General features: G+C 33.6%; 10 protein-coding genes across 12 annotated transcripts; 5 read left to right on the top strand and 5 right to left on the bottom strand.

Annotated features, from left to right (window-relative positions):
- Nucleotides 1–14,301: 14,301 nt before the first annotated feature.
- LOC122607680 (alpha-isocomene synthase-like) lies at nucleotides 14,302–18,852 on the bottom strand. Its single transcript, XM_043780700.1, has 7 exons — nucleotides 18,748–18,852; nucleotides 17,853–18,126; nucleotides 17,356–17,737; nucleotides 16,759–16,977; nucleotides 15,543–15,681; nucleotides 15,116–15,364; nucleotides 14,302–14,595 (listed from the first exon to the last, which is right to left on the bottom strand). Exons 1-7 carry the CDS (start codon nucleotides 18,829–18,831, stop codon nucleotides 14,302–14,304), a joined length of 1,641 nt encoding a protein of 546 aa, XP_043636635.1. The 5' UTR covers nucleotides 18,832–18,852.
- A 2,984-nt stretch (nucleotides 18,853–21,836) lies between these two features.
- LOC122607681 (cytochrome P450 Tp4149-like) lies at nucleotides 21,837–25,291 on the top strand. Its single transcript, XM_043780701.1, has 2 exons — nucleotides 21,837–22,752; nucleotides 24,567–25,291. The coding sequence occupies exons 1-2, from the start codon at nucleotides 21,838–21,840 to the stop codon at nucleotides 25,173–25,175; spliced, it is 1,524 nt and encodes a 507-aa protein (XP_043636636.1). The 5' UTR covers nucleotide 21,837; the 3' UTR covers nucleotides 25,176–25,291.
- Nucleotides 25,292–30,014: 4,723 nt separating this feature from the next.
- On the top strand, nucleotides 30,015–43,225 carry LOC122609084 (ent-kaurene synthase 2, chloroplastic-like). Its single transcript, XM_043782145.1, has 14 exons — nucleotides 30,015–30,132; nucleotides 33,823–33,860; nucleotides 33,962–34,244; nucleotides 35,691–35,871; nucleotides 40,195–40,403; nucleotides 40,605–40,725; nucleotides 40,840–40,937; nucleotides 41,031–41,254; nucleotides 41,359–41,471; nucleotides 41,565–41,663; nucleotides 41,931–42,146; nucleotides 42,228–42,369; nucleotides 42,489–42,734; nucleotides 42,926–43,225. The coding sequence occupies exons 1-14, from the start codon at nucleotides 30,015–30,017 to the stop codon at nucleotides 43,223–43,225; spliced, it is 2,388 nt and encodes a 795-aa protein (XP_043638080.1).
- An 11,485-nt stretch (nucleotides 43,226–54,710) lies between these two features.
- LOC122609085 (uncharacterized mitochondrial protein AtMg00860-like) lies at nucleotides 54,711–55,112 on the top strand. The gene has a single exon (XM_043782146.1). It carries the CDS (start codon nucleotides 54,711–54,713, stop codon nucleotides 55,110–55,112), a length of 402 nt encoding a protein of 133 aa, XP_043638081.1.
- Nucleotides 55,113–74,574: 19,462 nt separating this feature from the next.
- LOC122607802 (carboxypeptidase SOL1) lies at nucleotides 74,575–87,346 on the top strand. The gene is made up of 15 exons (XM_043780851.1): nucleotides 74,575–74,802; nucleotides 76,537–76,612; nucleotides 76,723–76,818; nucleotides 77,009–77,039; nucleotides 77,146–77,202; nucleotides 77,682–77,777; nucleotides 78,978–79,100; nucleotides 81,716–81,820; nucleotides 82,344–82,390; nucleotides 82,765–82,890; nucleotides 83,079–83,181; nucleotides 83,983–84,045; nucleotides 84,563–84,646; nucleotides 85,047–85,110; nucleotides 86,822–87,346. The coding sequence occupies exons 1-15, from the start codon at nucleotides 74,697–74,699 to the stop codon at nucleotides 87,121–87,123; spliced, it is 1,479 nt and encodes a 492-aa protein (XP_043636786.1). The 5' UTR covers nucleotides 74,575–74,696; the 3' UTR covers nucleotides 87,124–87,346.
- A 1,441-nt stretch (nucleotides 87,347–88,787) lies between these two features.
- On the top strand, nucleotides 88,788–94,002 carry LOC122607552 (dehydrogenase/reductase SDR family member 12). 2 transcript variants are annotated; one of them, XM_043780545.1, is made up of 10 exons: nucleotides 88,788–88,883; nucleotides 88,988–89,049; nucleotides 90,495–90,614; nucleotides 90,776–90,875; nucleotides 91,591–91,671; nucleotides 91,932–91,981; nucleotides 92,080–92,248; nucleotides 92,821–92,877; nucleotides 93,399–93,520; nucleotides 93,648–94,002. In XM_043780545.1, exons 1-10 carry the CDS (start codon nucleotides 88,797–88,799, stop codon nucleotides 93,850–93,852), a joined length of 1,053 nt encoding a protein of 350 aa, XP_043636480.1. In that variant the 5' UTR covers nucleotides 88,788–88,796; the 3' UTR covers nucleotides 93,853–94,002. The 2 variants fall into 2 exon arrangements, with proteins under 2 accessions (XP_043636480.1, XP_043636481.1); XM_043780546.1 differs by having other exon boundaries at nucleotides 92,080–92,230.
- Nucleotides 94,003–97,172: 3,170 nt separating this feature from the next.
- LOC122608195 (embryogenesis-like protein) lies at nucleotides 97,173–97,892 on the bottom strand. Its single transcript, XM_043781281.1, has one exon. It carries the CDS (start codon nucleotides 97,772–97,774, stop codon nucleotides 97,331–97,333), a length of 444 nt encoding a protein of 147 aa, XP_043637216.1. The 5' UTR covers nucleotides 97,775–97,892; the 3' UTR covers nucleotides 97,173–97,330.
- A 1,769-nt stretch (nucleotides 97,893–99,661) lies between these two features.
- LOC122608370 (probable ATP synthase 24 kDa subunit, mitochondrial) lies at nucleotides 99,662–104,661 on the bottom strand. Its single transcript, XM_043781465.1, has 7 exons — nucleotides 104,517–104,661; nucleotides 103,263–103,356; nucleotides 103,016–103,160; nucleotides 102,594–102,704; nucleotides 102,227–102,373; nucleotides 101,593–101,715; nucleotides 99,662–99,915 (listed from the first exon to the last, which is right to left on the bottom strand). Exons 1-7 carry the CDS (start codon nucleotides 104,547–104,549, stop codon nucleotides 99,852–99,854), a joined length of 717 nt encoding a protein of 238 aa, XP_043637400.1. The 5' UTR covers nucleotides 104,550–104,661; the 3' UTR covers nucleotides 99,662–99,851.
- Nucleotides 104,662–108,633: 3,972 nt separating this feature from the next.
- LOC122607088 (ras-related protein Rab7-like) lies at nucleotides 108,634–114,440 on the bottom strand. Its single transcript, XM_043780006.1, has 7 exons — nucleotides 114,279–114,440; nucleotides 114,142–114,168; nucleotides 112,896–112,995; nucleotides 112,642–112,788; nucleotides 111,560–111,640; nucleotides 111,340–111,485; nucleotides 108,634–109,043 (listed from the first exon to the last, which is right to left on the bottom strand). Exons 1-7 carry the CDS (start codon nucleotides 114,329–114,331, stop codon nucleotides 108,980–108,982), a joined length of 618 nt encoding a protein of 205 aa, XP_043635941.1. The 5' UTR covers nucleotides 114,332–114,440; the 3' UTR covers nucleotides 108,634–108,979.
- A 20,327-nt stretch (nucleotides 114,441–134,767) lies between these two features.
- LOC122607329 (MA3 DOMAIN-CONTAINING TRANSLATION REGULATORY FACTOR 2) lies at nucleotides 134,768–138,584 on the bottom strand. 2 transcript variants are annotated; one of them, XM_043780283.1, is made up of 4 exons: nucleotides 138,484–138,584; nucleotides 137,268–137,616; nucleotides 136,961–137,055; nucleotides 134,768–136,760 (listed from the first exon to the last, which is right to left on the bottom strand). In XM_043780283.1, exons 2-4 carry the CDS (start codon nucleotides 137,497–137,499, stop codon nucleotides 134,922–134,924), a joined length of 2,166 nt encoding a protein of 721 aa, XP_043636218.1. In that variant the 5' UTR covers nucleotides 137,500–137,616; nucleotides 138,484–138,584; the 3' UTR covers nucleotides 134,768–134,921. The 2 variants fall into 2 exon arrangements, with proteins under 2 accessions (XP_043636218.1, XP_043636219.1); XM_043780284.1 differs by lacking the exon at nucleotides 138,484–138,584 and adding an exon at nucleotides 138,179–138,315.
- Nucleotides 138,585–144,179: the final 5,595 nt, after the last annotated feature.

A 144,179-nucleotide genomic window follows, 5' to 3' on the forward strand; every position in this document is an offset into this window, starting at 1 on the left:
TGGATAAACTCAAAGCTTCTTGCTTGTGAAATATAAAAAGAAAAAAAATATATAATAATGAAAAGGTCTATACCTTGTTTCTTTTCTATTTACAGCCGTGATTAATTCCAAGAAAAAGAAAAGACCCAGTTCCGTCAATCTACAAAGAAAAACAAAAAAGGAGAAGATTTGATGAAAAATGAAAAGAAAATCGACAGAACTAGGGAAAAACGGGAACAAAACAACTTACTGTTTAATGAAAAGACCATACCTTTTTCTTCTTTTTCTAGTCACGATCGACCCAAGAAACTCTTCTTGTTATTTTCTTTTTCCCTCTAACAATCTGAAAAAGTTGTGGTTATTTTCTATTATTTGACATATTTAAGAAAACTTCAATAAAATAAAGATTAGATTTAGAAATCCTAGATCCGAATATAAAAAGAAGAAAAGTACAGAAATAAAGAAGAAAAGGAGAGAGAAAATACTCTTGGATAAATGGAAAACAAAACAAGAAAAACTTCTATTTTTCCTGTTTAATTGCCGATCTGCACAAAGAAAGAAGAGAAGGTGTAATAATATAAGATGGAGAAGATAATGCAAAAGTTTGAATCCAAGCTTTTCTTAGAGAAACCTTACCTCCAAACATGGGGGACTTGATGAGTTATGTGAGATCTCACATGAAAAAACCCTAATTTGTATATATAGACGATCGGATATATATATATAGAGTGATACAAGAATGGCGGCTAAGACAATGTATCTACCCGTAACCCCATTACTTTCAATCCTGATTACTAAGAATCCGATACGAATTAGATCGTTCACTGTGAAATGCTCTATGGAGGATATATATATAATGGGGTTTTTAAGATCCGATTATATATATATATATATATGTATGATCGAAGCCTGATCAAATAATATGTATATATAAATGATAAGATATATATATAATCGAAGCCTGGATGATCCGCAGGAGATCAATTGGATCTTAGCAGGTTAGGAAGATTTGAAATCAGATCTTAGCAAGTCTCACTCTCTCTCTAGCGGATCCTAGAAGATCATATAAGATTTATATATACATATAATATGTATTTTCGGAACCTATAAAAGTTAGTAAGGGAGCCTAGGATCGGAACTTGTAGGATCAGCTCTCAGGTGGGTCCCACACTCGGATCCTAAAATACAGGCAAGGGAATCGGATCTTAGCAGGTTCTCTTTCTCTTTAGCGGATCTTTAGGGCTTAACACTAAGATCTTGAAAGATCGGATCCTAGATAGAGAGCCAAAGTCGAATCTTCAAAGCCTCGCAGAAGAGGGTGGGATTGAAGTTCGATTTTTAAATAAGCTAAATGTAAATATACACATATATTATACATATATATATATGTAACCAAAGCTTAGAATCGGAACCTAGAAAGAAATAGGAGACATCGGATCTTAAAAGTTCCTAAGTTATATCTTAGAGGTTCCACAATCGAGACTTAGCTGGGGACTCACCTCATAATCGACTCACAAGAGAGGAAATTTAGCTAATATATATATATATGTATATATGTATATTCGTACATATATATATAATTGCAATGTAAATGTGTAAAGGAGAAATCCAAGTCTCACCTCCCAAGGTAGACAAAGAGAGAAGGTTAAAGCTTACCTGATCCAACCTTAGCTAAATCCTTGGACGGAATTAGAAAGAACCATTCCTATTCTAATTATGATAAATACTATCATATTTATATTTACTAGTACAAAGCATCGACAATGCACCTTGTTCTTACACATGGCTTACTAACGTACTCCAGAACATTCTAAACCTAGTATTGTCATGATGAGTACTGGGCCAGGGTCCATTACTGATATGGCCCAAATTATGAGGAAACCCAATCTGACAGCCTATAAATACCCTCATCATTGGTTGTCAGATTCATTCCATACACATTCTCTCATTCACACACACATTTATAATATTCTCTGCAACCATAGAGAGTGTACAGCAGCAGCAGTACATTCATATTCATCAACATTCATATCAATCAATCATTATATCAAAATCATATTACATCCATATCCTCCATAGATCGATATATCTCTATGGGAAAATCATCTTACACCTTAGATTCGCCAAGAATTTATAAGGTTTGCACTTCTTAGTAGGAGATTTTGATTATTTCCGTGGTTAAACCCTCCTTATAATTGAGCTTTTCATTCTCATGCTCAAACAAACAGAATGTACGAAAGGGGGAACTAGTGAACTCACAGTGATCTGGTACAAGCACAGTTTATAAGCATAGAGAACAAGCACAGAGATAAATAAGTTATATCTACCAAGATCCAAGCACGTCTTGATGGAAGCCTAAGTACATTTTATTGATCATAAATAAGTACGCATATTAGTTCATGTGATTAGTTATTCACTGAAATGCCCTTGATGAACTGATGATTTGGTCCTTTGAAGATCTTTGAACGTTTCGACTCAAAAGAGTTTGAATGAACTTTAAGTACTCGAACTGAACATCTTTGAACTCACACATAAGTGATTACCATGTTAATGAGTTGAACGTATCTTTAATAATGAACTTTATCTTTAAGAACTCGATTTAGTTGTTCATAGAACTCGTACTTTAGTAATTAAGATAGAACATGTCTTTAGTGTACTCAATTAGGGTTTGCACAATGTACGTAGTTCTAGGTCGTTTTAGGAACTAGCTTTATTGTCAAAGTGTAGCCTTGAATGCGATTAATCAAATGATAATGGAGCTGAGGATTGATTTGAGGATTAAGCACATGATTAGATCGTTTTAAGTTCAAGTATAATAAGTTATACAACAAGTTCGAGTTGCTTTCTGGTTGCACAAGGTCGTTCTAGGGTTTTCAATGTCCAAGATCGTTTTAAGGCTGGCTCAGGATTGTCCCAATGTTGGCTCAAGATCGTCCTATTTGACTAGCACAAGATCGTCCTATTTGACAAGCAAAAGATCGTTTCAGATGTCTAAGTGCAAGATCGTTTCAAATACATGGTTCAAGATTGTTTTAGGTACATGTTCAAGATTGTTTCAGTAATGGTAGCTCAAGATCGTTTCATTATCAAGCTAGGATCGTTTCATTTCCAAGAACAAGAACAAAGTACAAGGTCGTTTCTAGTTGGAGAACAAGTGTTTGAGCGAAACCGATCTAAAGGATTAGTTACCCAATAAGTGAACCAACAACATCACAACACCACACAAGATGAAACGAGCAAGCACAAGGTACCAAAGTGGGCTGCCCTAGGACGGTCTTGGGACCAAGATCGTCCTAGAGCCAAGAACAAGGTCGTCCCAGCCTTCAAGAGCAAGCACGAGCACCACAAGGAGGTCTAGATCGATTTCCGAACTTGTTTGGACATAGCACTAATACATATATTCACAATAACACTAACCAATGACACTTTTAATGATTTCAAGACCATTTATAACATGAACAAGTCGTGGCACTCAAGAACAAGTTTTACCTTCACTTTCTAAAATGAGTTTCGTAGATTAAAGCATGTTATGACCCAAATTTGTTCACACAAATGTTGTTAAACACATTTAGACACAAACCCATTAACTATTAACACGATTTTCAATCAAAATTGGACCAAATCATCAAGAACATGAACTTAAAAAAGTACACTTTTAATTTGATCAAAAGCTCATAAAATGTTGTTGTTACCTGAGATTTGATTCAAGAAGTATGTTTTGATTATCACAAGGATGCTAATAGTACAAACGATTTTGATTTAACAATCCAAAATCAAGAGATGCTTCATGTGTGTGTTTTGGTGGCTGCAAGTGTGTGTTTTAGAAAGAGAGAGAAGAAAGATGGAAGAAGATGAATAGTAATTCTTTCTATCTCTAAGGTTTCCATCTCCTTCTATTTATACATTCCCATAATAAATGAACTCAATAAATGCAAGGACTATTGCGAACATTTTGAATTAGAACTTTTATGAACACGAACGTTTACGAACCGAACTTTAATATTTTATTGTACTTAATCATGAACTCGTCATATAAATCAGGATTTAAGATCGAATTGACCTTCATATAAGGACATAATTTAGGTCTAAAGCACGTCAAGAACTTAAATAAATTGAACTGTCTAGCCGTTCTAGTGGTGAAAGTACGTTTCAAAGAACTTATTTAGAACATTTCTAAGACAGTTGTTACATTCTCCCCCACTTGTAGGATTTCGTCCTCGAAATTAAGAGTCTTGCCGATCAAAAAGATGAGGGTACTTTTTCTTAATGAAGTCCTCGCGTTCCCAGGTGTCATTATACCCATGTCTAGCACTCCAACGTACACGAACTAGTGGTACTTTGCTCTGTCTAGTCTGTTTAGCATCTCTATCAATGATCTCGATGGGCTCTTCAGTGAACTCGAGCCCTTCGTCTATATGAACATCCTTAACAGGGATGACAGTCGGGTCGTCAGCCAAGCACTTCTTTAAATTGGACACGTGAAATGTGTCATGAACATTGCCAAGTTCTAGAGGTAGTTCCAGCTTGTACGCAACTGGTCCCACACGTTTAATGATCTTATAAGGTCCGATGTACCGAGGCGCCAATTTGCCTTTCTTGCCGAAACGGGCAGTACCTTTCCATGGGGAAACTTTTAATAGAACTTTATCGCCTACTTGGAACTCTAAAGGTTTACGGCGTTTGTCCGCATAGGACTTTTGTCTGTCTTGAGTAGCTTTAAGCTTTTCTTTGATAACAACGATTTTGTCTATAGTGAACTGTACGACTGAGAGCTTCATCCAGCTCCTTTCACCGGCGTCTAGCCAACAAAGTGGTGATCTGCACTTACGCCCATATAAGGCCTCGAACGGTGCACACTGAATACTAGTGTGATAGCTGTTATTGTATGAGAACTCGATCAAGGGAAGATGTTTATCCCAACTTCCTCTGAACTCTAATGCACAAGAACGGAGCATGTCCTCCAAGGTCTGAATAGTACGTTCGCTTTGTCTGTCTGTCTGCGGATGATAATTGGTGCTCAAGTTAAGTCTAGTACCTAAAGCTTCTTGAAGTGACTACCAAAAGTCAGATGTGAACCGAGGATCTCCATCGGACACAATTGATAAAGGGACACCGTACTTGGTCACAATATCGTCTATATAAATCTCAGCGAGTCTCTCCAGTGAATAGTCATTACGAATTGGAAGAAAACGAGCTGATTTCGTCAGTCTGTCTACTATAACCCCAATGGAGTTATGGTTGCCTTTTGTACGAGGTAGTTTCATGATGAAGTCCATGGTAATATCTTCCCACTTCCACACCGGGACTTCTAATTGTTTCAACAAACCGGAAGGTTTCGGATGTTCGATCTTAACTTTAGAACATGTCAGGCATCTGCTGACGTACTCATAGATCTCTCTTTTCATCCCAGGCCACCAATAGTCTAGTTTCAAGTTCTTGTACATCTTGTCTGTGCCCAGATGAATCGAGTACCTAGAACTGTGAGCTTCCTACATGATGATTTCTCTAACACCATTAACTACAGGGATCCAAACTCGGTTCTTGAACTTCTTGACTCCTTCATTATCGACTTCAAGTTCTTGAACGATTGGGCCTAACCGTTCTGCCTTTAGGTTTTCTGGCCTCAATCCAATCTCTTGATCTGCGATCACACGTTGTTTTAAGTCTGTACGGTCTGCTTCCTTGATAGATAAGATTTTGACTCGTTCTTTTCTGCTTAGAGCATCGGCTACTACATTCGCTTTTCCAGGATGGTACTTGATGTCACAATCGTAATCACTTAATAATTCCACCCAACGCCTTTGTCTCATGTTCAGTTCTTTCTGGTTGTACACATGTTGCAAGCTCTTATGATCGGTGGAGATAGTACATTTAGTTCCGTACAAGTAGTGCCTCCAAATCTTTAGGGCAAAAACAACTGCACCAAGTTCTAGATCGTGGGTGGTATAGTTCTTTTCATGCACTTTGAGTTATCTGGATGCGTAGGCGATCACTTTGCCTCTTTGCATCAGTACATAGCCTAGTCCTTGATTTAAAGCGTCACAGTACACGACAAAGTCTTCGGTGCCTTCTGGTAAAGCTAGAACAGGTGCTTCACACACTCTATCTTTTAGGATTTGGAACGCTCGTTCTTGTTGTTCACCCCAAATAAAGTCTTTGGTCTTTTGAGTCACTTGAGTCAAGGGTAGTGCGATCTTAGAGAAGTTCTCGATAAAACGACGATAATAGCCAACTAGCCCAAGAAAACTACGAACTTCAGTAGGAGCCTTCGGAGCCTCCCACTTTTTAATGGCTTTAATCTTGGCCGGGTCGACATGAATGCCTTGTTCGTTTATGACGTGGCCGAGGAACTGTACTTGGCGAAGCCAGAACTCGCACTTAGAGAACTTAGCGTACAACTCTTCTTCTCGAAGAAGTTGAAGAATAGAACGTAAATGTTGTTCATGATCAGTCTTGTTCCGAGAGTACACGAGTATGTCGTTAATGAACACAATGACAAATTTGTCTAAGAATGGACGACAGACACGATTCATTAAGTCGATAAAGATCGTTGGAGCATTAGTCAGACCAAATGGCATAACGAGAAATTCGTAATGACCATAACGAGTACGAAAAGCTGTCTTTGGGACGTCACCATCTAAACACGGATCTGGTGATAACCCGAACGTAGATCGATCTTAGAGAAGTACGAGGCACCTTGCAATTGATCAAACAAATCGTCTATGCGAGGTAGGGGATACCGGTTCTTAACGGTTAATTTGTTCAGTTCACGATAGTCTATGCACATTCTCATGGAGCCATCTTTCTTTTTAACGAACAAGATCGGTGCTCCCCAAGGGGATGAACTAGGAAGAATAAGATCAATATTGAACTCGACTTGTCTAACAGGTGGGATACCCGGTAAGTTGACAGGGAAGACATCTGGGAAATCCCGAACAATGGGGATATCTTGAACTTTCAGTTCTTTAGCACTTTTATCAATGACATGAGCTAGGTACACAAGATGATCTTTCTTGTCCAAGTACTTACGGAATTTCATGGCTGTGACAATATTAAGTTTGTTCGTGGACTTATCGCCTTGTACGATCAAGATCTCGCCGTTCTAGAGCGGTATATGAAGTGATTTCTCGTGGCAACAAATAGTCGCGTGGTGTTTGGATAGACAACCCATTCCCACGATAATGTCAAAGCTACTAATCTCGACAGGGATTAGGTCAATTGTAAAGTTCTTGTCTACTAAGATCAAAGGACAGTCTAGAGCAATTTCGTTAGTGTCGTACTTTTGGCCATTTGCGTATTCTACCACATACTTATCATTTAGTTTGCCAGTTATCATGTCAGTCTTAGCTTTAAAGTCTAATGCAACAAAGCTACGTTCAACACCGGAGTCAAATAGTACGGAAACATAATGATCGTTTAGAAGAAAAGTATCTGTCACAACCCGAGGGTTCTGACGAGCTTCCTCAACGTTCAGAGCAAAAACACGGGCGTTAGCTGGGCCTTGCTGGTTTTGCTGTTGTTGATGGTTCTGCTGGTTCTGGTTCCTTGGCCCGCGTGGATAAGCAACACGCTGAACTTGGGCGTTCTGGATCTGGTTCTGATTTCTTTGAACTGGGACAGCAGGTGGTAGTGGAGGTCTGGCATTTCTGACTGGAGGATTTCTGTTGACTGGCGGTGGGTTGTTTCTGATCAAGTTCACTGAGATAGCATTACAGTACTTAGCCAAGTGCCCAATTCCTTGGCACTTATAGCAGACAGGACAAGCACCAGTGTGATGAAGGTTGCAGCGAGTGCACTTAGGATAAGCTCCAGAATATCTAGTTGGTTCAGGCACTGCGGTCACCGCATAGTTCTTCAAGATCTTCCCCTTCTTACTTAGGGGCTCAACTTTCTTCTCCACCACTTCTTCAGCCTTCCTCTTCCCCTTCTCAACATTCTCACTCAAACCTTCTGATCTGATAATATCTTTGGTCAAGGTCTTAGCCAGTACAGTGGCTCTTGACATGGTCTTGGGGCCTTTACTGGTGAGGTCACGACGGATCTCTGGAATCAAGCCCCAAATGAAACGATCAATCTTCTTTTCTTCAGTAGACGCCAAATGTGGCACAAGTCTGGCAAGCTCATTAAACCTCAAAATTTACTTCTCAATCTCCAACCCTTCCATCTTCAAATCCCGATACTCTTGTTCTAGTTCTTGCAAGGCATCTTTGGTACAGAATTCAGCTCGCATCATCTTCTGAAGTTCCTCCCAGGTGTAAGCATAAGCGGACTTCCTGCCAATAGTGGTGACGATGCCAGTCCACCAAGACCTAGCAGCTCCGTCAAACTGACTGGTCGCGTGCTCCACCATCTTATCTTTAGTAGTCTCAGTGTGGTACAAGGCTTCTTCCATGTTTTCAAACCACATCAACAGTTCTGCAGCACCTTTCTCCCCTGTATAGACTGGGGGTTTGAACTGAGTAAAGGTCTTGAACAAACACCCTCTGCTTCGGGTAACTCTACCTTCAGTGGTGGCTCGGGTGTTAATCTGACTAACACCATCAGAATCACTGTTCACCTCTTGGTTCTGTTCAGGTTCTTCTTGAGTTCTCTTGTTTTGGGTGGCTCTGGTAGTTCTAGCACCTTCAGTTAAAGGGATTTCCAGAATTTGAGCAACTTGAGTAGCAAGATTCGGCATCATCGCATTCATGCGGTCTGTGATGAGGTTCGCTACATCTTCTAGAGTGAAGTTGACAGTAGCATTAGCACTTGGTTCAGGTTCAGTCGGTTCAACAACGGGTGCAACCTTAGCTTTTCTTCCACGTTTAGCCAGCATCCTTCCTTATATCTCCTGATAAGACGGAAAATATGAACTCGATTACGTTTCGCACAAGTCTATAGCTCCAAGCACGTAGTACGTTAATAAATGATTGTCGTTAGTACAATATGTGAACAAGAACAGTCGTTGGTCGTACGATAAGGACCTATAGTCGTATAAGCTCTAAGGCCTATAGTCGAAGTACTAGCACAAATGTCTTAAGAGAACGAATGAACTAGAACTGATATGATCAAGAACGAGATTGCATGAAGTTCTTAATAGAGCTCTAAGAAATGGATGACACCTTCAATGACACACCTTGAGGTCCTAGGTGCTTTTACCGTAATTAAATGTAGTTGATCAGGTTACATCTAATTAGGGTAAGAGTACCTACTACTCAAACCGGTCATATAAAGGATCACCTCAGAGTGGATTCAAGTTACAGCTCGAGTTTTCCTTAGGAAAAAGCTCGGTGTTCACTATAACCTTGGCTACTGATACCAACTGTAACACCCCGCTAAAGCGGAAAATACGGGATGCACAGATAAGCACAATTGCACACAATACAAGTTCCAACACAGCCAATATCATTAAAAGAGGACAAAAGTACGATAGTTATTACAGAACAATTGTCTTTAAGAACCAATTTCTTGAACTGGACAAGCAAAGGAAGGTCTTCATAGCTCCTGATCTTAAACGCTCGAACAATCGCCAAATGAATGAGCTTAAAAGAGGAAGACTCCTATGCTAAAGAGATCTACTTAGCCTAGCCTGAAAAGCATGTAAGTTCAAAAGGTCAACTACAAAAGTAGTTGGTGAGATTCACATAAAGTACGTTTCAATTTACATATATGTATATATGTATAATAAGAACAAGATCACGAGATTTGTACATTGAACCAAAGTACTTTGTAATAGTATAAAGGAAGAACTAGGTCATAAGATCTGCACGTTTAATATAAGTACTTTATAATAGTGAGAACATTACAAGAACATATAATGAACTGTAATTATAAATTGTCACTGCTAACCCGATTGGCCAGAACTGAATTGTAATGCAAAGATATGCTCATAAAGTTCAAGTACGTCAAGTAAGATATAGGTCAGAACAAGAACAAGTAATATGCATTCTTCAGAACTGCGGAGAATGAAGGTGGGCCTACCCTAAACAGCGATGTCCATAATTACCTACGGTTCAATCCCTGAACTATGGGATATGAATTGATAGCAGTGAACAAGAATTGAACAAGTACAAGTACGAACTAGAACATGATAATGAACAAGTAGAATAGTATAAATGTATTTAAAGATCCTGCCCATTCAAGACTTAAATACTCTTTTAAACAGTTCAAGAATCATATCATAAGTAGTTCAAGATCATAAAATAGTACGTAAAATAGTTCAAGAACATATGTACAAGTACAAAATAATTTTCATGCTTTTCAGTCCCCGATAAAAGAACTTGAACAGAATGTACGAAAGGGGGAATTAGTGAACTCACAGTGATCTGGTACAAGCACAGTCTATAAGCACATAGAACAAGCACAAAGATAGATAAGTTATATCTACCAAGATCCAAGCACGTCTTGATGGAAGCCTAAATACATGTCATTGATCATAAATAAGTACGCATATTAGTTCATGTGATTAGTTATTCATTGAAATGTCCTTGATGAACTGATGATTTGGTCCTTTGAAGATCTTTGAACGTTTTGACTCAAAAGAGTTTGAATGAACTTTAAGTACTCGAACTGGACTCGAACTGAATGTCTTTGAACTCACACATAAGTGATTATCGTGTTAATGAGTTGAACGTGTCTTTAATAATAAACTTTAGCTTTAAGAACTCGATTTAGTTTTTCATAGAACTCGTACTTTAGTAATTAAGATAGAACATGTCTTTAGTGTACTCAATTAGGGTTTGCACAATGTACGTAGTTCTAGGTCATTTTTGGAACTAGCTTTATTGTCAAAGTGTAGCCTTGAATGTGATTAATCAAATGATAATGGAGCTGGGGATTGATTTGAGGATTAAGCACATGATTAGATCGTTTTAAGTTCAAGTATAATAAGTTATACAACAAGTTCGAGTTGCTTTCTGGTTGCACAAGGTCGTTCTAGGGGTTTCAATGTCCAAGATCGTTTTAAGGCTGGCTCAGGATTGTCCCAATGTTGGCTCAAGATCGTCCTATTTGACTAGCACAAGATCGTCCTATTCGACAAGCACAAGATCATTTCAGTTGTCTAAGTGCAAGATCGTTTCATATACACGGTTCAAGATCGTTTTAGGTACATGTTCAAGATCGTTTCAGTAATGGTAGCTCAAGATCGTTTCATTATCAAGCTAGGATCGTTTCATTTCGAAGAACAAGAAAAAAGTACAAGGTCGTTTCTAGTTGGAGAACAAGTGTTTGAGCGAAACCGATCCAAAGGATTAGTTACCCAATAAGTGAACCAACAACATCACAACACCACACAAGATGAAACGAGCAAGCACAAGGTACCAAAGTGGGCTGCCCTAGGACGGTCTTGGGACCAAGATCATCCTAGAGCCAAGAACAAGGTCGTCCCAGCCTTCAAGAGCAGGCATGAGCACCACAAGGAGGTCTAGATCGATTTCCGGACTTGTTTGGACATAGCACTAGTACATATATACACAATAACACTAACCAATAACACTTTTAATGATTTCAAGACACCATTTATAACATAAACAAGTCGTGGCACTCAAGAACAAGTTTTACCTTCACTTTCTAAAATGGGTTTCGTAGATTAAAGCATGTTATGACCCAAATTTGTTCACACAAATGTTGTTAAACACATTTAGACACAAACCCGTTAACTATTAACACGATTTTCAATCAAAACTGGACCAAATCATCAAGAACATGAACTTGAAAAAGTACACTTTTAATTTGATAAAAAACTCATAAAATGTTGTTGTTACCTGAGATTTGATTCAAGAAGTATGTTTTGATTATCACAAGGATGCTAAAAGTACAAACGATTTTGATTTAACAATCCAAAATGAAGAGATGCTTCGTGTGTGTGTTTTGGTGGCTGCAAGTGTGTATTTTAGAGAGAGAGAGGAAAGATGGAAGAAGATGAATAGTAATTCTTACTCTCTCTAAGGTTTCCATCTCCTTCTATTTATACATTCCCATAATAAATGAACTTAATAAATGCAAGGACTATTGCAAACATTTTGAACTAGAACTTTTATGAACACGAACGTTTACGAACCGAACTTTAATATTTTATCGTACTTAATCATGAACTCGTCATATAAATCAGGATTTAAGATCGAATTGACCTTCATATAAGCACATAATTTAGGTCTAAAGCACGTCAAGAACTTAAATAAATTGAACTGTCTAGCCGTTTTAGTGGCGAAAGTAAGTTATAAAGAACTTATTTAGAACATTTCTAAGACGGTTGTTACAGGGAGGTGCCAGACCCCACTGCGGCGTAGTGAAAAGTTGCTGAACCAGAGATTCTTCGTCAACTTCAAACGCTTATAACTTTTGATCCGTAAGTCCAATCGAGTCATATGACCTATCGTTGGAATCATATAAGAGTCTACTTTCTTGTAGTAACATTCATTTTTCATGAATCTTTCTCCATTTTTAAAAATGTAGAGTCGAATGTGTCTTGTACTTACTCGGGAAAACGGTTAGACGTCTAAGAGTTGTGACTCGATCTTAATCTTACCAAACCAACTTGTTTAGGATTATAGAAGCTAACTTTGATGATAATATGATATTTATTTCTAGGTTGCGGACTCGTAGCGGTTGTTGAGCATTTATAACTCTTTATTAACTCGTAATCATAGCTTGGAAGCCAAGGTGAGTTCCGTAGTTCCCTACTCGCTTGAGATTTGGGCTGGAAAGTGCATCCTTACGTGTTTAATTGTTTGATTGATTTATTGATGGTTGATGATTTTATTTAATTTTTTTTTCACTCGTTATGAATTCAAAGATAAAATTTGATGAGTTGTTTGATGGATTATGCACGTGTTTGGAATATTGTGGTTATTTAGGATAAATATACATACATGGAAGTCGACTTCGCTTTCAAAAGGTTTGAGATGTGGTGGGAAGGCTGCGGGTGACCCTGTATACAAGCATCAAGGTTTGAAACTAAACCCTCTTAAGTGTATGTATGTATAGTTTGGTTTGTTGATGATTGATGAGATGTACGTATCCCCAAGCTATGGGAAATGTGAGCGAGAACGTACGTGCCCCTTTTGTATGGGAAACGTGTGCGAGGCTGTTCGCTCCCCGGGGAACGTAAACACGCATACGTACTGATGTGGTTATTGATGAGACGCAAGCACCCCAAGCTAATGGGAAACGTGAGCGAGAACGTACGCACCCCTTTTATATGGGAAACGTGTGCGAGGCCGTTCGCTCCCCGGGGACTTGTACATTTTTGATGATGGTTGAGAGGCACACAATATACACTCATGCATTTGCTTGATCATGTCGCATGTACATATACTTTATGCATTCCTTATTGCTTCGCATACTCTTTGATGTTGATATTACTCATGCATAATTGTGACACGCATGTCTCATTCTTGTTGATACATTCTTGTCTTGTTAAGTGATGAGGTTTACTTTCAGTTACCTATCTTGGTTGATGTTGAGCCTTATAAAGGCTACTTGTAAGCCTTTACTTACCTTACTTACTTATCGTGATATTTGTCGGTGAACCATCACTACGAACTAACCAACCTAGTGTTGACCTTGTTTAGTGCACTTTTCAGGTATTCGTGTGAAGTTGGAGTATTGATGGCTACTTGTTGTTCCTGCTAGAGCTTGGATCCGTGATCCGTTGTCCACTTAGGGTTCATGTTTAGTATTATGAAATTAGTTGTAATGACCCGTTTTATTTCTCAGTCATGACTTCTTGTTTACTTTGTATCTTGTACCTTAAATGTTGGCTTGGATTCACCGAATCCTCTATTTGCATGTAGTTATGTTCTACGATAATTCCACTGTGTGCTATATAATTTCAGTGATATTTCGGGCTCTAGCCCAGGGTGTTACAGATCTGAATTTAACACAATGTGTTTTTAATCTTTTTAGAAAACACATTGTGTTAAGTTTACATCACAGTGTATTCGAACAATTTTCTTATTTTCACGTGCTATCTAAAATACACTGTGATTTAAACCTAACACAATGTGTTTTTAGATTACACAATAAAAACACATTGTATTTTTTGAAAACATAACTAAAACACATTGTGTGATATTCAAATCACAATATGTTTTGACCAGTTTTCTAGTTTTAGCTTTCAAATCAATATTTCACATATTATTATAACTCAAACGTTAAAATACTAACAGATGTTAAGGAAACATTGGTACATTATTATAACTCAAACATTAAAATACAAATAGAAAATAAAATCTCACACACGATAACTTCACTGAGCATTCAAACAATCTTTTGCCAAGTAACTTGACTTATTTTTCAATGTCACGATAAGCAACCATTATTCAGAAAAATCGTAGAAACTTATGTAGCAATAGCATCAACAAGAAGACACTTGATATGATTAATGAGCTCGGGTCCAACATGCGTGAAATGGTCTTTATTCTTATAGAGGACATCCATGACACGTGCCAAATTGATCACACGCATGATTATAGGTAATTCAACATCTTTACAAGTGATGGACTCTTTGTTCATTTCTTTCCAAGCATCTTCAACTTTCTTAGTAAACAAATCATGGACATGTTGCTCACTAACATCATATTCCTTCATGTAGCACTGAATGCTAGAAGCAACATGCATTCTCTCTTGCTCTTCCTGAATTACCATTGAAATTAAACTTTAAAACTAGCACCAGTCCATTATAAAAAGTGCAGTTCAAAGAAAAAAGAAAAATGAATATCGAAGTTAATTAATATATAATTCATCCCCTCAAATGAAGTAACCTTAACGTAAGTAGCACCTAAATTTTTGAGGCTTGGTTTCATGCATAGTTCTTCCAATTCAAATATATAGCATAAGGTTTATGTGAGAACTGTTCACATATGAACATAGTAATTATTATGTATAACTTAATTGATCTGTTTATATGTGAACAAATTTGTTCACTTATACAGTCACATATGAACATCAAGTTATTATTTAAAAGTTCTCATGGTTTTTCCGATCTAAATGGTTCTCACATGAATCTTTACTTTATATAATATAACTCTTATTTTGAGAAATTTTTTTTCTCTCCAAAAGTCATGAAAACTCCTAAAATACATACACACACACAAATATATATATATATATATATATATTTAGCATGCATAAGATCGAGAAGAGTTGGATCTACCTTGTAGGTGACAAGATCATCCATTGTCCTACAAAGCACACAACAAGATTTGGCAAGGGGAGGCATAGTGAGAGCCCATTTGAATGTTTCATCCGTGATTATATCACCCATGGCGGCAAAACTTGCTATCAGGGTGAATTTGTATCCGCTACTAACAACTGTGATTTCTTTGTGCTCTTCCATTGTTGGTATATACCTTTCATTTGCCCATTTGGCTTCTTTCAAATAGCAGCCAACGTATTCCATCATCTGCAAATAACAAATTTTGACAAATTATGACTAGAAACCGTATCATTATTTCTCTTAAAATAAAGTAGAAACTTACACAAAATTTCTGATTTAAACCCCAAAAAGATACCTAACAATGTACTTAAGTGTAACAAACAAATACACAGATCATAACAACTGAAACTCATTAACAACTTACTGCTTCTCTAATATAGTTAAGATGATGTGCTTTTCCCATCTTTTTCAAAATCCCTTCCATATCTTCATATATATTCAAGAGCATTTGGTATACCAACTTCATTTTTTCTGGAAGACCCTCCAAGGATGTATATGACCACCTAAGAAGAACTTATTATCGGTAACTAAAGAATTTGACAAAACAAAGTTTCAGCTTTTAATTACTTCATTGTGGAGCTGTATTGACACATGAACACCCACAAGATAATTATGGCATCATTAAATATAGATAACACAAGTAATTCACATAATGAGGAGTTGAATTCATGATTTCAAGTCAATAACTAATTGCCGTAGGATAAAATTCTACTTATGAAACTTTAAGCGTAGCCACATATTATGGTGTTCACATAATCATTCTTTGTCATTGCTGGGTAACATATTTTCTTAAAACAAAAAGTGTCAAGTCTTAAATAAATGAGGAATGTGAAAACGAACAGTGAGAAATTTTAACCGAAATTATTGTTAACTAGTTATGTTACCCGGGCTTTGTCCCGGGAGATATAACGTTGCTTTAAAAAATTTTATACAGGGGATATACATTCGTTTGTTTCTTATTTAAACGCGAGTCTGAATATTAACGTAAGATATAATAATCATTTACATGATCAATTCTATGAAGATGTGAAGAAATAAGAAAAACGAATGTTAGAAAAATGGACAATAGTCACAATGCTAATTTGACAAAAAAAACCGTCACGCCTATTAGAAAAAATAGACCTGATTTGCATCAGTTTTTGTAACTTTCTTCAGACGCTAAAATAGCATCTAATGATTGTTAACACCCGTTTGAGAAAAGAACCCGACTCCCTATTAGAAAGGAAGGACCTGATTTGCAACCGTTATTGTTACTTCTGTTAAACACCCAAAGAGAACTTAACGGCCATTAGCGCGTGTTAAAGTTTTTTAAAACTTTTAAACGACGCGGACTAATATTGCAGGATTTTAAAGACAAGCCGGGGCTAATATTGCTAAAAATATGTTCAGCACGTAAATCAATTCACGCAATTAATATCTATATAGAGAATAATGATCCTTAACACGACCAACTTTTAACCGTATACCATCAAATGGTTATATAACATGTTGTAAGTTGTTGTACAATATAATTATATTATACATATTTGGTGGTGTACGGGTAAAAAGTATTGGTGTATAAATCATTACCCAATTACTACCTTTGAAGTGCTTCGGTAAACTTCACAAGTTCCTCATAGGTACCATAAGCATCATACGTGTCATCAAGAAGTGTTTCCATCGAAAGAATTTTTGCCAAGAACATTCTCGATTCAGAATACTGAGGCTCATAGTACACGCCTAATGACCAAAAGTAGCATTCAATTAGTCTATTTCTCGCATAAGATAAAATTGTAGGAACATCGAAGCCTTTCCACCACCTACAATATATAAAGTTTGGGTTAACTTTATTCTGAAACACTCAAAGCTTAATTTGTTCACAAAGAGCATGTAGAATTCACTCATTCAGTGTTGTATATATATATATGTTGAGAGAGTATGTATATATATATGGAGAATAAAGTGAATATATGAGTGTTAGATAAATAAGCTTAAGTATAGAACCTCTTACATACTAATTTTTTAATATTTATTGTATGATATATAAATAATTGGCCCATGTCTTTTATGGACTAAAAAATCAAGATTAGGAATCTAACAGCTACATATTCCCGTTCCTCATATATATATATATATATAGAGAGAGAGAGAAGGGGGGGGGGGGGGGGGGGGGTGGATAGATAGTTATATGTGAATACATGGAAAGTTGGTAAAGTTCTTTCTTATGCAGCGATTGAAGAAGGTTGAACCCCAGCTTGGCAAGCTTTAGTAATGACTCATTGTGAGAAGCCTTTTGTTGGTAGAAAGGTATGTAGCGTAATGCCTCAAGTCTCGGCAATGTTTTATGAACCGGTCGTGCTAGAACTTCTTGTATGTGCGAAGAGATGATAGAGCTACTTATAAGAGGATCATTAGCTATGTCATTAAGCCGACTTTTTGTATAAGCAAGAGCATCATCTAATATTACTTCTTCAGGAACCCTTAGATATGCGGCTTCATACAAATCAAGTAACCCTTGAATATCATTTTCCAAAGGATCCTTAAAAGCTCCATCTTTGTCCTTGTAGCTGTTGAAGACATCTGTTAATTTCATTTCACCGAAGAGGCCGTTAGCTAGGTTCTTTTGCATATCATATAATCGATGAACATATATATACACACACGTATATATACATTTATATACACGCATACTAACCACTTGAAACAAAATATCCATTTTGTCGCATGAGCCGAAACCAAATGGAAGGATTGTCGCCTTTCCAATGGTCACCATATGCATCATAGAAGTGCTGCAAGACTTGACCAATATCGTCTCTAAAGTAGTATGCAACACCCAGGCGTTGGATTGCATCAATCATTTTTAACAATTTCGCATGTTGTGTAGGAACGTTCAAAGTTTCCAAAATTTCTTTTTTTAGTCCTCCTTTCAATTCTTCTACTTGTTTTTCAAGCCCTGATAGATCTTCATCCTACATGTAAAAATAATAGCAACTATTAAAATTCTATTTTTGTTGTTACTAATACCCTAAATGCTCTTAAAATCACCTACACCAAAACTTCATCCCAAGAGACAATAGTCAGTACCAAGTGGCCAGGCTAAACCTCATTGGCAAAAAAAAAAAAAAAAGAATAATGGGGGTACCCTAGTCCCGTTACCACAATTAGATACCCATCAATTCACACATATAAGCCATACAATGCCGATACAACAACGATCACATCATAATTCTCGCATGATCTGAGCATCCTGAAGGAACAAACCTGTGTCTTTAAAACTTCACATATGAGCCTAGACTTCATTAATAATTGGTACCTTAAAGAAATTGATTTTTTTTACCAAACATAAATCAAACTTGAGACCTTAAGGTCACCAAGTGCTTCTCTTACTACTATTGTAATTAATATTGTAACTATAACGAAAATGATGGATTGAGCATTAATGATATGTTTACTTCAATTCATAGTTTATAACATTAAAATTAACGCTTACATAAATAAAAGGTTCTTATAATGGCATGTTGGTAATTGGTAGTTATTGAATTTGTAGTTAAAACAACCTTAAAAAATGATTAAATAATATTTATGCCTACCTCATAGGAAAGAAACTGGTCTCCCCAAACACTGGAAGGAAAGTTAGCAGTTGGGCGGACAACTTTTTCTGGTTTTAAAGACATCTTCCAATTGCGTTAATATATATTGATTATGTTGCTTGGATTCGAAAAAGATTTATAATGAATTTATAGAGAAATCGAGGCGGATGTTGGTCAATTGTGGAACACATTCATTTTACACTTGCCATGTGCAATGCTGTATCAAATTACAGCATATGTTTTTTTATCGATGGGTTAAATGCGCCGTAATGCAGTTAATTAATCTCAAAAAATTATTGTGTGCACGAACTCTAGGTTTGTTTTATTGTATTCAGGAAACTGTTTAAGAGTCTCATAGTAAACAAAAGTTACCGGGTAAGAAGTTAGTCAGACACCATTTTCACGTTGGCCCGTTTACTGCTTACGTGACATGCACACAATAACTTTTTGGGATTAGTTTATGCATACAATAAAAAAAATGATTTACATATTATAAGTAGGAAACCGGTTTCATGTTTACTATAACCATCTTTTCAAGTTTACTGAATACAATAAAACAACCATAAAGTTTGTGCACACAATAACTTTTTGTGATTAGTTGAGTAAATTTCGGCGCACTTATCCCTTTATTGATTTTAAGGAAAATTTGACGTTTTTACTCCTTTGAAAATTAACATCTTAGTCTGTTTTGTTATATTCTGATAGTAACTTTTTTTACCGTCCTATTTTAATTGTCCAAATTTAACTTCTTAAGTATTCTATCTTCAACTTTGACCGTAAATATTTTTGTTTATATTTTATAACATTTGATATAAAGTATATGAATGAATTGATTTATAAATATACTTTTCATTAATATGAATTTCATTAACTAATGTATAACATAAACAAAGATATTTACGGATAAAGTTTACAATAAAAGACTTAAAAAATAAAACTAAGACATTTAAAATGAGACAGAGAGAGTATTCAAGACTACTATGTTAGTTGATATCGAGATTATAAATTTTTTCCCCCTACGAGTCACGTTAGTAACTGATTAACAATCCCAAAATATCTTGATAGTCTTATCTGTAGGTTGATAAGAGATTTTGTTAGGAAACTTATTGGTTATTAAATTTTAGTTGTACATAACATAGACTGAATTAATGGGGAAAAAAAGTTGTTATGGTTATTAAATTTTAGTTGTCATTTAAGGTTCGTCACTAATTTTGTTTAGAGACAAAAAAATTATCTTTTTGGCCACTAATTTTGTTTAGTAACCAAGTTTAGTAACCTTCTTTTTTGATGATAACTAAATAAGGTTATCAGTTACCAAATTTTAGTTGTCACTAAACAAGGTCGTCACTAATCGACATTGTTCTTGTAGTGAATTAATATCATAAATAGTTTTTTATCTTGATGTTGCCATAGAAAATTTAACGATACGTAAAATTTATAACGCGTATAAGGTGGCTGACACACATAAACGATAAATATATATTACAAAAGCATATCATAAATGTAAAAAGGTACAAAACGAAAAGCAAAAGTCATAAAAAAAAAAAAACTAATTAAGAGGTATGAATCAACTCTTAAAATAATTATACTAACATGTATTACATCAATTAACTAACCCACACTACTCTTCATCGCTGCCATCACCATACCACCACCACATGGTGGTAAAAGTTAGAAAACACCTAAAGTTTGTTATAAGAGCTATAAAGTTAAAAACAAATGGGTGATTAAAGTTGAAAAATCCAAGAGTCTGGTGGCAAATGTTAGAAACCCTTAAAGTTTATATAAATGGTAGAAAGTTAAAAAAAAAAAAAAAAAATTGATGGCCAAATTTGAAGAACTCAAAAACTTAGTGGTAAATTTTACTATAGCTAAGCATGTTTTAAATTGTTTTTGTGAACAACTAATTACTTTTTATATGATATTATTTAGATTTCAAAAATCGGTGGATGGTTGGAGTTGACGATTACGGTAACAAGGAGGGTTATGTCTCAAAGGGTACACTTATCGTAGGGTTAGTGGTTACTTTTTATATGATATTGTTTAGATTTTAAAAATCGGTGGATAGTTGGTGTTGACGATTACGATAACAAGGAGGCTGTTGCCATTTTATTATGTCAGAAAGGGTACGTTTGTCGTAAAGTTAGTGGTTGTTGTAGTTAAAAGGTTAAATTTAAAGAATAGGTGAGTTTGTGGCTAAAACATAAAATTCAAAAGTTTTATGGTAACAATAAGAAAGTAAAAAGGTTGTGGTAAACAAAAATTGAAAAAAGTTATTTGTGGAAAAAATCACTATTTTGGAACTTTGTAACCAAAGCGTAAAATTAAAAAGTTTTGTGATAAGATTTAAAAAGTCATAAAACTTGTGTTAAAAGTTAGGTTTAGTGCACCATAATGTAACTAGCTATATTTGAAAAGTTATAGTGTACACAAACTTAAGTAAACCTTTACTTAATGCACAAACTTAGTAAAAATGTTCAAATCATGTAACATGGTCAACATAGTAGCCCATATGAGCTGCCACATCATGACTTGCAAAGTATTTTTTTAAAACATACCACGTGTAAAGTTTTGATTGGTCGGTCACAAAAAGTTGCATAAATTGAAAATTTTTTAATAAGTTTCGTGCATACAATGAAGGTTTACTTGAGTTCGTGCACACATTTAATTTTTCAGACATAGTTAGTTAAATTCCGGTGCACTTAACCCTAAAAATTAAAAAGTTATAAAATTTAAAAAATCAAATATTAAGATTAAGGCTGTTGTAAGTCGTATATTACTTTATCTAATACTAATACTAGTCCATTTTTAATGATTTTATTTCTAGATTAGAAAGTATGATTGGTTATATGTAGAGCTGAATAATGCATTTAAGGTGTATGATAAATTTATGTACAGATGACTTTCTATAAATACATGTATATATTATATCATATATTTGATATTTAATCCAATCAAATATTTTCCCTATTTCTCTCCTCATTCCAGTTTTCATATAGTCAAAGAAGCACTGCCAAGAAACCTAACCAATCCACTCTATATATATTGTATGTCGATTTAATTACTAATGACTCATGTGTGTAAAAGTATATGACAGACTTTCTACATAAAATGTCCTTACAAAACTTTTTCTTATTTTTAATTTCGTTCATCACTTTGATGATTCTTATTATACAGATAATATTTCCACTTGATCCAAAGAAGAAGAAACTAAACTTACCGCCCTCTCCAAGAAAGCTTCCAATCATAGGAAACTTGCACCAACTAAGCTCAAACCCACATCGTTCTCTTCACGCAATATCTCAAAAACATGGTCCAATTATGCTTCTTCACTTAGGGAGTGTACCCACTCTTGTGGCCTCTTCTGCTGAAGCAGCTCAAGAGATATTAAAAACTCAAGATTTGTCATTTTGTAGTCGACCTAAATTCACTATTCCTAGTATAATAACGTACGGGTGTAAGGACATAGCATTGTCTCCTTATGGTGAACATTGGAGGCAACTAAAGAGTATTGCAGTAGTACATCTTCTAAGTAATTCAAGAGTTAAGTCATTTCAAAAAGTTAGAGTAAAAGAAATAAGTCGAACAATTGACATACTTGAAAAAAGTTGTGGCTCGTTAGTTGATTTAAGTGCATTGCTTTTTTCACTTTCGAATAATATCATTTGTACCGTGGCCATCGGGGGGACGTATGATGGGTCGAAGCTCGTCAATTTATTGAATGAGTTCTTAGATTTGTTGATTGTGTTTAGTGTTGGTAGTTTAGTACCATGGCTAGGATGGATAGATCGAGTTAGTGGTGTAGTTGGAAGGGCGGAAAAAAATGCCAAAGAGTTTGATGAGTTTCTTGAAGGGCTTATTGAAGATCATGTGAACAAGAAAAGAAGTGGTGGTCACCAAAGTGACGATCAGGAGGAAAGTTTCATTGGTATCTTATTAGATGTCCAAAAGGATAACACGATAAACTTCAAAATTCAGAGAGATAGCATTAAAGCACTCATCTTGGTATGATTTCTCTAGTTCATCTTTAAGATAGTTAATTATTAAACCTAATGTTTGAGATAGAGATGACGATAGAGTTTAGCTACTCAAATAGGCATACTCCTTACATACCAAACAATCATGTGGGTTGACCATCAGCTAGGGAGGAGTTTTATGTAAAACATGTGGTCTTATTTAAATTCAAGTTTTGGGAAAAGAGTTTTCTTGTTCATCGAATATGCACGTAAGTCCAGTTAAAACAACATATGCTAGATCCAGTTAAAATAACATATGCTAGATCCAGTTAAAACAACATGCTAAATCTTCCAACAAGTAATTTACATATAGCTTAAAACTTAGAATTATTATAAATTCCTAGCAATGGTCCTATTTGTTTTCTTATGTTCATTACTAATTTTAATTTACATTTAAACATACTCTATATGTAAGTTAATTTAATCATATGTCATGTAATTCATAATTTATAATTTCAATTTTTTTATAAAAATTTGGCCATGAACTTATATATATAGATCAAATGAGAAGATATCTTAAGAAAAGAAGGGAGATAATGTTTATTTTTTATTTTTTTTAGCTTTTTTTTTTAAACTCTTTTTATTTTTTTCACTTTTTTCATTCTCTCTATAATTAATTAATTCCATATTAAAAATTTTAAAGATATTTTTTTTTCAAAGATGTAGCCCGTAAGCTATATGCGAAACCTCTCGATCTATGGCGGAGCCATGATGGCTAAGGGCGAAGCCCGTTAGGTAGATCACACCATCACCCCCTATGACCTATCACCCTCTATGACATATCACACCCATCAGCTACCCTTTATTAATATCCTTAAGGGCGAAGCCTGTACCGTACTCTTACACATATAACTTACTAACTCGGGTTGGAAAAAAAAATTTAATAAAAATTTAATTATTTTAAATTTTATTTATGGATTGAGCTAATTAAAATAGGAATAAAGATGGTGAAAAAATGAAAAAAAAATCAAAGAAACAAGCTAAAAAACTTTTTAAAAATGGATTTTCTCTCCCTTTTTCTCCTTAAGAAACTTCTCTCTAGATCTCTACCCTATATATATATATAGCGAATTCCATAGAATTGGACCGGCCGCCTAGAATCAAAAGGCACATCTGTTTTGGGTGCAGAGAGTCCCATGCCTTTCTTGGTCGGACCAAGCCAACTGGCGATTTCCGACAAGTCTTTCCTCTCTCTATATATATATACATGGGAAAAGTAAGTATGGGGTTATTCCCCATCTAAGCTTAGATAGAGAACCCCTCACATACAAATATTTTATTATTTGTTTGAATTTAAAACAAATACATGGTCCACCATGATTTTCATGATTATAAAAACCAAATGTGAGGGGTTCCCCATCCTTCTTTCTATAGGGGTTGACTATTGTAAAACTAAATATAAAAATAAAACAAATAAGTAATTAAGATGTTATTTTGGATGATAATAAAACTAATGTAAAAAGATATATAAAGCATAAATATATATATATATATATATTGATGCATCGAGATTTTAATGTCTAATGACTTCTAATTATAATAAAAAATGATTATTTAATTTCTTTTATGTTAAACGTTTATTTTACTTAAATTCCAACTATAAAAAACGAATTTAAGATTATGATAAAAAGTAGGAAAAAATACTAAATATTTAGGCTATTTGTTTGCACATGTACGCTACTAGTATATATATATATATATATATTATTTTTGTACTTCAGGTGATAATTATTAAAGACTTATAACAACACCAAATCTTTATGATAAATATTATGATTATGATATCAGTTGTATATCATGTAGGACATGTTTGCTGGTGGTACCGATACTACATCAACAACCGTAGAGATGGCAATCAGTGAGCTAGTAAGACATCCGTTAATAATGAAGAAATTACAACAAGAAGTAACAGAAGTAGCAAAAGGAAGATCTATGATCATTGATGTGGATTTGGAGAAAATGCCATACCTTACCGCAGTCGTAAAAGAGACCTTGCGCTTACATCCACCTGCCCCACTTCTTACGCCTCGAATGTCAACACAAGATGTAAAACTATTGGGTTATGACATTCCAGAAGGCACACAAGTGCTAGTCAATGCTTGGGCAATTGGAAGAGATCCTGCCTTGTGGGAAGATCCAAATGAGTTTAGGCCAGAGAGGTTCTTAAATAATTTGATTAGGTATAAAGGCCAACAATTTAACTGGCTTCCATTTGGTGCTGGTCGAAGAGAATGTCCTGGGATCCAATTTGGAGTAGTTGTCACTGAGCTTGTATTAGCGAATATTATTTCCAGGTTTGATTTGGCATTGCCAAATGGGTTCAAAGATGAGGATTTGGACATGAATGAGACATGTGGTATAGTGGTTCGTAGAACATCCCCTTTAATGGTTATACCAAGTGCTCGGTTTTAGTTGTTGCCATGTGTAACCATACAAGATTAGGAGCATTTGATGTTATCATAGATCCAATAATTATATGTGTGCTTGGTTTTCTTAATGATATACGTATGTTTTATTAAATAAAAGGATGTGGGTTATTGTTTTTTTAAAACATTAAATTTAAGCTCAGTGGAAATTTTTAGATATGCTATAAGCCCTACCGTTAGAATGGTTAATTTCAGAAAACTCTAATTCCATTCGATTTCGAACACCAGATCACGAAGCTTTAAATTACCACACAGTACAAGTAATTAATTTTCTTTCAAGATTTACATATTAATATACGAGCATGGTATCCATGCAATGCGGCGACGGTAGCGAGGAATGTGGTTTAGTGGTGTCGGTGATGGTGATATTGGTGGTGGTGGCGGTGTGAAATGGTGTACGTTGATGTAATTGTGATAGTGAAAAAATTTTAGAAGTTAAGGGCTTAAAGTGTTAATTATTAAAATTAATGTTTAGAGTATAAATTAATTCATTAAGGGCAAATTTGATATTTTATAAAAACTTTTTTCATAGTGGGTGTTTATTAAGGGTAGTTTAGTAATTTCATATGTAACTATTTTTAGGGACAAGTGCCTGAAAATGTAACTAAGTATGGTCAAATGTATATTGTAAGAACCAACTATCAGTTTTGAATATTGTATGTAAGTGACTTGGTAAAAGAGTCTAAAACATTAAAAAGTGGCATGTTCCATCATTAGCCGGTAAATATTTAAGTGAATGGAAATGTAACTAAGTATGGCCAAATATTTATTGTAGGAATCAACTATCAGTTTTGGATATTGTATGGAAGTAACTTGGTACAAGTCACTTTTTAATGATGGAACAAGTCACTTTTTAATGTTTTAGACTCTTTTACCAAGTTACTTCCATACAATATCCAAAACTGATAGTTGGTTCCTACAATAGACATTTGGTCATACTTAGTTACATTTTAGGACACATATCTATTTTTAAAAATGGGGGTGTGATAATTTTTATAAAGGAGTAAGATTATATTGTTAGTTGGATTAGAGGAGAATTTCTTAGTCAAATTGGATTAGTGAAATTCTTAGAAATTCTTCCTCCTAAATTCTGCTCTAATCCAATTTAACTAAGAAATACTATAAGGGTTTTGATTTTGTGTGGTGTGGGTCAAAATTCATAAGAAGAAGAAGGGAAGATTGGAATTTTAATTTGCTTTTATTGTTTTCTTCTTGAGGTAATTGATTTGAGAAATTAGGATTCTTATTATTGAATTTGGATATTTTGCTATTTGGGGATTTTTAGAAAAGAACCCTAATGAAACTAAAAGGGAGAAATTAGAGGTAAATGCAAATGAGTTTTATAATGAAACCTCATAGTGATAAACCTTATGTTTTTGGGTGTTGGGCTAGAATTATGTTATGAAAATCAGTATGAAATTGTGTTGAATTGTTTTGTGAAGCCAAACACTAAATGAATGAGTTCATGATAAATTTAGTTTGGTAATGAAAGAAGAATTTGGATAATGAAACTCATAGATATGTATTGTATATGAATAGGTGATGGTGAAGACCACCTAAGTGTGCCTAATAGTCATGTATAGCCTAATAGCCAAATTAAGGTGAGTGTATATGCATATGATCATGTTTTTGTTATTAGAAGTCATAGGTGGGTGAATTCCTATAACCCATATGTTTGTTGAATATAAATACTAGTAGGTGGGTAAATTCCTACTAGACAAATTGTGTTGATTTAACGAATGAAAGCTAGTAGGTGGGTAAATTTCTACTAGCATAATTGATGTTTGATTATAAAAGCTAGTAGGTGGGTCAATTCCTACTAGCATAATGTGAATTTGATTAGGTGAGCTAGTAGGTGGGTAAATTCTTACTAGCCAAATTGAATGATAAAGACTAGTAGGTGGGTAAAGTCCTACTAGCATAATCCATGGCCATGTTGAAAATGATTTATAATGATTTTTGTGTTAATGATTGATATGAATGAATTGGCTATCAAAAGATAGGCTATAATGATGTTTGATGTTTTGGCAACTTGATTTTGATCATATGTATATGCATTCACTAACCTTTAAGTTTTAATTGTTTACCCTTTTATAGGAATCGATAATAGCGGTGACAAAGAATTGAGCAAGTGATAGATCTTTGAGTAAAGCTTTTGGTAATTGGTTTTAGCGTTGAAGTGAAGCTTGTGCACTTTGAAGGTAGTTGGTCATTTGGTGACAATGACACTTTGGTAGAAACTTAGAATTCTCACCTTCCTCATGGCTTTTGGTAGTATCGATATGTTTTGGTTCATTTTGGTAAAACAAGTATATTATTATCTTTTGAAAGTCATGAGTTTATTTTAATGAAGTATGCAACTAAAACGGGTTAAATCGCCCATTTTACCACTTTTGTTAACTACGGGCGAATGACCCGTTTGGTCCTTTTAATGTATATTTCAATGGTAAAGGTTTTGGATCTATCTATTATGTTGCAATATATGATTTTACTCATTTTGGTGTTTTGGTTTAAAGAATTTGAAGCATGGAATGTGAAATATGGATTTTTGGTTAAAATGGAAAAGTGCAGGTCTTACCATAAAATTACGGCCTACGGCCCTGGCCATAATTTTACGGACCATTGATTTAGATGGGACCGTAAATTTACGGACCTGGGCCATAAAAATTTACGGCCTTTGTAATTTTGAGTTGTTTTCAAACAGTGAAGAAAAAATCCAAGAGGAGATTACAGTGCAAATTTTACAGCTAGTTGTAACTAAGCCATAAATTTACAGTCCTGGACCATAAATTTACGGCCAGAACAAAAAAAAATCGTATTTTTCTTAAATTGAGTCGAGTTGTTTCAGCGTGTTCCTGTTTCAACCCCATAAGCCCATTAGGATTTCGCCTGTTTGAGAATTCTTAAGCAAACTTTGGCTTATTCCAAAGAAACTCTCAAATAGTTTTCTTCTAAACAAGTAAACTTTTACTTATTCCCAAGAACTCTCAAATGACACTTAAGAATTTATTAGTCCATGTTTCAACTGTTGTTAATATGCAGAAACAACATTCACTCAGACAATGTTTCTACTGTTTTAAATACGTAGAAACAACATTGTTCATATTACCTATTGGAAGTATTAACTAAGTTAATGTTTCTCCTTCTGTTAAACGCATAAACAACATTAACTTAACTTCCGTTTGAAAGTACATTAAGTTAATACTTCTACTGCTGTTAAACGCAGAAACAATATTAACTTAATTATTCTTTACATGTAATGTCTACATTCATGTTAAGCACCTGCAAAACATAAATAACAAAACAAACATATAAACATAAAAGGATCCCAATATGATCAACAATATATGTCAAGGTAATATTATTGACAAACGATAATTACAAAATAAATTACAAGACTTGAATATATATAAATATACATTACACATCTAAAATGCTCTTATCACCGAGAAACATGCGCCAACAATTTAAGCACCAAATTTGCAACTTTTTATATCCAAAAATATGTAAACGTAGGAAAAATATATATATATATATATATATATATATATATATATATATATATATATATATTAACGGCATTCTATCATACTCAGCTCCTACTCATAACTTACACGTACGTATGTTTGAAAACCAGGACTTTCGATAAAACCCCTTATTAATTCACCCCATAAATGTGAAATGTGAGACCTGAACTCAAATAAATCCTCCCAAAGTCAAGCACCTTACCAGTGAGCCACCAACCTCATTGCACTGCCAACCACTACAAAAGTGGGTACACTTTCCACTCGAAATACATTAAAAAATCAAGATTACGGAACTCACCAAATAGTTGTCAAACACAAAAAACTATTGAACCGGTCTGACGAATCATGAAGCCTGTAGTCTTTAATATGTCAGTAATAAAAGTTATATACTAATCGATGAGCTACCATGACCTTGCCTAATATTTATGTCTTAATTAACAAATGCCGATGGATAATCTCATATATTCAAAAGTCATTTTATTAGTTGCTTTAGGGTGTCTTTGGAAGCAATTTTTTAGTAAACGTTACGTGATCTCCTACATAAATAATTCCTATTGCAAATATTAAAACTCCATTGGCATGACACCTTTGTCTCACGTGTTCATAATTTTGCAAATGTAGCTAGGATCCCACGCCAGCTAACTATATATATAACAACCTTTAGTTTTATCAAATTTTATTTAAGCTACGTATATAATAATCGTTACATGATACTAATTAAATCTTACATATAGAACCTATATTGTTTCAACTTCATTTGACTGACCCCCAACTTGTGCGTGAGGAAAATTTATTTCATGCGAGGCTTTAATTTACCATAACATGACTTAATTAATTAATTATTGGTCTCTACATACTCATCACACAATGGACAAATTAAGAAACGAAGGAATATATATATATATATATATATCCAAATGAGCCTATATTTGTTTGAAGGATTCCCATTAGGCCATTATTATATATATTAATTGTTATATGGACTGCAGTTTGATCAATTCGTTTGTTTGCTAGCTATATTTTGTTCATGGTCGACATAATAAGAATTCTTTGACCACCGGCTATGATTCCATTTTGTATATCTCGTCATTAATTAAATCACTGTATTTATTACCCTTTCAAAACAGATTGTGTATATAAAGCCTATAAATACTAAGTACGTACACTTACATAGTGAACGCAGCTTATATATAGTTGTGTCAAGATCAAAAAAAAAAAAAAAAAAAAAATCAAACTATATATTGTACAACAATTAAAACGTACAGCGCGCAGATCGATTTGCGCTTCACCAAGTGATGATGTTACTCAGCAGGTTGCCAGTTACAACAGTCCCTTCATCACACAAATCACATAGGTTGTACGCGGTTGATCGCTCTTCAATTGAGCAGTACAACCCTTCGACAACGCTTTCCAAAAGTAAGTTTAGTTAACACTTATTCTTAACGTTTAAAACCATGATCGTGTGGCTTTTTCATGATAGTAATAATGATAAACGATAGTTTGAGGTGATCCAGAGTTTAAAAAGAATCACCCCTTATGACTGGAATGACTCAGACTACCCAGATTTATCAAAATGTTTAATCATCTCTAGTGATCGAGTAATTAATAATAAAGCATAATCAAATTTTTTTTTTTTTTTATCAATATAGAATCAAAAGACCATGAATGAATGAAGTAGATTTTGAAAAAATACAAAAACATTGTGATTGTGTAGTTAAAAGGAATTTAATTAGTCCCCCAGTTGTCAGTAGAAAAGCAGATGAATTGTAAATACATTATACATGTCCGTACGTGGTTTCTGTTTGTGATTTAATTTTGTTGTTATCGGTTATTTACTGTGATTGTTTTCTTTGAGACGAAGAGGTCTCGATTTAAGTATAACTAGCTATGACTTTGGAAAATAACTAAATTTATTAAATTGAAGTATCGTACGTGTTATAACACTTGACATTAACGTTGTTCTGGTTGTGTAGAGCGGAACAATTATTGTGTCTTAATTTTCTGTAAAGTGAGGTAAATTGTTTAACTTTTATGATCAACACCATTTCATTGTCTTGTTATTTAGTCCGCTCAATTTTCGTTTTATATAGTATGTTGGGTCTAAGAAAGTTTAACTTGGCTGGTCTAAGAATTTTAGAAATAAACGTTTTACCTATTCCGTAAGTAGATATCTAAACGTTGTCATCATACAAATTCTTTAAACTAAACTCGTGTGAACAAAAATTATGATAATGACATACTTTAGCTTTGGACATTGATTTGGATTATCCTATTACTCTATGAAGGTTTGGTGTATCATCACATCACTATCACTTATATTAGATTTTGTCATTATATCATAATTTTCGGCAACATATTACATCAGCCGGCATATACTTATGCATGGCAACATACAGTATTATAATTCCAGGGAAAAATAAAAAGTAGAAACAATGATCAAAACTTTCCAAAAACGTACAAAAACGAAAAGCAAAGTAGATCCAATTAGGGATGAGCAGAATATTCTAAATCCCAATCCCGTACCGGTACCGTCCCGATCCCGGTACCGAAAAATGGTACCGAATTCTGATCGGAACCAGTACCCACTTTTAAGTGTTTACGGGACCAGTATTGAAAAAAAATCCTGAAAATACCAATTAGTCCCAACTAGTCCTGATTGTTTTAAGGAATCATTCATACTACTATAACATTCATTTTCCATAACAAAAGAAAAACCATTATATGTTTTCCAGTGGGCTCATGTCCAGAAAAAGTTGTGACTAATATTGAATTGACCAAATGTACAGGTACTTTATGTTACGACAAGTTAGATTTATAAAAGGCACGGTAAGTGAACACCTATATATGTCGTTGTTGCAATACATAGTTAGCATGTTTTGCCAAACCTAGTCAGGAATTTGTGCATGGCCTACGTTTATTAGCAGATAGCATTATAAGAAAACATCATGCGCTAATATATTTAATTTCATGATATGGTATCCACGTATGTAGCAAAAATGGATGTTACTTGGAGTCCAAAATTAATAATTAAATAGTCTAACTATTTTTCCTAATTACACTAAAGAGTATTTCAATTCTAATGCTACACTACAATATAAGACATACTTATTGGATACGTGCTCAAAATGTGTATTTTAGACACAATACAGTTTGAATGAATGTTGATTGTGTGAATGTTAAAATTTGGTGCTGCTTGGGACTTGGTACCGAAATCTCTGTCTCGTACAGTCATACCGATTCAGTACCAGTACCAGTACCGGTACCGGTACTGTTCCATATGGACCAGGATCGGTACCAGATTTTTGATGATACCGGTCCCGGGACAGTCTATGCCCAACCCTAGATCCAATAACCTTATATGAATGGGTAATGGGTTGGTGTGGCTCATTTGAAAAAATCAAGGTATTAAGTTTCCAGATTCACTTTTTACATTTGAAAAAGTGAATTATTAAGGGAGTTTTTAGACTTTAAACTCTATCCCAGGTATAATAAAATAGTTATGATTTAAAAAAAAATCAACTAACCAAAAAATCACAAAATATAAATCGAGTTAAAATTGTTAAAGCTAAGAATATGCAATTTAAAACAAATTAGGAAAATTGATATTAATATTGTCATGCACAAATGATATAAACTAAAATAAAAATAAAAAGAGATCAACTATCTTAGTTAAAATATATAAGATGAAATCAAAGAGGTTTGTCTCAAAGTTATCACACTTGTCTTAACTTTATAGTTATATTTTTGTATACTAATTAACATAAAATATTAATTATAATTAATTTTAAAAATACCATATGTAATAACTTATACAGTTAATTATGAAATATTAAAAAACCAAATGGATAAATAATAAAAAAGGATAAATATCTAGAAAAAGGGACTTCGAATATTGTGTTGTAAAATTGCATTTTGAAAAGTATGTCTTTAATTGTTTTCAAAACGTGTTCTCTCTAAGCAAATGCAAATGATTATCATTTTTATAGTCAAACACCTTTTTGGTTATTTTTATTTTTTAAATGCAATAATTAAATAATTCATTCAAAACGTAACTTTAAACTCTCATAAATTTGTATTTACTCTGTCTTAATTTACATTTATGTCTTTATTCTCAGGATCGGTACCAAGTTTTTGATGATACCGGTCTCGGGACAGTTCATGCCAATCCCTAGATCTAATAACCTTATATGAATGGGGTAATGGATTGGTGTAGCTCATTATTAAAATCTTAAATTAGGATATGAGTTTGGATTTTATCCCAAGTATAATAGAATAGTTGTCATTTAAAAAAAAATCAAATAACTAAAAAATCACAAAATATAAATCGAACTAAAATTGTTAAAACTAAGAATATGCAATTTAAACGAATTAGGAAAAATTAATATGAATATTGTCATGCAAAAATAATATAAACTAAAATAAATTAAATTTAAAACTGAGGTTAGCGATCTTAGTTAAATAAAGATGTAATCAAAGAGGTTTGTCTCAAAGTTACCACACTTATTTTAACTTTATAATTATATTTTTGTATACTGACATAAAATATTATAATTAATTTTAAAAATACCATGTAATAACTTATATAGTTAATTATAAGATATTAAAAACCAATCATTCACTTGTTAGCGCAGTGGTTGTAATAAGGGTCACATGTTCAAATTTCATCTCAAGCAATGTTACTAGCCAATATTGTTGTCGTACGAGTTGAATTTACTGGATGGGGCGGGCAGGTGAGAGGGATCAGGTAGACCCTCGGTATCCATTCCGGATACCCATGGTTCGGCCCTTCACTATTCTAAAAATAAATAAATAAATAAAGGATGAAAGTCTAGAAATATTGTGTTGTAAAATTGCATTTTGGAAAGTATGTTTTTAATTGTTTTCAAAACGTGTTCTTTCTAAGCAAATGCAAATGATTATCACTTTTATAGTCAAACACTTTTTTGGTTATTTTTATTTTTCAAATCAAATAATTCATTTAAAACGTAATTCAAACTCTCATATAAATATTGAACAATCAACATTCTTCTTAATTACTCTGGCTTAATTTTAGATTTATGTCTTTATTCCCATGATTAGTTATTTGTTTTTTTTCTTTTCAACCAGCTTCTTCTCGTAACGGTGAAGCAAATCAAACTGTTTTGGTACGCCTATTTAAATTAAGTTCTTCATGTTTATCGATCCATTTACATAATTCAAATTAACAAAATTAATTTGACATATATAATTTGCTAACGCTATGTAGAGCCTTGATGTGACAAAAGAACAAATCAGAAAACTGTTCAACAACATAGATTATTCGGTTTCGGCATACGACACAGCATGGGTAGCTATGGTTCCATCTCCAAGTTCACCCGTATCCCCATGTTTCCCCAACTGTTTGAAATGGCTGATGGACAACCAGCATAAGGATGGATCATGGGGTCTGCATTATGATCATTCATTACTTAAGGATAGTTTGTCCTCAACTTTAGCTGGCATCATTGCATTAAGACGATGGAATGTTGGGGAAGACCAAATAAACAAAGGTTTGTGTTTCGTTTTTTGCTTTTTTATTTTTTATTTTATCATAGCTAGGTGTCTTATTATTATTTATGACTCATTTTCCGAGTATATATATTAGTTAATATGTTTTTCGAAGTCAGAGTAAATGAGCATTTGTGGCTACTAAAGTATCTTTTTTAAAGAGAAAGAGAAATGATATCAGTAACAAAACTTTTGATTTATTTACCATAATGTACTACTTTAGTAATACTATGTACAAGCCTGTATAACATATCTGTGGTACATATATCAATAAGCGTGGTACGAATATCACTTCTCATTTCTAAAGAATGAGGAATTAAACTTATGACATAAGAGTTGTACTCTTTTGGAGATACCAATGTTTTTAAACCGGTCGGTTGGACCGATTTGACCGCGGTCTGACCGGATTTTTCAAGACTTCCGATCAAACCGACCCCGGTTTAATGGTGGAAATTGAACCGGTGTGAACCGGACTGAACCGTGCGAACCAGACCGTTATCGAACCGCTATGAACCGGGTCAAACAAAGTCAACGTCTTTTTTATGTTGTTTTTCTTCTATTTTTTTGAGGAAAAAGATCCAAATCTTACTTTTATAATGAATTCATCCTATTTAGAGTAGATCGCAACATTCACTGTAAGATCAACCTTCGTCACTTATTATTATTATTATTATTATTATTATTATTATTATTATTATTATTATTATTATTATTATTAGATTGAATAAGATGAAACTGAATTTTTTTAGATTTATGAAATGGAGGAAGATTTTGGTTATAGATTTGGAAAAATGGATTAAATGAAATAGGAGAACTCAATCGATGATGATCCATGTTTGAAAAATGAATTGAAGAAATAACGTGAGGGATAAAAAGAGGAACTTATATTGTTGATTTTGAGTGGGGTAACAAGAAGCCATTACTACTGATGCAGGAATGAGAATGCTGAATAATGAACTTATTTGTGGACTTTCTTATAGAAAATTAACTTGTATTTTCCAAAGTGGTCTTATGTGAGAATTAGTCAAATTTTATATATATACTAGTATCTTAATTTGAATATGGCCAAGACTAAATAGAAAATAGAGAAAATGATTATTGATGTTGGATGACATTTAAATGTGTTTAAACTTATAATAGAACTTGTTAATCATGTGTTTTGTGTTAGACTTTGGTTTATTATTAATTAATACTTGAACTTTAATATTATTAAACTTATGTTATATTTTAACTAGAAATCTTATGGTATTACTTGGAAAAATGTATGTTTCGTCAAAACCCGGTCCAACTACGGTCCGACTGATCCGACCAGTCTGACTAGTGAATTTTTGTGAGTCCGGTCCGGTTTTCAAAACATTGGGAGATACATGTCCAACAAGCTAGTTTGTATAATGTGTCTTTTGTTTGTTTGTGCAAATTTCATATGACGTGTCTAACTCTTTTTGCAGGCCTGTACTTTATTGAATCGAATTGTGATTCAGCTACCAACATGAATCAACCATCTCCATTTGGTTTTGAGATTATATTTCCTCACATGCTTCGGTGTGCCAAAGACTTAAACATAAACCTTCCTTTTAAAGAAATAGATCTGAGTCTCATGCTAAACAGGAGAGAATTGGAGTTGAGAAGGTTTGAGTTTTTTTTTGTTTTTTTCATTTTGTATAAATTCAAAATCATGTTGAGAAAAAGGAAAAAGAAAAGTCAAATCAATTAAAGAATATTATATAAGAGTACAATAAAAAAAAAAAAAAAAAAACAAACTAAGAGAAAAAGAGTAGAAGAAAACATTAACACATCAAAATATATATGCATTAGTTAAATTTCGAAGTTTATTCGCATGTAAGAAGTCATATAAAAACAAAACTTATTCATAAACCAAATGAAGTTACATTTAACTTCATGCCGAAAAGGAGTACGACGTGACATAATCCATACGGTGTACAACATGACAAAATCCGAAGGTGAAATGAAATGCATGGTACGTGGCGGGCGATTGTTGATGCGACATTACGCAAAACTAAAAACTATCGCACTATTCATTGTCATGGCCTTATATATAACTAGAAAATATACTTTAGAGCAGATAAGATGAATATAAAATAAAAGTTTTTCATTATTGAAATCATTGTCTTGAAGAGCAGCCACGTACGAAGAAAAAGACCACTAATCCAGAAAAAGACCACTAATCCACCTTATATGTTGCCAGTGAGAGGTTTTAAGAAATCTTAAAAAATTAATGTTAAAGGCTTCAATCTTGATTTTTTTTTAAAGGAAAGGAAAGGGAAAGATAAAAATTTTTACCTTTTTGTATTCTTAAGTTTTTTTTAAAAAAATAATGAATGTGGAAAAAAGGAAAAATCAGGGTTTTTTTCTCCAAAAGTTTTCTGGCCATTTTAGCCTGATTTTGATGGAAAAGAAACTGGAAGGATAATTGCAGGTGGAAGGGATGGTTACAGGTGGCGGTTTCAGGCGGTTGCAATGAACGGGGGGGGGGGGGGGGGGGGGGGGTTTGCAGGTGGGTTTCTTTTAGTTTCCTTTCAAACTCGAGAATGACTTTTTTGAATGTAATCTTCTATCATTTCCTTCCCTATCCAATCTTCTCATTTCTTTTCTTTTAATAAAAACTCAGGAATGCAGTGTAAAAGTGAAAAAGGAAAAAAAAAAACTAGAGTTTCGAACTCACGAAAATCCACATGAGTGACAAAATACAAACCAACTCATCTACCATCACTTTTTTTAAAAATTATGCAAGTAAATTATATAACTTAATCTTCGATAATCATTGTTCACATTCAAATGTCATATTAAAGAAGGTAATATATTTATATATAGGGATGGTAATATAAGGCTGTTAGGTACTTAAGTTTAGGTATGAGACACTCACATATTTTTTTAAACCATAAAATTTATGGGGCCCCAACCACCAAGCTTCTGGCGCAGTGGTCAGCCGGGGTACCTTCTGGGTATCTTGGCGAAAGGGGATGTTGGCTTGGAAGTCATGGGATCGAAACTTGTATTCTCCATTGACCTCGGGCATCTACCTCTTTAGCGTAAAATGGACTCCCTTTAGGGTTACCAGCGGTGTGTAAGGCGCCTCGAACTTTGAGCATACTGCCCGTTTGGATGTCACTGTTCAGCTCGATGGAACGACCTTCTCATCTGTCGTTCAAAAAAAAAATATATTCATGGGGGCCCAAGCTTTTATTCATTAATAAAAAAATATTAAAAAATTGTATGTGAGGGGTTCCACACCTAAGCTTAAGTGTCGGACTGCCATATATTTCCTTTTCCCACACATATATATATATATATATATATATATATATATATATATATATATATATATATAAGAGATCAAATAAGAAGGTGTGTTAAGGAGAGAAGGGAGAGAAGGTTATATTAACCAATCAGAGTGTGACACGTCGTTTTTAAAAAAAAATTGCATGGTGGCATTTTTGTAAATAAATCAAACTTTGGGCCAGCCTGAGTTCTGAGTCAGGTTGGGTTCTGGGTCAGGTTGGGTGGTCAGCTTGGTCAGCCCAGGTTCTAAGTCAGCTTGATTGGTCAGCTTGGTCAACCCCAAGCTAACCCAACCCAACCCCAAGCTGACCCAACCCAACCCCAACCTGACCCAGAACCCAAGCTGATTCAACCTGACACAGACCCGAAGCTGACCCAACGTGACCCAAGCTGACCCAAAACCCATAATCTACATTTGTGTAGATTATGTGTAAATTGTGTCAAGCTAACCCAACCCCAAGTTGACCCAACTTGATCAGACCCCAAGCTGACCCAACCTGACCCAACCTGACCCAAAACCCAAGCTGATGCAACCTGACACAGACCCGAAGCTGACCCAACGTGACCCAAGCTGACCCAAAACCCATAATCTACATTTGTGTAGATTATGTGTAAATTGTGCCAAGCTAACCCAACCCCAAGCTGACCCAACCTGGCAAGACCCCAACCTGACCCAAGCTGACCCAACCCAGAACCTAAGCTGACCCAAAACCCATAATCTACATTTGTGTAGATTAATCTATATTTGTGTAGATTATGTGTAAATTGTGTCAAGCTAACGCAACCCCAAGCTGACCCAACCTGACCAGACCCCAAGCTAACCCAACCTGACCCAAGATGATCCTACCCAGAACCCAAGCTGACCCAAAATCCATAATCTACATTTGTGTAGATTGTGTGTCAAGCTGACCCAACCCTGACCCAGACCCCAAACTGACCCAACCCCAAGCTGACCCAAGCTGACCTAACCTGACCTGACCCCAAGCTGACCCAAAACCCACAATCTACATTTGTGTAGATTATGTGTAAATTGTGTCAAGCTGACCCAACCCTAAGCTGACCCAACCTGACCTCACCCCAAACTGACCCGACTCGGGCCCCAAGCTGACCCAACCATAACCAAAGATGACCCAAACCCCAAACTGACCCAACCCCAAGCTGACCCAAGTTGGCCTAAACCTAACATGACCCAAGCTGACCCAAACAAACTGACCCAGACCCAAGCTGACTGATCAAACTGAACCAAACAAAACTGATCCAACCCAAGCTGACCCAACCCACTGAGATCCCAAGCTGACCAAGCTTCACAAAACTTTCATTTATTTACAAAATTGCCACCGCGCTTTTTTTTAAATTTTGCTACATGTCGCGTTCTGATTAGCTAATAGGACCTTCTCTCCCTTCTCTCCTTAAGACACCTTCTTCCAGGATCCTCACCCTATATATATATATATATATATATATATATATATATATATATATATAGACTTTCCTTATTATGAGAACCATTTTTCTTGAAAAAACCATGAGAACTCTCAAATTATGTATTGGATCACATGTGTTTTTTGTTCATTCACATGAATTGATATTAAAAAATATGTTGTAGAAGAAACTTTTTTATAAAACCTTCAAAATAGTCTTTTGTTAACTTGTGAATGAATATGTTCACGTTTTCGTTCACATGTTAACAAATGGGTATATATAAGGTTTTGAAAATCCTTTCTTCTACAACATATATTTTTATAACATCCACATACGAATGAACAAAAAAAACATGTGATTCAATATATAATTTAAGGGTATCCAAGGTTCTTACAAAAAAATAAGTTCTCAAACTATATATATATATATATACATATATATGGGGAGCCTTATTTTGAGAACCTATTTTTTTGTAAGAACCTTGAGAACTCTTAAATTATGTATTGGATCACATGTTTTTTTTGTTCATTTACATGTGAAATGTTATACAAATACATGTTGTAGAAGAAAGTTTTTTTCAAAACCTTATATATACTCATTTGTTAACATGTGAACGAAAACGTGAACATATTCATTCACAAGTTCACAAAAGGCTATTTTGAAGGTTTTTAAAAAAGTTTCTTTTACAACATACTTTTTTATATCATTTCACATGTGAATGAAAAAAAAAAACATGTGAACAAATATATTATTTAAGAGTTCTTATGGTTCTTAAAAAAAAATGGTTCTCTCTAAATGGTTCTCTCTAAGTACCCAAGATGATACTTAGTGACCTTTGAAACCTAATTAATTAATATCCCCTTTTGAAAAGATGCCATGATGATATCCAGTAGAAATTATTGACTATCCATTTAAGTTGAACGATATTTTAGCTAGGAAGGATACTACTATAACAATGTTAGCCATTAAAACGTATGATCTCAAGGAACTAGTATGTATAAATATTTATTCTTGGTTTGATCAAATGTTGATGTTAGAATTGCTAGAAGGAGACAAGTCACAATTCTTCAAAATAACATGATCTTTTGATCAATTTGTTACTTGAATATATGTCGTGGTTCCCCTCTCATGTACATATATGCACTTCTATTTGGTTCTATTTAGTTAGTGCTATTTGATAAATTTAATGCTTAAAGGTCTATACTTACGTCGTAAATGTCATATATATAGGTGTTATTCAGAAGATATGGAAGCCTACTTGGCATATATTTCAGAAGGGCTTGGTGATTTGTATGATAATAACATGGTGATGAAATATCAGATGAAGAATGGTTCTATTTTAAACTCTCCTTCAGCAACGTCATCTGTGCTCATTCGTCATCAAAATGTTGGTTGTATGAATTATCTAAGTGAACTATTGGAAAAGTTTGGTAATGCAGGTAAGTTTTCATCCAATATATGTATATATAATTAACCATATCGTATATACATATGCATTTGGTGTTCGAGTCATAGACAGTATTAGGACCCAAAACCCGTGAAAGATGGCATTAGGTGTCACTTATTATATATATGTATACGTATGCGCTCTTTAGCACAATTATGTTAATGTTTAATTGGTAATGTGTGGTGAAATACAGTCCCAACACTTTACCCTCTTGGATTATATGTACGACTTTGTATGGTTGACGCACTTGAAAGATTGGGAATCACACGCCATTTCCGGATGGAAATCCAAAATGTTTTAGACGAAACATACAGGTAGGTCACCGTTATTGTTATTCATCAAAAGAATAAATCCTTTGCATATATAGTTACATGATCAATTTTTGAATTAGAAATGGTTTGAAACATGACATTTGCAACAAATTTCAGATGTTGGGTGCAGAATGATGAGCAAATATTCAAGGATGTTGCCACTTGTGCTTTAGCCTTTCGGTTATTAAGGACAAACGGGTATGAAGTTTCATCAGGTATATTTTTTAGATAGATCGACAGAGCATCTGGTAAGTCGTTTGACCATGCCTTAATATTGTTTTTCATTTCTTTACTCTGTTTTTGGTTAGATCCTTTGGCTGAAATTACCAAAATGGGGGCTTCCGTGAATTCACATAAGGAAACTTTCAAAGGAGTTTATACTGCTCTTGAAGTCTATAGGGCAACACATCTTATACATGAAGATGTATTAGCTTTTGAAGATATAAGATCAAGGTCGAAAAAGTATCTTGAAAAAGCAATATCCACTACCAAAGTCCCATCAAACAGGCGCTATAAATTAATTCACGAAGAGGTATTGTAAAATTTAATTTGTCTGGTATTTATCTCCCTTCAAGCATAATATGCATTTTTGTAATGATGTGATCCGTTAATATATAAACTCTGTAAAATTTATAGGTCGACAACGCTCTCAAGTTCCCCTTCAATGGTTGTTTAGAACGCATATTGACTAGAAGAAATATAGAGAATTACAATGTAGATAATACTAGAATATGGAAAACTGCATACCGGTGAGGTTTTTATTGCAAGCATATAAAGATCATACTTATTGGATTTTGAATTCTAGTAATGCATAAATTCTAAGTAATGTATACTTGTGTTAGTTCATCAAACATTGCGAATGAGGGTTACCTACGGTTGGCAGTGGAGGATTTTAACACAACCCAATCTATTTATCGTGCAGAGGTGCAAGGTCTTGAAAGGTTTGTATGATCAGTTGTTAATACGCATGTAAATGTTTATCAAGTATATAACAGGAAGAACTATGAGAACCTTATAAATATAACTTGATAACTTAATATGTTAATATGTAAATGGTTTTGTGAACAAAGTCGTTCTGAACATATCCAGTTATACTTATTATTACAATTGTTCATATGTAAACGGTATTCACATGAACCATACCCGTATATAAAAAAAAAACAAAAGAGGAATTGAACTAGATCTTTACAACTTTCATGTGTTAAAAGGTGGATGGAAGAGAACAAATTGAACGAGCTCAAGTTTGCTAGGCAGAATTCTGCCTATTGTTACTTCTCAGTAGCTGCAACTCTTTACTCTCCTGAACTATCAGATGCGCGTATATGCTGGGCCAAAAATAGCATCCTCGTTACTATAGTTGATGATTTTTTTGACGTTGGAGGCTCTATGGATGAGTTTGAAAATCTGATTCAGTGTGTTGAAAGGTATAGTGACATCCTTGCATTACTTTAATCCTTAATTTGTTATAATAAATCAGTTAAATGAGTTGTCAATTTTAAATGCAGATGGGATGTAAATCTTGACACCGACTGTATTTCAAATGAAGTTCGGGTTTTATTTTTGGCAATAAAGGATATAGTATGCTGGACTGGAGATGCAGCTTTCCAAAGGCAAGCACGAGATGTAAAAAGTCATGTTATTGAAATCGTATGTTACATCCTTCCAAGTATATACTAGTAACTTTTTTTAACGGCCATGGAAATTAGTATTAAAAAAAAAAAGGAGATAATCTATGAGAATGCTGAATTCTGTGTTTATTTGGACAGTGGTTGAGCATGTTGAAGAATATGCAGCAAGAAGCTATCTGGGTGACTGATGCTTGCGTGCCAACTATAAATGAGTATATGGAAAATGGTTACGTAACAATTGGAATTGGCCCAACTTTACTTCCAGCTCTTTACTTTGTGGGACCATCATTATCGGAAGAGATTGTTCAAAGCTCTGAGTACGAAAAGCTATTCGAGCTTGTGAGCACTCAAGGACGCCTTTTGAATGACATCCGAACCTTTAAGGTATATATATATAGTTTTTTTGACCTTGAGATAATCTATCTGGATTCTGGTCTCACTTTTCACATTTATGGGGTGATTATTATTAGGGCGGTTTTTGGCATTCATGTAACCTAGGAGCAAAAGTATACTAAGATAGTTCGTTCTAAAATAAAAGTAATTCTACTAATGAATGACCGTACGTGTTAATGCAGAGAGAACTTGAGGTTGGAAAGTTAAATGTCGTGCCATTGCACATGATACACGGAAAGACAGGGATTGTCGAGGATGAGGTCGTCGATAATATTAAGATGTTGATTGAGAAGACAAGGAGAGAACTGATGAAATTAGTTATGGAAGGAGAGGGAAGCAGCATTGTTCCAAGAGCTTGTAAAGATGCATTTTGGGACATGTCTAATGTGTTAAATCTATTCTATGCAACAGATGATGGATTTACTGGACGTGCGATCCTTGATATTGTGAAGGACGTCATTTACAAACCAGTAACCCACTAGTGGACGTTCACAGTAGTGTGTAAAGGTATTTAATTATTCAATTAATCCATTGAATATAAAAATATACTAATTTAAGTTAGATGGATTGAATATGTAAAACCATAAGATCTATCATATGTCAATGTTTGACTATTTTGTGTTTCAAAGGTGAAGGCTAATCACTTTCCTAGTAATTTAGAATTGCTGTTTCATAAAGATTTTTAGATTATTAGTAAACGCAAATAATCTATTTGAACTGTTTGGCAACTGGCAAGATAACATTGAAATTTGATTATTTACGTTTTGGTACTTCCGAAACGCGGATTTGAAGAAGCATCATGGCACCTATTCCAAACAAACGTGGTTTTGCTTTTCCTATCAAATTTACTTATATATCCCTAAGAACATTAAGTTGCATATTTTTTTTACGGATAAAGATAAATCAACCTAATTGGTATGCCTAAAAATCAACCTAATAATAAGATGATGACATGTGGAAAAATCAAGGGCAAGATTAAGAAAGAGAATTAGTGGAAACCACATGTCAAATTCTTAAGGTATTAGGTTGATTTTTAGGCATATGAATTAGGTTGATTAATTTTATTTTTTTTTTACCTTGATTGTTTAGTTCAGTGCAATATAAGTTCATCTGTTGAGTCTTGGACTGACATCATCTTATCTAAACTACTTACGAGATTCCATTTATATATGTAGATTAAACAAATACTTTGTTTAAGTTTTGTTTTCCCGATTATACTTTAGCATTAAAAAATATTTAGTTAATGCATAATACTAAAGAACAAAAGTTAAAGTGTTTGATCTCTAAATATTAATATACTTTTATGTTTGTACACCAAACCGAGATTAGGTTTAAAAAAGGGAGTGATGGGTGTTTTTGGTTGTTTGTTGGCGATTCCCCGAAGATAAAATGAATCTTTTTATGCCACTTGATGTGTATGTAACGTATGACCAATTATGATTGTACTTATTGAAGGAGTTTTAGGTTTGGTTGATTGCGTTTAGGATGTATTCCTAGTGAATAATGACGCCTTCGTGAGGTCTTATGAATCTCCCTTTATAGGGATAACTTTGGCTTGGGAAATAAGCCAAGATTTAGGGTTTTCCTAAGAGTATAATTTCCATAATTGTCGGCTTCTTTGATAAGAACAAATCCCGATTTTGTAGGGAAGCAATTCTTATCCTCTTTTATCTTCTATATGACATTTGTTACGTACAACCTCCGTAGCCTGCTTCGTACCTCAGGCAGGGTGTGTCATCAAGCCCCCCAGTCCAAGGGGATATTTTTGCAAAATAAACATCGTCTTGGATATTTTTGTCAATTTGATAATTGATGGGGACGTGTTGTGGTAGATGAAATCCAAGAAAATCCCGCACGTGTCCCAAGTCTTTATATCGACGGATAGGGTTTCATCCCTCCACCTATAAAAAGTCCCTTTCAATTTAATTTCTTCACTACTTTCTCTACCACTTTTCCATCTACTCTTTGTAAGTGTTCCCTCTCTCCTATTTACCGCCGCCGTTTACTGTTCCTTTCTGCTTATTTTTTGTTTTTCTCAGATCTTCTATCATTAGGGTATAATGTCTTCAAAGAAGAAGGTTACGGACGTTGAATTTTCAACTCCCCGAAGCATTTCGTTGCTTACTACGCCCTTCTTCGTCTCTGGCTCTCCCTTCGATGTCGTTGATGCCACTGTAAAGAAGGGAAAAGGTGTCGCCGATGTGTTGCCCATTACTTTTTCCGGGACAACTGCTCGGAAATTTATGGAAGAGGAGCTTTTGTCAAGAAACCTTGGTGATCGGGAAAATCTTTTGATTAGTGGTTTGTGTCGGGAATATGAATATTCTCAAGATATGTTGAAGGAATCACAGTTTGTTGTTGGAAATTTATTTGACAGGATATCAGATCTGGAGAAGCGCTTATCGGAGCAAGATGTGGTGGTTAGGTTATTGCGTGGTGGTTTGGCGAAGCGTCATGATGAGTTGTTGCGGAGAGATCTCGAGAATGGAGATCTTTTGAAAAAGGTGGATGGTTTGGTGAATCGAGTGATTCCCTATATTTGTGAAACACTTGCGACGGGTCCTGAGGCGGTGAAGTTGGTTGATCTCGTGGTGAACGCTTCGAAGAAAAAAGGTGTGCTTTCTGCTACTCACTCTGAACATGATCCTGGATATGTGAAGGTGAAGGAGTTGTTTGATCAGGCTATTAGGAACTTGGCTACCTACCAAAGTAATTTTATTTATGATGTTACCCATCTCTCTGATCCTGATGTTCATGATTTTTTGGTTGTGAAACCTCGTGTGGACTAGACTTGTTGTTTTATATGTTGTGAAACTTTATTTTGTGTATTATTTGTTCAAGTGTCCCTGTCAGTTTGTTCCCATTTGAGGTTGCGGCCCTCAGATTTAAGGCGATTAGCCTTTATTATTATTTTTTTAAATTTTTTGTGCACTGTCCTTCCTGGGGCTTTTGTTTCGAGGCTCGTAGCCTTGTAGTAGTTAGTCATGAAAGGCTATATGTTGTAAGATTTTGTGCTTTGAAAGTGTTTTGTGTATTATTCAACGTTCCAAGAATATTAATGATAAGGAAAGAAAAATTAACAATGAAATTTCTGTAAATTCGAACTATTCCAGGTTCTGTCAACCAGAACCCCTTCGGGTGTTTCAAGCTTGTATGCCCCGTTTCCAAAGGATGCCTGTACTCGGTATGGGCCCTCCCACGTTGGTCCTAATTTTCCCGTGTACTTTTTCTCGCTTGCACTATTTAGTCGTAGTACGTAGTCTCCGGTCTTAAAGCTTGTGGGGTTTACCCTCTTGTTGTAGTACCCTTCAATTTTCTTTTTGAAGGCGGCTTCCCGAATGGCTGCTATCTCTCTTCGTTCTTCGAGCAAATCCAGATCTATTCATAATTCTTCATTGTTTCCTTCTGTATTTAACATCCGATGGGTGGAAACTTGGAATTCTGCCAGAGCTACGGCTTCTCTTCGAACACTAGGCTGAATGGGGTTTCTCCGTTGCTTCGCTTTGGTGTTGTTCTAGTTAGCCCAGAGTACCAATGGTAATTCGTCTACCCACCATTTATGGCTTCGTCCCAGCCATTTTTCTATTCCCTTGATCATTTCTTTATTGGTTGCCTCCACTTGCCCGTTTCCTTGAGGGTGGTAGACTGACGCAAACGATTGTTTGATCTGCAATTGCTTACAGAACTCGAGGAAAACTCCTTTTGCGAACTGTGGCCCATTATCGGATACTATTACTTGTGGTATCCCGAATCTACATATAATGTGTTCCCATACGAATTTTTTCATTTGATCCCCATTTGTTGAAGCGAGCGGCTTTGCTTCGACCCATTTCATAAAATAGTCAATTGCAACCACTAGGAATCTTTTCTTGTTTTGCGCTTCGGGAAGTGGTCCTACGAGGTCAATTCCCCACTGTATGAAGGGCCATGTTGAGATAACTGAGGTCATGTTGTTCTTCGGTTGTCTTGAGACATTGGCTCGTAGCTGGCATGCCTCGCAATTCTTTAATAATGCTGTCGAGTCTTGGTGCATAGTTGGTCAGAAATATCCTAGTCTCATGGCCTTTGTTGCGACAGACCTTGCTCCCGAATGGACTCCGCAGATTCCTTCATGTATTTCCCTAATGATCATTTCTGCTTGCTTAGGTCCTGCGCACCAAAGCCAGGGCGTCACAAACCCCTTTTTTGTACAATTTCTTGTCGAGAATTTTGTATTGTGGGGCTTTAACTCTTATTTTTCGGGCTTCGTATTTGTCGGCTGGGAGTATCCCACTTATTAAGAATTCATAAATGGGAGTCATCCAATTCTCCCCTTCTTCCTCTATGAGGTCCGAAACTCGCTTTTCTTCTATTGAACTTTCTTTCAGGACTTCCATTAATACCTGCTTTCCTAAAGTCCAAATGTGAGTGAAGCTAACTTGCTCAAGGCATCTGCTTTTTTGTTTTGATTCCTCCGAATATGTTCTATCTCGAAGTGGCTAAAACATTCTATCAACTCTTGTACCTTTTGTAAGTATAACTTTGTTGTACCTTGCTTTGCATCATACTCCCCCTTTACTTGGCATGCCACTAACTGGAAGTCGACATACGTGTGGATATTGTGGATCTTCATGTCTCTTGCCATCCGCAGTCCTGCTAACAGTGCTTCTTATTCGGCCTCGTTGTTTGCTACTTCAAACTCAAACCTTAATGCATAAGTGAATTCTTTATCTTCTGGACTAATCAGCATGAGGCCAGCCCCACAGCCATCCGAACTGGCAGCCCCGTCAGTGTACAGCTTCCAGGTGTCATGTTCGACACTTCCTACTACCTCTAGTAACATAGAGTGTGTCATGGAGTTCTTTCCTTCGTGGACTTCACTGATAAAATCAGCCAGCACTTGTCCTTTGATTGCATTCCTTGCTCTGAATTCTATGTCATGTTCCCCTAGTTCAATGGCCCATTTAGCTACCCATCCTGATTTTTCCGGCTTTACCAATATTTGTTTTATCGGTTTGTCGGATAAAACAACGATGAGGTGTGCTTGGAAGTACCTTCGTAACCTACGCGCTGCGTGGACTAACGCCAGGGTAAGCTTTTCTAATTCTGGGTGGTTGGCTTCTGCGCCCTGTAAGACCCTGCTTATCAAGTAGATCGGGATTTGGTGTCTATCCCTTTCAGCCACCAATACTGCGCTTACACATTCAGGTTAGGCTGCCAGGTACACAAAAAGAGTTTCTTTTGGTTTCGGAGCCGTGAGTGTCGGTAGGTCTGCGATGTACTCTTTCATTTGCTCCAGAGCTTTGTTTGCCTCGTCCGTCCATGTAAAGTCTTTGTTGCTGGTGCAACCTTTCAATATTTTGAAAAAAGAGAGTTGCCTGTCTACGCCCCGAGAAAGAAAACGGCTGAGTGCGGCAAGTTTGCCGTTTAAGCTTTGGGCTTCCTTGATTGTCTTTGGTGTCGAGATCTGTTTCAATTTGTTTATCTTCGAGGGGTTTGCATAGATCCCCTTATTGCTAATGTAGTATCCCAGAAATTTTCCTTCCTCCACACCGAAGGAGCATTTTTTAGGGTTGAGCTTCATGTTTATCCTGCGAAGGTTTCCGAAGGTCTCGATGATATCCTCCATGAGGCCTTCCTGATCTTTGCATTTGATGACCATGTCGTCCACATATGCTTCTAGGTTCCTTCCTATTTGCGTCGCGAAGAACTTGTCAACCAACCTTTGGTATGTAGCTCATGCGTTCTTTAGACTAAATGGCATTTTTCGATAGCAGTAGGTTCCCCTACTTGTGTAGAATGTTGTCTTGTCTTCGTTTTCTTCAACCATTTGTATCTGGTGGTACCCTTTATATGCGTCCAGAAAGCACTTTAGTCTATGTTCCGTTAGTGATTCTACCTTCCAATCAATCTCAAGTAGGGGGGTAGCAGTCTTTGGGACAAGCCTTATTTATATTCGTGAAGTCAACACACATCCGCCATCCTCCGTCTCCTTTCTTTACCATTACTGGATTAGCGATCCAGATCGGGTACATGGACTCTCTTATTATACCGGCCCGCAGTAGTTCTTCCACCTCCCTTCTGGCGGCTTCGTCTCTGTCGGCGGAGAGGCTGCGCTTTTTCTGGTGAACTGGTTCTATGTGCTTTCGCTCGTTCAGCCGGTACTCCGTCACGAAAGACTTGCCTTCCAACGTGAGGACCCGAGGTACCCCGGTCATGTCTTTGTACTCCCATACGAAAATATCCATGTTTGAGTGTAGCAATTTCTAGAACTTATGTTTGCATCCGTCTGAGAGGTGTATACCAATAGAGATTGCCTGATCTGGGTAGTCTGGGTTGACTATGATTCCTACCGTATTTTCTCTCCCTGTGTATCCTTCGGGGCGGACGAGCTCTGTCTTCAGCCCTTTTCGCGTTGCTAACTTGCTTTGCTGCTTCATAAAAGGAGTGGATCGTTCCTATCCCTGTCTTGGATTGGAATTTTACGAGCCTGTGGATCACTGACGGCACCATCTCCAATCGTTGCATCGCGGTTCTTCCTACGAGAATGTTATAGGGCGAAGGGGACCGTACTATCGAGAGATCCAAGGTCTCGGTTCTTTCGTGTGTCCCGTCGCTGATAGTGACGTCCAGGTCGATTTCCCCCAGCGGCCATGCATGTTCTCCCGAAAAGCCAACTAGGGGGCCCCGGGAGTCTATCTTTCGGGCTCGTAGGGCGTCTGGTAACTTAAGGAAGCATTGTTCAAAGATGACATCACACTCGCTCCCGCTGTCTAGGTAGACCCTCCGCACCTCGATATTAAACACCGCGGTTTGGATAATAAGAGGGTCATTGGACAGTTCGTCTTCTCCCAAAGGGGGAAAATAGAAACCCTCTGGCTTGATCCGAACTGGATCTGGGCGATTGGCCATTCCTTGGCAGATTGCTAAGGTTGCCCTCCTATTCTTTAGGGGTCTATTTTTGTTCTTCTTTACCATCTTTCGTGGCGTGAGTGCACAAAACTTTCTGCCGTAGGTTTTTGATTCTAAGTAAGGTCCCACGGATGGCGCCAAATGTTTGTACACCAAACCGAGATTAGGTTTAGAAAAGGGGGTGATGGGTGTTTTTGGTTGTTTGTTGGCGATTCCCCGTAGGTAGAGTGAATCTCTTTACGCCACTTGATGTATATGTAACGTATGACCAATTATGATCGTACTTATTGAACGAGTTTTAGGTCTGGTTGATTGCCTTTAGGATGTATTCCTAATGAATAATGACGCCTTCGTGAGGTCTTATGAATCTCCCTTTATAGGGATAACTTTGGCTTAGGAAATAAGCCAAGATTTAGGGTTTTCCTAAGAGTATAATTTCCATAATTGTCGGCTTCTTTGATAAGAACAAATCCCGATTTTGTAGGGAAGCGATTCTTATCCTCTTTTATCTTCTATGCGACCTTTTTGACGTACAACCTCCGTAGCCTGCTTCGTACCTCAGGCAGGGTATGTCATCATTTTACTTTAAATATTGATGCATATATGTATCTTGATATTAGTTATAAGATACGAGCATGGTATCCGCGCAATGTGGCGACGATGACATTAGTTGTGATGTGGTGGCATCAGCGTCAAGTGGTCTTGGTAATTGATACAAAAATATTTGATTTTTATGGATGATGAATATCTTTTAAAAGATTATGAAGTGATTGTTTAAGTTAATTAATTAAGAGTAAAATGATAATTTTGCATGTCTCAAAATTGTAAACTTTTCAACATATGGGTATAGTGTTTATATAAAAGTATAGATTACTATAACGACTTACCGAGTATATATTTTCACAATGATAAATGGTCATTTTAGTCATTTTACTAATTTTAACCATTAAATAATTTATTTTACCAAACGTTCAAAAGTTGTTTATCTAATTATTGAGGTATCAAATAATATAATCAAACATAATATTATTATAAGGCATTTTGATATCGCTAATTAAGTGATTTTGATTAGTCAAATCATATAATTCATTTTTAAAAAGTAATCCCAAACACCCTGAATATGAAAATCTCAATCTAAATTAGTTTCATACTTAGAAAGTAATCTTTAAGGGTAAAACAAATGGCTATGTTGGTAATGTAAATCTCAGTCTTAAGTTTCATGTTCAAAAAATGATCATTATTCAGTTGTATAATTTTGTTATCGATATATGAGAAAATGGAGTATTTGGCTGTTAGACACCCAAGCTTGGGTGTAGAACCACTCACATACTAATTTTTAATATATCTATAAATGTTTGCCCCACACGCTTTTTATGGATTAAAAAAACAAGATGTGAGATGTTCTACACCCAAGCTTGGGTGTCTAACAGCCACATAAACCCTAACCTCTTGATATATTTATGTTAATTGTTGTTCTTATATATACTTATATATTTTTTTATTTAAATAACAAATATCATATTTTAAACAATCAAAGTCAAAATCAAGAACAGTCAACAAAGTTGCTCACTATATGCTCTTATGGATTGTCGTACCTAAAATTTACAAATACTATTGATGTCTATAATTTATAATCTATAAATCTATAAAACATTATAAATGAGGAGCATCTTTTTTCAAATTCTCAAGAGATGATTTGAATTACCCAATATACATCTCTTCTTTATTTACTAATTTAAACATCTCTACCACTTATTTTCTCTCTCTCTTCTCAAATCGCAACTACTTATTTTTTTCTCTCTCCTGCATAAATCATTTTATTCTTCTAATTCATTCAATATCTTTTATCTCAAAAACTGTATATCGATAAATTATAAAAAATGTATGGGTGTTCTTAAAATTTCATGCTCTTTCATTTAAGATCTCATTCGACATACTTTCGACGAATTTTTAAATCTGAGGGCGGAGCCCGTATGGCTAAAGCATTTGGCTATCACACTCTATGACTTATCACCTCCTATGATCTATCACCCCACTATCTTACCGCCACAATGCGCGGGTACTTTCTCTCGTAAAAATTAAATAATCATTTTTTGTTGCATATTGTGCGTGTACAATTTCTAGTATATTATAAAGTAATTGGAGATAAAGATTTAAGGGTGTTTGTGATTATGTTTTGAGTTGATTATCTGATTATTACGGTTGCGTTTGCTAGTAAATAATGAAAAAATGTGTTTGACAAAATAAGTGATTATATGCATTTTCATATAAAGAAATTACACTGTTAGGAAAGCGGGTTGAAACATACTTTTTTAAAACGCAGTTTTTAAACGAATAATTTATTCTATAAATGCAATCCCAAACACCCTCTAAAAACATGAAAATGATTATATCATCCCTTAAGCTTACCATAATATATATATATCACATACTAAATTTTACTATTTTAGATAGCTACATTAATTGGTACAAGTAATATTGTAATAATAATAAAAAGGATAATATCGTATAAATACTATAGTCCAGGGTAGTAACGTGTAATATTTTGTAAGTCTGTTAGTTGTTGAAGTAGCCGTTAGCTCCATTGACTAGTCAAAGGGGACGGTTATTCTTGTCCTGTGTATATATATCGAATAATTGGATAATAATACTCAATTTTCCAATTGTAAACAAATCTTCTTCTCTCTCTAAATTCATTTTCTCTCTATCAAATTGGTATCAGAGCCTCCCTTCACCGGAGTTGCTCCGATTCCGGTCACCATAACTTCCGATTAGGATTCCGATTCAACTCTCCGATCGTTATTTGATTGTCTTCCCTTAAAATCAATGGCGCCAGAGACGAGAACTCAAGATTTTAACCGATTTCAAAAGGAATTTGCTCAGAATCAAAAAAATACTGCTTCTACTATGGAGGCGATGGTTACTATGAGAGCCGCCATGGATGATATGGCCATAAGGTTAGATGAGCTTCAAAATCAAAATCAAGCGATTGTAAGACCAGATGGAGATCGATTGAGTCAAAATAAGCTAACTAAAATTGATTTCCCTAGGTTTAATGGTGATGAGGTGGATCAGTGGCTCTGTAAGTGTGATCATTTTTTCAAAATTGATGAAACTATAGAAATGAGAAAGGTGAGATATGCAGCTATACATCTGGATGGTAGAGCTTTGTAGTGGCATTTAGCTTATATGAATTCTTGTAATAAAGCTATAGAGGATATAAATTGGGATGATTATGTTAGATCTATCACTGCTAGGTTTTCTACTACTTTAATGGAAGATGCTATGGGTGCTTTGAAGGCTTTGACACAAACAGGTGAATTGGAGGTTTATTGTGATGAATTTGATGCACTCCTCACCAAGGTCAGTCTTCCTGAGGAATATACTGTTAGCATCTTTATTGAAGGCTTGAAACCTGAAATTAAATGTCCAATTCGTATGTTTAAGCCAAAAACTCTTAAGGATGCCTATACTTTAGCCAAATTCCAGAATTCTAGCAATAAATCACTGCTTAGATCTTATTCATATGCTAGTAGTTCTGGTTTCAAGGGATGAGGTGTGAGAAATAATGCTCAATTAACTAATGCTGCCAAATTACCTTTATTAGCCACTCCTGTGAACTCTGCTCCTTCCAATGCCTTAGTTCCTTCTACTAGAGTAACAAATAGGCTTTTAGATGATAAAAGAGCAAAGGGAGAATGTTTCTATTGCAATGAGAAGTTTAAGCCTGGCCACAATAGAGTCCGTAAGGGGAAGAAACAGTTATTTGTGGTAGAAGTAGAGGATTATGATGATGATGTGTTGCCAGATGGAAATCAGGAGGAAGTAGTTAATGTGAATAACCAGTTGATAGTACAAGGAGAACCACAAATCTCTCTCAATGCTATTATGGGGATTCCTTCATACTCTACTATGCAGATAGTTGGTTTAGTAGGTACTAGGAGACTCCATTTGTTGATAGACAGTGGATCAACCCATAATTTCATGAATACTCCTTTGGCTAACAAGTTGAGGTGCCCTGTTCTTCAAATTCCTAGTGTTAAGGTCAATATAGCAAATGGTCATAATATGGCTTCCATAGGATTGTGCAGTCCTTTCACTTGGATGATGCAGGGGAACTGGTATACCACTGATCTCTTATTGGTAGACCTTCCCAATTATGATATAATTTTAGGAGTGCAATGGCTATCCACCCTAAATGATATTATTTGGAATTTTAAGACATTGACTATGAAATTTAGTGTTGAAGGTCAGCAATTTGAATTAAAGGGGGTTCATCATAATGAAGTGAGTTCATGCTCAATGGAGAGGATAAATCATTGGTTGACTGAGAAGGATAGGGTGGTACAGGTTGAGTTATACACTCTACAAAATTCTGCTAATGATCATAGAATGTATCAACCATTGTTGACATAGGTGATGGAGGATAGTAAAGAGGAATTAGATATTCTTTTGAACAATTACAGTGATATTTTTGAGGTTCCTAAAGAGTTACCCCCTAAGAGAGATTGTGATCACAAAATTAGGTTGAAGGAGGGTATTGTGGATATTAATATTAAACCTTATAGGTATCCCAGGGCTCAAAAAGATATCATTGAGGGTATGACCCAAGAGTTGTTGGATTCTGGAGTAATAAGGCATAGTAACAGTCCATTTGCTGCTCATGTGGTGTTAATTAAGAAAAAGGATGGATCATGGAGGATGTGTGTTGACTACAGGAGGTTGAATGAAGCTACCATTAAGGATGTCTATCCCATACCAGTGATTGAAGAGTTGTTAGATGAATTACAAGGAGCCACAGTTTTTTCTAAGTTGGATTTAAGATCTGGGTACCATCAAGTCAGAATGTATGAGCCTGATATATACAAAACTGCTTTCAAAACTCATGAGGGCCATTTTGAGTTTCTAGTGTTGCCATTTGGGCTTACTAATGCATCAGCCATATTCCAAGCTTTAATGAATACCACCTTTAAACCCTTACTAAGAAAATGCACTTTAGTTTTCTTTGATGATATATTGGTTTATAGTGGAAACTAGGATCAACATGTTAAGGATTTGCAGAGTGTATTGGAATTGATGAGAGTGAACAATCTTAAAGCTAAGAAGTCTAAGTGTGCTTTTGGCAGTAGACAAGTAGAGTATTTGGGGCATGTGATTAGCAAGGAGGGTGTTGCTACTGATCCAGAGAAAATTAAAGCCATTAAGGAATGGAAAAAACCTGTTACTTTGAAGCAGTTAAGAGGATTTTTGGGTTTGGCTGGATATTATAGGAGGTTTATAAAAATTTTTGGTATTATTGCAAAACCTCTTACTGAATTACTTAAGAAAGATAATTTCCATTGGAGTGAGGAAGCTGCCAATGCATTTGAGACATTGAAAGAAGCCTTGACAACCCCGCCAGTACTTAGATTACCAGATTTTAATAAAACCTTTGTGCTTGAAACTGATGCATCTGGGAAAGGAATGGGGGCAGTTTGATGCAAGATCATCACCCATTGGCTTATATTAGCAAAGCTTTAACAGTCAGGCAACAATGTTGGTCAGTCTATGAGAAGGAATTATTAGCCATCATTATGGCAATGAAACATTGGCATCATTATTTGGCTTCAAGACACTTTATCATTCTAACTGATCATCAAAGTTTGAAACACTTGCTGGATCAAAAGATTGTGACACCTCTGTAGCAAAAATGGTTGTCACAATTGATGGGGTATGATTTTGAAATTGTGTACAAAAAGGGCATTGATAATGTGGCTGCTGATGGATTATCAAGAGTACAAGGTTTGGCTTTATTCATAATGGGAATTAGTACTATTGATCCTCTTTTATTGGATAAAATTAAGGAATCCTGGCAGAAAGATCAAGATATTGTGAGAATCATAAAAAAGTTGGAAGATGGGCAACAGGTGCCTAACAAAACTTGGAGTCAAGGACTGCTTAAAAGGAAGAACAAGCTGATGATTGACAAAGATTTAGAACTGAGAAACACCATTTTGTCATTATTTCATTCTTCTGCAATTGGAGGTCACTCACGGATAGTACCAACTTTAGCCAAAATTCAAGGCCTTTTTTATTGGAAAGGATGCTATAAGGATGTGAAGAGGTTTGTGAAAGAGTGTACTACCTGTCAGAGAGCAAAATATGAACATGTGACCTTTCCTGGGTTATTACAACCTCTCCCCACTCCTCAAACCATTTTCAGTGATTTATCCATGGATTTTATATCTGGTTTGCCAAGGGTTAAGGGTAAAGATACTATTTTTGTAGTGGTTCACAGACTCACTAAATTTGGTCATTTTATGTTGCTTAGCCACCCTTATACTGCCACCACTGTGGCCAAAACCTTCATGGATAATGTGTTTAAACTCCACGGGTGCCCTAATACTATTGTTTTAGACAGAGATCCTATCTTCTTGAGTAATTTTTGGAAGGAGTCTATGAGGCTACAGGGTATTCAGCTTTCTATGTCATCAGCTTATCACCCTTAGTCAGATGGACAAATAGAAGTTCTTAATCGTTGCTTGGAAACCTAACTTAGAAGTATGTGCATGGATGCCCCCCTGGAATGGGTTAACTGGGTACCATTAGCTCAATGGTGGTATAACACTTCATGGCACTCTGCCATTGAAATGTCTCCTCATGAAGCTCTTTTTGGGGTCAAGCCTAATTTGCATATTCCATTTATTTCTGGGGATACTGATATTATGGCTGTGGAGGAATTGCACAGAGATAGAGAGATGATGATCCAGAAGCTTAAGCAGAAATGGCAGATAAAGGAAGAAGTGAGAGAATGTTCTCAGTGGGTGATTGGGTCTATGTTAAGCTCCATCCTTTTGCTCAGAAGTCATTGAAAGCTCATCATAACAGGAAATTATCTCCTAAGTATTTTGGACCCTTTTTGGTGCTACAGAGGGTGGGTCAGGTTGCATATAGATTGGATTTGCCAAATGATGCCCAAATTCATCACACCTTTCATGTTTCTCTCCTCAAGAAGGCTACTGGTTCTCCAATTTTGACTGCTCCCTTGCCTGCACATCCTAGATTTTTGTTACAACCAAGAGCTGTAATTGACAGGCAATTGGTGAAAAGAAATGGTAAAATGGTTGTTAAGGTGCTGGTGCATTGGGAGGGATTGCCTGTTTCTGAAACATCATGGGAGTTTATGGATGATTTGCAGACCTGTTTCCCTGAATTTGTTTTTTGAGGACAAAAAAGCTTGAAGAGGAGGGTATTGGTACAAGTAATATTGTAATAATAATAAAAAGGATAATATCGTATAAATACTATAGTCCAGGGTAGTAACGTGTAATATTTTGTAAGTCTGTTAGTTGTTGAAGTAGCCGTTAGCTCCATTGACTAGTCAAAGGGGACGGTTATTCTTGTCCTGTGTATATATATCGAATAATTGGATAATAATACTCAATTTTCCAATTCTAAACAAATCTTCTTCTCTCTCTAAATTCATTTTCTCTCTATCATTAATTGACGACTAAGAATTATATCTGTACAATATGTGATGGTGAATGAATTCTCAGAAAATTTTAAGTTTCAGTGAAAATCAAATTTAAAAATGGTGGGCCTTTTTTATCGTCTAACATTTTAAAATATAAAATTTAGTATGTTGATGATAAATAGAAATGACTATATAGAATAGATCTTTATCTCTACCAATATATATATATATATAACAAGGTGTTAAATTTTTTTATAAAGAAATAAGGTTCGTTAGATGAGTTCAAACTTTTAATCACAACCTTTAGATCAACATAATATTATTATTACCAAATTTATTATTATGTATACACGACATTAGTCCTTGTATTTTACCTAATTAGTCAAAACATTAAGATTAATTATATCATAACTTAAATACAAAAATTCCAAATGTCATAATATTATTATTACCATATTTATTATTATGTATACACGACATTAGTTCTTGTATTTTACCTAATTAGTCAAAACATTAAGATTAATTATATCATAACTTAAATACAAAAATTCCAAATGTCATACGAATATTTAAGGCATGTAATATGTAGTAGAATTTATGAATAAGGTTTGACAATCTGACATGTCGATCAAAAAGAAACATACTAGGCATTTTTTTATATGACTATTAATATTATATATAAGCTCTTAAGCATTTAAATCTTTTACGAAAAAATAAAGACCATTATTCCTAGTTAGCTCAAATGATTGAGCAGGTTGCCTTACAAGTAGGAGGTCTTGGGTTCAAGACTTGAGAAGTACATAGGAAAGTTTTTCTATGAAGGCTTGGCTTAGGTATACCCAGGTTCAAGTCTGAGAAGTCAAGGTTTACCCCTATTAATCGTCGTGCCTTTGGGCGGATTAGTAGGGGGTTTTCCCCCCATCGGGTATTTGAAATAGGCATTTCTACTTCGAGGGAGCTATCTAGCGCGAACCCGGTTAAGACAACGTATGTTAGACCTCCCGCTGTCGAATCGCGACACGAAGTTTCAAGCGAAATTCACCTTTCAAAAAAAAAGATAATAAGTTCAAATTTTTAGTCAGAACACTTACGTCAAAATAATACTATTATAGGGTAAATGAATAAAACCCAAACCTCGATATCATAATTGGATGATCATCGACTCACCTGAACCCATTGGCATATTAAATCATGTTTATAAATCAAGTTGAGTGAATTTTGAAATTAATGATAATTCATAATGAAATCAAAGTGTCCATATCAAATATTAATGTAATGTGTGACCTACTCGAACATTCAATTGATATTAGCACCTATGATTTTGCGCAATCAATATAAGGACCTTTTTATTTTGGTCAATTAGTGTAACTACTTATTTATATATTATGTTCAAACATGTAAGGTTTGTAAATATTTTACATCATTTGAGCAAAATACGTAGTTGTTATACTGATTGAAAGAGTAAGTCACTACATAACATAACAATCTATCAATTCGTTGAAAAAGTAGAGTTTGAAAATTAAAATTTTGAGGAACAATATTTGAAGTTCTTGATAGAATGAAAGAATAATTTTAATATGTTTAAAGGAAAAAAATGGTTTGATTTAAATTAAGAGCTATCTTATTTAGGAAAAAAAAAATCCAAATATATCGTCTATTAATGAAAGTTAATTTGATTTTCCTCAGGTTAAAATTAGATATAAATCATCAAGTTGTTAGTGATTTTAATTATGAACGAGGAGATTTAACTCCCGCATTGCGGGCTGCAATAATCGTGGATAATAAAAGCAGCATAAGACAAAATAAAACACTGGTTATCCTATAGTCTTTGGGCATTTCTCCGAAAAAGATAACGACATGTGAAATTTACAACTCATGATAATTAAGGAATTTATGTGTTAAGAAGTAAAGAGACTGGAACTTTTGTGGCAAAAGTTAGAAAATGAAATTTTAAAAACTAAATAAACAAAACATTCGTGCGAAAAGTAAAAGAAATAAAGCTATGCGACAAAAAGTAGTTATATGGTGAAAAGTAAGATAATGAAACTTTTGTGACAAAAATTAGAAAAACAAAAGTATAAAAAGTAAATAAAACAAAATTTTCGTGCGAAAAGTAAAAAAAAGCGAAAGTGATGTGGCAAAAGTAAGGGCGAAAACTTTATTACATTTGTGTGATAAAAAATAAAAAATGAAACTTTCGTGACAAAAGTTAGATAAATGAAAGTTTAGAACTAAATAAAACAAAATTTTTGTGCTAAAAGTAAAGAAATAAAGTTTTCTGACAAAAAGTAAAAAGGTTAAAAGTTTCTTGCAGTTGACAAAAGTTAAAAAAAACATAATTTATGTGGTGAAAAGCAAGATAATGAAACTTCTGTCACAGTAGTTAGAAAAATAAAAATATAAAAAGTAAATAACACAAAACTTTCGTGTTAAAAGTAAAAGAAACGAAAGCGATGCGCCAAAAATTAAAAGGGCGGAAACTTTAGTAAACTTATGTGATAAAAAGTAAAGACAATGAAACTTTCGTGACAAAAGTGAGAAAAACGAAAGTTTAAAAACTAAATGCAACAAAACTTTCGTAACAAAAATAAAAAAATTAAAGTTATGTGACAGAAAGTAATAGACGAATTTTAATTAAAAAAAAAGGCTATCTGCCAGCCAAGTTCACTGTTCATAAGCAGCCCAATGTTATATATATAAATGAATTTTCAAAACTATATATTATTTCTAAGTCTATATCAGTATATCATTAACCATAAATTGTGAAATCAAGTTTTTTTTTATAAAATATACCAACATCTATATTTAATAGGAAAAGCATATAGTTAACAGGTTATTTAATTTTAAAAAGTCAAATAATAAGTTTTTTTAATTTGATACAATTTGAGGCATGGGAAAATATTAATTAAATGAAATTGAACATACTAATTGGTTAATAATTAGCTAGAAAAACTATAACTTGACATATATATAAGTAAAAATAAAAATGATATCTACTCGCGTATTACGCTGGACAATAATCTAGTTATATAGAATAAAGTAGAATTTTTTTTTAAAAGTATTTTTAGAAAAATTATTATGTGTCAAGATCACACATTGTTTAAAAAGGTCTTTTTTTTATTTATGATGTCATATTTAAAAGAACCCATTTAATGTTTATTTAAAATTCTTAATCTTTTATTGGAAAAAATATTTAAATATATATATATATAATGTAATGAAATGCCTTTTATTTCTTATTAACGAAATATGTATTATTATTTTATATATCATTGTATTGGTCGATTCATTATGTTCATATCAAGTTATAGTATTTCAATAACAAAAATTACATACATTTTTTATATATATTTTTTGTTTGAAAGTTTTTAATTAAAATGCCCAGGTTGAACCGAGTTATTAACTAATATGAAAACAAATAAAAATCCAAAATTTATGACACATTGTCATATTTTTTATATGGGAAAATTACTTAGATGATCTAATTTGTGTGTATAAATCTTATTTTACACACCTACAAATTTGTTTTACATATTTGGTCAATGCAACCTTACCACCTAACATCTTTTGTAAGAAATCAAACCATCCAATTAAATAAGAACGAGTGTTCATAGTAGGCTCAAATCATCTTAATTTAGAACCATGAATTCTACATTACTCACACAATTATCCTTTTGAATCAGATTGAGCTTCCCACTCAAGTTACTTTAACCGTATATAAACGTGTTTGTTTATCATGTAATTCCCTCGTAATTTTCACTTTTTGAAAGTTTGAGTTTAGCTATCCTGGGTAGGTACAGTCGTACAGACACAATTGCCCATTCGCTTGGAGTTTATCAATGTTTTCTGAAATAGGACTCCCATCTCTTAAATGGCATCGAAATAAAATTGTCCAAGATCTATTGCATGATTTGCATATAAAAATAGAGTCAAGTCTTGTGTTGTTTTTGGTGATCCAAATAAAACAAAATCAACGTTCTCATAATGTGTTTCTTGGGATAAATAGTAATAAGTTTTTATGTTGATCTTGAGTTTATTCACTCGAATAAAACATAACTTTTCTATATAGTTTTGAAGTATTAGAAACTTCAAGTCGTAATAATAACTACTGGATCAATATTAGAAAAAAAATCTTGAAAAATTCAAAATTTTAATTATGACTATTTATTTATTATTATTATTATTATATATATATATATTTTAATGTTAATGTTTATGACTATTCGTTTATTATTATATATATTTTAAAAATTATTTATATAGGGATATAAAAAAGAGAAAAATTCATAAAAAGGTAACTTATTAGCACAAATTTCCTATTAAAGATAACATATTTTGTTTTCGTCTATTTAAAACACCCTATTTCCAAAAATTTCCTAAAAAAGGGTATCTAATAAATTTTCGACATACGACGCCCGTTAAGTGCCAAATTAAGCTCAAATTTATCTTTATCAAGTATATCTTTATCAATTGGTATCAGAGCGAAATCGGCTCACCCTATCAATTCGTAATCACGTTTACGATTGACTTTGTTCGAAATTTTCTAGATTTGAGCTTAATTTCGAGCTAATTTTCTATTTTCACTTAATTCGAGGCTGATTAGTGATTTTAATGGCTGATTAAGAGTGGATTAATGTTCAATAAGTGATGAATTTTTAGTTTCTGTTCACTTTTATAAATTAAAAAAAAAAAAAAAGAAAAAGTGTCTTCATCATTTTGAACAACTCTTCTCTTCAATTCCGTAGTGTTTCTGCATCATATTGAACTGAATTTCATCAGGTTTTCTTCGCTGAGAGATTCTGAGCAGAATGATGTGTTTATTTTTCCGATCGGCTGAGATTTGTTGTCAATTAAATTTTCCGGTGACCTGACACATTTTCTGGCGAGTTTCATAATCGATTTTTGTTAGTCGGGGTTTGTGCGGAAATGATTTGTGAGTATTTTGGTGGTGGTTTCGAGTCTTAATTCAGAAAAACGAGGGAGTTGTAGCGATTTTTTTATTTTCCGACAAGTTTCTAGCGAGCTTTGAATCTGAATATTTTTGCGCGATTTGATTTAGAGTATTGTAACACCCCAAATAATTTAAGGTAAAAGAAATTAACCATTTTTCATAGTTTTGACATTAAATTAATTTTCTAGTATTTTATTGTTGGATATGGGGTTAATTTAGTTAGAACTTTAGCGGATAGCGGGTAAAATACCCACAAAAGGTGAGATGGGTCGTGGCATCTCCAAAAAGTGTCAGCCATCCATATGACTTATGAGTCACTTCCTACTTCTCTTTTTCTCTATCTTTTCATGCATTCCTTCCCATTTCTTTCAAAATCAAAGCTCAATTCCTTCAATTCAAGCTAGAAACTATAATAATAACCATCACCAATAATCCTTATCAAGCAATTTGAAGAGTTAGGGTTTGTGGGTTTTGTGGTGGTGGTTGAAAATTCTAAGAAATTTGGGGGAAAAGAATTTGTAACTTAAAGTCTTGAATTAGTTCTTGGAAGATTGAGGTATTGATTCCTTAACCTAGTTTTATCTCCTTTTTCTCTTGAAATTAGGGTTCTTGGAGATTTTCAATTTGGGGGTTTTTGCTAGAAATTTATTATGGATGAATTTTTCCCAATTCCTTAGCTAACCTAGTTGTCGTTGAGTTATATGATGTGTTTGATTCTGAAATTGATAAGTTCATGTAATAATTTAAGTTTATGAGAAAAGATGAGTTTTTCTAGTTATTGAAATAGTGATGAAAATAGTAGGTTGAACTACCTTTTGTGATTGTTGGAAATGAAAGTAACTCAATGACAAATGGGTTGGGTTGGGTTTAGAAAGGCTAGTGATTTAGTATGACTAGGTTGAGCTAGTCAAGTTGTGAATGTAAGCTTATACATTTCATGATATGATCATAGGTTGAAGCTTGTTGTGCGTAGTCGTTTGCATACCTTTATGTATATGTTGAATCAATTGACCACACATGTTGAAGCCTTTTGTCCATGGTGGTGTCGACCACCATGTTGAAGTTTATTTGTCCATGTGTGGTAATTGATGCGGTGTTAGCCCATGTGGGGCATAGTATTTGTTGAGGCCTAAGAACCCCAATAGTTGATCTTTTGAGGCCTAAGAACCTCCGGTGGCCTAAGAACCCCGATAGATGATCATGATTATGTTGTTTAGCTTATATGGATCCATATATGTGATGTTAGTGTGCAAGGTGAATATGTAAATGTGTCATGACGATGCCATAGGTTACATGTGAAAGTCCTTGTACTTTGCCCTCCTTCGTATTCGTAAATGTATGCAAGTATATTCACTAAGCCTTTGCTTATATGTTAGTTGTTCACTCATTTATAGGTAGTTCTGGAAGAAGGAACTTGTGTGATTGATTTGAAAGATTTGATAGAGCTTAAAGTTGAATTTTGCAAGACTTGAAGGTATTAGGTCATTTATGGATGAATGGCTATTTGTGGCTTTTAGAGGCTTAGAAGTCCCTCACCTTTTGGCTCTTGATACATTTCGTTTTGATGGTCTTGTTTTGTTAAATTATGTAAATGGGCAGGTGTAAGTTTCAGCAAATTATGAAGTTGTATTTGGACGAAAATAGCGTCAAATGGGTAAATGACCCATTTATGATGTTCATGAGTTTTGAAACTAGACTAAGTTGTAAATATGTCTATAACGTGTTTGTAATGTTGTTGGTAATCTCTGAAATGTGTTTTGTAAAGTTCGTTTTGAAATCTGAAGGTCACAAGTTCGGTTTAGCGTCAAAATGTTTTTAGGGTTGCTAATATGCTGCCCACTACGGCGCAGTGGGGGTGATTTTACCCACTGCGGCGCAGTGGTTTCCCTCGTCCAGAAATGATGTTCTTCCCACTGCGGCGCAGTGGGGCTTTGTCCTTTTCTTTGCCGAGGCTTTCCACTGCGGCACAGTGGGGAGTGCTCGACCCACTACGGCGCATTAGGGTGTAAAAAAAAAAAAATTCAGTATTTCGGTTTATCGAGTTTAGTCCTTTCAAGTATTTTGGTACAATTATCAAGTTCTAAATCGAAAAAACTTGAAATAAATCGGACTTTGAAGATTTTCTACGTGTTGTTGCATTTTCCGACGGGTTGTGTTATGCAAATAGACATTTCCGGCCGTCGTTGTTCATCTTTTTTTTTAGAATCACTCATTTGCAGAAATCACGAAACAAGCATTTGTAGATCTGATAACGTGGCATCGGTGACGTGGTACTTAACGGGCGTCGTTTGTGAAAAATTAACGAGATATCCTTTATTAGGAAATTTTTGGAAATAGGGTTCTTTTAATAAACAAAAACAAAAACAAAATAGGTTACCTTTAATAGGAAATCTGTATAAATAGGTTACCTTTTTATAAAATTTTTCCTATAAAAAAGGATGAAAGTTTGAGATATTTAAAGAAAGTAAACATTAAGTTTAAGGTAAAAAAAAATAAGAAAATAAAAATACAAAAATATATGATGTCTTATTTTTTTTTTATAAATTGTGCTAGCAAAGGATGAGAGCTTGCCATTTCAGTCTTTTTATAAAAATAGCTTTTGAAAACAATTTTGTTTTATTAATATAAGAGATTTATCCAACATTTTCAAACACACATCCATAAATCATCAACATTTTATTATATCAATTATTAAACCAAAACACATAAAATGTACATAGAAATCAAGAACTGATTTAGGGAGGGAGCCTTCAAATACTCATCTGCAAGCCAAAAATACAAAAAAGCTAAACTAAAAAGTATAGTAATTAATTTTATAATATGTTTAGGTAAAAGGGAGTTTACCCTGGCTAGCTTAATTTTTTAATGTGTTCAAATCTCTCATTTTTTAAAATACTAGTTAATGAAACTCGGGTTCAACCCCGGGTTTTTTAAGTTAAATTAGTTCTAACCCGAACATTTTCCATTAATATTGGGAAAAAAATTCGGATTAATATTAGGAAAAAAAAACTTGAAAAATTCAAAATTTTAATAAAAAAAAAGGGTTTAATGTTAGTGTTGATGACTATTCATTTATTATTATATATATGTTAAAAATTGTTTATATGGGGATAGAAAAAAGGATGAAAGTTTGAGATATTTAAAGAAAGTAAACATAGAGTTTAGGGTTAAAAAAAGAAATAAGAAAATAAAAATACAAAAAATTATGATGTCATATTTTCTTAAAAATTATGCTAGCAAAGGATGAGGGCTTGTCATTTCATTCTTTTTCTAAAAATAGCTTTTGAAAACAATTTTGTAAAGATTAGTATAGGGAAAACATTTGTCTTGATTTAATTGGAAGGTTTGGTTTCTTATTAAAGATATTAGGTGGTAAGGATTCATTGACTAAATAAGTAAATTTTTTATAAGCATTTAAAATAAGAAGTAAACCCTTAAATTAGATTCTTTTTCTAAAAATAGCTTTTGAAAACAATTTTGTAGAGATTAGTATAAGTAAAACATTTGACTTGATTTAATTGGAAGATTTGGTTTCTTACTAAAGATATTAGGTGGTAAGGATTCATCGACTAAATAAGTAAATTTTTTATAAGCGTTTAAAATAAGAAATAAACCCTTAAGTTAGACCATTTAGGTAATTTTCTATTTTTATATATACTCTATATTCTCTTATAAAACATTAAATCTGGAGAAAATTCACTAGCCTGCTCACCTAAAAGCACGACAATAAATTAGTGGTAAAACCTATCGGACTTGGAAATGGAATTTGGTTTCCCATGTCTTTCATCATCTATCTATTTGTAATCTATAATCTCTATTTCTATCTCTATCTCTATCTCTACTTCTCTACTATATTATAAAACATTTACTTCCTCCATTTTTTCAACTTAAATAGTTGAAAATCTCAAAATACCCATATCACTTATTCATAATACCCTTAGAAGAAATCTCAACCACTCATTTTCTGCTCACCTCTCAAATCTTAAGCACTCATTTTTCTCTCTACTTCATAAATCAATTTACTCTTCTAATTCATTCAAAAAAATTTATCTCAAAAACCGTACATCGATAAATTATAAAAATTATATGTGTATTCTTAAAATCTCATGCTCTTTCATTAGATATATCATTCGATATACTTTTAACGAATTTTTAAATCCGATAATGCTCAGGAATTTGGCTATCACACTCTATGACCTATCACCTCCTATGACCTATCACACTTTATGACATTACCCTCTGCGATCTCACTGCCATAATGCGCGGGTACTTTCTCTCGTACCTCATTAAGCAAACCTCTTTTTTTTTCTTATTAAACTTTAAGCTTTTGATATGACTAAACTACCCTTACATAAAACCAAAAATCTTCACACATATCTCATATCCCCTTTATGGAAACATACGCTTTTCATTAATTACACCATCCTTTTACATCAAGTATCTTTAGATTAATAACCACATCATTAACATTATCATCACCCATCGCCATATTGCGCGAGCACCGTTCTCGTATTTTAATAAAGAACACCAATTAGTTTCATCCATGATTTAAAAATGAAAATAAAAAAGAAAGTAGTGGGATTCCGGGGTTTTCGCGAAAACTGATGAGATGTCAAAGGTAGTCAAGTGTGCGGCTGGTGTATTCCCATTTAAACATCTTGGTATCTGGATCGGTGCAAACATAAATAAGATCTCGAGCTGGTCTTTCACTTTTGATACCTTCGAAAAGAGACTTTCACAATGGAAAGCCCGGTGTCTTTCAATCGGTGGAAGAGTGATCCTCATCAAATGAGTCTTGGAAAGTACTCCCACTTATTACTTATCGTTGTATAAAGCCCCCAAAGCTGTCACCGACGGTTTAGAAAAAATCATTAAACGATTTCTTTGGGGTAGTTCTGAAGGCATCAAGAGATTAATTGGGTTTCATGGGATTTGGTGGCGTCCCCCAAATCTGTTGGAGGCTTGGGGTTGTCAAAGCTTAGTGACACGAATTCAGCATTACTCTCAAAATGGCTTTGGAGGTATAAAAATGAACCGACAAGTCTATGGAGGAGAGTGATTTTGGCAATCCATGACACTAGATATAATTGGGGTCCAGTTCCTATGAATAATATGAGAGTTGGTACATGGAAAACGATTGTTGAGGCGATCGAAGCTATTAAGAACTCAGACATGGGGTTGTATCAAATGTTGAAAGGAGTATGTGGCGATGGTAACGATTTGAAATTCTGGTTGGACTTGTGGGTAGGGAACAAACCCCTCAAAACTGCCTTCTCGACTCTTTTTAGACTTGAGAAGGAAAAAAAGTGTAGGGTGATTGACTATTTCAACAAGAATACGAGTGGTTTTTCATTGAGATGCAACTGGTCCAAAACATTAAGCACGGTTGCAGAGAAAGATGAAGAACAAAGACTTCAATCCCTTCTAGGTGGTATTCAACTTTCAGAAGCTAAGGATAAGTGGATTTGCCTACGCAATCAAGGTAAGAAGATGACAGTCAAAGCTGTTAAAGAATTTTTAAGGAGTACACAAAGCTGCAGCAATAGGTATGTTTTATCTTGGTCTAAATGGATTCCTAGCAAAGTGAATATCTTTATGTGGAGGTTGGTTTTAGACTGTATCCCAACGTTAGAGGCTCTTAGTGTGAGTCCACCTACACAAGATGTACAACGAGAACAAGATATAACAAGATATAAAATAGGTTAACAATAAACATAAGTATATCAAGTAACCCGACTGGCAAGTGGTTCGAATCTAGATAAAGACTAGTTATGAACCACGATCCAGATATGGATATGAACAATAAAGAACAAGTGCTTAAAACTATATAAATACTAATTATATTCAAGTATTATGGCAATGAGTCGAGATGTATTTTTCAATGTATTTTATTTATTTCTATAAACAAAATACAAGAGTTGTTGCGGAACAAAGATAATCACACTTGTGAAAATATCTAAACAACCCTAGAAATACAAATGATCTATGCAACAAGGAATTACTCGTAAGAATACTTAGAGTAATATCACACGTTGTAATTGCCAAAGTTCCCAGCCGCTTTGCATGTGTGAGAAGTCTTATATTTATAGGCAAATATGTCTGATGACATGGCAATCTGTCGTACAAATATGGTTGAGAACATTTATGGATTTGTTGGACAAATCCATAACATTTTTGTTTAAGGTAAAGTATGTAAGTTTCTTTGATGTGACTTGCCATACTTTATTCCCAACCTTTTGCTAAAACTATCCCAATCCCAGGTATAAAGTAATTAACCGGGTAAAGGTAGTTAAAGCTGCAAAAAGACTTTCCTCGTAATCAGTGAAAAAGTGTTGTAAATACTTTTTCACTGAGCATCTTCAGATTCTTCAATCAAGTAAGATCTTCTCTGAGCTCTGCTTCTGAGATGATCTTCTTCTTCAGTCTTCAGTCTTTGACTTTAGTCTGAACGTCTTCAGTGTTGGTTGATTTTGAATCTGAAGTGAAGCTTCAGTGAGCTTTATTATGAATGTCTTCAGAATCCTAAGCAATCTTTCTTCATTGAACTTCAACTATTTTGAACAAATCATACTTGGTCGATTTTCGACCTAACACTTAGTAAACGGAGGTGCTACTTTGGAGACGGGTATTGTGTCTTGTGTCAAGAGGCGTTAGAAACTGTTGAGCATTTGTTTTGTGCTTGTGGGATGGCGAGCCTGGTTTGGAATTACATTAGCACGTGGTGTAAAGCATGCCCTTTTTTTGTGTTCTCTGTCAAAGACTTGGTAGAGATTCATGAGCATGTGGGGGTGGGGAAAAAGGAGAAGAAAGCTCTCAAAGGAATTGTGATGGTGGCTTGTTGGTGCATATGGAAGACGAGAAACGACCAAAAATTTTCGAGTTTTACCATTGAGAAGATTGTTCAAGATATAAAATCGTTGTCTTTTCTTTGGTATAGAAATAGAAAGAAAAATGGTAGTTTAAGTTGGTCGGATTTGAATAGTTTTAAAAGTTACTTTTAAAAATAATAAAAAATAGAGTTAATTACATTTTTCGTCCCTGTGGTTTGCACCAACTTTCAGGTATCATCCCTGACTTCACGAAATTACGTTTTTCATCCCTAAGTATGGAATTCCGTTAACATATTTGGTCCACGACCCAAACGGACGTCCAAAGGTGGGTCACGTGAGATGCAAACCATGGGAAACTTCATCATTACCCTTGTGACAAACCCTTTAATATCTTACCATCATCAAACCCGTCCCTCACTTCACACCTACCAACTCTCTCTCTTCTTTATCTCTCTAAATTTTCCCTCCATTAACAAAAACCTTCCAAAATCTTACAAACACTTCATCAGATCTCATGGTAATCTGATAAAGAAAACAAAAATGGTTGTAACAGAGTGGCGGATTCGTGAAGATAAGGATATAACAGATGGAGTTGATTACACACCTGTGTATGGTAAGTGTTTCAAATATTGTAAGTTTAAAAATTTATATAAATCAATATAAATGTTAAAAATCATGAAAATATTACAAACCCTAATTTTTGTGATATTATTTTTTGGTTAAAAAACCCTGTGTATGGTGAGTGTTTTAAATATTTAAAGTTTGAAAATTTAATAAAATTATTAAAAATACTTAAAATTATGAAAATATTGAGAAATATTAAAAGCCCTAATTTTTATGATATTAATTTTAGATTATAAAACCCTAATATTTATGATATTATATATTATTTTATTTTTTGCAGAAAATGAGCCTGGTTTGTTCGCACTAAAAATTAACCATGGTGGGTCGTTTACTGAGTGGCCAGATAGAACGTATTACAAGGGTAAGGTTACATTCGTTGATTTTGTCGATATTGATTTATTTTCAGTATTGGAGTTGGATGAGATGATGTTGAAATTAGGTTACAAAGAGGGTCAAATAATGTACTATCATTTCTTAGTCCCAAAAGGTGACCTAGATAGTGGTTTACATCCATTAAGTACTGATGATGATGTTCGTGCTTTACATAAGTTTGTTTCTTCATTGAGATTGTATGAGGTTGTGGTTTACATTGAACATGGATTCACTAATTTAAGCACTGAATTCTTGTCACCATTTAAAAGGGGGAAAGTGACCATAAAAGAAATAGGTGATCAAGAAGCTGCTTTCATCAATTCTAAACAAAAAAACAGTAGTTCTCGTAGATTAATGTTAGATTGGGAAGAACCAGTTGTGAACCAAAAGGGTAGTTCTTCTAGGTTTGAGGATGTGGATCTTAATGATATTATATTTGATGATATTAATGACACATTACCAGTTGATAAGGGGAAGGGTATTTTGAATGAAACAGTCGATAAAGATATTGGCAATGAAGTAATTGATAAGGGAAAGGGTGTAGTCAATGAAACAGTTGCTTGTGATGAGAGTGAGGGCAATGGAGATGATAAGAGTGAGGGCAGTGGAGATGATAAAAGTGAGGGAAGTGGAGATGATGACAGTGATGATAGTGATTATATAGTTGATAAAGATAATGATATAGATGAGGTTGAGGTTGATATGAGGGAATTTAACTTGCATATTGATCCCCAGTTAGAGTTCATGGGTTGTAACACACCAATTCAACATAATTCTAATGAGGTCATTCATGTAGATGTCCAAAATGATGATCATGGTGTTATAGATAATGATGAATTCAATAGTGCTTCTGATGAAGAAGCTAATGACATAGAAAGTGTTAGAGCTAGCAAGCTAAGAGAGCTAAACAAGATGCATAGGAAGGATGATAACTCAACCTTTTGGGTTACACAAACATTTGGTACTGCTAAAGAAATTAAAGATCTAATCAAGAACCATTCTGTGAAGACTAGAAGGCAGTTAAAGATGGTGAAGAATGACAAGGAAATAATTAGAGTTGTGTGCATGGGGACACTACCACGGTTTGATTTAAGTGGGTTTAATGGATGTATTGGGTCTGCAAGTGGCCCAACAGAACCAACTGGCCCAATAGAACCAACTGGCCTAACAGAACCAAGTGGCCCAACAAAACCAAGTGGCCCCACAGGAAATGCAAGTGGCCATAATTTACAATCTGATAGTTTAAAAAAACAGAAAAAATCAAAAAAGATTCCCAATAAAGCTGTTGGTAACAAATCTGTAATTTCTCACACATGCCCTTGGACTTTACATGTGAGTAAGATTAAAGCACAACAAACTTGGATGGTGAAGACATTTAATCCTGAACATAAATGTCTCCCATCTAGACGAATTTCCTCACTGTACATCTGGTTTTTTGGCAAAACAAATATATGGTCAATTAGAAAGCAACCCAGAGATCCCACCAAGAGCAATTCAAGGGCAATTGTCTAGTGAATTAGACGTTGGAATATCATGGATGAAGGCATTCAGAGCTAAACAGACTGCTGTGAAGATTCTAAGGGGTGACTATAAAAATCAGTATACAATGTTAAGAGATTACTTAGAAGAGTTGAGGAGGTGCAATCCTAACACAACTGTTAGACTAGATCTAGAAAGGCCTGCAGACACTAATTCTGAAACCAGACAGTTCAAGAGGGTATATGTATGTTTAGGTGCTTGTAAGGAGGGGTTCAAGGCAACACAGAGAGAGATCCTTGGGTTAGATGGTGCCTTCATGAAGGGTTCATTCCCTGGTTGGGTTCTAACTGCAGTAGGTTTGGATCCAAATAATGGGATTTTTCCACTTGCTTATGCTATTGTTGAGGCAGAGACAACAATGTCTTGGGCTTGGTTCTTGACTTGTTTAGGTGAAGACTTGGATATGTGTCCACAGTCAAACTTCACCTTCATTACAGATAGACAAAAAGTTAGATCTTTAACTTTGTTGTTTAATTTATATAACACAAACATATAGAATATATAGTTGTTACTTTTTTACATAACTATGTTTTTTAATTTACAGGGTATTATACCTGCAATTGCAAGGGTGTTCCCATGTGCAGAGCATAGGTACTGTTTGAAACACATTCATGAGAACATGAAGTTGCAATGGAGGGGCAAAGCATTCTAAGGATTTACTATGGAAAGCTGCTAGTGCTACAACAGTAGCCCAATTTACAAGGGCAATGGAAGAGTTGAGGAGGCTGAACCAACCTTGCTATGACTGGCTATCAAAAATCCATCCTAGGCATTGGTCAAGATCCCACTTCACAGGTAGTTATTGAACATTAAGATTAATGAATATTATTACATTTCATATTATGCGACTATTATATATATTTATGTAATAGGGAGGGCAAAATCAGATGTTTTATTGAATAATCTTTGTGAGGTTTTTAATAGTAGGTTACTTAAGGCCAGGGAAAGTCCAATAATAACATCCTTAGAGTTCATTAGAGAATACATGATGAAGAGGAACAGTATAGTACAATTAGAGATAGACAAAGCTACTGGTCCATTGACTCCCACAACCACTAATTTGTTAGAGAATATAAAAAAAGAAGTAACTAGGTATAAATGTATTTGGGATGGAGGAGTAGGATTTCAAGTCAGTGGTCCATGGGAGTTAACATGTATGCCATGTAAGCATGTCATTGCTGCACACAACAACATGTCCACCAATAGTATGACTGTTAGCATTCCTGAAACATGGGTTAACTCATGTTATTGGCTATCTACATGGAAACAAGTGTATTCTTTCAAGATAAGAGGTGTTACTGGTCATCCATGTGGCCTAGGTCATAAGCAACAATATCCATCACCCCTCCAGTCCATCATAATCCGGTTGGCAGACCAAAGAAAAAAAGAAAGAGGGCATTTGATGAGGAACCAATGGTTAAGGGTTCTGGTAGTTTGTCTAGGAGACTGAAGTCAGTTACTTGTGGATTGTGTGGTAATCTAGGCCATAACTCAAGAAGTTGTAAGGATCAGGGCGGAAATGTAGAGGCAGGGCAAGGTAGCAGAAGAAGAAGGGCACAAGGAGGTGAACAAGTGACTCAAGGAATGGGAACAAGTCAGCATGCATCACAAAACCAGTCCCAACCACAACCAAATGCAACTCCAACCCAGTCCCAACTACAACCAAATGCAACTCCAACCCAGTCCCAACCACAACCAAATGTGACTGTAACCCGGTCCCAACCTCAAACCCAACACCAACCACAACCAACTCAATCCAATGTCCAACCCCAACCTCAAACCTACTCACAACCACCACCAACTCACACCCCAACCCAGTCTCAAACCAATCAGCCACATGCTCAATCTCAACCAATGGAAAGAGTAATGCCTCAGTCACCAGTCAGGTTCACAAAGAAACAAATTGCAACTGAAAAAGGGATACAAGTTACCAAGAAGACTGTCAAGAAGACTACCAAAAAGACTACCAAGAAGTGAAGACTGAACTTATGCTTTTTATGTTTCTATGCTTTTGAACAATGTGTTTAACTTATGTATGACTTTTCTGCCACTATCTTTTGGATGGCTTTGTTATGATGAATGACTTTGTTTTAGTTATGTATGACTTTGGATGGTATTTGTATGTGTTTAATCCACTATCTGGTTATTTACATTGTATGCATTTTCTAGTTATTTGTTTCTGAATTGTGGTCAATTAAGATAGATGTTGTATGTAGTTATTTACCATATTTACTTTGTATGCATTTCTAGTTATTTGTTTCTGAATTGTGGTCAATTAAGACCATGTAGTTATTTACCATATTTTTCTTCATTCATTACCAGAAAACTTACAATATTACACAAAATAAAATTTTCATACTTTTTCTTCATTCATTACCAGAAAACTTACATTACATAAAATATAGATTACACTAAACCACATTATTTTAAACTAGTAAAACAAAAAGAGGACTACAATAACAATACCTGAAAAAAAAAGATACATCTTTAACTTCTTGTTTTCATCATTCTTCTTTTTAAGTAGATGTTCAAGTTCATTCTTAGACCTTAAAAGACCAGGAATAATCTCAATCAAACGTGGGCACATAACTGGGTCATACCAACCAATAAACCTGCAATTCGATCCTCTTTTTGGACAAGCATAACCGGGATTTCGATCTGTCCAGGAGGTCCGAATGATAGCTATACAACCACATGAACAATTAACCATAATGATTTATCACTTATATAAAAGACCTAATTTTTTTTTACTGTAGAGTGTAGATGGAGATGATGAAGAAAGCAGATGAAAGAGATGGAGGAAAGATAAAGAAGAGAGAGACATAGAAATAATTATTCAACTTTTATTTATTTTTATTTTTTTAGATCATTATTGTGTGGTTGGGGTTTTAAAAAGTGTGACACAAGGTAATGACCAGGTTGCCCATGGTGTGCATCTCACGTGACCCACCTTTGGACGTCCGTTTGGGTCGTGGACCAAATATGTTAACGGAATTCCATACTTAGGGATGAAAAACGTAATTTCGTGAAGTCAGGGATGATACTTGAAAGTTGGTGCAAACCACATGGACGAAAAATGTAATTAACTCTAAAAAATAAAAAGAAAGAAAGTAGTGATAAATTAAAATACGCGACTGTCACGTGTTCTGTTTCTTTTGAACAAATTTTTGTTTCCCTTTTTTCTCCAGCGATTTGTTCTTTTAACCAAAAACCAAACACCAACATGAAGAAGAAGATGTGATCGAACACACACACACACACAAAGTTTTTTTTTTTATAAAAAGATTGATGTTATGGCCCATTTATCATCATCATTATTATTACTATTTCTTTTACTTTTTTTCTCTTTAAATTTGCTCCAAACTGCCATTGCCAGAGGCGGTCAACGTCTCCATTCAGGTCAGACCCTCCACTCTTTTTTCTTGAATTTGAATTTAAAAACCTTCTTGGTTGATGATTTCAAGTTGTATCTTGCTTGTAATCCAATTTTGTATATATATATATATATACACACATGTTCGATGTTGTGTTTGTTATGAGTATTGGTTGTGTGTAACTAATTATGCTTATGTAAGGTTTTTGAAGATATAGATATACATATAGATATAGTTTGTTTGCCCATCAATTTCAATGTGTTTTGTCAGGATTAGAGGGGCTTGGCTCTCACAAATGAGGTTCATTGTGGAAACCCGGAAATTCCTTAGATGCTTACGGTGTCACATATTGCGTTTTCTGATTTTGATATGGTCCTACAAACACATTTTGTTATTTCATTTTAAGAAAACTACGCAAAATCTTGAGTTTGATCTTTTGACTAAAGGGACACCCGTCATAGAAGTATATCATCGAATCTCTTGATGGTTTTTTTCTCATACGGTAAGCCCTTTTGAGAAGCTCCTTTAATGTACTTTAGGACTCGTAGTGCAATACTCAAATGAGATTCACAAGAACCAACTTGGTATGTTTGCAACTAATGAGATATGTGGTCGAGTTACTATGAGGTAGTTAAGTCCGCCAAACTTCCAATGTATTGGAAGAAGCTTTTAAGATTTGGATCAATTCGAGTGTTAACTGGCTTTTAGTCTACCTGGTCATCGTCGTCATGAACTTCTAAGGCATTTTTTTCATTGAGCAATTGAATTTTTATTTTTAGGTTGTGCAACTTCATCAACCTTGAGATAGATAATGATGATGATGATAATGATGATGATGCTAATATAGTGGTATAACACTAGTAACAACTAAGATGTGAGATCCACCCAACTAGTAGTCTTACTTGAAGTCATACTGCTCTTGAATCAATTATCATATCTTGTGCTAAAAAAGACAGAATCGTAAGAAGATTGCAGCTTGACATATAGGTTTAGAATAGTTTAAAGAACTTTTAGGCTCATATAAAACAGAAAGGGAGGAAGATCTAATAAGTTGCTAAGGCCACTTAGTGTGGTTTAATTCCCATCTGCAATCGTAATATGAGGTGAACTATTGGATATCGGCCTTGACTAAAACAGACTAGTAACACCTAAATCAACTATCATGGATCCAGAGACCAGCTTTGACTAACACAGATGGAATGAACGAACTCTTTATAGTTGGGTTTTGGACATAAACTATAATATTAGTTTGCACGGTATCATATTTTGACAAGTTTTACCACATCAACTATTAAGGATACTATTCACTATACGAAGGATAAAAGAAAATTGTATCGGGAAATTTACAATGTTACAATGTACATGTATTTCATAGATATGAAAACACTTAAACTTGCTTAAATAGTACTGTTGTGTCGCTTGTATTAAAAATCTTTAGTCTTTTGAGCTCAAAAAAGTAGAATGATTTCTGCTTGGAATTCATGATCACAATTTGTGACTCAGCTATAGCAGCAAGTGACTATAGTATGTTGATATGTTTATATGCATTTAAAGCACCATCATGTAAAGTGACCCGCACTTGACTCCTTACATACAAAACTATATCGACCTAAATTCACCAGAGATATATCCTGCATTCAAATCATGTTCACCATCAATTTTGAATATAATATGACCTCAGGAACAACATTTATGCAACAACAAAGAAAAATGTTTGCTTTTGATATTTCACTATATCTTGTTGAATTATGATTGACAGGTTTTGTGGATGAAAGATATGCTGCGTCAGGAAGACATTTGTCTGAAGAAACTGAAGAAAACCACTTCCAGAAACTGTATTCTAAATTGCCATAAGTTAGCAATATTTTTTTTAACCATATGGTTAATTCTCCAATAGGCTGATGTGGATTTACTTTTGGCGAATTTTTGAATATTTGCAACGCAGAAATACTTTAGCACATGGGTATATGACTAATTCTGATATTGAGAAGGCTATCAAGGCATTCCATGGTAGATGTGGTCGCATATCCAGGGTATACAGGTGACTTATCCTATATATAGGTCGCGTATTTTTTTCTGATTTACTAGAAGATAAACATTGGATACGAGTTCATATTGCTGTCATTATTTTGGAAGTTATAGCTACTAGTGTTTAAATGATGTATGTGTAAATGTGTAATTAGCTGACTCATTCTTGATTCTCTCTATGAGGGCATCTAATCATACACCAGTATCGGGAAGAGTGTCTTAGGAGTTCCATTGGTAATATGTTGACTCCACCTGTATGACATTTCTTATTTAATTATCTCTTTCCATTTAATTGAAAAAGTTTTATATCCTTATACTTTCATCTAAATATATAATTCAGTGGGCAATGGAAATCTCCAACAATCCCGGGAAGGAAGAGGCTAAACCTGCTTTCAAGGTGATAATATTCCACAATGACTTGCACATGTGTTTTTAGTATGCATCTTTTTGTGCATTTTGTCTGCATTTTTCACCTTCATTTTTCTTATAATCAAGATTTTCATTACGTTAGTTATTGGTCTGTCAACTTTTTTTGAAGTTGATTCCTTGATATCCTGCATCTTTCATGGCCATAATTTAATTTTCCTTTATACCATTTTTTTGGTTGAAGGATCACCCTGGTTAGATTTTATACTAAATAAAAAGTTTCCGTAAAAGTAATGTGGCTGCATGCTACATTAATTCATATATACGACAAGCTCTATTTATGTGAATAACAACCAAAACAATAATCTAGATTGGGTTTTAGGCGTGCCCATGCAAACCCCATTACATCAATCTTTAAACCATAATCAGTTTCGTTCCAGAAGATATCATTAGTTTCAACACATACATGATTTTTATGAGATTAATTGGTCTATATCTTGGATATTGCAGTTTATAGGTAATGTGCATGGAGATGAACCTGTAGGCCGTGAACTTCTTTTACTTCTAGCAAATTGGCTGTGTGACAATTACATGAAAGATCCCTTGGTAACCTCGTCTACTTTTCTAAATTAATTCCTGTTCCATCTCAATTGTTTTGTGTTTGGTATCCAATCTTAGCGGATTTTGCTGACTATGAAATGAAATTGCTCTGGTTGCTTAATCACTTAAGAAGTCCTTAAGTGTAATGGGAATGGATATTTGATTCCTGATGGTTTCATGTTGATTTGGATATTTTGGATGTGTACATTTGGTGAATTAGTGACTTTTTCTATAATTTCTGTAAGATATAAAACAATTCCTTCAAATAATCAAGTGACTAACATGTTAGTTGGTAGGTAACTGAGAGCAGAAAGGTGATGTAACAAGTTGGTGTTGCTCTCTTTTACAAACCTATGCTAGTACAATACTGGCATTTAACTTTTGTTGAATACTTTTCGTTAAAATTTGTAATATAACTTGTAACAATTTTAGTTTTTTGTTTCCTTTTGAAAAAGTTCATAATTTAATCTACAATATTCTACTAAATGATAAATAATATCTAATTTCTGAACTGGTATGCAATATGTTTAAGTATTTGGGAAAATTCATTTAACAAACCCATCAAATATACAAGTGCAAATCATTTGGTACAAGTAGACAAGTAGTTTAACACGAATATAAAGGTATTATGTACAATTAGTTAACTGTAAATCAACGACACAAACTTTATATGCTTTGTTTTTTTTTCCCACAAACACGTGGCTCATTGTTCTCAACTGCATCCACACTATCAGCATCTTTGACCAAAAAAAATTACTTTTATTAAGAGAATTAACTTTCCCTCCTGAGACACTTTCTACTAATCCTCCTAGTACCATAACATCATTACTAGAGTAATCCATCAATTGTTTCTCTTCATCTGATCTTTTAATTGTGTCATACATCATAAATTTGTTGTTAGAAAGATACATAGGAGGATATATTACTACTCATTAACAACCGTGTACTAATCAGATACAATGCCACTTATTTGCCACATTGGCCACCTCTCAATTTTATTAGCAAATTTAAGGATAAATCCGCTGTTTGATTTCCATATAACTCTTAGAGAATCCATGTATATTCCTTTATATACCCGCCTCGTGCTTGTTTTCCATGGATCATCATGGCACTTCTCAACATTCTAGTTTTTCTAAGCTCTGCTAAGCATCTTCATTGCTATAATTGTCGGCGGTATTCCTAATTTTGATTAACTGTTTATTGCAGGCAACACTAATTGTTGATAATGTGCATCTTCACATCCTCCCGTCAATGAATCCAGATGGGTTCTCTCTGAGAAGACGTGGAAATGCAAATAATGTTGATCTCAATCGTGATTTTCCAGATCAGGTATTTTCATTTTTGCCTCACTTTGTTTTCCAGAGTAATACTATTCTAGTTTACTAAATCCCAAACCATTTTTACTTGTGATTGGTTTTTTAGAGGATTTCCTAAACTTTCACTTGAAGCATCCATTAAAATCTATTTGATACGAAGAATCCATTACTTGTTACTTGTAACTACAATATTTTCTAACATATGATATGCATCCCTACTCATGTAAAGTAAATCTTTTCATTCTTAGTTACTTCTTCTCCGGCGAACAACCACCGCCACCACCTCCGGCGACATCTCCGGTGACTTTCTGGCGAGAATCAGGTTCGTTCTCGGGTGGATACGGTACGGGCTAGTGGCCCTCATCCGTTCTAAACTGGATGTCAAGGGACGCATATGGGAATCGTATGGATTTGATGGGCGGCGATCCAAGAGATGGTGATGGTTTGCTATGGTACGGGCGAAGCCCTTGCTGCTGGTGCCGGCGCCATGGTTGGGGTGGTCGGAAATGGTGGTGGCTGGTGGTGGTTGTCTCGCCGGAGAAGGAGGTGGTGGCTGGCGGCGGCAGTCTTGCCAGAGAAGAAGCAGACTGCTGGTCGGAGAAGGAAGAAGAAGGCTTGATCTGATCCGTCCAAGATTTGATCCAACGGTTGTGGAGTGTACATTTGTACTTTTTTTCCATGTGTACTCAAATTAACTTTCCTCTAATTATATATATATATATATATATATATGTTAGTTTATGGACTTTTAATGCATCAAAATGAAGATTTTAAGTGTTCTCACTGTGTTCTCATTCTAAGGTGTTAGATATTAATTCACTAATCCATGTTAACATGAAGTTTAAGGGTCGTTATGCTATTAGTTTATGTATTTAGAGTCATGGATGTAAAGTTTATAAGTTCAGGGGTCTAGTATGTCAAGATTAAAGTTAGTAACCGAATAGTAGTTATATTCGGTTATAGGAAGTTATTTATGGAAGGGTGTGACTTTTGGGAAAAGTCACAATGGTAGTTGTGTATGGAAAGTTGTGACCTTTCATGAAAAGGCACAATGGTTAGAAATATGTCTATATATAGAAGTGTCTACGCATTGTAATTGATAACAGAATTCACATATACAAAGTGGGAGTTTGTGTTTGTGAGTTTTGTTCATAGACATGTTTGATTAGGGCCCGAGATGATCCGGATGGGCCAACAATGGTATCAGAGCGTCAGGGGCTTGATCAAACCAGAAACAGATTCTTAGGAATCGTTTCTTTGATCAAAAGAAGATCAACAGAGATAGATTGATTTAGAGAAATCAATCAAGAGATAACAGTTTGATCAGGGTATCAAATTGACAGGCGGTTCAGGGAATCGTTCAAAGAAGAATTTGTCAAGAGATGATCAATAGAGAGAGATTGATTCAGGGAATCAATCTAAGAGAAAACATATCGAGAAAGAGAACAGATTGATTCAGGGAATCAATCAAAAGAAGACCGACGATTCAGGGAATCGTTCCAAATTAGAAAGAGAACCGATTGATTCGGGGAATCAATCAAGAGAAGAAATTGATTAAGGGAATCAATTAATGGAAGAAACTGACCGTAGGCATTCTGGTCAGAAAGAGATACAGAAGAAACCAACCGTGGGCATACCGGTCAAAATGGGTTAGAGATACCCAAATTCGAATCAGAGAAATTGAATAGAGATAGAGACATAATCGATTTAGTGTGAATCGATTCAAAGAAGAGACAGAGATAGTTTTTGATCTAGTCATCAAGATTGTATCAAATTCAAGACAATGTTCAATTAACAGAACTATTGAATGAAAGAGTAAAAGATAGAGAAAGAGACATACCGGTTGTGTGAAGGAGAAACCGCCGCCGTTGTGTGACTCGACAGAATACAAGAGAAAAGGAGAACAGCCCGGTGTTTGAAATCATTCAAAAGGGAGATTGATTCAGAAAGTGGGTTTTATTACAACAGGGGTCAGGGGAACAAACTAATGGAAAAATACATTGCAACACATAATCAGAGAAAGTAAAAAAGAAAGAGAAAAGGAAAGACGACTAACCAGTTGCTTTATATCATCAGAGAAGAAGAAACCGCCGTGGAGTTCGCCTACTAGTAAAAATTGGCTAGAAAATAGAGAGAGAATTCAATTGAATAAAGATTGAATCTGAAAAGAAATAAAGAGAAGAAAGAATAAAGTCTACAACCGAATGGAAGTTATTTTCGGTTAGGCAGTTATGTTGTGAAGGGACATGATGTTTAGAATAGTTGTGTCTATTAGAAAGTCATACCAATTCGTGAAGAGGTATGATGGTTCGTATATGTCTGTTGTAAAAGTATATATATCCATGTAAACATACTTTGTAAACTAGCATGATTTAAAAAGAAGAAAAGTGCAGAGTGTGTTTTAGTATTGTTATTCGTTCGACAGAGAGGGACCAACATAAGGGTGTTCTTATTTGATTGGACCCCTATAAATATATCTTTTATATAAATATATGTATATATATATAATATGGAAAGGTGACATTTTGTATTCTATGGTTTTCATAATATAGTTTCGTTTTTCAGTTGATTTACTTACTGCTAAAATCAAATAGCAATTAACTGGCCTTACAATGCTACATGTTTCAGTTCTTTCCAATGAATAATGATCTCGACGAACGACAACCCGAGACAAAAGCGATCATGAGATGGATAAGAAGTATACGTTTCACGGCTTCTGCAAGCCTTCATGGGGTAATGAATCTGAAACTTCTTTTGACATCAGTAACAGAGAGAGTATGTGTGTGATATTTTATGCTATATGAGTGAAGTTGTGTTATGGGCTTGTGGTTTTTTCACATGGCTCAAGAAACAACTACTTTGCCATACATATTTGATGTTTTGCTTACATAATTCACAGTGCTTATATTTGTTAGTTATATGCACAGTAATTTAGGCCCAGGATTCAGTTACTGTTAAGGAATGAAGTATTATTGGACCACCAAGTATGAATGTGTCCATATGATTGTCAAGGAGAATATACCAAATAAACTTTAGGAAAGACCTCTACTTTCCTCAGGTTAACTGAGCAACTTGCCCTGTTACGCAGATATACAATGTGTTGGCTTGTGATCCAATCAAATTTCTCAAATTGAAAGATTCACCATTTCCCATAGATATAGACTTCATGTCCTGAAGTTTCAAATTTGATGTTTAATGCTTCCACTAAATAATTGTATATCATGAAAGCTTCAACATGTATATTGTTGTTTTTCAGGGAGCCCTTGTTGCTAATTATCCATGGGATGGGACCGAAGATAAAAGGCAAGTTTTCTAAATCATGCAAGTATGCAACATTTGTATACTTCTTTATATATAGATGTTCATTTTCCAGGTATAGGGTAGGTCTTTTTACATATCTCGATGTTAATTAACTAAACGTCGCCTTTGGGCATAATTCTAGGATATAATGCTTTTAACATGTAAATGTATGAAGTGAAGATTAGTTCTTGGATCTATTATAGTATTATGTTCACTACAAGCAACATTTTTTTGGATTTAGATACGATTATGCAAAAAAGTTTCATTGTTTTAGTTTCAATACTTGATATCATTCTATAGCATGGAGTCACCCTAAGTTCGCTAGAATTTAGAGTCATATCATCATATATTGACATTATTTTTCCTAACAATTTCAGCAAAAGTTACTATGCATGTCCTGATGATGAAGCTTTTAGATATATGGCAAAGTTGTATAGTGGCTCTCACATTAACATGTCTCACAGCAACGAATTTGAAGCAGGAATCACAAATGGTGCTCATTGGTATGCTATTGATAAACTAGAATTGTTCATAAAAATTTTTGTGAAAGCTTTACTCTTCATGCTTCACATTTCAAAACGTGGCATTTGAACATAATTCGATTGGATTTTTGTCTGTAAAGATTGCAAAACAAAATAATTCTACATTTGTCTGTCTCGTTTACTGTTTATCAATTCCATTATACTGGCAGGTATCCCATATATGGTGGCATGCAAGACTGGAACTATATTTATGGTGGATGTTTTGAACTGACATTGGAGATCAGTGACAACAAATGGCCTCCTGCTAATGAGGTCTGTTTATCATTATTATGATAGAGCACACCGGCTATACATGCATAGCATGATTTGATGTATTCCTTAATAAATTTAGCTTAAATCGGTAAAATTAGGTTGTGGATATCTTAAATGGGTGAATTCAAGAATATCAAACTAAAAGTAGAATGTGTAATATTGAATCATTCACAGTATTAAATTTTTTGAGCATATAACTTCCTGTAACACTTTATTTGATTAATTTAGTCCTTTTATCATGGTAATGTAGTTTTCTAATATGCTAAACATTAATCAAGGAATGTTAGAGAACAAACACAAAGTCTTGTGGGTAAACTCAACCCAGCCCGTTTTATCCCGTCATAGAAGATCATCTTCATGTGAAATCATTTTGACTTCTTACAAAGCCTGCCCATCTTGCAACCTCTAGTGTTCAGACATGCATCCCCTTAGCAGTTATATGAACACTAAAAAGATCATTATGTGTTTGACCAAGGATAAACTCTTAACGACTTTCCTAACATGTTAATAGTTTCTGATCACATAGATGCCTTGTATGGCCCATTCTTGATTATGGGGTTGGAATTATATAATTTCAGTATGACGTGTATAGCTGTTTTTTTAAAGAGGACTGTCATACATACCAAATGCTGATGCGTAGAATGTTCATGTGTGTGGCATAAAAGAAGTGATACTAGTGTATGTTCACTGGACTTTCAAAGTATAGCAATATAAGCATCGACTTTGTTATGCTTTGGTTTGAAGAACCATTCTAATTAGTCTTGAACAATTTTACATATTCATATCCTTTACCATTTGCAGCTTCGTTCGATATGGCAATTCAACAAAAAGAGTATGCTTAATCTTGTTGCCAGCCTTGTGAAGGTAATTTTTCACGTTCTTAGTAAATGTCTACCCTGATCTTTATCTAGTCTATATCTTCTTCCAAATGAAGTAATCTTGTTAGGCGGAAGAGATAATATGGTCGTTCAACTATCATACATCTTAGAACGATGTCAATTACATTATCTCGTGCAACTTACTCAAATTAACTAACACAAAAAACGAGTTGGCAAATATTAGCAACGTTTTTGATCATCTGGATCATTAAGGATTTATATTAAGTCGTTTAGTTATAATTGTGCAGTGAGGTAATCTGATACAGTTCTATAAGAGTGTAAGTTTGTGGTTCATATGTTTTTTTATAAGTGAGTAAATTACAAAATGATGGAAGTTCAGGGATCAATTTGTCTACTTCAGAAATTATGTACCTGCTTTTTGTAGCTTTGCAGCTTGAGATGTTTGACATTTATTAGATAAATATAATTGTTATTTTTTCTCAAATCAGCAAATGATATGTTTACTCATAAACTCTTGCTACGCGCAATTGATCATTGTGTAGTCAGGAATACATGGAAGGATCTTTTCATCAGATTGTGGAGAGCCTTTGTCTGCATCCATTGCAATAAAGGGTATTAATTACACGGTATGTTCACTCATAATCTCTTCCTCTTACATGTGTGATCACCGTTTTCATATCTGAAGTAGAGCATTAGAGGTGGAAACCTCAGTTTATGTACTTTTGAACAGACATATTTGGGTTATGTTAAATCATTAGCAGGTCAAATGGGAAAACATAAACATATTTTACACAAGGGAAACATGTTAAACAGGTCAAGAGTCACCAAAAACACATCAATCAGTGTAGTCGTTTTTGTAACGACTGTCAAAGGTGTTATCATATTTCCATTTAGAGTTTTTGTAAAAGAGTTTTCGTCTATAATTGTAATTATTATATTTGATGACATGATGGGAGTATCTAACATCTTGATACTTCACCCAATTGCATGTCCGCTTGACACCTTTGATAAAATGATGATGTACAGATCAAAGCAAGGGAAAGCTTAGCTGACTATCATCGGTTATTGGCCCCTGGACACCAGTATGAAGGTACTGTTTATGACTTTACACTTCCTTTTGTTACTGTAAATTCTCTCCTGCATGCCTTCACAGAAATAATTCTCTCTTTGATATCATATACAATCCTTTATTCTTCTATTTAAGAGTTAAATGCATGATTGGTCCCTATGGTTTGTTCATTTTTGCAATGGGTGTCCCTTTTCAAGTTCAATAGCAATTGGGGTACGTAAATCAAGAATTTTTTGCATCCTTGGTCCAAAGTTAATGGATCTGTTAGTAAGGGTCATTATCTTCATGCAAGATTGGTCCCTGCACGTGAGGGGCACGTAGGCACTTGACGACCTTCATTAACGAATCTGTTAGTTTTGAACCAAGGATGCAAACAATTCTTGAAAAGGGACCCCCATTGCAAAAATGAACAAACCACATGGACCGATTATGCATTTAACTCGCTATTTAAATTAGTAAAATAGATGCTTATAATTATCTGATATTTAAATTATTCCAAGAAGCTGACATGTATTCTCATATATCTAAACAATGAAGTTTTATGTATTGCCCAATTTCTATCAAAAATCTTTCAGAATTTCACATGAAATGGCTTCTTTTACTATAAATATTGTTCACAATGAGATATACAATAGAGTTGCTAGCTGTCATACCTAGCTGGCTAGCTGCTATATGACCATAGAAGTTCTATCGGTAAAGAATCAGTCTTTGACTTTTACGATTCAATAAAAGATTTGTTCACTCAACATACTGAAGTTATTGTATAGATCTATTAGATATAGGATTAATTGACAACACTTCCGTTTATATGCTTTAATCAAACTCTATGTTAATTTGGGGAGGAAAAAGCTATTGTTCCATCCTTGTAGATCTTGGCAAGTTATTTTTTTGGCACTTTACTATCATATACATTTACTATGCCATGAGGCTCAATTGAGTCGCTTGCCCATTGGTCCCACCTTCTAGTACACATCTTAATGTTAAAAATAACGACTGCCCACGTAAAGTTTTCTTTAAAACAATTATATTCTTATCAAAACCAATGGCAATGGGAAAAGGTGGTTGAAATAACCATATTGAGTGAAACTTGTTTCTCCCAACAAATGGGCATGTTAAAACTGATTATGTGAGTATCAGATCTCATAAGCTGCTGTAATATAACATGTTTGTGGAGATGGTGCTTGGATATGGTTATGCTATTTAAAGGTTGAAAAATATGATAACAGGTTCTTCAGTGTTGGACAAAATTTTAATTCAAGGAACTATTGGATTAATTTGATCAAAATAAAAATGCTTGTATATTATTAAGTATTCAAATTCAAAAAAATGTTTATTATACTATCAACTATAAAAACAAACTTTTTTAAATTGTTGCATTTACTACTTACTCATATTAAGATAGGGAGTTCTAATAATAATGTGTCACATCACTGAGTTCCATGTTTGTTTGTTATGTTATAGTATTAATGATGATTAACAAAGCAAATGCGGAATTTGAAAAGAGGAATATATAAGTTATGCAAGTATTTCTACTCCATGAATGTAACTAATTATAGACCTAATAATAATCAGGTAATAAAAACCATGATCAATCTATAAAAAAAGCAAATAGTTCATTTTTATTACTTCAAGTAGCTATGATTAGATCAATTTATAAAGCAGATCCCAACAACTTAAATTTGTACGGTTATATGAATTCCTGTAACTAAAACCAATGTCTTCTACATTTCAGTTGTGGCGACAATGCCTGGTTATAAGACACGAAGCACGACTATCCTAATGCGGGAAGAAGCAATGATGGTAGATTTCATACTCGAACCAGACGTTACCCAGGCCGATAGTTTTTTACCAAGTCGCTGCAGCAGCAGGAACTATTTTCATATAATGGATGTTATATCAAAGCCTCAATTGCAGATATCCCTAACTTTACTTTTAGTTTTGGCTTTTCTCTATTTCTTAATGAAGAGAAAAGCCATCGTCAACCATTTCAAAGCACGAAGGGCCAAAGGACAAAGACGAGGGTCTGCAGTATAAAGTTTGTTCTATTGAACCACCTTGTAACTGTAAGAACTATAAAGGTGTACATTTTGTTTCTCTTTATACACACTTTGATGGTTGTCTGAAACTTTTAACACACATGTGATAGAATCTAAAGGACCATGATATAGCTTGAAAAAGAGAGACATGAACATATAATTCGTTGTAGTAACCTAAAGATTATCAGTGATAGTATAGATTTATTTATATGATTTTTATACTTCCATTTGTTCTTTGAGTCACTCGGCTGGCCTGCGTGTTTATGTAAAAAGATTGGGATGTGATTTGTACACCACCGTATTTTGACCGTACACCACTAATCATGCTATATAGTATTGTATTGTACAACATTCTAAAGCACATTTAGTGGTGTATGGTCAAAAACAGGTGGTGTATAGATCACCACCCAAAAAGATTGGACGTCCTTGTTGATCATCAATTTTAGGAGACTGTTAATTTTATATACAAAAATTAATGTATGTTAACCATAGCTTTAGAACTATGGTTAGCAAGATCTTAGAAAAAAATGATAGTCTTACACGTCTCACCTTTCACGTCTTCCCTTTTAAACATTTTGTGTAACCAAGCTTTTGATTAAAAGTTTGTTTAAGCAAGTTTTTGATTTCTAAATTTGTTTAAACATTTTATATATTCCAGACTTTTACTTCTTTAAACCTTAAACTTTGTTTGATGTAAAACCTACTTTTTTGTGAGATTATATAAAGCATGCATGTACTTGCTAATGTTGGTTTTCATTCAGACATAGTTATGAATTATGAATTTTTTATGAAGATAATTAAGAAAAAAGTTGAAAATATGTATGTATGTAGGTTGCACGTTATACTAGTCACTGTAATTTTGGAATTTGAGCTGTGAAGTTGTTCATTGCTCTATTATGTTAGTTTTTAATTGTTTATTATGATTTAGTAAGGAATGATAAATCCTTCTAATTAAATCTCTTAAAAGTTCCTCTTAACTAAAATCAAGAGTTAAATTTAGTGGAATCTATTTGTCATGATTCAGTTTTATGGGCTTCTAAGAAGATTTTTAAAAGGATCTTTAATACTAAATTTTTTCATGTCTTTTGTGATACCACTCTTTCAAATTCCAAAATTAAGTGATTAGATTAAGTTAAAACAGGAATTTCAATATTTCTAAAAAAAAAACTCCTTTCAATACTTCTAAAAAAACTCTTTTATTATGCTACCACTAAACTTAACAAATCATTAATTAATTCCTCTTCTATCAACCCCGATAGAGTATTATTAAAAATGAAAAAGAGAAATTAGAAAAGGATTTGCTAACTAGTGCCCCTAATGCACTAGTTAAGAAGCATTTAATAAACTTGTTATTTCTTTATTAATCAAAAAAATATATTTAATGTATATTAATTCAACCTAACAATTTCTATTTTTAAATGAATAATTAATACATATTTTCATATTTTAGAAAAGTTAGACTTTAATAAAGATTTCAGTAAATGTTTTTTAACTAATGTACTAGGACACTAGTTAGCAAATTCCGATTAGAAAATATATGGTAAAGTGATGATATACGTGGACATAACAAACTTCAATGATACAAAATGTGAATTCAAAACATCATCAGTCAAAACTTGTAACACCAAGATTCTTGGAAGACAGAAGTAGTCTCTCTAAAACCAAAAGCAAATGCAATCCACAACATCAAAACCAACAATTTCGCTACGCATTAACGTTCGAATCTCGCTTGGATTACTTGCAATGTTCCTCGTCAAGGTCCATATATATATTTTCTATATCATTTTTGCATGAATAAAAATTGTCAATAACATGGCGGCGCTATTTTAAGTTAATTTTCTTTATACTTTCGGAAATTACAGGCATGGAGAGCAACTGCTTTCGGTGTTTATGGGTATCTTAATTTCACAAAATCTGGCTTCTTGTAAGTCACCGGCCAATCCACTCCCATTTATTTCCATCTAAATGTCCAGAGTATATGATGTGGGGTTGGCTTCTTACGTTGTAAGTTCAGGGATCAATTCTTGACAGAGGCGTATTTAGGGGGTGTACAAAAAAGATTTTGCGTTTTCAAAATAGATTATGTGTCTTCAAAACTGCGTTTTGAAAAAGCAGGCAGGTACATGCTTCTTCAAAAATACGTTAAAATAGCAGATAATCATTTTTTCACACAAACATTTTTTTAGTTTATTTGCGTTTTATGAACGTAATAATCAGATAATCACACAAAACGCATTCCCAAACACCCTCTTAGGATTTTATGCAAGTAATGTAGGATTTTATGGATTTTATAGAATTTTATGGGCGAATTTATCTATCCATTCAATTTGTCAATTCAGTCACTTAATCGTTAAAAAAAAAAAAAAAACAGACCGAGTTTTCTAATTAAGAGATATGCCGTTTAAAAAGACAATATATGATGTAATTATAAAGAAGCTGTGTTTTTTTTTTATTATTACTGTAATACTAAGCATGACAATGTTTTGTTCTAACACACACTTGACATGCTATTAGCCAAGATTTGAAACCCTAAAATTATCTTTATTAACGTTAGCAAGATTGGGTATTGGTTTTTTTTTTTTAAAAAAATACTTAGGATGCTTTTATAATTGTAGAAAGACTGGAAGTGTTTTCTAGGAAGTTTTTCTAGAATAGTTTTAGGATAATGATAAATCAACTTAATTTAAAGATATATTTAATAGTAAGATAATGACATGTGAAAAAATCATGAGGCAAGATTAAGAAAAAGAATTAGTATAATCCACATGTCAAATTCTAAAAGTTTTATGTTATTTTTAGGCATAGTTAAATTAATTAATCATTTTCTTAGTTTTTATTGGATAATAGAAAACCTTGTTTTACAACTTATAACTACATATTGGAAAACTCAATTTTATGGTTTTCTAGATATTTTCCACTTTCACAATGGAAAACTCCTTTTGTTATCCAAACTTGCAATTAAATGCGTTTTTAATATTTTCAAGAGTTTTCTAGGAGTAATAGACCATTTTCTTTTTCCTGACCATAAAATACGAAAAATTAGTTAAAGTTTTATGTAACTAATGACACCCTTAGCATCTTAAGATTGATTTGTTTAAACAAAGCAACAATTAAAAGTGTATGTCCACTATAGATGCGATTGTAAGGCTGCTAAGTTCTGATAGACATAATTTGGTTTCAGTTTCTATGATTTTAGTGTTCGTAAACAATGGATTACGAGTATACTTGATCTTCCATTTTGCTGCAATTGCTAAGAATTCTGTGTTTGAAAGCTGTATTCTCATCATGCTTTACTTTCTGGTTCTCAAAATTTGAATTTTGTAATATGATGATTCGGCACATTTGTTCATATTTTGGTTAAACTTACAGAGAACACTCAAAAAGTTTCAATCCAGAGGATGTGGCAAGACGAATCGATGGAAAGAATTGCATAGTAACCGGAGCTAACTCTGGGATTGGTTATGCCACTGCCCATGGTCTTGCATCCAGGTGTTTTATCTTGATCTGAAAGTAGTCCATTTTCATAAAATGGCAAAATTGCCAGGCTGGGTGGAACATGTTCAGCTGATTCCGAAAATCTTAATTATCCAGTTAAGAAGAGTGATTTTATCGCTCATAGTTTGCCATGTTTTGCTTTATTTTGATACCAGAGGAGCAACTGTCTATATGGTCTGTCGAAATAAGGAAAGGGGTGAAGTTGCTGTCTCAGATATTCAAGCAGCCACCGGTAACCAAAAAGTTTACTTAGAGGTATGATTATTGGCTTTACCTTTATCTCTATGGTAATCTTGTAAGTTGTAACCTAAAATAGAAGTCCAGTTTTGATGTTGAAGTGTCGAATGATTCTTTATGTGCCTGCGCATCATTCATTGTTATCATGTTATTTATACCACATTTATTAGGAATCTGAATGAAAATTACTAAGTTGATCAAAAATTTTCAAAATCATAAATTGACTATAGCTTTTGGATAAACTGTGTGATTCTTTGTGACAAGTATATGTTTTTCCTCTAGTACAAATAGGCAGTCCGCATTTGAATTTGACAATAGTCATTCTTCCAAATATAACAACTTTACAGTTCCGACTACAAAACATTCTAGGTGATGTACATATTAAAGATGGAAACAGGCAGGTCGGATAGATTGGGTAATGGGTCAAAAACGGGGTTTTAGTTCAGTAACCTAGGAATCTAATTTTGTTAAATCCGTTGATTTAGGATCCATGAAGCATTCGAATTCACATTGGGCCAGTTACGATCATTGTAACCCATTTGTCTACCAAGGTTTTAAAGGAAATTCCGTTTGATTCTTTGTAGATAATTACAACCCAAAATTGACCTATTTGTAGTCAAATATAACCAAATGTCCACATCTAATACTTATTAGGCAGATTGATCTCCTGCATTGCGATAATAGAAGCCATTAGTACTTACAACATGTAAACCACCTCATATTTGGCTTGCAGGTCTGCGATCTATCTTCTGTCAATGAGATCAAGTCTTTTACTTCCAGATTCAGGACAAAGGATGTTCCCATTCATGTGCTGGTAACTCCTAGCCCATTATTTTTCTTATTGATTCTGTTTTTTTTTTTTTTTTTCTCACAAGGAAATCAACTTAACAAGATAAAATTGCTTTTGTGGATGGATAGTTTCATCTTCAGACATCCTTTGTTTTTAGACCCCGGATTATGGTCTTTTTTCATTTGCTATTTTACTCTTACCAAGTTACCATACGGTTTAATACATTCAAATACAAAATAATATTTTATCAAATACACCATAACATGTTGGCTGATCTTCTTTAGGTGAACAATGCTGGTTTACTTGAGAACAAGAGAGTAACGACATCAGAAGGGTAATTTATCTTTTCATTTGATGAACATTTTTTGTCTTCGTAGCTATTTGGTTGATCCTTTTATTTCATTTTATCTTATTTGTTACACTAAAAAACAGGTACGAAATGAATTTCGCTGTGAACGTACTAGGGACTTACAGCATGACAGAACTGATGCTTCCCTTGCTTGAGAAATCTCAGCCTGATGCTCGTGTCATTACAGTATCCTCAGGCGGAATGTATACATCTCCTTTGACCACAGATTTACAGGTGCATAGAGATTCTCAGGTTCCATTTCCTGTTTCCGTTCCCATTGTAGGTCTCATTTCTGTCATTTGAAACCCACAAATGAGAAATGATCTGCAGAGTGGTGATAAAATGGGCAGTACTGGTCAAAAGGGTCAAACTAGTACTGATCGGGAAGGGTCAACAAGAAATACTTCTACTTCTCTCTTTTTTAAATTCTTGGTGTGTCAAATATAATCAACTAAGGGCCTTTGGCCTGAAGTATCAAGGTGACACGGTAACTAAGAGGTTGTCGGTTCTCGTTCTCTCTGTATTTGAGACGTTATTCACTGTTCAAAAAATAACTGTGTGGAATTTGATTACTAAAGCTATTATATGTCAGCAATGATCTAATATTTTAAAAAAGGCAACTAGCATCAAGCATACACTTTAAGAAGGCCCCACTCTGTTTAGCCCCTTTGGCCCGTTCTTGTAAAACCCATTAGGGATAAAACATAACCTGGCAATCAGTAAATGGCTTGTATTACCACCTCTGTGATTAAATGAATAACCTTCGTTACCGTCAGCATTTGGTACTCTTTCAATAGTTCACTGAATTTGGTGTTTTAATGCAGTTTGACAGGGGTGAATTTAACGGGGCCGAACAATATGTTCGCAACAAACGAGTACAGGTATCGTTTCTTCATGCCTGGTCTCGATATATGCGTTTTAACAACAAAACGCAAGCAAAAATATCCTATTTAAAAAACCTGGTATAAACTTAGTGCCAACCATCATAGTAGTCAAAAATATAGGTTATGTGAGATTCTTTTATTCCAAATCCGAATCATGTTTGATTAAAGAACTGCATTTTGAATGTTGCAATACAAAATCTGTAAAACTTACCCATGATTTAGTACGCGTTTTATGAAACTGCATATAATTGCAAGTATTTCACTTTTATGTAACATACTTCCTTCAGATTTCTTCTAAGGCAGTTAGTAGAAGCAGGTTGTCCTATGTTGTATAGGTTGTTATTTCCGGTAATTTGTAGTCTAAAACAAAATAAACTTAAAAGTAGATCGCTATCCTCTCTAAAGCTTGATTACCAAATTACATATGTGGAACGTATATTCATAATTCATGTAATTGTTCATGGTTCTGAAAACTATGTGTAGCTATAACATATGTAGAACGTATATTCATGTTCTAGGTAGCATTGACAGAAAAATGGGCTGAAAAATATGGCGACAAAGGGATTGGGTTCTATGTGATGCACCCTGGATGGGCTGAAACACCAGGAGTCACCAAGAGTTTGCCTAGCTTTTCAGAATCGTACGTTCTTAATCCTTTTTCATCAATAGTAAACTATCGAGTACTATTACATGTATCCATGTTGAAACCACCCGTCCAACTTTTATCAAGTAATGACCGAAAGAATTTTGTGTTAATGAATTCTCAGGTTGAAAGGGAAACTAAGGACGAGCAACGAAGGTGCAGATACTGTTATTTGGTTGGCCTTGCAACCTAAAGAAAAGCTAGTATCGGGTGGCTTTTACTTTGACAGAGCTGAAGCTCCAAAACATTTAGCATTTTCTGCAACTAAAAAATCCCACAGTGCCATCAATTCCATTATAGATACTCTTAACTCGTTTGGTAATTTTTAGATTTGGTTTTTTTTTTTTAAGCTTTTTTAACTTCTCAAGATTGAGGCATAAAGATTAGTGTATACTGGGCTCAGATAGATAAAGGAAATTTGCATGTTGTCCGTGTATTATTACATTTGACAAATAATTTGATGATGCGTTTTCTTGTTTCTTCTTTTTTGGTTTTGATAGTTGTTATGGTTTCCATGGTTGTAAGACGCTAGTTATGTAAACAAAAAGCAAGTCCGCAAGACTACCCACATACCCAACCCAACCCAACTTCCAATTTAAGACTAAATTCTCTCTTTCTGCATGTACAACTCAACTCTAATTAAATTTTCACTGAACTTAATGCTTTATTAACTTAAACAACTTGAAAATCATTAACAATTGATAAACATGAGTACAAAATATGTTAAACTTGGTGCATACACTCGTTTTGGACATGTTAAAGTTACAAAATGTGAAAATGTTTACATAATTTCAAAAGTATTTAGAATTTCCCATACATAAAATGTGTAGTTTCTAAAATGAAGGAAAGTTGGAAAAAGATAAAATAATATAAATAAATAATTATAAAAAAAAAAAACACGAAAGACAGAAGGCATGAAGACCAAAAAAAAATTAAAGGACACAGACGGGCAAAGACAGCCTAATGAAGATGAGCTTATGAAGTTCATTCAATATATGAGCACTCGGAAACACCACAAGAGCAATGCCTGAGTATAAGCCCTCATATTACAACATTAAGACATGTTATCCACACGGTATGCTTTAGACATATCAGAGCACATTCAGTACAACTTTTCCTTCAAATAACCCAAAGTGATCTGATTTAATCAAGTGTTCAGACACCTTGTCCGACAGAGTTTTGTACAGTTCACACCTTAATCAAATACCAGCAATACTCTGTTTATTATTACTTACTTCAATAGACTTTTAAAGCAAGTATATGTATTTTAGCATCAGAGAGTAGATGAAGGAAATGGAAAGGAGAACCTAGAGAATAACTCTTCTTAAGGTGTGTTTGGCAACTATCTTTTAGGAGTTTATGAGAGCCTGAACTTATGATTTTCATAAGTTCTAAGCTCATCGGCTCAGAGGTCATAAGCTTTGTTTGGCTACCAAAAACATTAGTAGCTTATGATTTCCATAAGCTATTTGAAGTAGCTTTTAGCTTGTAGCTTGTGAGATAGTCAATTACGTAAATAACCCTAACTATTACATTTCACCTATTCTAAATAATATAATATTCATAAACTACAAGCTCTATCTACTTTGGCAAACATATATACTATCAAAGGCTCAAGCTACAAGAGTACAAGCTACCAGCTTTAGCTACAAACTATTTTGGTCTTTTAAGATCTAAAAGTTCAACTCGTCACATATCCTCACACCAACTACCCATAAATATGTGTTGACAAGAATACAATATGTTGAATAATCACCATAACATCATATACTCATATACTCCCAAATATGCCTATAAAAATCACAATTCATAATCTTCGGTTCAAAGACAATCTAAATGCTAAATTTAAGCCTAGCCATGACTGACCATAATAGTCGACATTCACATCTAATGTGTAAACAAGCCAATTACCAACTATGTATTGAAATGTAAATTCCAAATGATGCGAGATTTAAGATGGACAACAGGAATACAGGATATGGCAAACCGCATATTTAGAATAGTCAATCATTAGTTCAAACAAGAAAAGCTAAAAAACAACAATCAGAACTTATAAAGCAAAAAATTTTTTGAAAAGAATCATACTCTGCAAATATGAAAGGTATAGGAAAAAGAAGATGATTCAAAAGTAGTACTGGCAGATATACCTAGAGAAAAATGCTCTGAAATATTGGATATAACTCAATAAGCACTCCACATAATAGTTGGACAAAAGAACATCCAAACTTCAAAGATCTGTTACACACTCTTAAAATGCAATCAGATGACACAAACCCTCTATATATATGTTAAATATAAGTCCTAACATACACCATTTATCAAACTTCACTACATATAAGAAACTAACTTATGGATTCAGATATCACAAAATGGTATGCCCTAATTTGTGACCATTAGCACCATTACATTAATAAATTTTTTCAAAGGATTCCTCCGGTTCATGTACACAAGCACCATCTACTTCATGTTCTCGTATAATATCAAGTGGATCACATCACACCCATATCAACAAACACATTTTTATTGATGCTACATATTACGAGAACAGATGGGGAAGCTATTAGATGATTCTGCATAATTTTCTCTTAGTAAAAAGAACTTCCACTAGCCAATTATGACCTGTGAAACTCATGAATTCAAAAATCGTAACTACTATAAGATCAAAGATATACTCATTGATTATTTTCCTTTTCCATGTGACAAACTGACAAGAGATTACAAGAAAAGACTTGAGAGTAAAAACTATACTCGCATGTTTTAAATATTTAAAGGGTTAGGACCTGGGTAGATTGGATAACGTCTTTCCATTATGTTTTTGCAATACTCAGAACTAAACAAAGATTCTAGCTACTCATCAATCATCATTTGTTGGGATCAACATGCGGGTGCAGCAGTCGTAGATAACACAAGCAAATGAATTGTGCTCTTTTAAATATATGTGTTTGTTATCGAAAAGCAATCACCAAGCACAATTGATATATGAACAAAAACTTAATTTTAAAGAATACTGAAACTACCTAACCAATCTTACAAATGTACAGGCAATTCTAGCGGACAAAGGATCATCGTTGTTAGGGTTCACTTGGATTTGCTACATAGAAAACTTACTGAATTGCAGCTACTTTTGGCATACTAAACCTTCATAAGCTTATATATAGAAAACTTAGAACATCCACAACATCTAGGTTTGTGAGTTGGTTTATAAATAGTTGTAACGCTTTATAAAAGAAGATTCCATAAAAGAATTAGTTTTATGATGACAAGTCTTGAGAAAGGTTCATGTTTATGCCTCTCTTCATAATTTTATGTCTTTATCATTCATAAAGCTCCATCGGGTTTATATATAGCGGATCTAAGTTTACACATATCACAGAAGTTCCTAAGTCGATGACACCTTCAGGGCGTCAGTTAATAAACATATATATTAAGGAAAAAGTGAGTATGAGGCTGTTATGCACCCAACTTGGGTGAAAAACCACTCACATACTAATATTTTAATATTTTAAATAAATACATGGCCCCCCATGATTTTTACCTTTTAAAAAAAGGTATGTGAGGGGTTTTTCACCAACTTGGATGCCTAACAGCCTCATATTCCCTTCCCCCATATATTAAACTATATCAACATTATTTTTCTTAAAAGCATGAATTCAACAATGATAAACATCATCATTATCATTATAAGAAACTAAGGAAGGTGATTTATATAAGTAACAAGTACAAACCATTATTTGATACATAACTCTTCATCATGAATAAAAAGATAGAAATAAAACCCAAATGAACAAACCTCATGATTAATCCATTTCATTCATTCAATTGTTCAAGTTCAGCTTTCAACTGTTCAATTTTCAACCCCATAGACCTCTGAATCACACCTCTTTCTTTTTCGGGCAATTTCGAAAGAAGCCCATCATACAAATCTAGCACATCCTTAACAACAGCTCTAGCACACTCAGCTTCTTCATTGAAATAAACAGTTTCTTTAGATTCCATTGCCATTTCAATCTCTTCTCTTGCTTCTGCAAATTTCATGTTTATTTCATCCACTACTTTGTCAGTTTCAGCATTGTAAAATCTGAATATGTTGAATGAATATGATGGTGGTGGTTTATTTTTGTTGAAAAAGGGGTTTGATAAATGGTGAAAATATTTTGGGTTTGAAAGAATTGGAGATATGGGTTTTGGACAAGGGCGAAAAGGGTGTCTTGTTATGAATTTGAAGAGAGGAATATAGATTCTTTGTTGCATTTTTTTGGGGGGATGAAAGCTCTAATTTTGGTTGATTTTTGGGGGAGATTTAAGTGCAGAGTTTGGTGAGAACTGAGAAAAAATGGTTTGGGTTGTCTTTTCAACTGGGCCTGATGCACAACATAGTTGAAATGGGCCTAAACTTTTAGGGTATTAAATTCTTTTTAAAGCGAGAAACGAAAAGGTGTTTTGTTAAACCGCTTCCAAGAGTCTTGTCGGCTTGGTGCCGATAAGTCGTCGCCAACCACACCATCCGCACGGCCTCATTGTTGTCAGCGTTTCTTGTGGTTTTAGTTTGGCAACGAGGTGGAGACAAGGTGGGGTGGGACCCGTATGACCGTTGACCAATAAAAATAATTAATTTTCTAAGAAAAAATTTGAACCAAAACGGTGTAAGCGAACTGAACAAACGATCGAGGATGGCTGTAAAATCATCAGTGTGGATTATGACCATCTAAGGAAAACAAGGATGTTTGTGTAGCCACGTAATTATCGGTATTAAAATCGTCTTGGATTTGAAAGCATGTTAAGCTACCTTGAATCAAAATAAAAAAATATAAAAAACCACTTACCGAGAAATAAAAGTAAGGACAAATTGGTTTGATGACCCCATGACAAAAAGAAAAAACAGTCTAGTGAAGTGAATGACAATAATTTTTTGTATTCTCTGGATTTTGTTTTCCTCTTGATGGTTTCAATTGGAACGCCTTATTTGTCTTTCCAAAAAAAAATGGATATTTCTAAATAAGATTATTTCTGCTTTTTTGTTCACTCGGATTAACGGACCTGGGCATGTGGTTTAATTCGATACAATTGGATTTATATATTAAAAAGAATCAATTCAAACACATTTCTTATGAACCTTGAACTTGAATCAAATTTCGGATTAGAAATTCTTTAGTAGCATATTCAATCAAACGGTTAATTTTCTCCCCGACTATTGATCCCACCCCATAAACTGAAAAAAATTTGAAGGATTTTGTAAAAGCTTGGGAGTTTGATGGTTTATTCTTATTATCATGATTATTTTATTATTGTTTAGAGATAGAAATCTTGAATTGGAAATGTATTCTTATTTTTTAGGGATTAGTAGCCCATAATGTAAACAATTTTACACGAATTGTTATAATCTGTATCGAACTTTAATATTGTGTATTGTATGTAATGAACTTTCAAATCTTGTGCATTGTATGTATTCAACCAATCAAAATTTGACAGTGGCAACTTATATGGTTCTTATATGGTTGCCACATATACTCAGATACATACAATGCACAGATTTGAAAGTTTATTACATACAATACACGTGATTGAAGTTTGATACATACTATAACTTTTTGTGTAAAGTTGTTTACATTCTAAAATACTAATCCCTATTTTTTAAGAGTTACTTTTTGATGACGACATGTTGCAAAATTTGAAGGTTTATACCAATTTGTTCATTCAGATGATGAGGTGAATCAACCCAAGTAGATGTACTACCTAATTACCTTAAAATACTCAAAAAGTTTAAATTCTGATTAACTAGATAGTAGATACTACCATCACTTGCTACTTCATTTGATCCTATTCTCAAACCTCTCCCTGCTATTTTGCATACTCGAGCAAATAGAAGTCAAGTTGTATTGCTTGTGCTTTGTTAGCAATGTCGCTTAACAATAGAGAGCTTATGGACTACTGATGAAATCTCAGTGCCAACAGAAACATGTCACACTACTTGGTAGGACGCTTAAAACGATTCCAAGTCAATTTTTCAGAGATCGGGCTTGAGGATTGGATGACACAGACCCTTTATTAACAAAACTGCATGTGTGCAATGAAATTTAATCTCTTTAAACTTGCAAACCCAAGAAATCTCAAAATGTGTTTGTACAAAAACCATCGAAGTTAGGAAATAAACTTAAAGTTGGGTTTGTCCAGTCATAACATTGAGCTTCAAAAATCAAACATTTATTCTTGGATCCAATTTGATACACAAATAACAGCATATCATCATCATCATCTTATAACTTCACGAGAATTTTAATAAAGCTGACGGTCTCAAAATGAGCATATTATTGAAGCAAACTTTTATGCTTCAAAGCATGTTTCGGATATCAAGAGACTTGACGTCTGGCATTTCCTCATCATTAAACTCCTCCCTGCAAAGATTATTGAAATCAGTAAAACAAAAACAAACCAGTATATATGCCTTGTTGTGCTATGCAATTTACCCAGTGTGATCACTAATACCCCATGAGAAGTGCTAACTCCCATTTGCTATCTTTCAAGTTAAATTGATTATTTCTGCCAATTTCATGTCATTTAATTAAGATATGTCAATTTAAGATGTTTTTAAATATATCACGTAAAATATAAGTTTAAGCTAAATATGAAAATACATTCCCTTGCTTTAGATCAGGAAATACACAAATGACCTTTGTTAATAGGAATTCAGAATGATGAACAGAGCAGTATAGTCCAATTACTTTGGCGAATATATCCATCATAACTATATATCATAGAAGGAAGTTTTAGAAAACAAAGGCATTGGTGGATCCAACAAATCCAACAACCCATTTTGGCCCATGAAAAAAAAAAACTACCCAATTTAAGGCATTACCTAACCTGATCATCATGCTACCTCTTTTTAGAGTGTCACTGAGAAAAGATGACTCATGAGTCATGATAACTCAATGGCCGCTATTAAACTATTGGCAGGCCTCAACCAAAGTCGAACAATTTAATTATCTCAATTGAACTCAAATAGGTATGCCTCTAGATTTGGGCTTCATGAACCTAACTGATCTGAGTTTGTTTGTACTTTGTACAAGATATGGTGTACTATCTCAGTTGAACTCAAACATGTAAGATCATTTTCTTGACACCCGTTAGGGTTGTCGTTAGCAACACTTATGTGAAAGGTGGCACAGCTAAATCAAGTTATGTCCATCTATATAAGCTTTTACGAAGCAAGCCAAAGCAACACTTATGTGAAAGGTGGCACAGCTAAATCAAGTTACGTCCATCTATATAAGCTTTTACGAAGCAAGCCAAAGCTCAAGCACCTACTCCTGCCATCAGAAAGCCAAAAGCAACCCCAATATCTATACTCTATTTTAAAAATATATATATATACTACTTAAAATATCTTAAATTTAAGTCAAGAATTGATCTCAACCATTTATGTCCAAAAGTTAATCTAAACCACTACTTTTACCAATATACTCGTAACTACTTTCAATTCATCTATCACTTTCACCTATTCCCCTTCAATCTTCCCTTCCTCCTCCACCCCCTTGCCCCTCATCTCTCTCACCCGTCTTCCAAAAAACACCATTTGTGCGACAACACACAAAGTTCAAGCTAGCTAGTTGTCAAAATCCAACATTCAAGTCTACCAACATCCAAAAACCAACAAAGCTCAAGCTGCCAGAGCAAACTAATGTTGGCGCCACCGTTATGCGCGGATAACCTGCTAGTTGTCAAAAACCAACATTCAAGTCTTCCAAGTTCAAGCTGCCATTATTCCTAAAAGCTGATAACCTTAAGCTGGTCCACAAGATTCCTTTAGTTATGTAATGGATGGTATTCTGTATGGCACCTTCGATCCATTTACGCACAAGGGGTCTGTCGGATGGTCCAAATGGGCAAGACTAACCCAGTGTATTTCTATGCATAGAACCTCCTAAATGGTTTTAAATTTACTATAGCAATGCACATTACTGTAATCAAGATTTTGCCAGAATCTAGTATTAAGAAATTTATAAACAATAAAACAAAAAATAAAAAGACTGTCAGATTAATATTGTAACTGCCACAGAGATAGATAATATAACCTTTTCTTTTGTGTTTCCATTGCTTCAAGAGCATCCTTCTTCAGCTCTTCAAGTTGTGCCTTGGCAATCTTTTTCTCCAGTTGTTCTTCGTATTTAGGCAAGTCTTCTTTGCGAATGCCAAGCCTACACAGTGAAGACATGAAATACCATGAGTCGATCTATTTTCAGTGTAAATGCTAATTAACAAACTTTACTATTAACTGGTCAACACAAGGCAGCCAAGTAGTTTCAAAAGTCAAGTTCTAGTCCACAGGTTGAACAATAAAGATTTAGCGGGGACTTTGGGCAACTGTCATAAAATATGGCCTTTCGACCCATTGATCCGTTCAACTTTCAAGCTAATTGCTTTGATTAGAGCCACTTGGACAAAACATAACATAAGTTGACTTGTTCAAATATATGGGCCAAAAATTGCAACCCCTGACAAAAGCCCTGGCTGACATTAAAAAATGTTACCAAAAAAATTCCAGTTTAAAGTCGAGAAAGGTTCTGTGATCTGACTACTGACAAGTGAAACAGAATTTTTACACGGCAAGAAAACTTGAGTATCACCATAACAGTAGTTTGGAAGAAAATATTATTTCTATGCAGCTAGTCTGGAAGGTAATATTATTTCTATGCAGTAGATGCTTACTTTTGGTTTATCTTGTTGAATTCTTCTTGGAGGAGAGCCATCCCCTTCTTGTCATTCCTCATAAGTGGCTTCTTCATTTCCTTCTCAACTTTCTCGAGTGCATCCATCATCATAGCCTCTGCACCAAGTTCGTCAGTAAGCCCTCTCCTGCAAATAAGATTTAAGTGTTAAACAAAAAAACCCAGAAAATCTAAAGGCAACAAAAAATTATAACAATCAAAACTCTCAAATTAATTTCCAAAAATATATATCAATAATCCTTGTCAGTGGTACTCAAACCTTTTTGATTAGAATGTAAGAGGCATAAACGGTCATTGATGACTACAACTATAAAAATAAAAAATATAGAGAGAAAAAAAAACCATACTTGAGACGTATATCCTTCAAGGCCAACAAATAAGACCGGGCATCCTGGATTCCATCGGTTTTCTGCTTGATGGTGAATTGGATCCTCTGAGACTCTGAGAACAAATCTGCCCTGTTCGTATGAAATAAAAACATAAGCAATCATGACTAACAACCAAATGCAATCAATTAATTATAATTTGAAAGCACATCCATGAAAATACAGTCACACAGTCATCAAGTGGAATAATGTTGCAAAATTAACATGCAACAAGGGCATCAATATACTACCCACCTGAGCTACTAATACCGCGTGAACAGGAAAGGTTACAGAATATTTTCCTTTCTTATTTCAGTAATCTTGTAAGCACATAATATGAAATACCAGAAAGTCAACACCCTCAAGACCTTTTTACTTTCTAAAAGGAGCCTTTAAGTACTTACTTTTCCCTAACAGTCTTCATGACTTTCGCATACTGCTCAACTGCTGCAGGATCTTCAGGGTCAATGGTAATTTTCTCTTTTCGAAGAACCCCGACAGCTGTGTCAAATTTCTTCTTCACCTCAAGAAAAATACCCTTCAACATTTCTACAAATGCACGTACAAAAATGAACATTAGTAAAATTCATTAAAGCATAAGTTATTAACTTTCCAGTAAAGTAAGTTACAAAAATCTTCAAGTCAACTCACCATCACCCTTAAGAGCTTTAGGAGCAGCTTCTTTGGCATAAAAGCGAACTGAGACTGTATGCTGCTGTGGTTGCACAGATAGACTGCCATATACCTGCACAACAACAAAAAAATCCATTTTAAGATGTAGACTCATAATGCAAAGATAAAGAAACAATTACGCCTAATTTGAAAGTAGAAAAGCACTTATAAAAAAGCAATCCAAACCCCTTATATATTTGGTTCTAAGTCAGGTATGGTGAATGGGTTTAAACTGGAATCAAACTTGGTTCTATTATTTTTTACTTTCCAGGCTTGGTTGAGATCCAGTTCATCGTAAAACTGTTTCTTAGTAAATACTCATCATGCAATCGTGAGTCAATGAGCTTAGGACTCTGTTAATCAGAGTTTGAAGAAATGAAACGTAAAGAGTTTGTTAAGAAAAACATATTTTGAGTCCTGAAAAAACTTCTACTTGTTTGTGTGTGTTGAAGTTCAAGATGATAACTCAAGCATTTTTTGAAATTCAATCACTTCACAACGTAAGCAATCAATTCAAGGCCATACCCTCCATCCTTAAAAACGACAAAAGCATAACAAAAAAAAGGTTTATCAACTTAAACAGATGTGCAAATCGTGAAAATTACGTAACCAACAATAGTAGGAAACGAAACCCAAAAAATGATTTTCTTTCGCCAATGGAATCATACAAACTATTAAAGGTATACTTTTATTTAACTGTTATGTAACGCTAAAGCAGGTGCAGTAGTGTCGGTTCATTGTACATGTGAAATCATTACATATACATGCGAATATATACACATATAAATGAGCATATATGAAAAGCGAAAGCCTTGAATATACTATGATTATTCAACTAACGAATCCGATATGCTTATCTATGATTTAAATACTTACAAAAATTTATATGATAATGCAAGCAAATAATATAATAAAACAATAGAAAGGCTACACAGTTCATATGTAAACACAAGCATCTAAATTTATTTATTTTTTATAATTTTTTTAATATCTAACAAAGATGAATGTGCGGATTTGAACTCAAGACATAGGCCGATTGAGATAAAGTTTTTTTTTTACTTTTTTCTTATAAATACATAAATTTCTAAAAACTGTTACTAAAGAATCTAAAAAAAATAAGCAACATTTTTGTAATTGCTGATTAGAATCATCATAATAATAAATAAATATATATAAATGAAAGCAAAGTAAAAAAAAAAAAAGGTGAATTGATGAGATGAATGAATGGAATACCTGGCGAGCGGATCTCGATAGAAATCGAGCCATTTGATTTTGATTGAAAGAAGTGTTTTGTGATTTAATTGATGAAAAGATGAAATGGTTTTGGGGGAAAAGTTTACTACTCTGACTGCTAGGGCTCTCGCTCAAATAAGATCCAACAAATCGTGAAATGAAATGAAATGAAGTCTATGATCGAAACGACGTCGTATTGTTCGATCTTTTAAAACTTTTTAATTACAAACCAATAAACTTTTTTTAATATCTAATATAATATAAAGTTGAAGGCCTGATCGTTTTTTGACATTTTCAGGGTTGGAGCCAGGAATTTGAGTTAGCGGGGACCGAATATTTTTATAAATTACGTGCGACAAATACACATTACAAAATATCATCACAATCCTTTCAAAAATATGTGCAAGCTAAAAGAGTTTACTACATAGCTACATCACATGTTAAACTAACTAAAGTGGTTTACTAACTGTCAAAAGAAATCTTCAAAAGTAAGTTGTCCAGCTAGTTCCTTTGTTCATGGTCTAGTGTCTCTCTGTTAGAAATGAAAACTTAATTAGTTCATAACTAAAAAGACTTTACAAGAGGTACATATTAAACCATTAAAAATGCAAAAGTTATTTAAGTAATTACCTGATTCCCTTAAAACCGAACACGTCTTCCTTTCTGGGAAAATTCATCGATTATTTGATCTGTAGTAACCGTATTAGCAATCTCCCTTTCGATGTTAAGAATCAAGCAACTTTTAAGAAAGTCATTCTTCATCCTAGTACGAAGCCTCGTTTTCACAATTTTCATCGCTGAAAAAGCTCTTTCAGCGGTTGCGGTCAAATAGTTCATAATTTTTAGAAGTCCCGGCTTCATGGAGCCTTTTACACAACTCAGCAAGTGAACAAGCATTTTTCAGTTCTGGATGATTTTGCAAGTCAAGTTCATAATGTCGTAACTCAAGTTTTAACTGGATCCTTTCCTGTTCTGTAAAATCCAAAGGATAAAACTTTGTTGCCAATTTGCAAATATCATCAATATTGAGAGACTTTTTTGGATCCAATGAAACACTAAGACGAAGAAGTTCTGTAATTGACTCACTAAATCTGGAGTTCAATTCTTGTAACTGACTATCAACAGCAGCAATAAAAACATCAACCCAATAATGATGCTCAACCGTCACATCATCTTTCTTATGACGAGAACGAATTATATGAGTTACGACATTATGAACTTGACTTGCAAAATCATCCAGAACTGAAAAATGTTTGTTCACTTGCTGAGTTGTGTAAAAGGCTCCATGAAACCGGGACTTCTAAAAATTATGAACTATTTGATCGATTGATCCGTGTTGTGTTAACTCTTCCTATTTCAACCGCAACCGCTGAAAGAGCTTTTTCAGTGATGAAAATTGTGAAAACGAGGCTTCGTACTAGGATGAAGAATGACTTTCTTAAAAGTTGCTTGATTCTTAACCTCGAAAGGGAGATTGCTAATACGGTTACTACAGATCAAATAATCGATGAAGTTTCCCAGAAAGGAAGACGTGTTCGGTTTTAAGGGAATTAGGTAATTACTTAAATAACTTTTGCATTTTTAATGGTTTAATATGTACCTCTTGTAAAGTCTTTTTAGTTATGAACTAATTAAGTTTTCATTTCTAACAGAGAGACACTAGACCATGAACAAAAGAACTAGCTGGACAACTTACTTTTGAAGATTTCTTTTGATAGTTAGTAAACCACTTTAGTTAGTTTAACATGTGATGTAGCTATGTAGTAAACTCTTTTAGCTTGCACATATTTTTGGAAGGATTGTGATGATATTTTGTAATGTGTATTTGTCGCACGTAATTTATAAAAATGTTCAGTCCCCGCTAACTCAAATTCCTGGCTCTGTCCCTGTACACACTAGTATAATTCAACACCCGCGTTGCGGGCTGCAATAATCGTAGATACGTGATAAAAGCAGAAGAAGACAAAGAAAGAACTGATCATCCCACAGTCTTTGGGCGTTGTCCTGAAAAAGATAATGACACGTCAAATTTACAACTCATGGTAATTAAGGAATTTATATGATAAAAAGTAAAGAGACTAAAACGTTCGTGGCAAAAGTTAGAAAAATGAAATTTTTAAAAGTAAAAAAAATAAAACTTTCGTGCCAAAAGTAAAAGAAATAAAGTTATACGACAAAAAGTAAAAAGGTTAAAAGTTTTGTGCCAGGAATGGAAAAAGCTCATCGAAAATTTAAAAAACAAAAGTTATATGGTGCAAAGTAAGATAATAAAACTTTCGTGACAAAAATTAGAAAAATAAAAGTGTAAAAAGTAAATAAAACAAAACTTTCGTGCGAAAAGTAAAAGAAGCGAAAGTGATGTGGCAAAAGTAAAATGGTGAAAACTTAAGTAAATTTATGTGATCAAAAGTAAAAAGAATGAAACTTTTGTGTCAAAATTTAGAAAAATGAAAGTTTAAAAACTAAATACAACAAAATTTTCATGCGAAAAGTAAAAGAAATAATGTTTTGTGACAAAAAGTAAAAAGGTTAAAAGTTTCGTGTAGTTGACAAAAGTAAAAAAAACAAAAGTTATGTGGTGAAAAATAACATATAAAAAAACTTTCGTGATAAAAGTTAGAAAAATAAAAGTATAAAAATTAAATAAAACAAAACTTTCTTGCGAAAAGTAAAAGGAACGAAATTGATGCGGCAAAAAGTAAAATGGAGAAAACTTTAGTAAATTTATGTGATAAAAAGTAAAGAGAATGAAACTTTCGTGGCAAAAGTTAGGAAGATGAAAGTTTAAAACTAAATAAAACAAAACTTGCGTGCGAAAAGTAAAAGAAATTAAAGTTATGTGACAAAAAGTAAAAAGACAATTTAAAAAAAAAACAAACATGCTAGCAGACAGCTGCACAACTATTTGATAACCAAGTTCACTGTTCATCACTTTTTACTATTCATCTTTAGTTCCCTATTAATATAGGTATATATATATATATATATATATTTATATTCACATTATGTTTTACTAAATTATTTAAATATGATTATTAATATAATTAAGTAAAATAAAATTATTTGAGACATGATTGTCATGGGCTAGACATGAGTTAGACATAAAATGATGTGGTCGTATATTATTGATAGATGACTAGACATGAAATACATGACTGCGGCTAAACATGCAAGACATGACTGCTAGTTGTTAAACTCCTACGAGTCACGAGTTGACTCTTACGAGTCGAGTCAATTTACATTGGAAACGAGTCAACTCATTAAGTGACTCGTTTTTGTCCAGACTCTTACTAGTCGCTATGTAAACATGGACCGAGTTACGAGTCGCAAACTTATAATTATTTTAACTTGATACTATGTTTATATATTATATATTATACTTAATTTGCAACATTATTTTGGGTGTTATCTATGTAGTTTTGATCATTTTATTGTGAATTTAGAGATAAATTGTAAGTTTATACCTCAAAAACTATTGAACAAGTAATATTTTGGTAAATTTATTAAGATAATGAACTTAATATACTTTTACAGACGTCACATATATATAATTATACTATATTATGTAGTACTTAAAAATGTCATGACTCTTACGAGTCGACTCACGTTCCGAGTAACGAGTCGAAAAATCATGTTTTCGAATCGAGTCAAAAATTACGAGTCGACAAGTATGGCTACAGCTACCCTCCTTATATCACTTTTGATGTATAGAAAGTGAAATTGATATCATGAATATTGATTAATTTACTAAAACTATACATTAGATGTATGTACAATATCATATAGAGTAAATTATTTCCCTTCATGTATCTAATCTATCTTTTTATCTAGGCAATGCATTATGCATTATCTTATGTGTGTTTCAGATATGATTAAACACGTAAGTCTTACAGCGCCAAGTAGAACCTGAAACAATCCGGCTTTGACCATGGTCCAAAGGCACAAACCATCTCTTGAAGAGTTGAAGGCATAAATACAGTGTCCCATCCCTGAGAGAAATGGAGTCGCTCTTCTAAAAGAAAGAGCGCAAAACTACTAATGTTTAAAAAGTACATTCTAGAGAACAGACAGCAAAATCCAAGTAAATAACAGATGTAACTATGTAAGAGTAGCAGGCTTAAATAAAGCAGCTTTAACAAGCATATTGCCATCTTTGGAATTCATGTAAAGATTGCCAAATGTAACATACAAATCCAATACAAAAAATAGAGTATATGAAACCAGCATAAAGTTTGTCCACTCATTGGGTACATAGACCCTACAGTTCTAAAATCTTAAACGGAGGACTACTTGATATGAACAGCAACAACATTCATGTGTTGCATGTAAGCAGCTGCCATGGGAGCCTCGTGTATAGTTTAGGTACAAAAAAGTCAAGGGTGCCAAGTAATGACACAAATAACAAGAGTATAAAGGAATAAGCAACAAAATCCCATAAGATGAAACAAAAGCAAATGTTACATTTAGCATGAACAGCCACCACGTTGATCTGTTTCTGTTACAGCATCGGGAACTCCCTGGAAGTACCTGTAGAAAGAAGGTAAATAAACAAATCAGGAAGCAATTAAAGTTGTACCATCCGCTAACTGACTGATTGAGTAATGTGAGGCCACTAGAATTGCCAAAATGTGCTATTTGTTTCAACTACATGTGGATAGTGTCAACCCCGATCCATATACTTATTAATAGGCTCAAATATGTTATGCCCCATCTCTAACAAGCTAAACAAGTATAACTACAAAGAGCTTAGCTAAAAGAAATTAACATGCAAAATGAGTTCAAGGTTGAACGGGTACAGAATCGCCCTAATTGTAGTTACAGCGTATAAAACCTACTAAATTCGTCCGTTCAAGATTTTAGATACATTTGGTATTATGGTTCTTTGGATACATATTTGCCATTTGCCTATCCATTGATGGAAGAAGATGATCTAAATGCATCCAAGAAAAGGCAGAACTGGTCACTGGTCTATACAGGTTGGTTCAAATCAGAATGAGCCTGACTGGGTTGATTTGAAAAGATTTTCTACGATAATATTCTTTAACATTCTAAAATTACTTAGTGCCTCGAATATGATTAAAAACACTACATTAATCTGCTAAACAATCTGACTGGGTCTATACACAAGGTTTTACGCATTAATAGAAACATTAAGAAACTTTTCATACTTACAACCATCAGCTTATTCGACTTATTTAATTTATTTCCTTTTAAGCTACTTTTTATTCTACCGGTTTGACCTACCCACCTCTAGTAACCACCACTTGGGTGGGTTATTAAGAAAATGTTATCCCCAGACACATGTTTCCCTGTTATACGCTTTGTTACATAGAAAATTCTCCGAGAGGCGGATGATGCATAATTTTCTAGGAAACTAACGTAACCATGAGGTCCATGATGAGAAACATCACATACTAATGTTAGGGAGAGCTTATATAGTAAGTATTCTAGAGTCGCGAAGGACATCACATACTGAGATAAAAAAAAAGAAAATAAGACTTGGAATCTCTTGTTACAAATACATCTCTCAGTTCTCTTGTACTCACAATGTTGGTGTCTCTTCTCTTATTCCAGTACGAATTTTTTTTATGAAGTTTTATTAAACTATCTTAAACCTCCTAGATTAATGGCCCACATTCTTCCTTTTTAGATCATGTATAATGCAAACAATGAAACAAGATTTTCAGAAAAATGTAAACTCAGAAACTGATCGACACGTTCTGTTAAAAAAGAAAATGTGGTTCCAAGTAATAATATAAAACCATAGGAGCACAAAACTAGAAAATTGATGGAAACTGAGAAACGAGAGTCATGACTCCCATTTCAAAAAATTTGATTAACACAATATATTGCCCACTAACACATCTGATACAAATTGCAATATTAGACTCTACATGTAGTCATGTGAAGTATACTGTCAGTTATTTGCCTAGGATAATACCCTTCAATAACAATAAAGTAGGAGATACTTAAAAACCTAAAAAAACATAACTGAAGTTTGTAATAATCACAACCAATGTTCAAAAGATAGGTCGGACCGGCCGATTACTCGGACTCGCCGTGACCCGGAGGAGAGGGCCCTGAGGAGTTGAGTTAGTCCGACTCTGATTACAATCAGCCAACAGGTCAATCTTGGGTCAAACACGAGATGCTAGGTCAACTTGGGTCAAAATGGTCAATTTTTTTATAAAATAAATAAAATAAAGATTGTGCTTTGAAGTAACATGTTTATATTTTTAAACAATTGAGTGTGAACTTTAATTATGTTTATGCTAGACTATTTTTAAGTATAAAGTTTCTAGGCTATTTCTAATTTTCCATTTATATATAATTTCAAAAAATATGGTTTTAAATTAAAAATTCCAATCCGATTAGTAATAACACCCAAGTTGCCAAAAACTCCTGACTCGGTCCCCAGCCAGGCCGAGTTCGAGTTCCCCAATCTTGATCACCACGTTGATATAGCTAGCTTTTATTTTGAAGGCATATCAAAGATTTAACAAACACTGCAAATATTATAGGGCACTCAAATAAAATTGTTAATTTTGATGAGAAAACTAAAGTACCATCTTTGTTCATGACTTTCTTGGCATAATAAGAGTTTAAGTTACAGCTTTGAGATTTAGTAATTCAATGCTTTCCGCAGAAAATGATTTTGCGTTGGTCACTTCCATAAATGCATATACACAGTAAACTTATAACCTAGTTAAAGCTTTTCTTATTGGTAGTAATGTAACAATAAATCAATTATTCATGTTTACAAATTTATTATTATAACAAAATTAGCAGCACTTGAAAGTTTATTATTGTTAATTGTACTTACAGATCCTGTTCATGCTCGTTTGCCATTGCACTTTTGGCAATACACAGAAATGCATCATCCACATTGTGATCTTCCTTTGCAGATGTCTCATAGTAAGGTATGTTTCCTTTTGAGCTACACCACTCCATTGCTTTCTTCTCAGAAACCTACATTCAGATTCATAAGAATAAATCATAGAAGGTATGGTACGTTATGAAACATTATCAACATAAATTCATACCACTCGGCTATTTCCACCATCTATGTCGATCTTGTTGCCAAGCAATATGAACGGAAAAGAACCAAGATCGGCAGGATTTGCCTGCAAAATATTTGATATTTTTAGCAAGCCTATTTAATATTTTTAGAAAACCAATACCGTTTTATACTTTAATTATTATTCAGGTTCACATATTTATGCTCAAATTCAATATCATTGAAGAGAAAAGATGTCAGTCAAACATACCCTCACCCTCTTCACAAAGAAATGTGCTTGTTTAATCAAATTTTCGATTTAATGTTATGATACTGGAAGCTATATACACATAACTTTTTGATGCAAAAAATCAAAAAACACGATATTCTGCTATACACCAAGGATAGTTCTGTTGCTCTTCTAATATCTTAAACAATAACACATAATTTGAGTTTAATCTTTTAACCTACTCATCTGTTTCTGATATAAATCCAATCAAGCTGGTAGATCCCGGCTTCATATTTGTGTTGCAAAATGTGTACCAAGAAGTTATAGATGGTCAAAATCAAGATTTGGATATTAAGTAGTTAACATCCAGATAAAATTTAAGAGACACAAAAATATTGGTGATCAAGAAATAGCCGAAAGCCAAAAGTAATTCACTAAAGCAAGAGATTGCTAAAATCCAACATGACAAGTGTTCGCTTGCGTAACAATTATCCCACATGCAAACAACCCTGTAAATTTACTTAGCAGTCCTCAGTATTATGCTTGTGAGGCACACCCAACCCAATAAACACAATTTGTGGTCGGCAATTCCACATAAAAGACGATTTATATAACTTATACTTCTGTCACAGGGATAAACAAACAATTGTACTTAACCGGAAGGTTAGCCGAAACCTTTTTAATAGTTTTAAAATAAAACCATGCATATGTAATCAAAGATTTCGAGTGATTACAGGAGTATTAGGGAAGTGCTTAATGCAGTCCAGGCCTCCAGGGGTACAACAAAACAGTACTCATAATTGTCCAAACAAATACTCATATTACTAATAGTTAATCTTTAGATGTAATCACCAAAAGTAATACGAGTAGGAAGCAAAAGCTGTACGGATTTCTTATACCTGTTTTAAAAATTCCTCATGCCATGTGTCAAGTGTGTCAAAAGATCGCATTACATTTACATCATACACTAAAACACAGCAATCAGCTCCTCTATAAAATGCAACACCAAGACTTTGAAATCTCTCCTGGCCAGCAGTGTCCCAAATCTAACCATTTAATCAGCCAACAGTATCATATCTCCAGTCTAATCAATATAGATCACATAAAGAATAATAATGAATTAGGCTTAGCAGCCAGCCAATAAGAAACCTACTTGCAGTGTAACAATCTTGTCATCTATCTGCAACTCCTTAGTCACAAAATCAGCTCCAATAGTAGCTTTATACTGTTGACTAAATCTTTTATGTACATATCTTCAGAAGCAGTTAAAGATCAACATTTAAACAAACAAAACTCACAAACAGTAATTTCAATATCCAAATCATATAACACCTTTACAGTATCTGCAGTAAACTTCAATTAAAAAATAAGTGAGACCTTATAATTATGTGCCGTGGGATCAATATAAAAGTGGTACCATGTTTCTGCAATGCCATCATAAGATTTTACATATGAAACCGGGGACTTTCCAGTTTCCAGTACTTCAAATAACTTTCTATAATAGGATACATGTCTTAGTAGTACTTACAATATCTTTCTATGATATGATACATGTCTTACTATGCTCGTCACAACATGCACCACTTCATTGCTGACGTGACCAGTCCTCCACACCACGGTATGTTAATGGGCCTGTGTGTGTGTGGTCTTGTTTTATTTAATAGGTAAATATCAGTGCGATAACTTGGGTAAAAAGGGAGTTCAACGTGATGCCGGTGTGACGCTGATATGGCGGTATGATATACATGTTTCAGTGTGATCACTCTTAAGTAAGAAAATGAATAGATGATATAGCTAATAACTGTATATCACCTGACTTAATTATATATCCCTTTAAAATGGGGAACCCTAGGTGGTTTTTCCTATTCCAGTTACCTGGGAAGGCCAAGTCTTTAACTCAAATGTACGTCGACTAACCTAAATATCCCCTTGACCATTTCCGAACCCTTTCTCCACGCACCCTCAAGATATTTACCGAGAGAGGTTCAAACCTAAGACCTCTTGTGAGGACATCAGCACACCCTACCACGAGGTCAACATGGTAATGCTTAATTATGCGTAGCTTTAACCAATTGAATATTAACACATCCATTAAAAGTGAGTATCGACTATCGAAGCAAGTCCTAAACATAACCATTTTTCACTAAAGCATAATGTAAATCTCAAAAGTCAAACTATGTTATCTAAAAGTCCGAGTAACTATTTCTAAACAATAAATTAGCTTCCGCAATTACCCTTTATATCAAAAATCCTAACAATCCCGTAACATAAACGACAAATTTGATATACGAACACATAAAAATGCAAGATGATCAAAAAAAAAAAAATCAAAAACATAACCTAAATGATACAAACATAAATGTGAATCACTTGAATTATAAAATAACAACAAAGGATACTGATTCATCAATGACGTTTTTCCAACCCTAGAAAATACAAAATTATCACAAATACATAATTAAATCGAAATTAGACTCTATAAAATCAAACAAGCCCTAGATCATATGGATGTATATATAGATATAGATATAAATACCCGCTGTCGCCGAGGACAATGACCTTGAGCAACGTGCGTCTACGGAAAGACATGATCCCGAATTCAAACGTAACGATGGTAATAATGATTCCCCCAAATCTAAACACAGACAGATAGGCGCCAACATTCGATCTATTTATTCATTGTTTTTTTTTTTTTTAATCTATTTTCAATTTTCTATTTTATTTTAATACGGAGTAGCTTTTTTACTAGTAGAAAAGTTATAAGTTTAGTCCACAAACTTTCGTTTTTGTCAATTCTATTTTTTTTTTTATCTTTTCTTTTATTATATTAAAACACAGTTGTTCTAAAAACTTATCGACCAATCATAGCTCTTGATTTCTTAATGTTGACCTTTTTTTAATTTTGACTTTAATTTATACTTTTTTCCTTTTCCATCACAAAATTACACTTTTTACTCAATAATTTTAAGATAATATATAATAATAACTAATATATATCTAATAGAATAATTACTAATATATATCCAATTAAATAATAACTAATATATATCCAATAGTATGTTGTATCATGTACATGTAAAATTAATTAATTAAAAATAAATAAAGTTTAATGTAAATATATTAAGATTTTAAGTGTAATTGTACTATTATTTTTTATTAAAGTGTTTTTTAGTAATTGTCATGATGTATATACGAAAAATAAAGCATCTTAATCTTAATCTTAATATATACTATGAGACAGTTAAACTGATATTTTATTAACTAATCAAATCGCTCAATTTCATCAAATAGACTCCCGCTTACCTCATCATTTATTTTAATTATAAGTTAAAAATTCTAATAATCCTAAGACAGTAACGAGCATGTGATTATTGTACTAAAACTTGCAAATCATAACACTTATAACCGTATATCTTCAACATTATAAGCTTTTATGACTTACATGTATAAAAATCTAATATTGATAATATCGTAAGTCCCGTGTCCAGTGTTGGACACGGGTCTAAAATCTAGTAGTGAACTATACAACGTACGTCAAAATCTACCAGTAAACTAAAACAGTATTGTGATATTCTTTATTCGACACGCGGCATAATATTTAAGCAACATGTGTCTTTTTTATCTTATATCTTAATTTGTATCTTCCTTATATACTAATCAAATTATCATTATATTTATATTGTTTTTAATTATTAAAAAATATCATTAATAATTTAAAATAATAAACTTCAAACGAATTGAAATTTCAATTTATGTCAGAAAAGAAATTTAAGCTATCGAATTTACATATACCCTTTACCATACCATTAACTTGAATTAGTATAGGAATTAGGGGTGAGCAAAAACCGAACCGGAAAACCAAAAACCGAACGAAATCTATTGGTTTGGTTTTTGTTTTCCATAAATCGAACGGATCATTTCGGTTTTCGGTTTCATATGTCAAAAAACCGATCAAAAACCAAACCGAACCCATTATATTTTAATTTATTTTATATTTATATCATATTACATTTATATTTATTATTTATATTTTGTAAATATGTTAATATATTTAAACTTTTTATCTTTTTAGTGTACAAATCTATATAAATTATATGTTTTAGATGAAAACGTACAATAAAATCAATTTGTTGTATAAAAGTTATATCAATTTTAACACCTAAAAAGTATAATTAGTTACTAAAAAGTGAAAGGACCAGACTCGATAAACCGAAAATACAAATTTTTTTTTCTATACCCCACTGCGCCGCAGTGGGTTGAGCACTCCCCACTGCGCCGCAGTGGAAAGCCTCGGCAAAGAAAGGAACAAAGCCCCACTGCGCCGCAGTGGGCTTGACACCCTCCCACTGCGACGCAGTGGGAAGAACACAAGTTCTGGACGAGGAAAACTCCTGCGCCGCAGTGGGTAAAATCACCCCCACTGCGCCGCAGTGGGATACCTGATCAGCAACAAAAATCATTTTAACACATGAATCAACTTGCAATCTTTACATTTCACAAAGAACTTCATAAAACACATTCCAAAGGTTACCAAGAACAACATAAACACATTTTAAACAGGCTTACAACATCGCCTAATTTCAAAAACCATGAACACCATCAAATGGGTCATTTACCCACTTTGACACAATTTTCGCCCAAACTCAATTATACAACTTTCCAAAAGAACTTGCACTTGACCAATTACAGAAATGTAACAGTAGTAAGACATCAAAACATTATGTACCAAGAGCCAAGAGAGGAGGGACAACTAAGCCTCTAACTAAAATATTGTCATTCATCCACAATGACCTAAATACCTCAAGTCTTGCAAACATTTCACTTCAAGCTCTAGATCAACACTTTCCAACCGTCAATACTAGTTCCTTCTTCCGGAATTACCTAAAAAGGGTAAACAACTAAAATATAAGCAAATGCTTAGTAAATATACTTGCATACATTTACGAATAGGAAGGAGGGCAAAGTATAAGGACTTTTACATATAACCTATGATATCGTCATGTCACATTTACATATTCACCTTGCACACACTAACAACACATATATGGATTCATATAAGCTAAACAATCATATCAATCATATCTATCGGGATTCTTAGGCCCCGGAGGTTCTTAGGCCTCATAACATAACAACTATCGGGATTCTTAGGCCCCGGAGGTTCTTAGGCCTCATAATCACAATGCCCCACTTGGGCTTATGCCGCATCAATTACCACACATGGATTTACAAACTTCAACATGAAATGGTCAAAACCACCATGGACAAAAGGCTTCAACATGATGTGGTCAATTGATCCAACATATACATAAATGTATGCAAATATACTCACCTCCTCCGCAAAAAGGACAACAATGCTAAAACGAAAAATCACAAGCAAGCTTCAACCTATAATCATATCATAAAAATGCATAAGCTTACATTCACAACTTGACTAGTTCAACCTAGCCATTCTCAATCACTAGTCTTTTCTAAACCCTAAAACCCAACTCATTTGTCATTGAGTTACTTTCATCTTTAACTATAACATTAGGTAGTTCAACCTACCATCTTCATCCACATCTCAACAACTAGTAAAAATTCATCTTTTCTCATTAACTAAAATTTTTACATGAACTTGTCAATTTCATAATCAAGAACATCACATAACTCAATGACAACTAGGTTAACTAAGGAATTGGGGAAAATTAACCATAATTCATATTCTACCAAAAATCCCCAAAATTGTTTCACTCCATGAACCCTAATTTCAAAAGAAATATGAAAGCTAAATTAGGGGAAATCAATACCTCAATAATGGAAGACAATAGATTAGGGTTTTCAATTCACAATTCCTTCATCTTTTTCTCTCAATTTTCGGCCACCACCACAAAACCCACAAACCCTAACTTTTGAATTCTTGAATGAAGATTAATTGATGGTGATGATTATTATGGATGATTTTTATCTTTTACTTGGATAAATTATTCTTTGATTTTAAAAGAAATTGAGAAGGAATGCATGGGAGGAAGAAGAATAGAAGTGGAAATATGATTCATAAACAAATAAGTGTCTGGCACTTCTTATGGGTGCCACGACCCACTTCTCAAATTGGTGGGTATTTTACCTGCTATCCGCTAAAGTTCCAACTAAATTAACCCCATATCCAAAAATAAAATACTGGGAAATTTATTTAATGTCAAAACTATGAAAAAGGGTTAATTTCTTTTACCTTAAAAAATTTGGGGTGTTACAAAAAGCATATCTATATTTTAGTTTCTATATCATATTTTTTTTTGTTAACAATTGAAAATTAAATATATAACATCATAAACAAAAAAGTAAATTTAAAAAAAAAAAAAAAACCGAACAAAAACCGAAACCGATCCAAACCGAACCAAAAAACCGAAAAAACCGAACCGAACAAAAACCGAATCCAACGGTTTTGATTTTCTAAAAAGCGAATTGATCGGTTCGGAGGTCAGTTTTAGCCAAAAAACCGATCCAAACCGACCCATACTCACCCCTAATAGGAATGTTAATTATACATTTATTATAAATGCATATATATGCCGCAACACATTAGGGATTTTTAGTACACTGGACTTTTATAGTCGACGTATAACAATTGTCACATTTTAAAATGTTTACAGGTGACATCCTTCTCCTTTTTCTGAAAGGCAAGATGCTATACACTTTTAATTACATGTATCTGTTATGTTTTAGTTTTATTAAATTTTTTCTTTTTGTTAATTTTTTAAATAAATTATTATACTTAAATTTATGATGTCTATTCTATTTGAACTAACAATTCTTCATTTATTTGCATAATTGTTATAATTATGATACGAAACACTAAGTATTGTTTATATGTATATATGTTATTTATCCTTTCTATTTCCATAAATTATATTGTGTTTCTAATAATATATTTTTATAGAGTAAATATATAGCTGATACTAAATAATTGGATCTTCTTTTTGTAGGTTTGATTAGTTAAATCAATCTATAGTATGAAATTTAATTAGCATATTAGGAAACAATACGTTCTATTTGTTTTACGTTGTAAATAATTCTAACAAAACATATTTATTAAATTTTATTGATATACCAATATCAATAGCAACATACCTACATGTAAATAAAACGACTTATTATTCTATATACACAAACAATCCGTACATCGTACGGGTATTAAATCTAGTTTCAATATATATAACTAGATTAAATCGGTACGTACCTTTAAATTATATAATTATGGAAATTAATAACAAAAAATAAAATTTAATAATTCAGAATTTAATTTCATAGAAAAACTCTGTACAACATTCATGTAACAAAGATTCCTACACATAAATGATTTACTTCATAAGAACAGTTACACAAAAATGTATGATATAATAAAATCATTAAAGTAAACATAAAAATTATAAATCTACTAAAATTTCATAGAATATTGCATTAGTTGTAAATAATAATTTTACAGGTTGTCCAGTAACCTGTTCAATATTAAAACTGTCAAACTTTTCTTATTCTTAACTTTTTAAAAGGATTAACTTTTTAAAAGGATAGTACGATTGACAAAGAAAACTAATATCGTTGTATTAAAAAATATAACTATAAAAATAGTTACAAGAATAAATTATAAACTCCAAATCATCTTAATCTTAATCTTAATCTTAATATATACTATAAGACAGTTAGACCAATTACTTATTAACCAATCAAATCGTTCGATTTCATCAAATTGACTATTACTTATGTCATCATGTAGATAAATTATAAAATAAAAATCCTAATAATCATTATCAAAATATATTATTATATTAATACTTATATTAATTTGTAGAAAAAGTCTCATTAATTTATATTTTTTTGTTTTCTATCAATAGTTTACACTTTTTAACCCTGAATACTTATATTATATTTATTTTTAGCCATCAACTTGAAATAATTTTTAAAAATTTACAATCATTTAATTACTTAAAAAATTTTTAACATAATTTCTCAATAAAAAAAGGTACATAATTTTATGCTTTTTTATATATTAGCTTTGTATATTAATGTTTAAAGTTACAATTGTCACTCAAATCAAGAGTCCTAATTGTTATCAAAGAATATGAAAACAATCATAATTGTTATCTAATTATAATAGAACAGATGATCGAAAATAAACCTATCCGTGTTATAAACTCGCATCATAATCAAATACATATACTTAAATGTCAACTACAGGATCACAAGTATGTTTATATTATAAATTTTAATTATCTTTCATAATAATATCACATTATGAGTAAAACTGGTTTCAAAAAATTCTATGATAGAGAAATTATTATAGCATGTGTCTTGTGGAATGACTACGGTAACAATTCTATCAATATGTCTCAGCTAATAATGACAGTGACAAACCTGTGATTATGGTACTACAACTTGCAAAGTATAACACTTGGAACCATATTTTTTTCAAAATTATAACCTTGTATGACTTAATTGTATGAAAATCTGATATTGATAATATCGTAAACCCCGTGTCCAGTATTGGACACGGGTCTAAAATCTCGTTATTATACTATTTATAAAAGAAACAGGTGGAGTAATTAGAGGGTGTTTGGGAATGCGTTTTGAAGTGATTATCTGATTATTACGTTTGTAAAACGTAAATAATCTAAAAAAGTGTTTGTGTGAAAAAGTGATTATATGCTATGAAAACGCAGTTTTGAAGAAGCATGTACCTACCTGCTTTTTCAAAGCGCAGTTTTGAAAATGCATAATCTATTTTGAAAAAACATAATCTGTTTTGTAATCACAATAACAAACACCCATTTACATTAAAAGAACAAACCACAAATTCATTTGAAAAAGCTTGTAAAACACCATCTGTCTTTTTATAATCCGAGGGTAAAGATCACCTACACATTCGAAAAAGATCACCCCTCAATTAAAAAAAATCATCGGTAACAATATATAAAAAAAATCATTTAGAATTACCTGTCTATCGAACTGGCATGAGAACTAGTTACAGTATATAAAAAAAATCCAAAGTGTTTTTAGTCTTTAGAACGGGTCAAAAGTTAACTTACAATTTTGAAATTCGTTATAAACTTGACTGCAAAGATATTATCTTCAGGAACCCTAGTTTTGTTATCTTCACAAAAAGTGATTATCTTCGTTAACACCCTAAAATTTTGATTATCTTCTCATAGCATTTAAATTTGCAATATACTTTATCCTTACACAATATTATCTTCGCAAGATTTTATAAAAGAAGAGTATTAAAATATTTTTCACGCAAAACATAATTACATCTCTTTAGACCCTAGTAATTGGAATAGACTAATGAGGTACAATTTTAGGTGATTATTTTTCGACTTGTTGATTAATTGAGACGTCTAAGTTTTTTGTGTTTATCAGACTATTTGTGCAACTTATTTATTTGAGAGACGTCAGGTGAGTTTTGTAGCACCTTTTTTGATGTACTTTTGGAATAAAAGTGTAATGGTTTTCAATAATGTGTTCGATGGCTTATTATGACCGTACAATATGACTAGCACGTTATTCGCGTAATTCGGCGGTGGTTATGGTGGCGACAATGTGGTGGTGGAGGCGACTGTTGGTGGTAGAATGTAGATAATTGATAATGTAAAGGGTTACTGGGATATTTTAAAAGATAAAGGACTCATAGTTTAATTTAACTATTAAGGGCATTTTAGACAATTTCCCTAATGTAACTTTCAACAAGGAAGTTATTTTCTTTATAATATACGGAGTAGTATAGAAGTATAGATATAGATATAAAAGTGTAGAAAGTGTGAGTCGTTTATATAGTTACTTGCTTACTAGTGCCTTATGGAACAAGTTCGTCCGACACCATTAACATACGTTCACCAGGTACCATATGGGATGTGTTCGCCCTCTATAGTACGTCTTATTTATGTGTGTCAGGTACCACTTGGGATGAGTGCGTCATATTTGTTTAGTTCAACAGTTGGTCTCTATGTGTGTTATGTACCATTCTATTACTCATTATATTGTACACCCATTGTTTGACTTATATCGACACAAATTGACTATTATTGTTCAACAAACTCAACAACCTTGTGTTGACATTTTAGTATACTTTTTAGGTAATTATGCAAATCAGGAAGGAGATTGCTAGAGCTGGACTAGATTCAAGGAATATTTGCGCTTCTTTTGTTAGTTAGGATCAGAGATATACAAGCGCTTTTCTTAGCATCCCTTGATATATTATTAAACGGACTCAAAGTTATGTGTACTCCTACCGATGGAAAATACTTATGTATTGACAATTTATATACTTATCTATTTCATTTGAGTTTTGATGTTAGTTCATATAGTGATCTCTATGTAATATCCATGTGTGTTTCACTTTCAGTTTTATCCCATATTTCCACCATAGGTAGGATATGACAAAGTGGAAAAAATAATAGTTCTATCACATATAATAGATACTCGATTTATTCATCACACAAGATAAAATTTGTGCATATTTCATTACATTCAGGGACATTAATCCCTTAACAAGATATACTCTTCTACTATTGGCTCATGGATCATTAATATTGTACAATTTATATCATAGCAAATCCTTTTTAATGTATCTCCTAACCTGCTACGCTTACCAATCTAACTTTACAAAGGGTATGTTGATAGACAACTTCTTACAACAAATAATGTCAAATCAAAAATGTACATTTAATCCGGTGTGAACAAAAGAATAGTACACATATTGTTCGGTTCATACTATTGAGTTATATAACTATTATCAAACAAATCACAAAGCACGCAACGGAAGACAAGATCTATGTAGTTTAATTAATTAACCAAGATAGAAAACGTGTACCTTAAATTGGAGAGAATAAGCAAGAAACCTTTATGATAAGGTTTGAATTAAACCTCTCTACGATTGCACACACAACGTTGGAATGTATGTATGCTAGTACTTGATCACGAACCGAACAACTCTTTGTTACTAGCTTCTTAATTCGACCCAAACAAAACCCCGAAACCCTTTTGTGATGTTGTAGTCGATCGAACCAAGAGAGAAGAGGAGAGAAGAAGAGATTTTTAGGGTTTTAGAAAACCTAATGAATTGTGTGTAGAAAACAATTAACTTAGGCCTCTATTTATAGGATTAGGTTTACTTGATGACCAAGTTTAGGGTTTGTGAAACCCCTTCCTTCTCCTAGTTCGACCATCCCCTCTAGGAACATTCTAGAGGGCCTCCTAATCGTTTCCTAATTCCAACTCTCCCTCGTTAAGTCCGTTAGTTAAGTACTGTTAACTTTTAACTCTTTTAACGGACCTCCGTTAGTTTTTCGTGATCAAATTAATTAATAAATTACATTTAATATATTAATTAATTTATAGTTACATTCACGTTGAGGTGTGACCCCATAGGCTTAAATACTTTCCGGACATACGTTCATTTTACGTGATCATATTCCAACAGCTCTCACTTGAGCTCGTAATGAATGAAGGTAATAACATTGGTTAGCGTCTAGCAACACGCTAATGCTCCCGAAAACATTGAAGTATAGTTTTAAACGGTTAAGACATTTATTATCCCTTTGTTCAGATACCTTTGTTAAATATGAATATGGATCAAGGTCATTTCATAATTTAACGATTATGTTTCTCATCCAATAACTAATTAATGATTACCAAATATAATCGAGAACAATCTGGATTTATTTGGGCACGGCCATGCAAACATCTTAATTAGTCAAATGAGGGCGCCAATGGTATCATGCTTCAACTTTTAATTTGAAGGAACAAATCCTATATTGACTACACGTGTCAGTCATCATACTTCACGACGCTTTCTGAAAATAACCCTTTATGTACCCCCTTATTCAGGTGAGTTAGAACTACATCTAGTAAGTGTGATTCATATATGCTGACCTACTTGCATCTCAAGTCAAAGGATCAATAAAAGTAACCATTTACGAATTTCACTTAATGACGACGATCCATAAAGTGATAATTCGTTAGTGGGGTAGTCCGATATGCATCCGCTACGAATACCATATGAGTTTGGTGGGAACCATCCATTACATATTCCAAGAATATAACCAATCACTCACATTTGTCTTAGTTTAATTATATTCCCATATAAATAATCGACGATGGACAATTTAGAATATTTAATAATATAAAAAATATTTAATAAAAAATTCAAGGATTAAACATGCAAATATAGGACACAATTTAATATTAAATGAAATCAAACATATCAAGTATTTTATTTCATTATGGAAAATATAAATTGTTTAACATCCCTTATCTAAATACCGAACGAAAGATTTACATGAAATAACTAGCTAATTTAAGTCCTATGCCCTCGGCATGCCTTTCAAGCTTGGGCCTAGACAAAGCTTTTGTGAAAGGATCAGCTAAGTTAAAATCTGTGTGAACTTTGAGTAATTTGATTTCCCCTAGTTCGATCTGCTTACGAACATAGTGATATCGTCCAGCATAATGTTTGGCACCTTTCTGAACTCCGGGTTCGTTGGCAATGATTAATGCACCAGTATTATCACAGTACATATCATTGGGTAAGTCACTCGAGGGGATCACATCAAGCCCGCTAGTGAACTTCCTTATCCAGACTGCTTCCATTGCGGCTTTTGAGGCGGCAATGTACTCAGACTCTGTTGTAGACACGGCAACTGTGGTTTTTAGCTCATAGCATTCCACCATGCCTTCATTTAAATAATGAAGACGTATCCCGACTGATATTTTGAATCATATTTATCAGTCTGAAATCCAACATCACAAAGTCTTTTACCATTTGAATTTTTGATCGGGATTTCAACCATACACTAAGAATAATTCTTTAGTAGCACACATGTACTTAAGAATATTCTTTACAGCAATTCAATGATCCTATCCAGGATTTTGCTGATAGTGGCTAACTATATTTTGCGCAAACGCAATATCAGGTCTAGTGCATCTTATCGCATACATAATAGATCCCACAACCGAAACATAAGGGATTTTTCACATACGCTCCACCTCATTAGGTGTAGAAGCACTGTTCTTGCTAGATAAATTAAGTCTTTCTAGCATGGGAACGAAACCACGCTCAGAATTCTCAATCTTGAAATGCTTCAAGATCTTATCAATATAAGCACTTTGACTTAAACTAAACAACCGCTTTGATCTATCTCAGTAGATCTTGATTCCAAGAATAAATGCCGCTTCTCCTAAATCTTTCATGGCAAAACACTTTCCAAGATGGGATTTAACATCTTGCAACATTGGAATGTGTTTTCCTATGATCAATATGTCATCGACATATAAGATAAGGAAAGTAACATTATTCCCACTAGCTTTGCGATATACACATGGCTCATCGAGATTTTGAACAAAACCAAACTTTTTGATTTCTTCATCAAACCGTTTATTCCAACTTCTTGATGCTTACTTTAGTCCATAAATGGACCTTTGAAGCTTGCATACTTTGTTGGGATGTTTTGGATCAATAAAACCTTCCGGTTGATCCATATAGACTTCTTCATCCAAGTAACCATTTAAGAAGGCAGTCTTAACATCCATTTGCCATATCTCAAAGTCATAGTACGCTGCTATAGCTAAGAGAATCCTAATAGCTCTAATGTCCGCAACTGGAGAAAAGGTTTCATCATAATCAACACCAAAACGTTGAGTATAACCTTTCGCCACGAGACGAGCTTTATAGGTGTGTACATTTCCATCCATGTCCGTATTCTTTTTGAAGATCCACTTACACCCAACAGTTTGAGCATTTTGTAGAAGATCAACTAAGCTCCAAACTTGATTGTCTTTCATGGATTTCATTTCCACCTTCGTAGCTTCAAGCCATTTGTCAGATTCCGGATCTGATAATGCAGCTTTGAAATTTGGAGGCTCATCGAGATCTCCAACAACGTCTTCTTCTACCATCAGACATAGTCTTTCGGTAGGACGTCTTGTCCTTTCGGACCTACGAAGTGGAATCGCTTCATTATCATTGACTTGAGGTTCATCACTTTGAACATCCCCCCCCCCCCCAAGTTGATGATTGCTAGTATCTTCAGAAGGTGACACATCTTCCTCTTGAGTCTCATCAAGTTAAACAACCCTCCCATTGTTCTCTTGAACTAATTTCTTTTCAAAGAATTCAGCATATCGAGCAACACAAACAGTGTTTTTGGCGGGATCATAGAAGTCATAACCCATCGTTTCCTTAGGGTATCCGACAAAGATGCACTTAGTAGTTCTGGGTTCAAGTTTGTCAGGCGTATCGCGCTTCACAAGTGCCTCACATCCCCAGACTCTTAAGACAAATTAGGGACATCACCATGCCATAATTCGTACGGTGTCTTGTCAACCTTCTTGGTTGGAACCATATTGAGAATGCGTACAACAGTCTCTAGAGCATAATCCCAAAACGAAAATGGGAGAGTTGTACGGGTCATCATTGATCTTACCATGTCTAACAAGGTTCGATTTCTCCTTTCAGGCACTCCATTATGCTGAGGAGTGTATGGAGGAGTAAGCTGTTGGACAATTCCACATGCTTTAAGATAATCCTTAAACTCTTGGCTTAAGTATCCACCACCGCGATCCGAATGAAGAATCTTGATGGTTTTACCGAGTTGATTTTCTACTTCATTTTTTTAAACTCTTTGAATGTTTCAAAGACTTCATGTTTATGTTTAAGCAAGTAAACATAACCATAACGACTGAAATCATTCATAGAATAATGAAGTAGCTAGCATTTTTCCTTGACATATGTCTAAAAGGGCTACATACATCGATATGTATTAGTCCAAGTAGTTCCTTAGCCCTCTCCGGTTTTATGTGGAAAGGGTATTCTTGTCATCTTGCCGAAACACAAGACATTCATTTCTCAAATGATTCATCATTTGATTGTAAGATCCCTTCACATTGAAGGTTTTCAATGCTTTTCCTGCTAACGACAATTTCAAAGATACGCATTTATCAAATGATTCATCATTCGATTTGTAAGATCTCTTCACATTGAAGACTTTTAATGCGTTTCTTGCTAATGATAATGCCAAAGACACACATTTATCAAATGATTCATCATTTGATTTGTAAGATATCTTCACATTGAAGTCTTTAAATGTGTTTCTTGACAAAAATTAAACAAGATGACCATGTCAAAAATATAGTCCAAGTTAACTTGACTCTTTTGCTATTGAATTATCATTTGAATCTCATCAACACTTATAATTCAGTTAAGACGATACTCGAAGAACTGGTTAAACCAACTTGCTTCTTCTTCTTGTTCAACTCAGCTAGATACTTAGGACAATTCCTCTTCCAGTGTCTCACTATAGCATAGTGATGACAACACTGGTCTTTAGCCGTATGCTTCTTTTTCCAAAGGGTCTTTTAAGGTTTTGAGACTAAAACTTTGTTTTCTCTTACCTAAGTTCTTGCCTTTAGCTTTACGGTTGTTTTGCTTTCTAAACCATTCCCCCTTGATCATAAGAACTTGGGGTATCTCAGATTTCTTGGAAGGTTTTCTTTATACTCAATCAACTTGATATGAAGCCCAACTATGCAAATCTGCAATTATCTCTTATACCAATAAGAATCGACAGAAGATACGCATAGTTTAATCCTTTCCATAATGCTCAAAGTGACTCTTCATCTTGAGTACATGAGCACTCGCCGGTTTCCCATACTCGTGTTCAAGTTATAGAGTGACTCAATTAGCTCAAGTAATTTCATCTTCAACTTGTTTTCCATACATAGACTTAAGTTATTTGATCATATCACACGGATTTTGCAATCCGAATTGCCTTTTGAAGCTTAGGAGACATGCTTCTAGCATCAAATAAGCAACCTCAATATGTCTATTGTACCGAGTATTTTATGCTTTCAACTGCAAAGCAGTGGCATTCGCATCAGGAATAGCGGTATCTGAGTTTCAAATGACATCGGTTTTCTTTTCAACTCTTAGAACAATTCTCTATTGACAAAACAATCATTGAAATTGGTTTCAGAAAGTTTTCTTTCTAGCATCGACCTAAAAGCCGATTGGTGTATGTTTTGTGAAGGATTTGTTGCCTTTTACAAAATAGATTCAAGTTCAATTATCGGTATTTTCGATAATAAATCCTTAAGAAATTAATTACCCAATGTTTATAAAATAAACAATTAATTTCATTAAGGCTAGGATCCAATTGACATGCAACCATTTCATCAGTTGATCTGCTAGAAATGATTGCATTCAAAAGGTAAGTGACGATCAATAATTGCATTACAAGTGCAATTCCTAGAAAATATGGGACCTACGTAAGACACTCGATTCATCAAGTGATCTTTTGTAGTCATGTTTTGTCCCATCTTTTGCCACGGGTCAAGGTCTCACCGCTTAAATCGCTTTAAGTCGTCCAACTAAGAACGTGCAAAATTGACCACCACTGTGTACCAGTGAATGGGTTTCGCCATGCAATCGCCATTTCACCACTGTGTACCAGTGAGTAAAACAACGACCCCATGTGTCCTTGACAAATTGGATGGCAAATGACTTAAGTTTATTGGGTCATTCAATTTGATATGTGATCAAAAAGTTATGTTTCGAAGATTCATGCATATCTTCTAAACATAATATTTAATAAAATCATTTTTATAGTCTTAACAACACAAGAGAGCTCGGTAGCTCCATTTGAACGCACAAAGAAGCGCAAGGGCAAAGGTTTGCGATGAACGCAATTAAAAACCCGCCTTTTTAGAAGGCTAGCGCACTCCGACTTATACCTCTCTTAGAGTTTGTTCAAATGGGTGAGCCGGTGTATCTTAAGGTTGTAAGACTCCAATTTTATTAAAAAATCTCTATTTCGATATTGCTTAGTCAAGTTTATATTTTCTCAAAACAATTTTACATCACAATTTATATTACAATAAATATGCAAAATCATAAACTATAATTTTAAGCATGCAACGAGTTATGGTAAGCCACTAAACATGTCACTATGGTTTAATTATGTCTAAATCGGCTCCCCCTTCAAAGAAGAGGACCACATATGTAACACCCCAACTAAGGCGGAACAATGAGATGTACAGAAGGTCGAGTATTCAAACAAATAACATTCACCATAGTTCTATTTGATAAAAGAATTTACAAATGTACAAGCGTGTGAACCAATTTCCAAGTACAAATGCGTCCACCGTACTTGAATATTAAGTTCACGAAACAAATAACAAGCACATGAAGTAGTATACTACAATGATCAAGGCGGATTCCATTGCCTATTACAAGGTTTGATCTTTGACTCCAAATGGCAATGCAAATAATCATGAAGCATATAAATCCTCAATGCTTAAGCTTATTTCCTGAAAAGCATGAAGAAAAAGTGTCAACTACGAAAACGTAGTTGGTGAGTGCATAGGTTTTTATATAAATCTTGGTACATCACCGTTTTAGTACTTAGAAAAACTGATTACTATTACATTTCGAAATATCCAAACCATATGATCGACAAAATTTTCATATCATGTTATCAAGTTTCCAAATACCATAATGTCATATCAAGACTTGGAGAATCTATAGTAAAATTTCAGGTTCTCATTTGTCAAATCATCGTAAGAGAAAAAGTATATAAATCGATTAATCGTATATCATACCAAAACCATTCGGTTACCAAAATCATTTCAATATCACCAATTTCAACGTCTTTCAAGATATCATATGAGGGACGATACCCAATCCGTATGTTCAAACAACTTCCAATTATCAACAATATTAATATCAATTTCACTTAGCCACAAGGGCATAATTTACATAATTTTGATGAGTAAATGCTTGAGCCACTACTACTACCATTTTCAAGTCCAAGCTTTATAATACTTCTTATCTTTGCACAGGCTGTCAATCAAGTGCCTTACTTATACTTGGGGTCGTGTCATGAGGACGACCGATTAAACTTACGTAGCTAGAACACCCTAATGGTCGGACTGGAAGTGATGGTCATCACGAAGGCAACCAACCTTCCACCGTTACGCTCTGGATGGGTGGACGACTCCTAGTTGCGCAACTATCTAACTACAGGCCTCCCTTAGGAGTAAATAGTAGTGTACCGAAAAGAAAACGGGTTGACAGAACTCAAGTTCATCATATAATAATTATCACTTGGAACATACGTTATAACTTCATATCATAATCATACTTATCAAGAGTCATTTCATATATCAAACTTTCTTTCAAGAAACACTTCATATATATATATAAAATAACTTTACTTATCATGCTTTTCACCCCGAAAGTTAAACACATAAAATAGTTTGAAAGGGGGCTATGACTCACCTTGATATGCCGCATATTATATTCACTTATCCAAAATGGGTACTTCCCATCAATCGCTCCATCATACATCCGTCACGTTTCTCAATCACATTTCAGAGCCAAGACTATCCCTACGATAGGACTAATATACGTAAGTTCCTATCTTAAGCCATCACTTAGAAATGCCGCTTTCATTATGTTGCTATCAATTGTGGGATCCAAGTATATTGCTAACATTCGCATCGTTTTGGTTGTAGCGATTGATGGTGTAAAAGGTTACTTTAATTACATGCGTAGTTATAAATTGTTAGATTTTTGGTAACTTGGCTTCATTTGTGGTTTCACTTGGCATCTTAGGTTATCATGTAGAAATATCATATTAAGTTATGTTATCCTTATTCATCATTTGTTGTGTAGCCGATTTTAGCGCGAATTAGCATTTGCGATATCAGTATATAGCTTGGTTAACATAATTACTTATTCCTATCTCACTTGATTATCTTTGTTTTATTTGTATTACACTTATCTCATGAAATTCGTTTAAGTGTTATGGGCCATTATCAATTGGGCCTTAAGTGTCATGGGCTTTTAAATGTTTTGGGCTTACATTAGTTATTGGGCTTTACCTTATTTGGGTTAGGTGCATAATGGGTCATAGTGGTTTTGGGCTATAAGGCTTATTGGGCCAAGTGGGCCTACTGATTTGTGTTCCTTATGGGTTCATTCTTTGGGCCGGCTTAGCCCATTATGGTTCTTAGTTCATTACATAGCCCATTATGCCATTTATAAGAATACTTACAAATTTTCCAGTTTTATACTTTATTTTTAAGAAATGTTAGCTACTATTTTGGGGTCAAGACGAATTGGACCTTCATGATTTTTACACATTGACTTATATGTATCTAGTCTTTTTGTGAGTTTTTGGTGGATTTTTAGATGATGTTTGGTGTCCTTGAAAATTATCCAAACACAAACTGTCCCGAATGGGCACTGCTTGCGACATCAGAAGTTTTATAAAAGTTCTTGATGTTCTGATTGTTAGAAAAATCCCATGATTTTATTTTAAGTTCACAACACATTTAAATTACTTTCCACCAAGTATGACCTCCTGGAACTTTATGGATTAGGAGATAAAAATTGTTAAAGTTTATAAAATATTCATACAAAATTACAGTTTTGACCAGTTTCAGTAGAAAAATCATATCTTTCGTTTGGTTTAGTATTTTTGAGTAATTCCAGTTGGAGGTTAATCTTAACTCATTTGTCTACAACTTTTATTTTGATAGTTCTTCTTGAAAATGTCATCAAGTGTTCAGTTTATTCGTTACAAGACAGAAGACCAATTCTGTCAGAATGTTTATTGGTTAATGCATCCCACCAATGGTTTTGTTTGCTTGCTTTAATCTCTAGATTCCCACTAACAAAATTATTACTTTATTTTGTATCTCTTAACATCAAATATACAGTTTTCAATCAATTTCAAGTTCATCAATCATCCTTAAAAGATCCATCTCAAGTCCCATATGAAAACCAAATTAAACTAGTGCAAATCTAAGCATGTATGTAATCATCTCATCATTTTAACAACAAATCTTTATCCATCTTCAATTTAACAACTTAAAAACATATTTTTATGAAAAACTCCAGAAATATATTCATCAAAATATATAAAAATATGACCATATTTCAAAGGAAGAATCACTTTAAAATCTATTTAATCTATGACAACACCTTTGGGTCTTAAACTAGTTGAATCATTGAATCTTTCTTCTAGATTTCAACATGCATGAGCATGAGGAAGAAGATTCTATCAACTTGCCTTCATCAAGTGTATTTTCAAGAAGAAAATTAAAGAAAAACATGGTCTTTGATAAAGATCTTTTAGTATATACAAGAACAAGATAGATTAAACAAAGAGATGAAGATTTATACCCTTCTTGCACTCGGTTTTGGAGATGAATTTGGGCAAAAATTTCGTGGCCTTTATGCTCTATATAACCCTTATTCCAAGCTTAAAATAACCCTTAAAAGTATCTTGAATCAACCCTTGTTTAATCCTTTAAAAACCCTTATTATTACTATAACTTTAGATTGATTTTTCTTGCCTTTTTGTTGCTCTCTTTGAACCGAAAATGATGAAGAGAGGAAGATGATAATGTGCAGATTTTTGAGAGAAAAATGAGAGAGAAATAAGAGATTAAGTGTATTGGGAAGTGTTGGAGTGTTTAGGGAGTGTAAAGTGTGAGTTGGAGTGTAAGTATGGGTGTAGCATGCATTGGAAGTGTAAGAATAAAGAGACTAGTTATTTTTGATTGGTTGAGTTGTTTTGGGAAGGGGGAGGCCGGTTTTGGGTAGTGTTTTGGAGGGGATTTTGAATTTTTTTGATGTATGAAGTGTATGTATGGATATAAGTTTGTATTTTTAATTTTGTAGTTGTTTTTCCTAAGTTTATAAATATATTTGTATGGATGGATGTGAATTTAGTTAAGTGCTTGTATATATCTTTGTTAAGTTGTGTTTGTATGTAAGTATGCATGCCGTGTATATACATATGCATGTACGTTTGTATTTTAATTTGTTAATTCGCTCTTTATTATAAACCGTTACTCATGTTAGACGTATATATGCCCATTATTATTTAAACTCATTTTATGTACACAATAGTTTATAAGTATGTATTGTAAGATGGTCATTATATTTCTATATTCAAATGTACTTCAATTAGCTTGGTGATTTAGATTGTTGGACATTTCCTAAGATTTATGATTGTTATCACAACTTGTGAGTCTTACCTTATTATTTATATAACTTAACTTCTTGAAATAAAATTTTTGATTCATTGGCATTTTATCAAGCTCAATTAGAACTAATATCTGTAGCTTGAGATCGGCTTGATTGATTATAGTTATTGGTTATAGCATTTCTAAGATAGCTAGTCATCTATGGTATTTCTAAGGCATCTCACCATACCATAGGGCAATTATCACTATGCTTTGAATATCTAAAAGGTCGATTCTCTTAATAAATCTCTAGGGATAAAGTCCAAGTAAATTATCCTACTCGAAATTTGAGGGTTGTTACAACATACATCAAGTTGTCTTGATTGCGTAAGCCTTAAACATATACAAAACAAACAATTATCACATGATCACATAGTTTGCTCACTGGAAATTCCAGTAGCTTCACGACCTGTTTAGACCTATTTCTGGTCCGATTCAGATTTTGACCAGAACTACAAAGTTTTAGCCCTATGTGTTGATCATCTACAGTTCAAAGCACGACCTCTAACTCATTACGGATTAAAAAATATGAATTTTTTAGTAAACTGTCACAAAACAGAAATTTATACGAAAAAAATTCACATTGTCACACAATTAATTATCCAATTATCTAGCATAATTAACCCTAATGATCAAGATTTCATATCAATATATCTAAGTAAGAATCATGAATGATTTGCATGAAAAATTCATGATTTTTACTTCTTTTTAACCATTAAAAATTAAAGGTATACACATAATCACATGCAATTTATCACATAAACATGCAATTAATCAAAACTTGGATTAGGAACCCTAAAAAATAACTTTTTTTATTTTTTATTTTCTGGAAAAATTTTCGATCCATATATATATATATATATATTAAATAAAACCTTTTTCTAATTTAAATAATGTAATAAAATTACAAAATCAATTTAACAATATATATATATATATAATCGAAATTTTTAAAATCAAGAACCCTAACCCCCCTTCAAGTTTTGATCTATTGGTAATCAAAAAATATACATAGTAGGCTCGTGATACCACTATTGAGTTATATAACTATTATCAAACAAATCACAAAGCACGCAACGGAAGACAAGATCTATATAGTTTAATTAATTAACCAAGATAGAAAACGTGTACCTTAAATTGGAGAGAATAAGCAAGAAACCTTTATGATAAGGTTTGAATTAAACCTCTCTACGATTGCACACACAACGTTGGAATGTATGTATGCTAGTACTTGATCACGAACCGAACAACCCTTTGTTACTAGCTTCTTAATTCGACCCAAACAAAACCCCGAAACCCTTTTGTGATGATGTAGTCGATCGAACCAAGAGAGAAGAGGAGAGAAGAAGAGATTTTTAGGGTTTTAGAAAACCTAATGAATGTGTAGAAAACAATTAACTTAGACCTCTATTTATAGGATTAGGTTTACTTGATGACCAAGTTTAGGGTTTGTGAAACCCCTTCCTTCTCCTAGTTCGACCAGCCCCTCTAGGAACATTCTAGAGGGCCTCCTAATCGTTTCCTAATTCCAACTCTCCTCCGTTAAGTCTGTTAGTTAAGTACCGTTAACTTTTAACTCTTTTAATGGACCTCCGTTAGTTTTTCGTGATCAAATTAATTAATAAATTACATTTAATATATTAATTAATTTATAGTTACATTCACGTTGAGATGTGACCCCGTATGCTTAAATACTTTCCGGACATACGTTCATTTTACGTGATCATATTCCAACACATACAAGTTCCTTTATCACTCGCAACACTTGTATACAGTTGACACTAGTGTAGTCGCATAAATCTCATTAAAATGTATACTTGTTGATAAAAGTTCATTCAATATTTGATATGGTATATTTGCATTCGATAATACGTTGTCCTAGGAACATTTTTGTAGAACATGCAACTTGTGTATCAAATAGTAAAATTCTTTTCATCACTAATATGACACATTTGAGATTCATAGTTTCATTCAAGTCTACAAGTAACATGAAGTTAGTAATTTGTATCAAACTTAACCGTTTCATATGAGTATTATATCCATACCTGTGTAAAATTCAGAATCATTTATTCTCAATTTTTCCAAAATTTTCGTTCTCAACTAAAACCAAATACTAAAACTAAACATTTCGAGTATGATACCCATTCTCCATCGGATGAGCTGCTTTGTTGAAACTAAAAGACGTGTCCAACCATCCTTCGGCATTAGCCCTTTCGACAAGCAATCCAAATTGCTTATTAGCATCGGGTACATCTAAACTCAAATCATCAAGTGATTCAGCCACCCTTCCAAACCCTTTAGTCATTTGTATTTGGGTAATAATTCCTGTGTTAAAACACTCTTTGAGAAGCCTCCAAACTCGATCATTTTTTTTCTCGATAATTGTCACCAATGATTTCTTAACAACCTCATGATGAAAAAACGGCATTCCCAGTTCAGTTATGCATCGACACGCTTCTCGTGTGCCTCCACCCGATTCGAATTCCTCCAAAAGTTTACCAATTTGATCTTTAACATCTTCTATCGCCCATCCGTTTGTGTAACTTCCTCCACCACCCCAACACCTTAAAATACGTTCACCCGAAAGCCGAGCATTAAGAAGTGAACGAGCCATTTTCAAGACTTGGTTTCCAATGGAATCGAGTTTCACGGAAGGACCCCCAATTTCCTCCAAGTGTAAAGGGGCCAAAACATCATCAACAACTGCTCGAGCTAAAAACATAGCCAAATCTTCCACAACAACCGGAATATCTAAAGCAATATCATCTGCACATTGAATCAACATCGTGAAACCGTTAACCACATCATCGGCTGGGAAATATAATGAGGACAACAATACTGAAGCCATCTCTTTTTCTCTCTTTTTCCTCTCCATCGCCAACATAATTAACCTTTTCACAAAAACTGCTTTCAATTCAGGTATAGAAGAAAGATTTTCTGATTCTAAACAACTATTTACTTCCAAAACATCACCCGTTAAAAAGTACTCTTGGATTATAGATTGAGCTTTTGCTTTAAACACTTTCATTATGCTATCTTCAACTAAATTCTTTTCAGAAGATGAAACTTGTTTTAAGGATGAAGCACATAACCATCCCTCTGATGCTGCTTTTGAGATCAAAGATTGTAAAAGTTCTTTAGCATTTGGGATATCAAGTGATAAATCATCAATAGAGTCAATGATTCGTGTGAACCCTTTTGAGATCTGACTTGAATTTATCAAACATTCCTCAGAAGCAGTTTTCAATAAATCAAGAAGTTTACCCTCGACCTTATTTCGTTCCATTGCCATAATGATTGCCTGTTTCACGATCTCATGATGAAAAAACGGGACCTTTAAGTCATTTATGCATCGAATGGCTTCCTTCTTATCACCACTAACTACATACTCGACTAACAAATTGTCAATTTTAGCCTTCACATTCTCAACAGTTTTATTCTGGCTACCACCCCACCGTCGTTCAATAACTTCTGCATGTAATGGGGCCGACAAATAACCCTTATCAGCGCGCTTAATAACATCAATACCCTTTGCACCACCTGGCAAAGCATCCATTTCTTTTTTCAAGAAAGCAGGAGGAAGTATATCGTCTACAACAGCTCGAGCTAAAAACAATGCTAGAATATCAACAGTATCAGGAATATCTACAATCAAATCATCTGCAGATTCAACGAGCTTACGAAAACCTTTATATACTTGTCGGGGATCGATAACATCAGCATAGAGAGAGGACAAAAGAACAGCAGCCATTTCTTTTTCTTTGTCATGGCGATCCATTGCCATAGAGATAAGTTTCTTCACAAAATAGTAACTATAGCTCGGCATTTGAAGATCTTTTAACTCATTCGCAGCTGAGATAACATCATCAGTGGCAAAGTATTCTTCAACAATAACTATAACTTTCTTCTTGTACATCTCAAATCGCGAACAAACTTTTTTAACTGTTGCATCATTCTCCTGAAACAATGCACTTATCTCACATTAGTTACCATTATAAATTGAACCTTTTTATTTTAGACACTATTTGGATTATATTTTATTGTTAATATAAATATGATCTCCGGACTACTAAAAAAATGATATCCAGATCACTTAATCCTCCTGAACCATACCAAAGTTAATAAAAGTTGAATTTTCATAAAAGAAGAAACACATACCTCGGTACTACTGTAGTTTGGGTCATTAATATCAACAAAACAATTGCCATCCACATCAAGTAATCCTACCCATGTCCCTTTTCCTCCACAACCACCTGCAGAGAGATATCATTGTGAGAACCCCTTTGATCAAAAACATCATGTAAGTGGCTACATGCAACTAACAAAAATCTTCAAAATTTTGATTTCTGTCAGGTATAACTTGTCAAACAATCATCATCAGGGATGCCTGGCTATAACCACTTTCATTTGTAAAAAATAAAAATAAAAATCCCTTAATAGCAAAGATACAAGTAAAATGTTAAACCTTTCTTAGGATGAGCATCGATTCCAGTATGCGCACGCCTATCGTTCTTTCTTGGGCTAACACCATTTGTAGGACTCCCTCTTATTGGGCTATCTTTGCTTTGCCGAACCTTCGGAGATCTTGGAGACGTCAAGATTCTTAACGAAGAAACCGATGAGGGATCCACACTTTCTGAATCCGTATAAACTTCTTCCGTGTGATCGTTAGTCTTGTACCCTTCACTTAAATCCATTTATATTTCTTAAACAGAGAGGATGCTACCATTACAATTTCATAAGAAAATTGGAGCCTCCTCTCATATACATTATCTACTTTATCCTCTCACAAGTATCGGCCCCAAATCAATTTCCTACAAGACAAAACTAATTATTTATATGAATGTAAATTTACCTTAACATTTCATACTCTCATCAACCAATTAAATACCTATTTTTACACTCGGTTTCATCAAGTTGCAATAACCGTTTACAAACATAAATTAAAACGTCTACGCATATATGTATCATAATAAATCCACAAATATTTCCATGTTTGGAATCAAATGGTAAAAATATGTAATACATAAATATTTTCAAAATTTGGTTCAAGCAAATGATCAATCACCACACTTAAATATTTCTATCAAATCAAAGCATAACTCAAAACGCCTCCTAATTATCACTAACTCAGTATACATGTTTTTGCTTATATAATTAAAAGATTGTTATAATATTGATGATACTTCCTCACAATAATAAGTAAACCAAAATAAAACAAAATGCTGGTCATAAAATCAATAATTACAATAATTTGAAATAGTTACATACCCAATTCTTTTACAAATTTACAATTCTCAAAACCCACTTTGCATATTGGCACTTGATAATGAAAAAAAAAACCAATAATAATAAAATGATCAAAATATAAATTACCTGAAAGATAATGAACAGTTGAACACAACAGAGGGTAATAGCAGATTAATGGTTAATCAACAAGATTAACCATCAAAGATGAATTAAACAACTCAAAGTCAATAAAAGATATGATATTATTAACTCATTTAATTGGAAATTTGTAACGAAAAAGAAGAAATAGAGGAAAAGAATTACATTATAAATTCAAACAAGAAAGAGAAAATAATGGGACTTTAGACATGGAAAACTAATTTTAGACACAAGTTTTTCCCAAGATTGTGGATGTTATTATATATATTTGTGGCAAAAAATAGATACTTTACCCGACAAACAAGAGTTCTTCACCGAAATGATAAATTTGCATCATTTTGTCTTTCTAATTTTAGGCAATTTATTTTGGAAATAGTTTGTGTTATGCTATTTTAAGCAAGATTTATGTTATTTGTATTTAAGGAAAAGATATAATCTTTATCATTGTTGATTCAATGAACTAAAGAAGAGGAAGACCGGCTTTAACGACTTGTAGTCGAACAATAAATATTGATACAATTATATATATATACTAGGTCTTTTACCCACATGATGCGTGAATATTGAATTTATTTTTCAAAACTTTTAACATTGACAATCTATAAAATGTGATCTAGTTATCGTAATTTTATTGTGTTGTTTATTTTGCTAGCTATGTAAATAGAAATTAAAAAAAATAGAATCTAACTGTTACAGTTTACAAAGTTAAAAAATAAAATAATCTGACTTTAAAAAAAATCACATTTATTACTCACAAAAATGAATATATCTAGTTCTTTTGTATAATGATGTTTTAAAAAATTATTATTCACCAAGAATTTACAACCTCTATATCTAGTTAACGAAAATCTAACAAAATAACATCAAAAAAAACATTTAGCTTGAAATCTGTTTATATAAACAACCAATTCATATTAATATAGTAAACTAATTTGCATGAAAATATAAAACCTAAAAACCATAACTACATTCACTTTGAGTCGTAAGAAAACAATACAAAAATTTACGTTGTTTACATTCATTCATCTATTTATATATGCAAAAATCTATATGTTAGGACATATGATTTAAGAATTGGGTAAGAAATCTATATATATTTCCTATAAATTTAAGATTCTGTTATTAAAGTAATTTAGGTTTTTTTTAATGTTTAATTAGTTTCTTTATTTATATATCCTCTATATCTATATAATAATTAAAAATATCTAAATCATTCAAATTAAAGAATATGGAGTATATTAACAAATCAAATGAATTTAAATTTATTTCACTTTTTTTTTTCTATATTTAATTCCAATATAAAGATTAATATTGTAGAGAAAAATATGGAGATGACACATAGGATTAATCCTATGTGGCAATATTATAAGATAATTTTAAGTTAAAAATGCTCTAAAATCATTCGATTTCCTACTGTTTTAATAATTATACTATATCTATATAGTAATTAAAAATATCTAAATCATTCAAATTAAAGAATATAGAGTATATTAACAAATCAAATGAATTTCATAGTTTAGTTTTCTAAACTTTGTCGTAAGGTAGAATCAATTATAAAAAAGATATGATGTTTTTATAATGATTTTAAATTTATTTCAGTTTTTTTTTTTATATTTAATTCCAATATAAAGATTAATATTGTAGAGAAAAATATGGAGATGACACATAGGATTAATCCTATGTGGCAATATTATAAGATAATTTTAAGTTAAAGATGCTCTAGAATCATTCGGTTTCCTACTGTTTTAATAATTAGATATATATATATATATATATATATATATATATATATATAGGAGAGCATTCAAATACAAACAATAAAAAACTTGATCTATGGTTGTTAGATTTTTGGGAAATATTCGATTAAATAATAACCCAAAAGGGCTTATTTGGAAATACAAAATCAAAATTTATCTATTTATGTTATGTAACGTACAGACTCAATAAGAGCATATCTCCACTCATCACCATCCACCACTCCACCCACATCCCTTTCTTCTTTTTCTTCTCACCTACTATCCTATGAAAGTTCATTCCCAATCAATCAAAAAATAGATTATAAAAAATCACAAATCATCTTCTCCTTTCCAGAATAATATTAACTATATATTGTCATTGAAAAAAATTCTTGATATGTTGTTTGTCAAGGATGGTGGTTTATTTTGCGATGGAAGTTGCCAAAAATCAGATAAATACCCATCGACGACGATCGGAATAAAAAATCTATACAGATTTTAATTCTTTCTTTTCTTATAATGGGTTGTTTAGTTTCTTTATTTCTAGTATGGATCTATAACGTTTTGTCAGGCGGGTTTTCTATTGGAATTGCGAATCTGAGTATATTTGATGCATCCATTGTATATTGTGCATCTATTATATTTTTGTGTGAAACAGTGGAATTTGTAGGCATTTTTTCTGAATTTCGATGAATATTTTTTTCTTTTCTTTCAGGACCTTTTATTTACAATAAGCATTGCACATCCGATTGGAAAAAAAATAATGGATGCACTTTTACAAATGCGATGGATGAACTTTTACAAATTTCATCCTGTTTTTGTTTCCTTTATTGTTTTTGTGCATTTGAGATTGTAACTAAATGAACAGAATATATGATGGGTGTATCAAATCTTTCTTTTAATGGATGCACACATAGCATCGATGCATGTATTATTTTGTGCATCCATCTCAATTCTTGTTAAAAATTAATAAAATTGATATCAAATTAAAGAAGATCAAAATCTGAGTTTAATGATACATTTTATTAAAATTAACATCCATACCTGTTTATAATATGTTCAATTATGAAATCTGGGGTAAATTTTCTAAGATAATAAAACTGTTATAAAAGAGAGAGACAAAGATAAGAAATTTACTTTTCTGTCCCTGTTCTCAATGGTTCGCATTTTAGTACCGTTCGTAGGGGAAAGGTACCATATATATATATATTACTGGTAGAGCAGTGAGAAAAAAAATAAAGTATTAATCTTGATCTTAGCCATCCAAATTCGTCCCCAATTTAATCTAGACCATCTAAACTCAAAGTCAAATCTTGGATGGAAAAGTCAACGTGCAAGTAATAAAATTCGTCCGCCCTTTTAGTTTGTAGTACAGCCTTTTAGTTTTTCAAATTCAAATTCATATTTATAAGATTTAATGTGAAATTGGTACATTTTGTAATAAAAAGTTGTCGTGAACACTATTCCCATATTTATCCATTTTTTTATTTTCTAAATTGTTTAATTAGTTGTATATATATAATTTACACCTCATATTGCCTAAATTAGTGTTTTCTACACTATCTATCTATATCTATAAACTAGTTAGTGGGTTCAACCCGGACATGTTAATTAAAATTTTAAAATTATAAAATATACTCTATTAAATAATATATATAATGTTTGTTATTAAAACATTATAACTTGATACAAATCTAATAATTCAACTAATTAACACAATAATTATATAGTTAATAAATCAACTAACACAATAATAATTTTAAAAATAAAAATGACTACTACAGTAAGTAAATAAAAAAAACATTTTATTTGTAATATTATATAATAAAGAATTTATATTTCTTTAAATAAATGATTAATACTTTTATTAAAGATGTAAAAGGTTTTTTATTTTATTTATATATGACATCATAATTAAATAAAATAATTTTTAAGGTGAAATATGATTTTGTCACATCAAAAATTTTTAAAAATATTTATTGGAAACAATCTTGTTTTATTATAAAACAATACTTATCCTGACGTTTTAAAGACATCCACTTCACTTCAAAACTATTTTTAAACATTGCCACATAGGATTTAGCCTATGTGGCATCTCCATATTTTTTTTACAATATTTATTGTATAATTTTTATTTCTTTACTTTAAATTAAATAATAATAGCATAATATAATTTATAGATATATTCAAATCCGGTACATAGAAAATAAAACTTTTTTGGCTAAAAATCTTTCAAATCCCACAATTCTTTTTAGCTACTGACAAAAGTTATTTTCTCTAATACTGATTCGATCTAATCTCTGCTTCATAAATATTATAATCAAATATCAATATCAATATTAATGTATATGAGCATAACAAAGAAAAAAAAGAACGATAGACCAATTAATTAGCAGCTTTTGTGTTTAATCTGATATTACGTTAGAATTTGTAAAGTACATCTTTGATATTGAAACCTTTGGTTATAGAAGATGTTATTTAATTTATTTAATATTATATTAGACCTTGCAAGGTACTTCTACATAGTTATATGATTTGCAAATTGCAAACACTTTTGGAAGACTCTTGGGGAGAAATTGATTGTATTCCATATCTTTTTCATATTATCGGTATGTTTTTTATAATTAATTGGGTGACTGGTTTTTTATTCTGTTATTCATGATTATCGAACACGGTTTTTATATATAAGGTCTATAGTTTTTTAGAACCAATCGTTTCACAACCCATGCGAAACACAATTCATAATTGAAAATTGCGGATAACTTTAAATGAGAACAAAGAACAACAAAATATTTTTAAGACTTAATCAAGTTCATGATTATTTATTTCTTATCAACATCAAGGTACAAACCGAAAATTAAAAAGAAGATTTTATTATTTACATTCTTATATAGGAGTATTATGAAAACTATTATTCACAAACATTCACTGTAACAACCGCGATCCTTGACTCTTTGACTTGTGAACAATTTAACTAACTACTAAGTTAACCAATATAGTTCAAGTGCAATTTGAGGTTCAATTGGGTGCAATGCGTTCATATGGGTCAATTTATTTTTAAATGGGTGGTTATGTGTTAGTCGAGGACATTGGTGGTGCTAATCGATTTTCATTTGGATGACATTTAACTAGTAACATGAATGTGGATCCTACCCATGGGTCTAACCCTAACTCGTGACCCAACTCTTATTCCCCCCATTCCACCACCACCCTCTCATTCTTCATCTCTTCTCTCTCTCTAAACTCTCAAGAACACACACACTTACACTCATATCTCTCTGTCTAGAAATTCATCACCATTATTGTCTTTTAAAACAAGATTTATACAAGAAACATTATCATCTTCATTTTATCTATAACATATCAAAAATTTGGGTTTCATAGTGCAAGAACACCTCTCATTTGGGTCAATTTCGAGTTTAAACACTTGTTGAAGGTTTTGGTAAGCTAAAATCATCCCACAATCATCATTATATGTTTCTTAACATTGTTCTAGTTGATCTCAAACAAATTTGGGTCACAAATCGGGTCAAAAGGCATTTAGGGTTTTCTTAGGGTTTCAAATGGGTCAAAACAATTTCTAACCTTCATTTGATGTTATGAATCGAAACTAAGATGTGGGTTATCTTTGTTTATGTCAAATGATGTTAGTTTATACTTCAAAACATGTCTTGAACTTTCCTAGATCGATCCTTGGGTCAAAAATGGTGTTTGGAAGGTGTTTGGTTCGTGTTTGGCTGATTTGGGACTGATCTGGGCAAAGGTGCATCGCACCTCCTCCATGGTGCACCGCACCAATGTCCCAACCCTCACTCTGATCAAAAAATGCGTCGCACCTCCTCCATGGTGTGCCGCACCTCTTCCTTGTACAAGTAAACTTACTTTTCGTTAAACGATCATAACTTTTGATCCGTAAGTCCAATCGAGTCATATGACCTATCGTTGGAATTGTGAGAGAGTCTACTTTCTCATGGTATAGCCCTTTTGGTCTGAATCCTTGTCCATTTTAAACAATGTTGGGTCAAAGTGTTCTAGTTCATGCTCGGGAGGGTCATTTAGGCGTGTGTGGGATTTTGGCGTGACTCATCCTTACTTAACCAACTTGTGTAGGGTTATAGAGTTGACTTTGATGATACTATGATATACATTGATAGGTTGTGGGCACGTGGCGGTTGTTGGACTCTTATAGCTCGACATTAACTTGTCGTTTCGCTTGGAAATCAAGGTGAGTTTCGTAGCTCCCTACTCAATTG

This window comes from Erigeron canadensis, chromosome 7 (assembly GCF_010389155.1).
Source record: "Erigeron canadensis isolate Cc75 chromosome 7, C_canadensis_v1, whole genome shotgun sequence".
NCBI lineage: Eukaryota > Viridiplantae > Streptophyta > Magnoliopsida > Asterales > Asteraceae > Erigeron > Erigeron canadensis.

What these genes read in the sequence shown, in the direction of transcription:
- LOC122607680 (XM_043780700.1), bottom strand. Translation starts at nt 18,831, where the DNA reads ATGTCTTTAAAACCAGAAAAAGTTGTCCGCCCAACTGCTAACTTTCCT. An exon ending in ACCAGTTTCTTTCCTATGAG is followed by an intron (nt 18,127 to 18,747) that starts GTAGGCATAAAT and finishes TTTTACATGTAG; the next exon opens with GATGAAGATCTATCAGGGCT. An exon ending in TTTACCGAAGCACTTCAAAG is followed by an intron (nt 15,682 to 16,758) that starts GTAGTAATTGGG and finishes AGTTCTTCTTAG; the next exon opens with GTGGTCATATACATCCTTGG.
- LOC122607681 (XM_043780701.1), top strand. Translation starts at nt 21,838, where the DNA reads ATGACAGACTTTCTACATAAAATGTCCTTACAAAACTTTTTCTTATTT. An exon ending in GCATTAAAGCACTCATCTTG is followed by an intron (nt 22,753 to 24,566) that starts GTATGATTTCTC and finishes TATATCATGTAG; the next exon opens with GACATGTTTGCTGGTGGTAC.
- LOC122609084 (XM_043782145.1), top strand. Translation starts at nt 30,015, where the DNA reads ATGTTACTCAGCAGGTTGCCAGTTACAACAGTCCCTTCATCACACAAA. An exon ending in AGAGAATTGGAGTTGAGAAG is followed by an intron (nt 35,872 to 40,194) that starts GTTTGAGTTTTT and finishes TCATATATATAG; the next exon opens with GTGTTATTCAGAAGATATGG. An exon ending in CTGATTCAGTGTGTTGAAAG is followed by an intron (nt 42,147 to 42,227) that starts GTATAGTGACAT and finishes TTTTAAATGCAG; the next exon opens with ATGGGATGTAAATCTTGACA.
- LOC122609085 (XM_043782146.1), top strand. Translation starts at nt 54,711, where the DNA reads ATGAGAGTGAACAATCTTAAAGCTAAGAAGTCTAAGTGTGCTTTTGGC.
- LOC122607802 (XM_043780851.1), top strand. Translation starts at nt 74,697, where the DNA reads ATGGCCCATTTATCATCATCATTATTATTACTATTTCTTTTACTTTTT. An exon ending in GAAAACCACTTCCAGAAACT is followed by an intron (nt 76,613 to 76,722) that starts GTATTCTAAATT and finishes TTTGCAACGCAG; the next exon opens with AAATACTTTAGCACATGGGT. An exon ending in AATGGCCTCCTGCTAATGAG is followed by an intron (nt 83,182 to 83,982) that starts GTCTGTTTATCA and finishes TACCATTTGCAG; the next exon opens with CTTCGTTCGATATGGCAATT.
- LOC122607552 (XM_043780545.1), top strand. Translation starts at nt 88,797, where the DNA reads ATGCAATCCACAACATCAAAACCAACAATTTCGCTACGCATTAACGTT. An exon ending in AGAGTAACGACATCAGAAGG is followed by an intron (nt 91,982 to 92,079) that starts GTAATTTATCTT and finishes ACTAAAAAACAG; the next exon opens with GTACGAAATGAATTTCGCTG. An exon ending in AGGTGCATAGAGATTCTCAG is followed by an intron (nt 92,249 to 92,820) that starts GTTCCATTTCCT and finishes GTTTTAATGCAG; the next exon opens with TTTGACAGGGGTGAATTTAA.
- LOC122608195 (XM_043781281.1), bottom strand. Translation starts at nt 97,774, where the DNA reads ATGCAACAAAGAATCTATATTCCTCTCTTCAAATTCATAACAAGACAC.
- LOC122608370 (XM_043781465.1), bottom strand. Translation starts at nt 104,549, where the DNA reads ATGGCTCGATTTCTATCGAGATCCGCTCGCCAG. An exon ending in TTGAAGGATATACGTCTCAA is followed by an intron (nt 102,374 to 102,593) that starts GTATGGTTTTTT and finishes TCTTATTTGCAG; the next exon opens with GAGAGGGCTTACTGACGAAC. An exon ending in TTCAACAAGATAAACCAAAA is followed by an intron (nt 101,716 to 102,226) that starts GTAAGCATCTAC and finishes TTCACTGTGTAG; the next exon opens with GCTTGGCATTCGCAAAGAAG.
- LOC122607088 (XM_043780006.1), bottom strand. Translation starts at nt 114,331, where the DNA reads ATGTCTTTCCGTAGACGCACGTTGCTCAAGGTCATTGTCCTCGGCGAC. An exon ending in AAAACGTCATTGATGAATCA is followed by an intron (nt 112,996 to 114,141) that starts GTATCCTTTGTT and finishes CTGCTTCTGAAG; the next exon opens with ATATGTACATAAAAGATTTA. An exon ending in ATGGTGGAAATAGCCGAGTG is followed by an intron (nt 111,486 to 111,559) that starts GTATGAATTTAT and finishes ATCTGAATGTAG; the next exon opens with GTTTCTGAGAAGAAAGCAAT.
- LOC122607329 (XM_043780283.1), bottom strand. Translation starts at nt 137,499, where the DNA reads ATGGATTTAAGTGAAGGGTACAAGACTAACGATCACACGGAAGAAGTT. An exon ending in CGATGCTCATCCTAAGAAAG is followed by an intron (nt 137,056 to 137,267) that starts GTTTAACATTTT and finishes ATCTCTCTGCAG; the next exon opens with GTGGTTGTGGAGGAAAAGGG. An exon ending in CAAACTACAGTAGTACCGAG is followed by an intron (nt 136,761 to 136,960) that starts GTATGTGTTTCT and finishes GCATTGTTTCAG; the next exon opens with GAGAATGATGCAACAGTTAA.